The sequence below is a fragment of the Phycodurus eques genome, chromosome 8 (assembly GCF_024500275.1).
Source record: "Phycodurus eques isolate BA_2022a chromosome 8, UOR_Pequ_1.1, whole genome shotgun sequence".
NCBI lineage: Eukaryota > Metazoa > Chordata > Actinopteri > Syngnathiformes > Syngnathidae > Phycodurus > Phycodurus eques.
In genome coordinates this window covers 107,786-251,964 of record NC_084532.1, presented here as the reverse complement: position 1 = coordinate 251,964, position 144,179 = coordinate 107,786, and the positions used below count along the sequence as shown (strand labels likewise).

Genomic DNA, 144,179 nt, shown 5'->3' with positions numbered 1-144,179 from the left:
TAAAGGATGAGAGATGAGTCATTACATCTTCAATACATGCACAAGTTTACATATTGGACACTTTTCTGATCCCATCGATTGAAAGGATGTTTGGCGATTACATCATTTTCCAAGATGATAATGCATCTTGCCGTTGAGCAAAAACTGTAAAAACCTTCCTTCAAAAAAGACAATTTATCAACATCTTCCATATTATTGTTTATATCATCTTCTATCCCCTCCTGGAGCCATCACCTTATCGTGGTGGAGGGGTTTGTGTGTCCCAATGATCCTAGGAGTGAAGTTGTCTGGGGCTTCACGCCCCTGGTAGGGTCACCCATGGCAAACATGGAACAGGTTCTTTCCCTGGTGTGTGAGGTCGAGAAGTTCCGACGATATATAGTCGGGCTCACCTCCACACATGGCTTGGGCTCTGGTACCAGTCCTCTTGAGAGGGGTTGGACTCTCTTCCACTCTGGAGTTGCCCATGGTGAGAGGTGCCGAGCAGGTGGGGGTATGCTTATTCCCCCCCAGCTCGGCGCCTGTACATTAGGATCACCCTGGTGGACGAGAGGGTAGCCTCCCTCCGCCTTCGGGTGGGGGGACGGGTGCTGACTGTTGTTTGTGCCTATGCACCAAACAGCAGTTCAGAGTGCCCACCCTTTTTGGAGTCCTTACAAGGGCTGCTGTAGAGCACTCCCGCTGGGGACTGGAAGGGTGTGATTGGGAGGAACGCCACCCCCCCGATTAGAACCAGAGCGGTGTTCTGTTATTGGACTTCTGTGTTCATCACAGATTGTCCATAACGAACACCATGTTCAAGCATAAGGGTGTCCACACGTGCACTTGGCACCAGGACACCCTAGGTCGCAGTTCGATGATCGACTTTGTGGTCATGTCATCAGATTTGCGGCCGCATGTCTTGGACACTTGGGTGAAGAGAGGGGCGGAGCTATCAACTGATCACCACCTGGTGGTGAGTTGGCTCCGATGGTGGAGGAAGATGCCGGTCCGACGTGGCAGGCCCAAACGTATTGTGAGGGTCTGCTGGGAACATCTGGCGGAATCCCCTGTCAGCAGGAGTTTAAACTCCCACCTCCGACAGAACTTTGCTCATGTTTCGGGAGAGGCGGGGGACATCGAGTCTGAGTGGACCATGTTCCGCACCTCCATTGCTGAGGCGGCCGACCGGAGCTGTGGCCGTGGCGACAATCCCCGAACTCGTTGGTGGACACCAACGGTGAGGGATGCCGTCAAGCTGAAGGAGTTGTCCTATCGGGCCTTTTTGGCCTGTGGGACTCCTGAATCAGCTGATGGGTACTGGCTGGCCAAGTGGAATGCAGCATTGGTGGTCGCTGAAGCAAAAACTCGGGCGTGGGAGGAGTTCGGTGAGGCTATGGAGAAAAACCTCCGGACAGCTTCGAGAAAATTCTGGACCACCATCCGGCGTCTCAAAAGGTGGAAGCAATGTACCATCAACACTGTGTTTAGTGGGGATGGGGCGCTACTGACCTCCCCCTGGGACGTTGTGAGTCGGTGGGGAGAATACTTCGAAGACCTCCTCAGTTCCACCGACACACCTTCCCGACTGAAGCACAGTCTGGGGTCTCTGAAGCAGGCTCTCCTGTCTCTGGGGTTGAGGTCACCGAGGCTGTTAAAAAGCTCCTCGGTGGCAAGGCCCTGGGGTTGGATGAGATTCGCCCAGAGTTCCAAAAGGCTCTGGATGTTGTGGGGCTGTCCTGGTTGACACGCCTCTGCAACATCGCGTGGACATCAGGGACAGCCACTCTGGATTGGCAAACTGGGGTGGTGGTCCCCCTTTTTAAGAAGGGGGACTGGAGGGTGTTTTCCAACGACAGGGGGATCACACTTCTTACCCTCCCTGGTAAGGTCTATTCAGGGGTGATGGAGAGGAGAGTCCGTCGGGAAGTTGAATCTCAGATTCAGTAGCAGCAGTGTGGTTTTCGTCCTGGCCATGGCACAGTGGACCAGCTCTACACCCTCAGCAGGGTTCTCGAGGGTGCATGCGAGTTCGCCCAACCAGTCTACATATGTTTTGTGGCTTTGGAGACAGTGTTCAACCGTGTCCCTCACGTGCATGTTTGAATATTAACCACATAGGCTTCTTGGAGGGAGGGTCCCTCAACCTTTTGGTCGGGGAAGGAGTCTTTTGAAACCAGGAATCAAGATTTGACGGGAAGCTGCTAATTAGGTTAAGGTCCACTTGACGTACACCAGGCATTCTGCTGGTTTCCGGTATACATAATTTCAGGCATACATAATTTTTTAATAAGTGATGTAGGCGGTCAATTCCACTTTGTTCCCATGTGCTGCAGTGAAGGGGTATTTTGTTCATCTCAAAATCGGGATTGTGCCAGATTGGGGAGGAATGATATAGTGCTAACTGAGATTGGGTGGTTTCTCGACTTTTCCACGAAACTGAAAAAGTGGCAGCAATAATCAGGTTCTTAAAACAATTGTGCCGTTTTAGACTTGTGCTGATAAATGGGAGGTCTGAAAGTTTGGTGTTATTGCACTCTATCTGTTCTTGTTCCAGCCAAGATTGTTGTTCGACTTTTGGATGTAACCATTTAATGAGGTACTGTATTTGGCTAGCTAAGTAATAGTATTTAAAGTTGGGTGCGTCAAGTCCCCCTTCTGCTTTACCTTTCTGAAGGGTTGCTGATACTATTTTTCTTATTTTTAGACTAAAATGTTAAAATGGTAGAACCATTTAATGTGGGTTTGCATGGATCATTGAAAATAAATAGTTCATTTCTGGTAATGTTTTAATTTTTATTGTAGGTCTGCACCCTAAAAGTAAGATAGGTGGACTGTTCCAACGTTTGAAATCATTACAAATTATTTTCCGGTAGAAGTACGTGATTTAAATGATTTCACTGTAAATATTAATGCCTACATATTTGATATACCCAGTTGGAATAGGAAATTTTGGATTTGGGGCCGCAGAATTCCATGAGTTAGTCGTTAGAGGGAGTATTATTGATTTTGACCAATTGATAGCATATTCTGATAATTGTGAAAATATCTTAATGAGATTAAAAACTGTTTCAAGTAAAGCCTTGGGTTCTTGTAAATAAAGAAGGATATCATCTGCATAAAGATTGATTTTGTGTTCTGACATAGGAGTACTGATACCTTTAATTTTAGTGTCCTGCCATATTGCCAGTGGTTTGATAAATAGTGTGAATAGCAGGGGCGAGAGAGGACATCCTTGTCTAGTTCTTTGTGAAGTGAAACTTTGTGACCCCATTTGTGGTGACAGTTGCTTTGGGTGAGTTGTATAACGCTGCAATCCAGTGAATATATGAGTCACCGAAGCCAAATTTCTGAAGTAGATCAAAAAGAAAAGACAAAAAGAAGTTCACTTTGTCAAAAGCTTTTTCGGCATCTCGTGACAAGACAATAGTTTTTAGATTATTATGATGAGATTCTTATATTTACTCGGTTTATCAGTCGCCTGACATTGTTGTTGGAGCTCTGTCCATTAATGAAACCTGTTTGGTCAGAATGTATTAACGACGGGAGAATTTTTTCTAGTCTATTGGCTAAAGCCTTAGATAGGATTTTGTGTCCGTATTAATTAGTGACAGCGGTCGGTAATTAGCTGGATGAGTAGGGTCTTTCCCTGGTTTCAGTATTAGTTTTATTGCAGCTGTATTCATATGGCTTATACAAGTAAATAGGCCTTTATCGGTTATCTCTTATCACCATTCTGAAAAATAGTGGTTCGAGTATACGCCAGAAATGTTTACAGAACTCTGAGGAAAATCCATCATTGCCTGAAACTCTACCTGTTGGCATATCGTTTAAGGCCTTTTGTAACTCTGCGAGGGTTAATGGGGCATCTAAAAACCTTTTACTTTCTGAAGTTAATTGAGGGATGTTTAGGTTATTAAATAAGTTTGTCATTTTTATTCTGCTTATTATGGGATGAATATAAGCTACTTTAGTAGGAGTAAAATATATCATTAATATCCTGTGCTGATTGAGTCAATTTTCCATTTGAATCTTGGACAGGTATAATTAGAATTTTTTTCTTTGTTACATTGAAGTTGGTTTGCGAGAAATTTTCCCGATTTATTATTAATAATAACAATGTATCTTAGCTGTTGTAGGAGGAACTCCGTTCTTTTTGATAATATGCAATCTAGTTGTTTAGCATTATAAAGTTGGTTCCTTAGTACAGTAGGTCTATCAGATTCTTTGCATATTCCTCTGTGTTGTTTGATTTTCATCTCCAATTCACTTTCTAATTTTTGTTCTTGTTTTTTGTTGCAGGAAGAGTATGAAATGATTTTGCCTCTAATTACAGCTTTCCCTGTTTACCAAAGCAAGGATGGGGATACAGTTGTGGAATCATTCATATCTAGAAAATCTTCCCATTCCTTCCTTACAAATATATCGAACTTGGGATCTTTCAGTAAAGAAGTATTCAAGCATCAGGTTGGAGACGGTATCATCTTTGATTCAAGTTTGAGGCAGAGAGAGATTGGAGCATGATCGCTAAATATTATTTGATGTATTTCAGAAGTGGTGTTTTGAGCAATAGAGTTATTTGTGATAAAGTAGTCATTTCTAGAGAAGGAGCAGTCAACTGAAAGTGTATTCCCTTTTTGTATGATTTTTTTATTCTCCATATGTCGGCGAGTCCGAAATCGTGCATATATTCATCTAGTATTCAGGAAGACTGTGATTGTTTGGAATTTTGTTTTAAGTTTGAGTGGTCTATTGCTTACACGATGAAGCAATCGAAAAATCCGTCGATGAAATCTTCGAGTGGCTCCACGATTTTATGTTGGCATCAGCAGAGATTGGAAAAAAGTAATCAATAATAATCAGCCCCGTAATAAGAGAAAAGAAAAAGTGGATGAGGAGGAAATTAAGTCTCGGTGTCGCTAATTGGATTTTGCAGCGTAGCCACCAAAATTTCGTCTGGGAAATCTCGCAGTCTCTCGTGGTGTCAGAGTATGTCATACGTCACACCCCCTCACCTCACACTTACTTTTTTAGATACCGGGTTCAAAATGCGGCCACCCATAGCACACATCCTAGTTGTCATGGTAATGAAATCCATATTTGCGATTGGCCTAGCAGTATGTGGGGCAGAATGTGGGCTGACTCACCTGCATGCATCCTTAAAACGGGCTGATTTCAGTACGAGAAAGAAAAAATGAGGTGTCAAAGCGTGTTATAAATCTTGATCCACGGAATACTTTGACAAAATCCTGTCGCAGACGTATTTAATTAAATACGTGGTGTGTTTTAAAATACCTCTGAATTGTTTTAAATTGTGAAAAAGATGCATAATATCCATCCATTCTGTTCTCTATACCGCTTCTCCTGTTCATTCTCAGGGGAACTGGAGCCTATCCCAGCTGACTTTGGAAAGACCCCGCTCTGGTCACTGTGGTCAAGCCAGCCTCCACTCGAAAAGAAGAAGTCAAGCCATTCGCTCCGAATTTTGTTTATACTAGGCATTACAGTAATAAGCCGCCAACAAGCAGCGAAAGCCACTTTCAAAATAAAAGCCTACAAATAATAAATAGATATCAATGCATACTGATTTTCCATCCATCCATTTTCTACCGCTTATCAGAGGTCGGGTCGCGGGGGCTGTAGCTTTAGCAGGGACGCCCAGACTTCCCTCTCCACAGCCAATTCATCCAGCTCTTCCGCGGGGATCCCGAGACGTTCCCAGGCCAGCCGAAAGACGTCGTCTCTCCACCGTGTCCTGGGTCGTCCCTGGGGTCTCCTCCCAGTGGGACGTGCCCGGAACACCTCGCCAGGGAGGCGTCCGGGAGGCATGCGAATAAGATGCCCCAGCCACCTCATCTAGCTCCTCTCGATGTGGAGGAGCAGTGGCTCTACTCTGAGATCCTCCCAGATGACCGAGCTTCTCACCCACAGGTCGTGACCATAGGTGAGGGAAGGAACATAGATCGACCAGTAAATTGAGAGCTTCTCCTTTCGGCTTAGCTCCTTCTTTACCACAACGGACCAATAGGACTCCTTCAGCTTGACGGCATCCCTCACCGTTGGTGTCCACCAACGGGTTCGGGGATTGCCACCACGACAGGCACCGACCACCTTATGGCCACAGCTCCTATCTGCTGCCTCAGCAATAGAGGCGCGGAACATGGGCAAAGTTCTGTCGGAGGTGGGAGTTGAAACTCCTTCTAACAGGGGATTCTGCCAGACGTTCCCAGCAGACTCTCACAATACGTTTGGCCCAGCCACGTCGGACCGGCATCTTCCCCCAGCCAACTCACCACCAGGTGGTGATCAGTTGACAGGTCCGCCCCTCTCTTCACCCAAGTGTCCAAGAAATGCGGCCGCAAATCCGATGACATGACCGCAAAGTCGATCATCGAACTGTGACCTAGGGTGTACTGGTGCCAGGTGCACGTGTGGACACCCTTATGCTTGAACATGGTGTTCATGGTGACAATCCGTGACGAGCACAGAAGTCCAATAACAGAACACCGCTCGGGTTGTAATCAGGGGGTTGGGTTGCGTTCCTCCCAATCACGCCCTTCCAGGTCTCACTGTCATTGCCTACGTCAGTATTGAAGTCGCCCAGCAGAACGATGGAGTCCCCAGCGGGAGCGCTCTCCATGCACCCCCTCCAAGGACTCTAAAAAGGGTGGGTACTCTGAACTGCTGTTTGGTGCATAGGCAGAAACAACAGTCAGGACCTGTCCCGCCACCCGAAGGTGGAGGGAGGCTACCCTCACGTCCACCGGGGTGATCCCCAACGTACAGACGCTGAGCCGAGGGGCAATAAGTATACCCACACCTGCTCGGCGCATCTCACCGTGCGCAACTCCAGAGTGGAAGAGAGTCCAAACCCTATCGATAGGACTGGTACCAGAGCCCAAGCTGTGTATGGAGGCCAATCCGATTATATCTAGTCGGAACTTCTCGACCTCACACACCAGCTCGGGCTTCTTTCCTGCCAGAGAGGTGATATTCCACGTCCCTAGAGCCAGCTTCTGTAGCCGGGGGTTGGATCGCCAAGGTCCCTGCCTTTGGCCACCGCCCATTCAGATTTTTTTTTTCTTTAAATATGTCATGGCACTGTGTTTCCAATTGTTTTTCTTTGTGTTGCACTGTCTGGGTGGGCGTTGACATCGGTGACGCACCTGTCATGCATTGTAATCATCAGCCTTTTTAGGGGGCACCGTGACAGTGTGTGGGCGTCGGAATATTCACTCGTTTTTTGCCCCGTGTTTGCCGCCGTTCTGACCGCTGTCCAAATTTAGGTGCTCTACAATTATACCACACACACCTTTTGTCGTGTCTCCGTTATCTTTCCCTTTAGCTTCGTATGTCTCGCCATCACATGCTCTGTCATTGAATGAAAAATTTTCGGACCTCTTACCGAGTCTCTTTTTTGGGATCTGTCCTTACGGCATCGCCGTCCGTGATAGAATATTCCGACCAAAATGGATCCCACAGACTCAGACTCTTTTCACCACACGTTGGCAAAGTCAGGGACATTTGGTAGGAAGACACGAGACATCGTTACACGAGCTCAAGGAGGCAATTACTGCGTTAACGACCCATCTCAGTACGCTGAGTTCTCGGGTTGATCAGGTGTGTGCACTTGGATCACCTCCGGTTCTGACAGAAGCACCCGCCACCAACACGGTGGCCGCGGCGCCACCCGCCAGGGGAGCTTGTCTCCCAAATCCACCTTGTTAAACTGGGTAGCTCGGTGGCTGCGGTCAATTTATTTATCACTGTACCCTAGTATTTGACCAACAACCGGTCACGTATGCCCAGGATAAGACGAAGGTTGCTTTTCTAATGAGTCTATTTACGGCTCAGGTGGCATCGTGGGCGATGGCGGTCAGCAGCGCCAACCCAGCGTTACGTTCCTCCTTCCCGGCATTCGAATCTGAACTGAGGAGAGTTTTTGATCACCCAGTCAAGGGCAAGGAGGCCGGGAGCCGGTTGTGGGACCATTCCCAGGGGGACTTGTCAGTAGCCGAATACTCTGTTTCGTTCCGCATCCTGGCAGCAGAGAGTGGATTCGACAATGTTGCGTTGAGCGGCATTTTTCGTCGGGGACTCTGTCCTGCCGTCAAAGATGAGTTGGCGGCCCGGGACGAGACCACTAATTTGGAGGAGTTGATCGGACTAGCCATTAGACTGGACAATCGACTGAGGGAACAGCAGCGCGAGCGGGCGGCTGAACGGCCCATTTTTTTGAGTCCGCTTCCCCGGAACATTCTTCGTCCGCCAAGGAAGACGCCGCCTGTGTTCCCCCATCCACCTCGGCGTCGACGAGGGAGCCGGGCCTGGCCGTGGAGGAGCCGATGCAACTCGGCAGGGGGCGACTGACGAAAACGCATGAGAGCGGGGGTGTGTCTGTACTGCTGCCGACCAGGACACAAGGTATCCACCTGTACGGCGAGACCTTCACTGGGAAGTGACGCTACGCGTTCCAAGCATAGCGGCCAGGTGGTGGTGACAGCGCCTTCTGCCTGCGGAAACAACGTCTCATCATGTGAGTATTTTGATGAAGACATGGTACCCAGTGAATTGAGAACTGGATCGAACAACAAGAGACATCAATTGCCGGGCGAAGTATCGGGATTTGGCGGCAGTGTGAAGGTTTCCGCGTTAATTGACTCCGGAGCTGATGAGTGTTTTGTGGACTCCTGTGTGATAGAGACTCTAAATTGTCCACTGTACAGACTTAGAAAACCTAGAAAAGTACTTAATTTGGATGGGCGTGTCCTGGCGGTTACAACACATATTACGGCTCCACTGTGTTTGAAGCTTTCTGGTAACCACATCGAATTGCGGCAATATTTTGTAATGCCCTGTCAATCTGCTCCAGTTGTGCTTCATAATCCAGATATTAATTGGGATCAACTACAGATTGTGAATTGGAGCATATTTTGTCATTCTCATTGTCTGCAGTCTGCCATGTTGACTACTACCTCCGTGTTCAAGACGAGCATATCGATTTGGCTAATGTACCGGCTGAGTACCATTTGCAACTAGTGTTCAGTAAAGATCGCGCCCAGTCTTTGCCTCCGCATCGGCCATACGACTGTTGCAAAGGTGTTCACAAAATTAAATCTGCGCAATGCCTGTCACCTGGTGAGGATGAAGGAGGGAGATGAGTGGTAGACTGCGTTCAATACTCCATTAGTTCATTTTGAGTATTTAGTCATGCCTTATGGACTCACGAATGCACCCGCTGTGTTTCAGTGTCTCATTAATGATGTGCTCCGGGACATGATAAATATATTCTGTTTTGTGTACTTGGACGACATCTTAATCTTTTCCCGTGATCTACATGAACATCGCCAACATGTCCGCATGGTGTTGCAGCGCTTGATGGAAAACCGTCTTTACAGCAAGGCTGAGAAGTGTGAGTTCCATGCGGAGTTGGTACAGTTTTTGGGGTTCATCGTGGAGAAGGGCCAGCTTTGAGCCGATCCAGCCAAGATCCAGGCTGTGGTTGATTGGCCAAATCCAACGTCTAGGAAGCAGTTGCAGAGGTTTTTGGGTTTTGCTAATTTTAAGAGGCAATTTATACGTGATTACAGCCTTAAGGTGGGACCTCTGACTATACTTACTTCCAATAAAATACCATGTATGGACCCCTAAGGCAGATGCCACTTTTGATCATATTAAATAATTGTTTGTGAAGGCTCCTGGTTTAAAATATCCTAATCCTGACCTTCCTTTTGCTGTCGAGGTGGACGCATCTGATTCAGGTGTGGGGGCGGTACTGTCCCAGAGGTCCCTGGTCGACCAGAGGCTGCACCCCTGCACCTTCTTCTCTTGGCGCCTGAGCCCAGCAGAGGCCAATTACGATGTGGGAAATAGAGAGCTGCTGGCCATTGTCCTGGCGCTGCAGGAGTGGAGGCACTTGCTGGAGGGTAGTAGGGAAACTTTTCAAGTTTTCACCGACCACAAGAACCTGTCTTACCTCCGGACAACTAAGAGACTCAACCCCCGTCAAACACGTTGGGCCCTGTTCCTTACCCGTTTCGATTTCATCATCACTTACCGCCCTGGGTTGAAGAACGGTAAACCTGACGCCTTGTCTAGGTTGGATGGCCCGTCTGCTGTTCAGCCTGTTGTGGAGACCATTCTACCTGGGACCCGGGTGGTGGGAGCGCTTCAGTGGGAGGTTGAGAAGAAGGTGGTGGAGGCAGGGAGGGACGTCCAGGCTCCGGGAGGTGATCCTGATGGCAAGTTGTTTGTTCTGGTCGTTTTACGTCCAGAGGTGTTGAGTTGGGGGACACACTTCGAGAGTCGCTTGCCATCCTGGGGTCAGTCTGACATTTTTCCTCATTTCCCAACGGTTCTGGTGACAGGGACTACGCAGGGATGTTAAGGAATATGTTTCGGCATGCTCAGTGTGTGTCCCGTCGTCCTCCAGCTGGTCGTCTTCGGCCACTGCCCGTTCCTTCCTGCCCCTGGTCCCACGTCGCCTTGGACTTGGACGGGCCTTCCGCTGTCCGGAGGGAACTCGGTCATCCTGAGTGTTGTTGACAGATTCTCCAAGATGGCCCATTTCGTTGCTCTGCCGAAGCTGCCGTGCTCCTTTGAGACTGCTGATCTCCTTGTTGACCATGTGTTCCAAGTTCATGGTATTCCTGCTGATCTGGTGATTGACAGGGGGCCGCAGTTTGTCTCTCGGGTCTGGAGGTTGTTCTGCAAAGCGCTGGGGGCTTCCTCCAGTCGTTCGTCCGGTTTCCACCCGCAGACCAACGGCCAGGCTGAGAGGGCGAATCAAGATGTGGAGGCTGCTCTTCGCTGTGTTTGCCATCAGCACCCCTCCTCGTGGTCTTCTCACCTGCCTTGGCTGGAATATGCGCATAACACCCTCGTTTGCTCTGCCACTGGACGGCCGCCGTTCATGACTGCATACGGTAATCAGCCGCCGTTGTTCCCTTCTCAGGAGAGGGAGGTGGTCGTCCCGTCTGTACAGGTCCATCTCCGAAGGGCTCATTGGGTGTGGCGGGATGCAAAGGCGGCCTTGTCCCATACTCAGGCTCGCAAGCGGCAGTTAGCTGATCGTCATCGGATCTCAGCTCCTCCCTACCGTCCTGGTGAGAAGGTCTGGTTGTCCGCACGAGATTTGCATTTGGCCGGGGGTTCTAAAAAACTGGGTCCTTTCGAAATTGACTCTGTTGTTAACCCGGTGGCAGTTAAACTTAGGCTCCCTCCTGGCATGAAGGTTTACCCTGTATTCCATGTCTCCTTGCTCAAACCGGTTTCCTCCAGCCCTCTGTGTCCTCCAGCTATGCCTCCTCATCCTCCGCGGGTGGTTGATGGCGACCCAATGTACACGGTGGATGAAATATTGGATTCCAGAAGAAGGGGCAGGGGTGTGCAGTATTTGGTCGACTGGGAGGGTTACGGCCATGAGGAGCGTTCCTGGGTTCCCCGCTCTTGGATCTTAGATCCGTCCCCACATATAAACAAACAACCATTCGATTAATTATGGAAAATTGTGCGATGATTGAAAAAATAATACTTTTGGTATTGCAAGACCAGTTGGTTTAACAAAATCTTTTCGGTATTGCAAGACCAGTCCAGTGGAGGACACTAGACCAGTGGTTCTCAACTGTTGTCACCCTGGGACCCATCCATGCATTTTCTTCCGCATATCTGAGGTCTGGTCGCGGGGGCAGTAGCTTTAGCAGGGATGCCCAGAGTTTCCTCTCCCCAGCCACTTCCTCCAGCTCTTCCGAGGGGACACTGAGGCATTCCCAGGCCAGCCGAGAGACATAGTCTCTCCAGCCTGTCCTGGGTCGTCCCCGGGGTCTCCTCTCAGTGGGCCGTGCCCGGAACAACTCACCAGGGAGGCGTCCAGGCAGCACACTAATCAGATGCCCGAGCCACCTCATCTGGCTCCACTCAATGCGGAGGAGCAGCGGCTCTACTCTGAGCCCCTCCCGGATGACCAAGCTTCTCACCCTATCTCTAAAGGAGAGATAGGGTGAGAGATAGGGTGGCCGCTTGCATCCGCGATCTTGTTCTTTCGGTCACGACCCACAGCTCGTGACCATAGGTGAGGATAGGAACGTAGATCGACCGGTAAATTGAGAGCTTCGCCTTTCGGCTTAGCTCCTTCTTCACCACAACGGACTGATACAAAGTCCGCCTCACTGTAGACGCTGCATCGATCCGCCTGTCGATGTCCTGTTTCATTCTTCTCTCACTTGTGAACAAGACCCCGCACTGCCACCGAGGAGCTTTTTAACCACCTCGGTGACCTCAACCCAGCAGAACGATAGAGTCCCCAGTGGGAGCACTCTCCAGCACCCCCTCCAAAGACTCCAAAAAGAGTGTGTACTCTGAACTTCAGTTTGATGCATAGGCACAAACAACAGTCAGGACCCGTCCCCCCACCCGAAGGAGGAGAGAGGTTATCCTCTCATCCACCGGGGTGAACCCAAATGTACAGGCACCAAGCCGGGGGGCAATTAGTATACCCACACCAGCTCGGCGCCTCTCACCGTGGGCAACTCCAGAATGGAAGTCCAAACCCTCTCAAGAGGACTGGTACCAGAGACCAAGCAGTGTGTGGAGGCGAGCCCGCCTATATCTAATCGGAACTTCTCGACCTCACACACCAACTTGGGCTCCTTCCCTGCCAGAGAGATGACAAGGACTTTTATTTTGAAATGCAACATTAGATTAGGATGGGACCTCTTTTGTTGGAGACCTGGCGTGGTGTAGTGTCCCCGTGAACTGGACTGAGATTTTTGGTTTAGATTTTTTTGTTTAGATTTTTTTAAATCATGGGTTATGACAGCAAAATATGCAGATTTGAAGGGACTTTTATTTTGAAATGCAAATTTTTCAGATTTGGATGGGACCTTTTTTGGTGGAGACCAGGGGTGGTGTAGTGTCCCCCAGAACTGGACTGGTGTTGTGATACCAAAGACATTATTTTTGCAGATGTTTAAAAATCAGTCATAAGCAGATTTCAGGGGACTTTTATTTTGAAATGCAACAGCAGATTTGGATGGGACCTCTTTTGGTGGGGTGGTTTAGTGTTCTCCAGGACTCTGCTGGTGTTACTGAAATGATTATTTTAATCATTTTTTAAAACCAGGAGTAATGACAGTAAAATGTGCAGATTTCAGAGGACTTTTATTTTGAAATACAATATCAAATCTTTATCAAACTTCTTTCAGTGGAGTCCTTGGTTGCTCTAATGTCCCACAGATCTGGACTGGTCTTGCGATACCAATGGGATTATTTTTTTATACTTTTTTTAAATAAAATATAATTGCAACCATGTATGCAGATTTCAAATAAACAATTTTTTGAATGCATCTCTAGATTCGAATTAACCATGCTGGTTGCAATCCTGGGACAGTCTACTTTCTCTCAGAAGTGGACTGGTTGCGTTATAACAGAGCTTATTTAATATTATTTTAAATCCGAAGCATTGACGTCCCCGTAGTAAGAAAACATCTCGCGGTAAGTAAGTATGCTTTTGCTGATCTTTTGGCTGTGCATATGGCAACATTAGCACTATTTTATGGTCACAAGTAACAGTAAAACATGGATCTTCTGGGGTACGTTCTGTTCTCTGTCTCACTCTCTGTCTGTCTGGCTGTCAGTCTCTCTCTCTCTCTCTCTCTCTCTCTCTCTCACTCTCACTCATGAACACACACACACACACCTACACTCACGCACACACACACACACACTATCAATAAGTCTTGTCAGCAAACAGCTTCTTTATTCAGTCATTTTAGTGGATAAAGCAAGTAATGTTTCTCTAAGGCCCTATACATGTGTTGTTGTTTTTTTCCACTTAAAAATTGAAATGGTGGCAGGTGTGTGTGGAATCCCATTGAACATGAATTTGAATGTGATCTGTTACTTCTGAACACAGCCACATGGCAGTTATAGGAGGCAGTGCATCCTTGTGCTACCATATTTATTTTTATTTATTTTATTTGAACTTTAATTAACCAGGTAAAAGATCAGATAAAACACAACATCTCTTTTCTAGTGGTGACCTGGCCAGGAAGGCAGCAAGTTAAATGCCAAGTCCCAGTTAATTACATTGAAGTTTATTTCTGTCTATTTTCACATCCCCTCTCAAAAATAGTCAGTTGATTTGTACAAATTCCAGGTTACATCAATGGTGGAAAAAGTTTTTAAATGATTTATCTTGGTCAAAATTATTTTCTCAAAAACCTGGAATTTGAACGGGGGTGTACAGCAGTGACCTGCGGTCAGGGTAGGCAAGTGAGGCAGAGCCTCACTGCCCCCTGGTGGTCTTTCCTTTCTACTGCATGTGAATCGTAAACAAAACCTTATAATTACATTAAATTGTTCCATTTTAGTTCTATGGTCCGTGCTTTACATCGATTTTCTTTTTCAATCCAATTATTTCAATGATTTCCTCATTAAAATCCAGAATTTTCATATTTCCTGTTAAGATGCATAAGAGGCGCAGCTCCGAGTCACGATGAGTCACCGCTTCCATGATGCTTCAAGAGACTACGCACACATCCATTCAGGCAGGCTGTGATTGATCCGTGGCTTCACACAAGAGACAATAGTGTTTTCTCATTGCATCGCCAATAATATACGTTTTATCACTGCACTTACTTAACAGACTGTCAAATATATTTAATGAAAGTGTGTGACATTTAGTCTTTCTTATCGACCAGAAAAGCTACTAAATGTGCACAGTGGAGTCTAGTATGTACGGTGCCACAACCAGCATGTGGCAGTGTTGAGTGGAGCTTCAGCGAGCTCCAGATGTCACATGACTGTCAGTCACGTGACGTAGTCAGTGCCTCACCAATCATGAACCTCGCCGCACGTCACTGGTGTACAGTACATACTTTGTATATCGACTGTAGCCTTGTTCATTGTTTTTGTAATTTCCCTGGTGAGCCGATAGTATTGTGCTGTTTAACAAGTAGAAACAATATAGCAGTGTTTTCCAACCTTAGTGGCGGTAAGGCACATATTTTACAATTGAAAAATCTCATGGCACACCAACAAACAGAAATGTCACAAAAAGTGGATACATTAATTACTGTATGTACTTCTTGTCATCTAATAGAAGAGCATTTCTTTGTTCTTTATGTCACTATGGCCCACTGGCATAAATAGAGATACATTATTTCTTGTAAATAAATACGTTTTTTGAGCAATTAAGTAACATTTGATAATTTCCCACGACACACTTGAGGAGCACTCACGGCACACTAATGCACACTGGTTGGGAATCGCTGCAATATAGTATAAGACCATTTCTTGGAGCAGAATGTGCCTTAGTTATTTTAAAAAGCACTTATTTCATAAAGATTTTATTTCTTGTTTTAGATGAAGTGATATTGTTCAGCAATATCTGAATTTGCACATCCATATTTAATTTAGTTATTTTTATTTTATTTGACATTCATGCTCTGATTTAAAAAATAAATCTGAAGTTACTTAAAAACTTAAGTAGTTCATTGAGTACTTTCTAATTAAGTAATTATTTGGTGGAGAATTTAATTTGACTTGGTAAAAGTAGCAGCACTCTTATTTGAGGATAATATTTGGCTACTCTACCCACCTTTGATCACAATTTTGATGAAAGCATCGACACAAATAAAAATATAATTGTAATAATGCACTACACTTCTATAGCAATTTTCAAAGCACAAAAAGATGCTATACAATTGCAAGCATTTTTTATTCACTCCACAGTCACACCCTGTTATGGGCGCTCCGTCCCATAGGGGTCAGGCCTGTGGGCAATGGCCCTGAGATGCCATGGTGGGCGTCCCTTAGTTTCATTTCTCACAGGTGGCAAGCCTACCCACATACTGTTGGCCAGAGGTGGGTAGAGTAGCCACATATTGAACTCAAGTAGGAGTGCAGTTACTTTAGAATAGTATGACTCAAGTAAAAAGTAGTCATCCAAAAATTTACTTGAGTAAGAGTAGGAAAGTACTCAATGAAAAAACTAAAGGAAAGAGTAACATCTGTTTATTTATTTAAAATAAAATAAAAAAATAATAAATAATATATGAGAGTCGACACACATCTGCCACCGTTTCAATTTTAAACTGCCCAAAAACTGCACATGCATTGGGCCCTACAGAAACATTATTTGCTTTATTCACTTAAATTACTTCATGGAGAAGCTGTTTGCTGACCAGACTGAGTGATTGTGTGTGCAACACCATATGATAAGGCTAATTTTGCCATATCACTGCCAAAACAACAAGAGAAACAACTTATCGCAAGGTGTTTTCTCAAGTTAGAAGGGGGCTGAAATAGTTTGGGCAGTCACAATTTAAGAACTGCATGACAAAGCTGTTGTTTTTCAGAGTCTGGAAAGTAAACAGACTCGCGCGGCTTTGTTTTTCTCCCCAAAATGAGTCATTATGATTGGCTAGCTAAGGCTACGTGCACGGTCATGTGACTGCCTTGCGTCGCAACGGGCACACTATGCGGAAGTCGAAGATGGAGTCTAAAAATAGACACGCAGGAATGGATAAATAAAAGTAGCGAACGGGATGTTGATCATTGTAACGGTGTAAAAGAATCGAACCTTCTTCACATAAATATTCAGGTAAAAGTAAAAAGTATGGTGCATTTAAAATACTCTGATGAGTACAGTTTATGGAAAATGTTACTGAAGTAAATGTAACGGCGTAAATGTAACGCATTATTACCCACCTCTACTGTTCGCCAAAAGTGAGTGTCTAATCATTGGCTGAGAAACTTGGTGTGTGGATGGGTATTATGTGAATCAGAATCATCTGTATTGACCAATTATGTCCAAAAAACACAAAGAATTTGTCTCCGGTAATTGGAGCCGCTCCAGTACGACAACAGACAGTCAATTGACAGAGAACACTTTCGAGACATAAAGACTGAGCAATAAAGGGTTGCTAGTTATCTGGTAAAGCCGGTACATTATTATTTTTTTTTGACAATTGTGCAAAAGATACAGAGTCCTCTAGCACTTATAACAGTTCGAATGACTAATATTATAATAGTCCGATGCAATGACCGTTGTGCAAAGGGTGCCGAGACTTCAAGCGAGTGGGACAATGTTGATTGTGCAAATGTTGCAGATACTTCTCAGTCAGTGTGCAAATGGAGCAGATGCTACTCTGGCATGAGTGACCAGTGTTGGTCTACAACAGAGATGCAAATAGTGCAGCGTGGTGAGACTACTACAGTGACTGCACGAGCAATATATAATTGGCCCGACAGAAATGTGACGACAAACTCAAGACAAATAGACAAAAAATTGCCAGCATGTTGCAATGGAATTGTAGGTTAGGTGTTTAAGAAGTTGATTGTAAGAGGGAAGAAGCTGTTGGAATCCCTGCTAGTTCTAGTTTGCATTGATCGGTAGCACCTACCTTAGGGAAGGAGCTGGAAGAGCTGGTGACCTGGATGTGGAGGGTCCGAGAGGATTTTGCACGCTTTTGTCTTAGTTCTGGCAGCGTGCAAGTCGTCAAGGGTGGGTAGGGGGGTACCGACAATCCTTTCAGCAGTTTTGATTGCCCGTTGCAGTCGGAGTTTGTCCTTTTTTGTAGCAGCACCAAACCAGACTGTGATGGAAGAACACAGGACTGATTCGATGACCGCTGTGTAGAACTGCCTCAGCAGCTCCTGTGGGAGGCCGTGCTTTCTCAGAAGCCGCAGGAAGTACATCCTCTGGAGTTGATGTTGATCGCCCATTTCAGGTCCTGAGAGACTGTAATTCCCAGGAACGGTTGATACACAGCTGGACAACGTGAGGGGCAGCTGTGGCGAAGGATGCCTCTTGAAGTCCACGATCATCTCTACAGTCTTGAGCGTGTTCAGCTCCAGGTTGTGTCAGCTGCACCACAGCTCCAGTCACTCCACTTCCTGTCAATATGCAGACTCGTCACCGTCCTTGATGAGGCCGATGACAGTGGTGTCATCTGCAAACTTCAGGAGTTTTACAGCCAGGTGCGTTGAGATGCAGTCGTTTATGGAGAGGGAGAAGAGCAGCGGAGAGAGGACACAACCTTGGGGCGCCCCAGTGCTGATGCTGCGTGTGGATGAGGTGGCCTCCCCCAGCCTCACCTGCTGTGTCCTGCCCGTCCTGCACTGTGACACAACTGTGGGGCAGACGTCCAGAATGATCCACTTACAGACACATTTTTAGAAATAAACAGATAGCTAAAGATTTATATGGCTGTTTAATACCACACTTGATGAGTGGTCAGGCACTCAAGTGAACCATTGTTTATACAAACAGAAAGACAATTCTTCATAATATCTCCACTCTAAATCATGTTTACCAAACATTTCCACCAAAGTCGGAAGGTCAGAATCTTTCAAAATGTGTATGCTTTAGAATTATGGATTCAGGTGGAAGAGATCAAGTACAACACCTTACTGATAATTTAGGAGCGATTACAAAGTATGAATATTGTCTGTAAAATATGCACCTTAAAATATACCAGTTTATAAGCCAATCTACCAGTCATCATTATGCAAACAAGCATAAATCCTGCATTTGTGCGTGTACATAAGTGGGTGAGCTTGGCAAATAATGCACTGTATTCTCCATTATAAGGCATGTCAAAGGCAGATACATTATAGGGGCCTTGGGGCACCGGGGCACCCCAAGGTTGTGTCCTCTCTCCACTGATCTTCTCTCTCTACACAAACAACAGCACCTCAACGCACCCAGCTGTCAACGTTTGCAGACGACACCACAGTCATTGGCCTCATCAAAGACGGTGACGAGTCTGCGTATCGACAGGAGGTGGAGCGGCTGGAGCTCTGGTGCGGCCGACACAACCTGGAACTGAACACGCTCAAGACTGTAGAGATGATTGTGGACTTCCTTCGCCACAGCTGCCCCTCACGCTGTCCAACTGCCTGGTGTCAACCATCGAGACCTTCAAGTTCCTGGGAATTACAGCCTCTCAGGAACTGAAGTGGGAGTTCAACATCAACTCCATCCTCAAAAAGACCCAGCAGAGGATGTACTTCCTGTGGCTTCTGAGGAAGCACGGCCTGCCGCAGGAGCTGTTGAGGCAGTTCTACACCGCGGTCATCGAATCAGTCCTGTGTTCTTCCGTCACACTCTGATTTGGTGCTGCTACAAAAGAAAGGACAAATTCTGACTGCAACGGACAATCAAAACTGCTGAAAAGATTGTCGGTAACCCCCTACCCACCCTTGAGGACTTGATGCTGCCAGAACTAAGACAAGCGCATGCAAAATCCTCTTGGACCCTCCACATCCTGGTCATCAGCTATTCCAGATCCTTCCCTCAGGTTGGCGCTACCGAACAATGCAAACTAAAACTAGCAGACATTCCAGCAGCTTCTTCCCTCTTGCCATTAACATTGTAAACAGTTAACTTACAATTCCATTGCAACATGCTGCCAATTTTTTTTGACTTGAGTTCATTGTCACATTTCTGTGGGGCCAATTATATATTACTCGTGCACTCACTGTAGTAGTCTCTCCATGCTGCACTATTTGCATATCTGTTATTGACCAATACTGGCCACTCATGTGCCTGAGTAGCATCTGCACCATTTGCACAATCGACTGAGTACTATCTGCAACATTTGCACAATTTACATTGTCCCAGATTATAGCACTACTAGTCACTTTAAACTGCATACATTTCTTGAAACCTTTTGCACAATGGTCATTGCACCGGACTATTGCTCTATTAGGCATTCAAACTGCTCAAATTGCGAGAGGACTTTTGCATTCTTTTGCACAATTTTCAAAACAAATAATAATTGTACCAGCATTACCAAATTACGAGCAACCTTTTATTGCTCAGTGACCTTTTTTTCAATGTCTTTTTGTCTCAAAAGTATTCTCTGTCAATTGACTGTCTGTTGTGGTACAACAGCAATTACCGGAGACAAATTCCTTGTGTGTTTTTGTCACGGGCGGCAATGCCGTAAGGGCAGATCCCAAAAAAGAGACTCCAGGTAAGCGGTCCGAACAATTTTAATTCAATGACAGAGCATGTGATGGCGAGACATATGAAACTAAAGGGACTCACCACCAGAGAGAATCAAAATACAGATAACGCAGGGAGACACGACAAAAGGTCTGTGTGGTATAATCGTATATCCATCCATTCATTCATTTTCTGAGCCGCTTCTCCTCACTAGGGTCGCGGGCGTGCTGGAGCCTATCCCAGCTGTCATCGGGCAGGAGGCGGGGTACACCCTGAACTGGTTGCCAGCCAATCGCAGGGCACATACAAACAAACAACCAGTCGCACTCACATGCACACCTATGGGGAATTTAGAGCCTCCAATTAATGCATGTTTTTAGGATGTGGGAGGAAACCGGAGTGCCCGGAGAAAACCCACGCAGGCACGGGGAGCACATGCAAACTCCACACAGGCGGGGCCGGGGATTGAACCTGGGTCGTCAGAACTGTGAGGCTGATGCTCTAACCAGTCGCCCACCGTGCCGCCAGTATAATCGTATAGAACCTAAATTTGGACAGTGGCCAGAACGGCGGCAAACGGGGCAAAAACGAGTGAATATTCCGACGCCCACACACTGTCACGGTGCCCCCTAAAAAGGCTGATGATTACAATGCATGACAGGTGCGTCACCGATGTCAACGCCCACCTTCGCTCACCCAGACACTGCAACACATAGAAAAACAATTGGAAATACAGGGCCATGACATTATACCCCACCCCCTCAAAGGACGGATTCCACCCGGCTTCTGCGGGTGGAAAGAGTGGACGGCCCGGAGCAGGGACGGATCTAAGATCCAAGGCGGAGAACCCAGGAAGGCTCCTCAGGGCCGTAATCTGTAGTTGATCCCAATTAATATCTGGATTATGAAGTTTTAACCACGTTAATCCCAGCACAACTGGAGCAGATTGACAGGGCATTACAAAAAATCGTCACGATTCAATGTGGTTACCCGAAAGCTTTAAACACAATGGAGCCGTAATATGTGTTGTAACCGTCAGGAGACGCCCATCCAAATCAAGTACTTTTCTAGGTTTGCTACGTCTGTACAGTAGACAATTTAAAGTCTCTATCACACAGGAGTCCACAAAACACTCATCAGCTCCGGAGTCAATTAACGGGGAAACCTTCACACTGCTGCCAAATCCTGATACTTCGCCCGGCAATTGAAGTCTCTTGTTGTTCGATCCAGTTCTCAATTCACTGGGTACCAAGTCTTCATCAAAATACTCACACGATGAGACGTTGTTTCCAGAGGCAGAAGGCGCTATCACTACCACCTGGCCGCTCTGTTTGGAACGCATAGCGTCATTTCCCCGCGAAGGTCTCGCCATGCAGGTGGATACCTTGTGTCCTGGTCGGCCGCAGTACAGACACACCCCCGATCTCATGCGTTTTCGTCAGTCGCCCCCTGCCGAGTTGCATCGGCTCCTCCACAGCCAGGCCTGGGTCTCTCGTCGACGGCGAGGTGGATGGGGGAACACAGGCGGCGTCTTCCGTGGCGGACGAAGAATGTCCCGGGGAAGCGTACCCAAAAAAATGCGCCGTTCAGTCGCCCGCTCGCTCTGCCGTTCCCTCAGTCGATTGTCCAGTCTAATGGCTAGTCCGATCAACTCCTCCAAATCAGTGGTCTCGTCCCGGGCCGCCTACTCACCTTTGACGGCAGGACAGAGTCCCCGATGAAAAATGCCGCTCAATGCAACATCGTCGAATCCACTCTCTGCTGCCAGGATGCGGAACGAAATGGAGTATTCGGCTACTGACAAGTCCCCCTTGGGAATGGTCCAACAACCGGCTACCGGCCTCCTTGCCTTTGATGGGTGATCAAAAACTCTCCTCAGTTCAGATTCGAATACCGGGAAGGAGGAACGTAACGCTGGGTTGGCGGTGCTGACCGCCATCGCCCACGATGCCGCCTGACCCGTAAGTAGACTCATTATAAAAGCAACCTTCGTCTTATCCTGGGCATACGTGACCGGTTGTTGGTCAAATACTAGGGTACATTGACAAATAAATTGACCGCAGCCGCCAAGTTCCCCAGTATAACGATGTGGATTTGGGAGACAAGCTTCCCTGGCAGATGGCACCGCGGCCACCGTGTTGGTGGCGGGTGCTTCTGCCAGAACCGGAGGTGAAAGTGCACACACCTGATCAACCCGAGAACTCAGCGTACTGAGATGGGTCGTTAACGCAGTAATTCCCTCCCTGAGCTCGTGTAATGATGTCTCGTGTCTTCCTACCAAATGTCCCTGACTTGCCAACGCGTGGCGAAAAAAGTCCGAGTCTGTGGGATCCATTTTTGGTCGGAATATTCTGTCACAGGCAGCAATGTCGTTAGGGCAGATCCCAAAAAAGAGACTCTAGGTAAGAGGTCCAAACAATTTTAATTCTATGAATTAAAATGTGATGGCGAGACATACGAAACTAAAGGGACTCACCACCAGAGAGAATTAAAAAAAATAATAACGCAGGGAGACACGACAAAAGGTCCGTGTGGTATAATCGTAGAGAACCTAAATTTGGAAAGCGGTCAGAAAGGCGGCAAACACGGGGCAAAAACGAGTGAATATTCCGACGCCCACACACTGTCATGGTGCCCCCTAAAAAGGCTGATGATTACAATGCATGACAGGTGCGTCACCGATGTCAAGGCCCACCTTCGCTCACCCAGACACTGCAACACAAAGAAAAACAATTGGAAACACAGGGCCATGACAGTTTTCAACATACTTGGCAAATAAAGATGATTCTGATTCTGATCACCACAAACATCACCACAAAATCAGTACTGGTGTGAAATTGACATATACAGTAAAACATAATATTAACATATATTGGCTTCAAATTTAAACCAGCGCTAAATTTGTCTCTAATTATGTGCCATTATTACTATCCAATATAGAAACTGTTATCATTAGTAAGTATGGTATATTAAAGTGATTCTGTCTATTTGTATTTCAAAATTCTTAAAAGAATTGAACTTATAGCGGCACGGTGCACGACTGGTTAGAGCGCCTGCCTCACAGTTCTGAGGACCGGGGTTCAATCCCCGGCCCCGCCTGTGTGGAGTTTGCATGTTCTCCGCGTGCCTGCGTGGGTTTTCTCCAGGCACTCCGGTTTCATCCCACATCCCAAAAACATGCATGGTTGGTTAATTGACAACTAGGTGTGAATGTGAGTGCGTATGGTTGTTTGTTTCTGTGTGCCCTGCGATTGGCTGGCAACCAATTCAGGGTGTACCCCGCCTCCTGCCCGATGATAGCTGGGATAGGCTCCAGCACGCCCGCGACCATAGTGAGGAGAAGCGGCTCAGAAAATGGATGGATGGATGAATTGAACTTGTCTAATATATTGTTTTGCTTTTATCTGTTTCAGATCTGGGTTCATACATCCTCAATGTGCAGTCAGGAAATCATCAAGGAAAATTAACATTAGTCTTCATGAGCTGGGAGTGAGGTCTTCCTGAGTCTGCCATCAGCGGATTCTAATAAATCAAATTGGCAAAGTAGGCTAGATAAGTTTCCATTTAGGGCGCCGTGATGACATAGTGGTTAGCATATGTGCCTCACAGTTTGGAGGTCCGTAGGTTTGAATCCAGGCTCCAGCCTTTCTGTATAGAGTTTGCATGTTCTCCCTGTGCTTGAGTGGGTTTTCTCCGGGTACTCTGGTTTCCTTGCACATTTCAAACACATGCTTCTTAGATTAATTGAAGACATGGCTTGAAATGTCCAGCCCGCGGGCCAAAACCGACCCGTCAGGGGGTGCTATCTGGCCTGTGGGGATAAAGAAGACATTTACTTCTATTTTTCACGAAAAGTCACTGTCGTTGCAAAGTTTTCCCACTCGAGGGTGCACAAACAACAATTTACCACGTCAATGACGTTCTGAAATTGGCTTTTACTCATGGTTTGACACCTGATATTGATGCACTTGTGAAGGCTAAAAGTTTGTATGGTGCGATGACTCAGTTGAGGTTGTCACGATATCCAGGTGGATGCGGAAATTTAACTGTACATATATACATAGATTTACTTTGATCTGTGAGTGGCACGTGTGTAAATGAAAAAACGGATTCACTGTTGAAGTTGCATTTCTTTTTGTCAATTCAGATTGCTCATATAATTTGCAACCTTTCAATAAGATAATAATCAATCAACGTGAATATTTTCTGAATATACAGTGTAATTATTTGCACCAAAACAATGGGAAAAAAATTGAATACAGGTAGTTGTTATTTATATCTTATTAAGCCAGGAATAATGGTCCGGCCCACTTGAGATCAAATATGGGTTAATGTGGGCCGCGAACTAAAATTATTTTGATACCCCTGCTCTTAATTGCCATTAGGTGTGACTATGAGTGTGAATGATTGTTTTTCTTTATGTGCCCTGTAATTGGCTGGCGACCAGTTTAGGGTGTACTCTCACCTAAAGTCAGCTCTGATGGTCTCCACCTCACCCATGTGTGGATAAGCAGCATAGAAAATGGATGGATGGAGGTTTCCATTTGATGTGTCTTTTATTTTGGCAAATGGTCCTGTTTGTAAATGCTGGATATGAGTTTCCCCCCCATCTTTTGGTCAATTATAATTCACAAAATAATCGCTTTTCGTCCATGGGGAGGAGTGCTTTCAATGGCGCTTTCTCCAGCCCGTTACAATTAAGATTACTGTGCCATATGGTCAATCAAACAATTACCAGCACTAATTTCCACATCAGTCCCGCTTTGATCAACCACATCATTATGACCACTTGCACATTATAATGAACTCTAATACAAGAGCTATATCAGATGCAGTATTCTGCCTTTCCAAAGAAAATTATTTCTGTTTAGATTGACACAGTCAGGTATTCATTTAGAAAAATGTTCATTCCTTTGGAGCGTAGTTTGGTGTAGAACTGCACCGCGTCTGCCTCACAGTTCTGAGGACCAGGGTTCAATCCCCGGCCCCGCCTGTGTGGAGTTTGCCTGTTCTCCCCGTGCCTGCGTGGGTTTTCTCCGGGCACTCCGGTTTCCTCCCACATCCCAAAAACATGCGTGGTAGGTTAATTGACAACTCTAAATTGCCCGTAGGTGTGAAATTGTGTGCGTATGGTTGGTTGTTTATGTGTGCCCTGCGATTGGCTGGCAACCAATTCAGGGTGTACCCCGCCTCCTGCCCGATGATAGCTGGGATAGGCTCCAGCACGCCCGTGACCCTAGTGAGTAGAAGCGGCTCAGAAAATAGTTGGGCTTCTGCATAATGGCATTTTTAGATGTGCTTGAATGTGAATCTGAGCTTAAACAATTATTATGACTCGAAACCCCATAGCAGGGGCGGACTGGGGGGAAAAAGTGGCCCGGGAGTAAAGGACAGACCGGCCCAATTCATGCGCGCCACGGGAAGCCAGGCAGCCGGCAACACAAATTTCATGTAACCCGATGATCAAAAAGAAAGAAATACCGTATTTTCACGACCCTACGGCGCACAGTATTTAAAGGCGCAGTCTCAGTTACGCGGTCTATTTCAATTTCACAGTAAAATATCCATCCTGCCAGCCATCCATTTTCTACACCGCTTATCCACAGTAGGGCCGTGAGTATGGTGGAGCCTATCCAAGCTGTCTTTGGGCGAGAGGCGGGGTACACCATGAACTGGTCGCCAGCCAATCGCAGGGCACATACAAACAAACAACCATTCGCACTCACATTCACACCGATGGGCAATTTAGAATCTTCAATCAACCTACGTCTACCCCATGTTTTTGGTATGTGGGAGGAAACTGGAGTACCCAGAGAAAACCCACGCACGGGGAGAACATGCAAACTCCACACAGCCAAGGTCGGATGTGAACCCCGGTCTGCAGAACTGTAAGGCAGATGTGCTAACCAGTTGTCCACCGTGCCGCCCAGTAAAATACAGTATGTATTGTGTAATTTTTTTTTTTCAATGACACATTATTTTTTTCAGATAAGGCATACTATTTAGTTCTCAATACAAATTTAAAAAATGAAATTTTTATAAATTAAAAAAATTTATATATTTTTATAAATGAAAAAAATGAATATAAATTAAAAAAATCTAGTACTGTGTTTGGTCTGACCATTCTGTATTTATTTTCACTTAATGTGTCACACTTGACCTGTCCCTGTAAGATGTCTTTTGACTTCCAGCTGCAAACAGTTGGTGTCCTGATTGGACCGCAACCACGAACTGCCATGGGAATTCTATAAACTGCATGCCACAAATACATACTGCCTTGCTCTTTTTTTGTTTTTTTTGTTTTTATAACTAAAGTGCAGCTTTATCAAATAAATCCCTAATAAAGTACCCCATCCTTTTCAGACTGATTTACAGAGGTTATGGTTGATCAAAATGTGATTACAGATTTCATAATCCTCTAGAGGAATGGATCATTTTTAACAGATTCTCACCACTATTATATTTGTATATCACTGTCATCTTCTTCATGGACAGAGTCTTGGAATAAACTAAATTGTGTGAACCAAGCTTCGTTTTAATTTATGACTAAGTTCTTTAATCATGTACTGTATGTTGTACGCCAAAAAAAAAAAAAAAAAAAAAAAAACGCATGGTGGATTTGTCTTGCTTTTTACTAGTCTTGTCTTCAAACCACATCCAAAAAAAAAAAAAAAAAAAAAAAAAAAGAAAGCACTAAAATGCACATTTGCCTGGTTTGGTTACTATATCGCTGGGGTGCCATTTAATGCCAGGGTCCCAAGGTGAGACCAGCTGAAAATGTCTAAAATGTCTAAATTAGTCAATATTACACATGGTTACTTATTCCAGCAACATGGAAGCCAATGTGGCGCCCTTGGCAAAATATGGCGCCCCTCTCCATCTGCGATTTCCATACGCTTCCAAAATAAGTCAAATAGCATCATTTTAAACATTGCCTTTAATTTATAGCGTCACACAATTTGAAATATAAAAGAGAACATTTTCTTCGTTTCATTACTGTATCGTTCCTGCCAAACAACTCACGCGACTTGCTGTTGCAAAAACGAATGGGGGAAAAACAAAAGTAGCATCAACTTGACCTCTCTTTCTCCAATTTCCCTCTCTTTTTATTCAACACAGGTGGCTCACAGAAGCGCTCTTCTGTTTGTGTCTTAAATTGTGTCTTAAATCTTAATGTCAGTCTTGCACAATGTGTTTAGTTGCAGTATCTTTAGAAAGCATCTTTGGGGTTAAGAGTTAATAGTCATCATCATTTTAACATAATTATATTGAAGGTACGTTTTCACACAATTCTTTTGTCTTCCTGTTGCTCGTTGCCTAAATCTCATCCACAAAATGTCTGTAGAATTTCCTTATCTCTTAAATTCAAAAAGACTGACCTTGCACACGAAACATGATGACGAAAAGCATGATTGTATTAGATTAAATTCAAAAACACTCAGAGAAGTTTGGAAAGTGGAGTAGCCCCAACTGCTTTCACAAAATTGAAAGCATTATAAAATGTCGTCTTCTCAAGAGCACATATTTTTCCCAACCATCGACTAATTTAAAAAAAAAAAAAAAAAAAAAAAGATATTTTAGGATACGCGCGGTACGGAAAATGGCTGGATGGATGAAATAGATCTCCATGTAACACTGCCGTAAAGTAAGATTACAGCCCAATAATGTAATGGGAGTCCTCGTTTCACTCGATAAAATTACAGGTTGAGTTACCGCCGTTTTTCCCATTTGATTGTATATTTCTGACCTATAATGTTTTATATATATATATATATATATATATATATATACATACAGATAGGTCTTTATTGTAAGAGTGACTCTACTGCGGGATTCATTCACGTTGTTTCCGACTTACGTACAAACTCCATCGCGAAACAAAGATGCCCTGGAGGAGCCTCCATTCGACGAGCGCGTGTTTCTTTTTTCTCTCGCTCCCCTCCAGCTCTGCTCCTTCCCACAGCGAGCGCATGAAGCCTTTCTGCCTCAGTTGAGTCCGACTCCTCTCCGCGCGTCACGCGGACATTCTCCTGCGTAGAACCCGGACTGAAAAGCAACTGAAATAAACTACCTTTACTTGACCTTTTTCTCGATGTTGATGCGTTTCAATTCTGAAAAGAGAACGGGAAAGGGAGTTGATTTTTTCCTTTTTTTTTTTTTGCTTGTAAATAACTGCAAAGATACAGCTCAGAGAGCGCAGCGCAGCATGTTCGTCTCTGGAGGCTTTTGGTGGAAACGGGTGACTACGTTGCTTTCCCTGAGTCTGCTGCAGATGGTGTGGGAGACGGTGAGTCCCCGACTCGAGCTCTGGCAAGTTGAAAATATGTTTGTCTTACCAATGTTAATGCGTGATCGTTCTCTGAGTCATTGCAATAGCCTTTTTCCTTTTTCTTAAGGACCCTAATGGTTATAGAACGATCAGTATCTGACAGTGTAAGCCAAGTGATAATTTAGTTAAAGGCAAATTTACTCGTGGCTATACTACAAATAAAATGTACAGAAAAATTGTTCTCCTGAATAAAGCCATCCCAGGGAGCAGCGGGGACATGGGATCCAGATATTGTGTTCGTACATTGATTCATGGAAATTGAAGTGATAATTGAAGTGATGATCTGAACACTTAAGGATTTAATAGCAGACTGGGTTTTCTTAATAATGTTCTACAACTAATATATTCAGTACTTTGTTGTGAAAATTATGTGCAGGGTGAAACACTGACCAAGTGGACTACATTGGAACACATCTTTGGAGTTTGTTTTGAAATAACATCCCTTATTGTCAAAAAATATGTAAAGTAACATACAGTATATGCAGGTTCATGCACACATAGACCCCAAGTGGTGCTCAAGCAACTGCCCTTTTGGACTCGGTGAAAAAAGTGCCCTTTTTGCTGCAGCCCACTTTCCCTTCATTCGTCAATATTTAAAATAAAGACATTTGTTTTGATATCTTACGGTCATTCCCCCTCCTTCACCCCCATTATTGTGAGTTATAACTTGTACAACTTGATACATCCATCCATTTCCTGAGCCGCTTCTCCTCACAAGGGTCGCGGGAGCGCTGGAGCCTATCCCAGCTATCATCGGGCAGGAGGCGGGGTACACCCTGAACTGGTTGCCAGCCAATCGCAGGGCACATACAAACAAACAACCATTCGCACTCACATTCACAATTACGGGCAATTTGGAGTTCTCAATCAACCTACCATGCATGTTTTTGGGATGTGGGAGGAAACCGGAGTGCTCGGAGAAAACCCACGCAGGCACGGGGAGAACATTCAAATGCCACACAGGAGGGGGCAGGGATTGAACCCCGCTCCTCTGAACTGTGAGGCAGACGCTCTAACCAGTCGTCAACCGTGGGCGCCATGGATTAATTCACCTTTGCTAATTCTGCATCTCTCTTCGTGACACTTTTGCAAGAAGCATGCTAAGAAATGTCGCGTATTCGCTGCCATGGAGGCGATGATCAGTAACTTACAATGCGTTGACATGGGACACAAAGAGAACCTTCGCCTCCGCGGCTGTAATAAAATAGCGTGCACCAAGCAGCTGTTCAATGTGGACGCGCCGGTATTGTCAGATGCAGTTTTTTGTCCACCCCCCAATATCCGGAACAATCAGTGTTTCGGCCATAACAAGTCAGCGTTCAGTGATTTCCATAACAAATATGGATGTTCTTAACATTTGGCAGCTCTGCGTACACAAACCTGATGACTTATGTTTGAAAAGGAGTAGGATTAAGTATGAATTTAGCTGTTTATCCCTTTTGTCTCTGTTACATTATTAATATACTGTAGCAACACTATTTAGGAATATTCATATCTATCTATACATAAGATAACATATGCTATATACCACATTCCAATTTACAATACACTTTCTTGTCACAGAGCCATATTTAAATACCGATACGGAGTTAGGCGTAATATTCGTATCGAAGGAAGACAAATATGTGTTAATGGTGTTATGATCCTACGATTGACTGGTGATCAGTTCAGGGTGTACCCCGCCTCCCGCCCGAAGATAGCTGGGATAGGCCCCAGCAGCCTGTGACCCGAGTGAGGATAAGCGGCAAGAAAATGAATGGATGGATTTTACATTGCGTGTTCAATAAATAAGTTATTAACTTGTGATACCAACCTCTGCCAAGACGTTGCTGATATTGCTGTATGTTAATATACTTCTTTTAGATTATCTATATATTCTTATGAAAAAGCTGATTTTAAATGGAACAAATTAAAGACTCTAAATTGTCCATAGGTATGAATGTGAGTGGGAATGGTTGTTTGTTTATACAGTATCTCTGAATAGTTTTCTCATGTTTTTTGTTAGCTTAGGGTAGGTGTCACCAAGATGGTGCCCACGGGCACCTGGTACCCCCAAGGGACCTGGTCTAAAAATAGCTCAGCAGTGAGGTACATCCAATAATTTCTTTGTATTGCTCTTTTTAATATCATATTTGCATTGGTGTAAGATATATAATGGCAATAGTTACACAAAAAATAATATCGTTCAAAGGTCAATATTGTAGCACATGACCAAATCATAGAGTTCGTAGCGACAAGCTAGCGGGCGCAACAATGATGAGGAGATGATCCACAAATAATTTGAAAAATAAATGTGTACCTGGTAGCGCTTCACATTTTTCAGTACTCATGAAGTACTGTAGCTATCAGTTTCCAAAAGGTTGGTGACCCCTGGTTTAGGGAGTTCGGTTTGGTGAATATATTTTGGATTTTTTTTTTTTTGTTTCACATGGTGTTTAGAAAGCAAGTTCTGTGAAAGACCCTTCACCCTTCATGTCCCTTGTTTGAATTGTTACATTACTTACTTTACCTAAGTGTGAGTGGTAATAAAACATGTTTAATCACGTATCGGTGTTGTCATTTTATTTTGCGTTTGCCTGACCCTCACCCGGGGCATAATAGTCTGACAGATTACCCTGTCAGAAGAAGCTTGAACTCACACCTCCTCCAGCAAAAATTTGACCATGTCCCAGCAGAGGACGGGGGGCATTGAGTCCAAGTGAGTCATATTCCGTGCCTCGGTTGTTGGTTGGTGGTAGTGGTTATTAATTACGATTGGAGTCTTGGAAGGCTGCCCTTTGTCACTAATTTTGTTCATAACCTCTATAGAAAGAATGTCTACCCACAGCTAAGGCATTGAGGAGCTTCGGTGTGGTGATGTCAGTATTGCCGCTGCTTTCTGCAGGTGATGTGGCTTCATCAAGCTGCAATCTTAAACTCTTGCTGAAGTGGACTGCAAAGCTCCAGTCGCTCCACCTCCTGTCGATACGCAGACTCGTCACCGTCTTTGATGAGCCCGATGACTGTGTGTCATCTGTATAGCTATGATAGTCAACATCAAGGTTCTGAAGAACTCGACCCAAGGGTAGCAAATACAGACTGAACAGGAAGGGTCCAAGAACTGACCCTTGAGGGACTCCATAGGTCATTACCATTCAATGAGATACTTCCAGTTGTTACGAAATAACTCCTTTCCTCCAGTAGGATCTGAGCCATTTAAGGACCGTTCCATTTAGTCCTACCCATGTTTCCAACCTGTTCAGTAATATACTGTATTATGATCTACCGTATCAAAAACCGCACTGAGATCCAACAAGACCACAATTGACACCTTTCCCGAGTCAATATTCAACTTTATATCATTTAGCACTTTGATAAAAGCTGATTCTGTACTATGATGAATTTCCGAAACTTGATTTGTCAAAAAGTACATTGAAGTTCAAGAAATAGCTGAGTTGATTAAAAATAACTTTGACAATCTTGGCTATGAAAGGAAGATTTGAGATGGGTCTATAGCTTGCTACCATGGAAGCATCCAGTGTTCTGTTTTTTCGATGATGCTTAATGGCAGCTACTACAGCTTTAGGAAACAGCCCTGACAAAAGTGAGCAATTGATTATTTGCTGCAAATCAACTCGCACCGACTCTGCAATGGTTTTGAAAAAATGAGATGGAATTGAGTCGAAACAGCTCATTGATGGTTTCAGGTGCTGAACCGTTTGCTCGACAGTTTTTTGGGCAACTATCAAATTCTGACATGGTAATAGAGTTGTTCCTGGGTGGCTTAAGATGTTGCATCATGTTATCATCTTGCTGATTTGTGCTGATATTTAACCTGATGGATTGTATTTTTTTCAATAGCCAAATTCATTGCATTTATCTGCTGTTAGGCGTTCTAGAGTTATCTGATTCGGGGGGTTTGTGAGCTTGTCAACCACAGCAAATAGAGGTTCATTGTTGAGGTTCTTACTGATGATTTCAGAAAAGTGTTGCTGTCTGGCCCTGACCAACTCTTGGTTAAAATTACACAGACTTTGTCTATAGAGGTCATAGTTAATTTTGAGTTTTGTTTTTCTCCACTTACAATCTGCTTTCCTAGACTTTGATTTCGAGGTCTTTACCATCATTGTGCTCCTCCACGGTGTTCTAGGTCACCTCAAGATTTTCTTAGTTTTAATAGGTGCGACAGCATTCATGACATTTGAGATGTTCCTGGTGAAGTTATTCAAAAGTTCATCAACTGTCTCAGCATTCACAGTTTGTGACATAGCTAAGGTCTCCATAAACTTAGTTGTGGTACTCTCATTAATGTACATTTTCTTAATAGACACTCTGAATATATGGGAGAATCTGTAATTCAAAGAACACACAAAAATGGTCATCAATAGCCATATCCTAAATGTCAACTGATAGAATTTCAACATCCTTAGAGATGACCAGGTCTAAGATGTGACCTTCAGTGGGTTGGACTGTTTATATGTTGAGAGAGGTCAAATATCTCCAGTATAGCAGTTCTTTTGAAAGGTTTTCCATGTTATTGTCAACATAAATGTGAAAGTCTCCCATTTTGACAAAATAGTTTTTTTGACAAAAAACATTTTTGAAAAATCCTCCATACATTTTCCATTGTATCTTGGAGGTTGATAAATTATTAAAACAATAACCTTTGGATCACCTTTTACTATAAAACAGAGATATTCAAAATAGCTAAAATCACCCAGTATAATTTTGTTACACTGAAATAATGACTTAAAATAGCAGTAACACCACTGCCTTTTTTTCCTATTTGGCACGTGTTCATGCAATTAAAATTTGCTGGTGTTGCCTCATTTAAAATGGTATTACAGCTACTTTCTGAGAACCATGTTCCAATTAGTAACAAAAAGTCTAGATCATAGGTTGTAATGATGTCATTAATCAACATTGATTGATTACCCAGTGACCTGATATTGACTAGAGATAGTCTCGCAGAGAAAACTGGAGACAATGGTTTGATAGGTTCACATTTCATCCTCACCAAGCTTGTAGTTCTACTCTCTTTGTGCAATATTTCTTTGACAAACTTTCTGTCCCTTGTAATTACAGGGATGAAAAATGCCTGATCTAGCATAGGGGTCTGACTTATTCTGGAGAAGAATGTTGTTTCTATCTGATTTGCACTCATGACCCTCCACATACCAGTCAGATTTGGAGATCGAAATCAGAATCATCTTTATTTGCTAATTATGTCCAAAAAAAAACACACAAGGAATTTGTCTCCGGTAGTTGGAGCCGCTCTAGTACGACAACAGACAGTCAATTGACAGAGAACACTTTCGAGACATAAAGACATTGCCAAAAAAAATAAAAAATACAGTCACTGAGCAGTAAAGGGTTGCTTATTTTTTTTTGACAATTGTGCAAAAGATGCAGAGTCTTCTTGCACGTATGCAGTTTAAAGTGACGAGTAGTGCGATAATCTGGGACAATGTTGATTGTGAAAATGTTGCAGATACTTCTCAATCAGTGTGCAAATGGAGCAGGTGCTACTCTGGCATTAGTGGCCAGTATTGGTCAACAACAGATATGCAAATAGTGCAGCGTGGTGAGACTACTACAGTGAGTGCACGAGTAATATATAATTGGCCCCACAGAAATGTGACAACGAACTCAAGTCAAAAAATTGCCAGCATGCTGTAATGGAATTGTAGGATAAGATTCTTCATGGGTGGAGAAGGGGTCGTTTGCATCTTAGTGGACTGTCATGGGTGTGTGTTCCGGGTTTTGTCTTCCCCCCCTGTTTCACACACACCTGCTCATGTGAGCATCTTCACCACCTGTGCCTCGTTCACCCTAATTACCTATTGTATTTAACCTCGTGTCTCATTCCCTCTCGTTGCCAGTTCGTTGTACCTTGTCGTCGCGTTCCAGCATTCCTTGTTTCCACGTCACAGACTCACAGTAAGATTTGAACCTGTTCCGATTATCGACCTTGCCTCTTCACCTCATGTTTTTGGATACTGTTGCCTTTCTTGGATTGCCTGCCTGTGTACCGACCTGTGCCCGTCTATTAAACCTCTCTTTTTGGAAACTGTCCATTTGTTTTGGAGTCGTGCATTTTTGGGTCCTATCCTCTGTTCCGTTCATGACATGGACGTTGTTTTCAGGCGAGGGGGGATGAGAGAAAGATATTGGCGTGGTGCGTGTTGGATTTCAACATTGACAAAGGCTTTCATCCTGTCTGTCACATTTAATAGAGCATTTAGGCTAGACGATAATGAGTATTGCATTGGGCTTTGCTTCAATGGGGCGGGGAGGGGTGTGGGATATTCCAAATGCTGCCTCATCTCATTCCTCATTTGTTCCTCCGATTGTTTGGGTGATGCTGGTGACTCTGTGCCTCCTGCCGTCTTATTTCTTGTTCCTCTGATTGTTAAGGTACAACTGGAGACTCCTCCGCCAGTGGTCCAAAATGTTATTTTCCCTGGTGGGACAGTCAATGTGCTGCTTGTATTTAGGAAGTTCGTGGTTGAGTTTAGCTTTGTTAAAGTCACCGAGAATAATGAGGCGTGAGTCCGGGTGTTTTTTTTTTTCAATTACGTTGACTTGTTCGGCGAACATTAGCAGTACGGCGTTCGTGTTAGCTTGAGGCGGAATGTATACACCTGCGAGAATGAATGATGCAAACTCACGCGGCGAGTAGAATGGCTTACAGTTCAAAAACAGCGACTCCAAATGCGAGCTGCAGTGTGTGCTGAGCTCCGTGACATCCGTACACCAGTTTTCGTTGATATAGAAGCATATGCCGCCGCCTTTTATTCTCCCCGATGATTCCATGTCACGGTCTGCCCTGTGAAGATGGAAGCCAGGAAGCATGCCGGCGCCATCGGGTACAGCATCACAAAGCCAAGTCTCCGTAAAGCACATGGTGGCGGAACGTCCTAAGTCTTTACTGGTCTTTATCAGAAGATGAAGCTCATCCATTTTGTTAGGTAGGGAGCGTAGATTCGCGAGGTGGATGGACGGAAACGCCAGTCTGTATCCTCTCTTGCGGAGTTTCACCTGGATGCCGGCTCACTTCCCTCTGTGGCGGCGCCGCCTCCGCCTCCATGCGGCAAAAACCGCAGTCGCTGCTCCGGTGAGTAACTCAAGGAAAAAACTTAGCGGATTTGCAAAAGTTGGTGAAAGAAAGTCCGGAGTAGCCTCCTTGATGGGCAAGTCTCCCCTTGTGTAAGTGAGTCATGTAATGTCTCCAAAGACGAACGAAAAACACAAAAACAAAAACATTGTCTTTGTTTTTGTGTTTTTCGTCCGTCTTTGGAGACCTTACACGACTCACTTACACAAGGGGAGACCTGCTAACCATCAAGGAGGCTACTCCGGACTTTCTGTCACCAACTTTCGAAAATCCGCTCAGTTTTTTCCCCCGAGTTACTCACCGGAGCGGCTTCCGCGGTTTTCGGCGCATGGATGCGGAAGCGGTGCCACAGAGGAAAACGAGCCGGCATTCAGGTGAAACTCCGCAAGAGAGGACACAGATTGGCGTTCCCGTCGATCCACCTCGCGAATGTACGCTCCTTACCCAACAAAATGGACGAGCTTCATCTTCTGTTAAAGACCAGTAAAGACTTTGGACGTTCCGCGGCCATGTGCTTCACGGAGACCTGGCTTTGCGACGCTGTACCCGATGGCGCCGTCACGCTTCCCGGCTTCAACATTCATCGAGCGGACCGCGACATGGAATCATCGGGAAAAACGAAGGGCGGCGGGATATGCCTCCATATAAACGAAAAATGGTGTACGGACGTCACGGTGCTCAGCACACACTGCAGCCCGCATTTGGAGTCGCTGTTTCTGAACTGTAAACCATTTTACTCGCCACGTGAGTTTGCATCGTTTATACTGGCTGGAGTCTATATTACACCGCAAGCTAACACGAGCGCCGCATTGCTAACGCTCGCCGAACAGGTCAACGAAATTGAAAAAAAACACCCTGACTCACCCCTCATTATTCTCGGGGACTTTAACAAAGCTAAACTCAACCACGAACTCCCTAAATACAAGCAGCACATCGACTGTCCTACCAGGGAAAATAATACTTTAGACCACTGCTACACTAGGGTAAAAAACGCATACCGTGCTATACCTCGTGCAGCCCTGGGCTCGTCTGATCACTGCTTAATTCACTTAATACCGACGTACAAGCAAGAACTTAAATGTGCGAAGCCTACAGTGAAAACAGTCAAAAAGTGGACCAATGAAGCAAAGATGGAACTTCAAAGCTGTTTAGACTGCACAGACTGGAGTGTCTTTGAAAATTCAGCTGGCAGCCTCGATGAATATACGGACACTGTCACATCCTATATCAGTTTCTGTGAAGAGGTTTGTGTACCAACAAAATCATTTCGGACATTCAACAACAACAAGCCGTGGTTCACTGCTAAACTTAAGCAGCTTCGCCAAGCTAAGGAAGATGCATATCAGAGCGGGGACAGGGCCCTGTATAATCGAGCTAGAAACCAGCTTACTAAAGAAATTAACATTGCAAAGAGGATCTATGCAGCAAAGTTGGAAAAACAGTTTAGCGCGAACGACTCGAAATCAGTCTGGCGTGCATTCCAATCGCTGACTAATTACAAGCGACGATCCCCCCAAGCTGAGAACAATAGCACACTTGCCAACGACTTGAATACCTTCTATTGCAGATTTGAAAAGGACAGTTTCACTCCACACACCCACCCGGCCGCACCCGTGACCACAACCACACCTCTGACTTCTGCGTAAACCATCCATGAACAGGATGTGAGACATCTTCAAACAACAGAAGATTAACAAAGTAACAGGACCGGACCATGTGTCCCCATCCTGCCTCAAAGTCTGCGCGGACCAGCTCGCTCCAGTCTTCACTCAGATCTTTAACAGATCTTTGGAAATGTGCGAAGTTCCATCCTGCTTCAAATGCTCCACCATCATTCCAGTCCCCAAGAAACCTGCAATCTCTGGTCTGAATGACTACAGGCCTGTCGCTTTGACATCTGTGGTCATGAAGTCCTTTGAACGTCTCGTGCTGGACCACCTCAAGAGTGTCACAGGTCCCCTGCTGGACCCCCTGCAGTTTGCCTACCAAGCGAACAGGTCTGCGGATGATGCAGTCAACATGGGACTGCACTTCATCCTAGAACACCTCGACAGTGCAGGGACCTACGCGAGCATCCTGTTCGTGGACTTCAGCTCAGCGTTCAACACCATCATCCCTGAACTCCTTTCAACCAAGCTTCTCCAGCTCAGCGTCTCACCTGCCCTCTGCCAGTGGATTTACAGCTTTCTGACGGGCAGGACACAGCAGGTCAGGCTGGGGGAGGCCACCTCATCCACACGCAGCATCAGCACTGGGGCGCCCCAAGGTTGCGTCCTCTCTCCGCTGCTCTTCTCTCTCTACACGAACGACTGCACCTCAGCGAACCCGACTGTCAAGCTCCTGAAGTTTGCAGATGACACCACTGTCATCGGCCTCATCAAGGACGGTGACGAGTCTGCATATCGACAGGAAGCGGAGCGGCTGGAGCTGTGGTGCGGGCGACACAACCTGGAGCTGAACACGCTCAAGACGGTAGAGATGATCGTGGACTTCAGGAGGCATCCTTCGCCACAGCTGCCCCTCACGTTGTCCAGCTGCCTTGTGTCAACCGTCGAGACCTTCAAGTTCCTGGGAATTACAATCTCTCAGGACCTGAAGTGGGCGAACAACATCAACTCCGTCCTCAAAAAGGCCCAGCAGAGGATGTACTTCCTGCGGCTTCTGAGAAAGCACGGCCTGCCACCGGAGCTGCTGAGACAGTTCTACACAGCGGTCATCGAATCGGTCCTGTGTTCTTCCATCACAGTCTGGTTTGGTGCTGCTACAAAAAAGGACAAACTCCGACTGCAACGGACAATCAAAACTGCTGAAAGGATTGTCGGTACCCCCCTACCCACCATTGAGGACTTGCACGCTGCCAGAACTAAGACAAGGGCGTGCAAAATCCTCTCGGACCGTCTGCACCCCGGTCACCAGCTCTTCCAGCTCCTTCCCTCAGGTAGGCGCTACCGATCAACGCAAACTAGAACTAGTAGACATTCCAACAGCTTCTTCCCTCTTGCGATCAACTTCTTAAACACCTAACCTATAATTCCATTACAACAAGCTGGCAATTTTTTGACTTGAGTTCGTTGTCACATTTCTGTGGGGCCAATTATGTATTACTTGTGCACTCACTGTAGTTGTCTCACCATGCTGCACTATTTGCATATACTGGCCACTCATGCCAGAGTAGCATCTGCTCCATTTGCACACTGATTGAGGAGTATCTGTAACATTTGCACAACCAACATTGTCCCAGATGATCGCACTACTCGTCACTTTAAACCGCATACACTCCTTGAAGTCTCAGCGCCCTTTGCACAATGGTCATTGCAATATTAGTCGTTCGAACTGCTCTAAGTGCTAGAGGACTCTGCATCTTTTTGCACAATTGTTTTTTGTCAATGTCTTTATGTCCCCAAAGTGTTCTGTAAATTGACTGTTTGTTGTACTAGAGCGGCTCCAACTACCGGAGACAAATTCCTTGTGTGTTTTGGACATACTTGGCAAATAAAGATGATTCTGATTCTGAAGAAAGGAGAGTTTACCAACACCTGCTCTGGACATTGCACCCCAAATCATGACTGACTGTGGATATTTCACACTGGACCTCAAGCTTGGGTTCTGTTCTTCACCAGTGTTCCTCCAAACCCTTGGACCATGATTCCCAAATGAAAGGCACACTTTCCTTTCCTTGGAAAAGAGGACCTTGGACCACTGGCCAACAGTCCAGTCCTTCTAATCCTTGGCCCAGTTGAGACGCTTCCTATGTTGGCTCAGGCTCAGGAGAGGCTTGACCCAAGAAACCCGATAGTTTTAGAATGAATGTGGTGGTTTTTGAACCTGTGACTCCCGTCTCATTCCACTCTTTCTGGATCTCTGCTATATTCTTGAATCTTTGCATTGATATATGCTTGGACACAGAAATGAATCTATTATCTATGAAAGTTTAACTTTTTGAATGGAATTATGGAACTAAATAAACTTTTCCATGATTTAAGATGAAAGATGACATAGCTTTCATTTTTGTTTTCCTCACTCTCTATTATGTGTTATTCTGTCTTTCTCTAGCTTTGGCATTATTAGATGACATTATACACAAACCCATTTCTGTGAAAAATGTACTCTGAAATGCGTAAACATTTACTCTCCATTGGCATAAATAATGGGTAGCTAGGAGGTAGGAGAAAAACAAAAGAGAAATAAATGTCGCTGCATTACTGACAAAGGGAATGCTGTTATGTCAGCACAGCCTTAATGTGAAACATGTCTTTCATATCTCCTATACAGGTTCATGGTAAAACAAAAAAACTGATTATGCAGATGTGTAGAAGCATAAAAATACCCATAGATATAAATTATATGACTCCTGTGTAGCTGTGTGTGTGGCTGTGGGTGTTCATAAGTGTGTGTTGTAACCTCAGTTTTTAAATGGCAACAGTTCATTGGAAAGCAACTCAAATTAAATCACTGCCTTAAAGCGGTCATTAATGGAAGGCACCAACTCATTCCTGTCGACCTTTCTAAAGGAGGGATCATTAACAGGAGAAGTAATTGCCAGACCAGTCTTTTTTGCTCATGTTTCTCTTCATACTCCTATTTCTTTTCATTTAGTTAGAGTGATTGCCAACAATGATCGCCGCTCATCTGTCGGTGCTCATTCAGTGTTTTTTATTTTAATTTTTTTACTCTGTCTAGAGATTCTCCACATTCAAAAACATACTTGTTAAAAAAATCCAACACAGTATTTATGTTTCACAATAATACCATTGAACTGACAACAACAGAGCTGGAAAGTATAAAGCATTTCAAAGTAGATCTTTACCTTTTGCCTGAAGGAATTATAATGAACTCTATGCTAATATTGCCAATTAAATTTAAACTAAATTAATCACACCTATTTATTGTGTGTGTATATATATATGTGTGTGCGTGTGTGTGTGTGTGTGTGTGTGTGTGTGGGTACAGAGTTTTCAGACCCCCTTAAAATTTTCACTCTTTATATTGCATTTCTTAAAATCATTTCCCCCCTTATTAATGTACACACAGCACCCCATATTGACAGATTTAAAAAATAATAATAATAATTGTTGATTTTTTTGCAAATTTATAAAAAAAAATAAAAATAACTGAACTATCACACAGCCATAAGTATTCAGACCCTTTGCTGTGACACTCATATATTTAACTCAGGTGCTGTCCATTTCTTCTGATCATCCTTAAAATGGTTTGACACATTCATTGGAGTCCAGCTGTGTTTGATTATGTAAGGGCTGCTGTTTCAGCACCCTGAGTCCACCCCGTACGTGTGTGTGTGTGTGTGTGTGTGTGTGTGTCATGAGTGCTTTGCAGGGTTGACGTGTTGGAGTCTAGCAGCTGCACCTTGTCATCTTAATTACACCTGAATGCTCTTAAGACGCTGTGGGACTCCAACTCGTCGCCAGACTATCAACGCTCTACGTCGAGTTTGTAGCCTTGCCACCTTGCCTCTCTTTTTGCTTCTGAAGACCTAGTGAGTTACCTCTACCTAATTTGTGTTCTTTGTCACGAGTCTGCCATCTCCCTACAAACCAGTGCTCATCTCTTGCGGCCCACCGACAACACCGACTCCTACTCCGTCCTCGTTGGAACCCTGCCAATCCCGGATTTAGTTCTCGGAGTTCCTTCGTTCGTTTCCGAGCTACAATAAACCTTTATTCGCAAACTCACCTCCCTGTCCTCTCTGCATCTGGGTCCAACTGGCAACCTGAATCCTGACAGCATAGTCTGGCCTGTCATGGACCCAGCGGAGACGGATCCCCTTCGCTAAACAGTGACTTCCCACCGTGACTTCTCACAAGCTCTCACATCCCTCCAAAATGGATTTGCCTCATTCCCCCGCTCCCACTGGCCCCCTCATGTACGTAATGTGTGAACTGTATGTACCCGCACCAGCCCCTTACAACGGCAATCTAGGGTCTTGTCGCGCCTTTTTGGTCCAGTGTTCACTTGTGTTTGAACAGCAACCGCAGTCGTACTCCACTGACAATGCTAAAATTGCCTACCTCATCGGCTGTATCCGGGGTAGAAGCGCTCTCGTGGGCCACGGTGGAATGGGAGAAACGGTCAGCCGTCTGTGCGTCATACTCTTCTTTTTCCATGGAAAAGATTTTTTGACCACCCAGTGCGCGGGGCTCACTCCGACAGGGCCCTCGCAGTGTGGCTGAATTTGCGATCACTTTTCGGACTCTCGCTGCGGAGAGTAACTTTAATGATAAGGCGCTACAGGAAGTTTTTCGGGGGGCCCTAAATGAGTCTCTTAAAGACGAGTTGGCCTCCAGGGATGAGCCAAGCTCCCTAGATCAGCTGATTGATCTTTCTATCAGACTGGATTGTCGTCTCCGTGAGCGGCGGAGGGAACGCAACTCGAGGTCATAGACTCCGCCTCCCCCGCAGCTACTCCAGTCTAAATCCTCCTTTGAGCCACGGACTTCGTCACCAGCCCCGCTTCCCGAGATCGGTGAACCCATGCAACTTGGCCGAACAAAACTTTCAGATTTGGAGAAAAAGCGCAGGAGAACCTCTAATCTGTGCTTGTATTGTGGAGAGGCGGGCCACTACATCGCAAACTGCCCCACACGTCCATAAACTGGCAGACTCTCCAATAAAGGAGGAGTTGGTCAGTCAGAATGTAAGTTCCTTCTCTTCTGTCCGTTTTCAGATCTCTGCTACCATCTACTGGAATGAGCTGTCTCTGCCTGTTTTAGCCCTAGTAGACTCTGGAGCTGACGAGAATCTCATTGACCACCACCTACTTAAACAGATGAAAATTCATCTACAGGCTCTGACCACGCCCAAGAATGTCACTGCCCTTAATGGGTGGCTGATCACCCATATACAGCAAGAGACTGCTCCCGTTTCCCTCAAGCTATCAGGTAACCATCTTGAGACTTTAGGTTTTCATGTTTTCACTTGTCTTCAAGTTCCAATCGTGCTTGGCTTGCCTTGGCTGAGGCTCCATAACCCCAGCATCGACTGGACCGTGCCCAAGATCACCTCATGGAGCAATTTCTGTCATGAGAACTGCTTGCGATCTGCTGCGGTGACCCCAAGTGGCCGAAGTCGGAGTAAATCCCCTAACCTATCAGGTGTCTCCTCAATTTACCATGACCTCGCTCCAGTATTCAGCAAACACCATTCCACCTCTCTACCCCCACACAGGACTTGCAGTATTGAACTACAGCCTGGTGCACCGCTACCTAGCAGCCATCTTTATAACATCTCTCGTCCAGGTATTATCTTCTCCCCCCTCTTCACCGGTGGGGGCCAGCTTCTTTTTTGTGGACAAAAAAGACAAGACCCTCCGTCCATCTGTGGACTATTGTGGCCTTAATAACATCACCATTAAGAATAAGTACCCTTTGCCCCTGATTGACTCTGCCTTTTCCCCTTTTCACGGTGCAACAGTTTTCACCAAGTTGGATCTGCGCCAGGCCTACCACCTTGTCCACATTCGGGAGGGAGACGAGGAGAAGACAGCATTTAACACCCATAGAGGGCACTACGAGTACCTCGTAATGCCTTTCGGCCTGACCAATGCCGCTGCTGTCTTCCAGGCACTAGTCAATGACGTCCTGCGTGACATGATCAGAAAATGTGTTTTTGTGTACCTCGATGACATCCTGGTTTTCTCCTGGTCCGTCGCAGATCATGAACGACATCATAATCAGAATCAGAATCATCTTTATTTGCCAAGTATGTCCAAAAACCACACAAGGAATTTGTCTCCGGTAGTTGGAGCCGCTCTAGTACGACAACAGACAGTCAATTGACAGAGAACACTTTGGAGACATAAAGACATTGACAAAAAAAAACAACAGTCACTGAGCAATAAAGGGTTGCTAGTTATCTGGTAATGTCTGTGTGTCTATATATATATATATATATATATATATATATATATTATTGTTTTTTTTTGACAATTGTACAAAAAGATGCAGAGTCCTCTAGCTCTTAGAGCAGTTCGAATGACTAATATTGCAATAGTCTGGTGTAATGACCATTGTGCAAAGGGCGCCGAGACTTCAAGGAGTGTGTGCGGTTTAAAGTGACGAGTAGTGCGATAGTCTGGGACAATGTTGGTTGTGCAAATGTTGCAGATACTCTTCAATCATTGTGCAAATGGACCAAATGCTACTCAGGCATGAGTGGCCAGTATTGGTCAACAACAGATATGCAAATAGTGCAGCGTGGCAAGACAACTACAGTGAGTACACGAGTAATATATAATTGGCCCCACAGAAATGTGACAAAGTACTTCAGAGACTCCTTGAGAACAAGCTCCTTGTTGAAGCAGAAAAGTGTGAGTTCCATGTTCCAAAGACCACCTTTTTCAGAATCAGAATCATCTTTATTTGCCAAGTATGTCCAAAAAACACACAAGGAATTTGTCCCCGGTAGTTGGAGCCGCTCTCGTACGACAACAGACAGTCAATTTACAGAACACTTTGGAGACAGAAAGACATTGACAAAATAAAAACAGTCACTGAGCAGTAAAGGGTTGCTAGTTGCTAGGTAATGCCGGTACATTTAAAAAATATATTTTTTTTTTTGGGTTACGTCATTGCTGAGGGGCAGCTTCAAATGGACCCAGCCAAGGTAGCTGCAGTCACTGAGTGGCCGATGCCATCCACAAGAGAGGAGCTGCAGCGATTCCTTGGCTTTGCCAACTTCTACCGGCGGTTCATTCGGAACTACAGTCGGGTGGCAGCACCCCTCACTGTGCTCACATCAACCCTAACGTCCTTCCAATGGTCTGAGAAGGCCGACATGGCCTTCTGTGAGCTAAAGAAACTTTTTTCCTTAGCTCCTATCTTTGTTCATCCGGATCCACAGAGGCAGTTCATAGTTGAGGTTGATGCATCAGAGGGGGAGGTTGGTGCGGTGCTGTCTCAGCGATCCCAGACTGATGGTAAGTTCCACCCTTATGCCGCCTTTTCTCCCAAGTTGTCTCAGGGGGAGAAAAATTATGGGATCGGAGACCGGGAGCTCTTATCGGTGAAGATGGTGTTGGAGGAATGGCGGCATTTTCTTGAAGGCGCCGAACACCCATTCACCGTGTGGACCGACCACAAGAATTTGGAATACATCCGCTCTGCTAAGATGCTGAGCTCCAGTCAAGCCAGGTGGGCATTGTTTTTTGACCGGTTCACCTTTACCTTGTCCTCCCGCCCAGGGGCCCAGAACACCAAGGCGGATGCCCTGTCCCCCCAGTTCGCCTCGGAATGATCCAGATCCCATCTTGTCTCCCCGTTGCTTTCTGGGCTCAATCACATTAGAAATAGAAACGCTGGTAAAGACAGCTGGAGACGGCGCTCCGTTGCATATCCTAGTCTCGTCCCGCTTCATGGAGCACCCACCTTGCCTGGGTTGAGTATGCCTATAATTCGCTGTCCAGCACCTCCTTGGCCATGTCCCTTTTCAATGCTCCTGAGGCGACCAACCTCCACTGTTCCAATCACAGGAGCCTGAGCTTGCAGTCCCTTCAGTGCAGGCCCACATACGCCGGTGCTCCAAGGTCTGGAAGCAGGCCCGTGCTTGTCATGGGAGTGTGTTCCGGTTTTTGTCTTCCCCCTGTTTCACACACACCTGCTCCTGTGAGCATCTTCACCCCCTGTGCCTCGTTCACCCTAATTACCCCTTGTATTTAACCTCGTGTCTCATTCCCTCTCGTCGCCAGTTCGTTGTACCTTGTCGTCGCATTACAGCATTCCTTGTTTCCATGTCACAGACTCACAGTAAGACTTGACCCTGTTCCAATTATCGACCTCGCCTCTTTGCCTCATGATTTTGGATCCTGTTGCCTTTCTTGGATTGCCTGCCTGTGGACCGACCTATGCCCGTCTATTAAACCTCTCTTTTTGGAAACTGTCCATTTGTTTTGGAGTCGTGCATTTTTGGGTCCTATCCTCTGTTCCGTTCATGACAGTGCTGCCCTTCTCCGGTCCTCTGCCATGTCTCAGGTACAAGCCAACCGTCGCCGCATCCCTGCGCCCGCTTACACGGTTGGTCAGAAAGTGTGGCTCAGTACGAAGCATTTGTCACTCAAGGTTGAATCCAACAAACTGTCCCCTGGTTTCATTGGCCCCTATGAGATTGTGGCTGTGGTAAATCCATGTGCGGTATGCCTTAAGATCCCTGCCTCTCTCCGCATTCACCCCACCTACCATGTTTCCCTAATAAAACCGGTTTCTTCCAGTCCTCTGGGGTTTCTTTGTTCGCTTCCAAACTGCAATAAACCTTTATTCGCAAACTCACCTGCCTGTCCTGTCTGCATCTGGGTCCAACTTGCAATCTGAATCCTGACAGATTATACTGATTGGACTTGATTAGCAAAGCCACACACGTGTCTATATAAGACCTTACAGCTCACAGTGCTTGTCAGAGCAAATGAGAATCATGAGGTCTTAGGAACTGCCTGAAGAGCTCAGAGACAGAATTGTGGCAAGGCACAGATCTGGCCAAGGTTACAAAAGAATTTATGCTGCACTTAAGGTTTCTAATAGCACAGTGGCCTCCATAATCCTGAAATGGAAAACGTTTGGGACGATCAGAACCCTTCCAAGAGCTGGCAGTCCGGCCAAACGGAGCAATTGGGGGAGAAGAACCTTGGTGAAGGAGGTAAAGAAGAACCCAAAGATCACTGTGGCTGAGCTACAGAGATGCAGTCGGGAGATGGGAGGAAGTTCTAGAAAGTCAATGATCACTGCAGCCCACCACCAGTCAGAGTTTTATGGCAGAGTGGCCCGACGGAAGCCTCTCCTCAGTGCAAGACACATGAAAGCCCGCATGGAGTTTGCTAAAAAACACCTGAAGGACTCCAAGATGGTGAGAAATAAGTTTCTCTGGTCTGATGAGACCAAGATAGAATTTGTGGGCCTTAATTCTAAGTGCCATGTGTGGAGAAAACCAGGCACTGTTCATCACCTGTGCAATACAGTCCTAACAGTGAAGCATGGTGGTGGCAAAATCAGGCTGTGGGTGTGTTTTTCAGCTGCAGGGACAGGTAGACAAAGAAAAGATGAATGCGGTCATGTACAGGGATAATCTGGACGAAATCCTTCTCCAGAGTGCTCAGAACCTCAGACTGGACCGAAGGTTCACCTTAAAAAAAGACAATGACCCTAACTACACAGCTAAAATACCGAAGGAGTGGCTTCAGAACAACTCTGTGACTGTTTGAATGACCCAGGCAGAGCCCTGACTTAAACCCAATTGAGCATCTCTGGAAAGACATGAAAATGGCTGTCCACCAACCTTCGCCATCCAACCTGACAGAACTGGAGAGGCTCTGCATGGAGGAATGGCAGAGGATCCCCAAATCCAGGTGTGCCATTTTGTTCCCAGCACCATAGTGTTTCTGCTTAGCTAGTGCATAGTGCTTGTCTGTGTTTGTGCGCCAGGAGTATCTTTGCCTTTTTCGCCCTCCTTTTTCACACTCTTAGCAGTAATGGTAAATACAGAATTTTATGTTTTAATTTTAATGTCGCTACGGTTACCTGACCGTGGTCGGGAGACGCAGGGGAGATGCCTTCTTCAGGGCCGAGGTTGTCCTCCTCAGGGTTAACTCCCTTCTCTCGTTGCACAGCTGAGCTGGGTGGCGGCAACAATAAAGGCACGAAGCACTGATTTGTTGCTTTACTGGCTTTATTAGCTCCTCTGCACATTCAACATTAACAGCTCCTCCGCTAATCGCTACTCTTCCCCGGTCGCCATCATTACACTTGGCACTGTACACACTCGAACCTGCGCGCACTCCTTCCTCCTTCACAGTCCCGCCGGACGACGCCTGCGCAGTCCCGTCTCACTCACACATCAACGCAGACGCTCACTCACACTGAGCTTGCTGTCACAATCACGTGGGACAATACCCATAACAGAAGTATTTCGACGTAAATTTCGGCTTTAAATGTGAAATCCGACTTATGCGGAAATTCGGGTTTAATCGCCAGCGTAGGAACGGAACTCATTCGTAAATCGAGGACTTCCTGTATTGTGAATTCGCACAATCAAAGTCTGGACCTTAAACCAATTGAAATGTTGCGGCGAGACCTGGCGAAACTTTCAAGCAGCACTGTATGGAAGCATAGAAACATAAGTTTGATGGATAAAATAATTATTCCGCTGCATATAATGATTGACATCAGTGCCTGATCAATGTCTCCATAAAAATGGAAATCACTGACCAATCACCATCACCATAAGAATTGGCATGCAGATTAGCCAGTGACTGCTCAAACAGCTTCTAAGAATGTTTATTTTATTGTTTGGTATTGACACTGTGGCCTTACGGAGGTACAGTATTTTACATCTCCCACGTGACCATTGGTTCATTAGCGGGCTTGCACAACATACTGAAAGCTGGAGAGGTCATGTGCCCAGATAACAGATTCATTCCTGGTGCAAGACAATAAAAAATAATTCATACACAACAAAAGCTCCAAAGGGGAAATAAACACACATAAGCTCGATTAACATTCACATTATTACAACTATTCATGGGATTAGGCGATTTACTGACTTAAAACAGCATTTTAGAAAATATAGAAAATCCTTTGACAGCAACCCACCACGATAATGTCAACAATGACATAATCGAAAAAACATGGCGGCTCGCTATCAGATTTCCCAGCGTGCCTAGCACTGATGTATAGTTGTTAAAATGCTATTTTAAGTCAGTTCACTAAATTGTTCCAGCATGAAATGAATACAGATCCTCCTTTCTGTTTGAACAGACAGGACAGGACAAAAAAAAAAAAAAAAGAACTTTTGTCAACATTCAGAATCTTTTTTGCTGTTGTTGCAGCGAGGCAGTCAAGGAGGGCAGTTCGTTGGTTAAGTTATTGGGTTTAGCAGAGAAACAGACATGGATATCATCAGCATAACAGTGGTATGATATTTCCCGAAAGCGGCTGAACAACTGACCAAGAGGGAGCATGTACGTTGTATAATGAAAACAGTATGGGACCAAGGACGGAGCCCTGAGGGACACCACAGTGTATGGGAGCCAGGGATGAGTCCTGATTATTAAATGGACACTGAAAATCTATTTGTTAAATAGATTTTTTTTAAAAACTGTTTAACGCTGTACCTGATATATCCACCCAGTTGTGCAGACAATCAAGTTGGTTGGAATGGCATCAATGGCAGCAGTTAAGGTCAAGTAGCGTAAGAATGGCATGTTCACCTTTGTCAGCGTATATAAGGAGCTCATTTGTTACTCTTAAAAGTGCTGTCTCAGTAGTATGTTTCTGATGAAAACCAGTTTGAAATTTGTGGAAGATATTATAATCCTCAACTACGGTCAGTAATTGGTCCGCTACTGTTTTTTTCAAGGACCATTCATAGAAACGAAAGTCTAGAAATGGGTCTATAATTCTCCAACGGTTTTCAGTTGCGGGAGGGTTTTTTGAGGAGGGGCGGGACACTGTCGTTTTTAAAATAATCAGGTACAGTGCCAGAAGAGAGAGAATAATTAATAATAGAGGAGGGTGGTACCGAATACAGGTAAAACATCCATCCATCCATTTTCAACACCGCTTATCCTGGTTAGGGTCGCGGGACGCTGGAGCCTATCCTAGCTGACTTCTAGCGAAAGGCGGACTACACCCTGAACTGATCGCCAGTCAGTCGCAGGGCACATATAGACACGGACAACCATTTGCACTCACATTCACACCATCACTGAGTGGGAACTGAACCCACGCTGCCTGCACCAAAGTCAGGCGAGTGTAGCACTACACCTCAGGTCACGTGAACTGGAGGAGGGGCACATTTGGGCTACTATGTTCAGAAGGGACTGAAGGGTAATCTGAGAAAATTCTGTTCATAGAGCAGGATGGCTGGAAGGAACAAAGGGTGATTCAGTAGTGATGAACTACGATCTGAGCGCCTCGATTTTGAAAGATAGGAAGCTATTACAATCAGTAAGTGGTGAAGCAGGAATTGCATGAGGGGTATTTACAAGCTGATTGACCGTGCTAAAGAGGAACCTTGGACAATTTCCGTTACTACTGATTAATTCAGAGAGGTAAGTTGTTTGTGCATCCTTTGTCACAATGCAATGGTATTAATTTTAACTGGACCCAGAAGCAGGCGGAGGCTGAAGTTTGTGGAGAATGGTTTATTGTGAAGGGAGTCAAAAGTGGATCCTTGAGGGATACTGGCGGGTTGTCGAGACAGGGAACATGTGGCAGGCGGTGGGGTGAGCAGGTCAATGGCTTGACGGTGTGGTGGAAGAGGTCAGCAAGGCGGGGAGCACAGAAGGAGCACTGAGGACAAGGAAGAACATGGGTGTCAGAAATATTACGAGGACTGGCGTAGCTTTGGTGTAAGTTGAGAGCGATTGTACCACGGGTGAACGTTAATATTTTGTCAGTGGAGTCTTGGATCTGGCAGGCTTAAATGCAGGTGATGATGAAGGCTGATTTACAACAGGTACGCGGCCGAGGGGGTGCTGATTACTGGGACGAGTGAGAGAAAATGACAGAATAAAGACGCTGTTTGCTGACCAGACTTATTGATAAAGTGTGTGTGTGTGTGTGTTTGCGCGAGAGAGGGAGAGAGAGAGAGAGAGCAAGAGATTGAGAGAGAGAGAGAGAGAGAGAGAGAGAGACTTACATACATACTTGTCAAGATGGCACCTACCAGTGTGGTCGCCTCGGTTCCGCGCTCTCGAGTATTGTTTTTGTGTTTTTCGTTCGTCTTTGGAGACATTACATGACTCACTTACACAAGGGGAGACTTGCTAAACATAAAGGAGGCTACTTCGGACTTTCTTTCACCAACTTTTGCAAATCCGCTCAGTTTTTTCTCCGAATTACTCACCGGAGCGGCGTCCGCGGTTTTCAGCGCATGGAGGCGCAGGCGACGCCACAGAGGGAAGCGAGCCGGCATCCAGGTGAAACTCCGCAAGAGAGGATACAGATTGGCGTTCCCATCGATCCACCTCGCAAATGTACGCTCCCTACCCAACAAAATGGACTAGCTTCATCTCCTGATAAAGACCAGTAAAGGCTTCGGACGTTCCGCCGCCATGTGCTTTACGGAGACTTGGCTTTGTGAGGCTGTACCCGATGGCACCGGGTTTCCATCTTCACTGAGTGGACCGCATCGCAGAGTTATCGGGGAATACAAAAGGATGTGGGAAATGCTTCTATATCAACAAAAAATGGTGTATGGACGTCATAGAGTTCAGCACACACTGCAGCCCGCATTTGGAGTAGCTGTTTTTGAACTGTAAGCCATTCTACTCGCCGCGTGAGTTTGCATCATTCATCCTCGCTGGAGCGTACATCCCGCCTCAAGCTAACACGAAAGCCGCACTGCTAATGCTCGCCGAACAAGTCAACGAAATTGAAAAAAAAACACCCGGACTCACCCCTCATTATTCTCGGGGACTTTAACAAAGCTAAACTCAACCACAAACTCCCTAAATACAAGCAGCACATTGACTGTCCTACCAGGGAAAATAACATCTGGACCACTGCTATACTACGCTAAAAAACACGTACCGAACGCATACCGTGCTATACCTCATGCAGCCCTGGGCTCGTCTGATCACTGCTTAATTCACTTAATACCGACGTAAAGGCAGGAACTTAAATGCGCGAAGCCTACAGTGAAAACAGTGAAAAAGTGGACCAATGAAGCAAAGATGGAACTTCAAAGCTGTTTAAACTGCACAGACTAGAGTGTCTTTGAAATTTCAGCTGGCAGCCTGGATGAACTGTCGCATCCTATATCAGTGTCTGTGAAGAGGTTTGTGTACCAACAAAGTCATTTCGCACTTTCAACAACAACAAGCCGTGGTTCACTGCCAAACTTAAGCAGCTTCACCAAGATAAGGAGGATGCATATCAGAGCGGTGACAGGACCGTGTATAATCGCACTAGAAACCTGCTCACGAAAGAGAGTAACATTGCAAAGAGGAACTATGCAGCAAAGTTGGAAAAACAGTTTAGCGCTATCGACTAAATCAGTCTGGCATGCATTCCAATCGCTGACTAATTGCAAGCGACGATACCCCCAAGCAGAGAACAATAGCACACTAGCCAACGACTTGAATACCTTCTACTGCAGATTTGAAAAGGACACTTTCACACCCACCCAGCCAGCCACATCACCGACTACAATCACACCTCTGACTTCTGCGTTAACCATCCACGAACAGGATGTGAGACGCATCTTCAAACAACAAAAGATTAACAAAGCGGCAGGCCCAGACCATCGTGCCTCAAAGTCTGCGCGGACCAGCTCGCACCAGTCTTCACTCAGATCTTCAATAGATCTCTGGAACTGTGCGAAGTACCATCCTGTTTCAAACGCTCCACCATCATTCCAGTCCCCAAGAAACCTAAAATCTCGGGTCTAAATGACTACAGGCCTGTCGCCTTGAAATCTGTGGTCATGAAGTCCTTTGAACGTCTCGTGCTGGACCACCTCAAGAGCGTCCCATTTCCCCTGCTGGATCCCCTGCAGTTTGCCTACCGAGCGAACAGGTCTGCGGATGATACAGTCAACATGCAGTTCACCCTTAAACACCTCGACAGTGCAGGGACCTATGCGAGGATCCTGTTCGTGGACTTCAGCTCAGTGTTCAATACGGCGGGGTACACCCTGAACTGGTTGCCAGCCAATCGCAGGGCACATAGAAACAAACAACCATTCGCACTCACAGTCATGCCTACGGGCAATTTAGAGTCTCCAATTAATGCATGTTTTTGGGATGTGGGAGGAAATCGGAGTGTTCGGAGAAAACCCACGCAGGCACGGGGAGAACATGCAAAACTACACAGGCGGGGCCGGGGATTGAACCCCGGTCCTTAGAACTGTGAGGCTGACGCTCTAACCAGTCGTCCACCGTGCCGCGTATTCTGTTTTTGACTAACCTATATTACAATAGGCGGCACGGGGGCCGACTGGTTAGAGGGTGTAGCCCGCCTCCAGCCCGATGACAGCTGGGATAGGCTCCAGCACGCCCGCGACCCTATTGAGGAGAAGCGGCTCAGAAAATGGATGGATGGATGGATATATTACAATATTGGCAGCACAGTGGACGACTGGCTAGCACATCGGCCTCACAGTTCTGAGGACCGGGTTTCAAATCCCGGGCCCCGCCTGTGTGTAGTTTGCATGTTCTCCCCGTGCCTGCGTGTTAAGATGCATGGTAGGTTGATTGAAGACTTTAAATTGCCCTTAGGTGTGAATGTGATTGTGAATGGTTGTTTGTTTATATGTGCCCTCCGATTGGCTGGCGACGAGTTCAGGGTGTACCCCGCCTCTCGCCCGAAGATTTCTGGGATTGGCTCCAGTACGCCCGCGACCCTAGTGAGGATAAGTGGAACGGAAGATGAATGAATGAATGAATGACTGTCACAATATTATTGTAGTACTGTAGTCTTCTTTCTTCTTCTTCTTATTTATTTTTTTTTTAATTCTGTCATGATCATCATCACTGTAAATGTTTTCATGTTGAACTAAATTGTGATTTCAATTGCTTGCTCTCTAGACGGAGGCCATTCACCCAGACTGTGCCCTCGTGGTTCAACACATGAAGGCTCAGGAAGAATGCAGCCAGATCATCAAGCAGCAAGAAAACAAGCTCTCCACTGGGACAGGTATGTAAGTAGTGTGACTCAAATTGTTGACACTGAATATAGGGACTTGTATCTCTCCCACAGAGGTATACGGTGCATCAGACACTTCAAGGTTTATTAGGTTTGTTGATTAGTTCCAGTAAGACCGAGCTGACAGTATGTAATATTGTATGTATATACCAAAGATGGGGGGGAGTCGAACCAAATGACTTGACTCGAGTCGACTCGAGTTACCAGTTTTATGACTTGGGACTGGGTTACCAAATACTTCAGAAAGACTTGACATGACTTTAACTTGGTAGCCAAGCAACTTGACTTGACTGAGTTAACTACATGACTTGACAGTATCATCTCATTTAGTTGGAAATCTTCATTTTAATTGAGACAGTTTGTCTTTTTTTTTTTAAGTAATGGGGTCATTCGCACCAACCTAGCAACACAGTCTGTGTTGTTGCGCACTTGTCAGTGTGAAGTAGCCACCTGAATGAACAACGATGGAAGGAGCTCCAAAGATAATTCAATTTGGATTCAAGGATTATGTTGTCGATTAAGTCTGCAAAAAGAGGATAGCAACCTTCAAAGTTTGTAACTCGCGCATTAAATACACAACAAGAGGGACATGAAACATAATCTGTCACTACAAAACTCAGACAGATAAGCTAATTTAACGGTTTACAGTAGCTAGCTGGTTAAGCCTTAAATTTCATAGACTGGTTTGGGACGATTAAACATGAAAACGATGTGATTGTGAAGGTTTTAGTACAGCTAAGTAACGTAACTACGGGTGGGACGGTTTATGATAATTGTCCGAACCTTTCGTTTCGTTTCATAGGCACGCAAATGTCCCTCTCTTTTTCTCTGTCTCTCATGCACTCTAAAGCAGAAAGTAATGCCTAAAATATAATGGCACCCGCAGAATGCAGACTAAGTGAAGCAGCGTTGCGAGCATTGTGGAAATAAAAATAATAATAATTTAAAAAATGGTGCTGGAACCTTTGCGGGCATGACGACAGAGTCGGCGCTAGAAGATGCGAGTTGCGTTATCGGTCTGCTGTATGGGATCACTTTGCATTACGATCATAAAAATGTGGCCAAAAATGTGTTCCAATATTAGTAAGTACAGTTGAAATTGTGAGTAGCTAGGTGTGAATATAATTTTCATACTACTGAATGTGTACGTATGTTGAAGTTTCACCATTAAAATGTCATCTGTTTGTCGGCTCAGTGATAAAGCTGTCTATACTATGTTTTTAAAATTGAGACCACAGCATATGAAACATAACCTTTAATTAAATGACAATTGTCAATTGTCCCGAGTTAGTGCTTCTAAATAAATTAATAAACCTGACTGAGTGATTTAATTAAAGTAGAGGACACAGGAAGCATGAAGATTATTCCCTTAATTATGAATCTCTTTCATGCTCCATTAGCCAATTAGGTAGAATTATATATCTAATTATATTTGACCAACAGAAAACAGTCTTGGCTTTTGCTTAATTGTGTTCTTTTCAGAACCGTAGAAGTTACGAGGCTGCCATCACAAAGAACACAGCATAGTTTGTTCAGAAATAAAGTTCAGTTAAATTGAGTTTAAAATACAACTTTTAAGACAATTCAGTGCAATAAATTCAGTCAGTCATAATTTCAGTTGTTGTTCATTTAACTTTTATAATGTGTGAATACTTTTTTTAGTGTTATGATTGGTAAAAGAAAATTTTATTACCACTCCAATATATGTTGCAACTGGAGCAAGACCGTATGACTTGACTTGTGTCTTGCTTAAACCACGGAATGACTTGACTCGACTTGCTTGAAATTTAGTGGCAACTCGACTTAACTTGCTTGATTTTAATTATTTTTTTCTTTTTTTCCATCCATCCATCCATTTTCCTCCGCTTAACCGAGGTCGGGTCGCGGGGGCAGCAGCCTCAGCAGGGAAGCGCAGACTTCCCTCTCCCCAGCGACTTCCTCCAGCTCTTCTGAGGGAATCCCGAGGCGTTCCCAGGCCAGCCGAGAGAAATAGTCTCTCCAGCGTGTCCTGGGTCGTCCCTGGGGTCTCCTCCCGGTGGGACGTGCCTGGAACACCTCACCAGGGAGGCATCCAGGAGGTATCCTAATCAGATGCCCGAGCCACCTCATCTGGCTCCTCTCAATGCGGAGGAGCAGCGACTCTACTCTGAGCCCCTCCCGGATGACCGAGCTTCTCACCCTATCTCTAAGGGAGAGCCCAGACACCCTGCGGAAGAAACCCATTTCGGCCGCTTGTATCCGGGATCTTGTTCTTTCGGTCACGACCCACAGCTCGTGACCATAGGTGAGGGTAGGAACATAGATCGACCGGTAAATCAAGAGCTTTGCCTTTCGGCTTAGCTCCTTCTTCACCACAACGGACCGATACAAAGCCCGCATCACTGCAGACACTGCAGCGATCCGCCTGTCCATCTCCCGTTCCATTCTTCCCTCACTCGTGAATAAGACTCCAAGCTATTTGAACTCCTCCACTTGGGGCAGGATCTCATCCCCGACCCAGAAAAGGCACTCCACCCTTTTCCAACTGAGGACCATGGTCTCAGATCTGGAGGTGCTAATTCTCATCCCAGCCGCTTCACACAGTTGGAGATCACGGCTTGATGAAGCCAACAGAACCAGATCATCTGCAAAAAGCAGCGATGCAATACTGAGGCCACCAAACCGCACCCCCTCTACGCCTCGGCTGCACCAAGAAATTCTGTCCATAAAAGTTATGAACAGAATTTTTGACAAAGGGCAGCCTTGGCGGAGTCCCACAGGCCAAAAAGGCCCTTATGAGAATTGGGATACCACCTGGCTAAACGCGAACCCACAAAACCAAGGACTAAGGGATAAAACAATATCTAAGGGGTACAGTTAGAATTGGCCTTTATCCGTGTGGATTTATCTGTTTACCTGTCAGTCACTCTGCCTCTGCCGCAATCCGATGACACAACCACAAAGTCGATCATCAAAGTGCGACCTAGGGTGTCCTGGTGCCAAGTGCAAATGTGGAGACACTTATGCTTGAACAGGGTGTTCGTTATGGACAATCCGTGATGAGCACAGAAGTCCAATAACAGAACACCGCTCGGGTTCTGATTGGGGGGAGACGTTCCTCCCAATCCCGCCACTCCAGGTCTCACTGTCATTGCCCACGTGAACATTGAAGTCCCCCAGGAAAACATTGGAGTCCCCAGTGGGAGCACTCTCCAGCACCCCCTCCAAGGACTCCAAAAAGGGTGTGTACTCAGAACTGCACAGGCACAAACCTGTCCCCCCACCCGAAGGCGGAGGGAGGCTACTCTCTCGTCCACCGGTGTGAACCCCAATATACAGGCGCCGAGCCGGGGGACAATAGTATTTATAGTATAAAGTATAGTTTTGTATAAAAAATAAAAATTGATGGCAGTCATACAGAGGTGGGACCAAATCATTGCTTTCCAAGTCACAAGTAAGTCTCAAGTCTTTAGTCTCAAGTCCCGAGTCAAGTCCCAAGTTGAGACAAGCAAGTCCAGAGTCAAGTTGCAAGAACTTCACTTTGAGTTTTTAGTCCTTTCGAGCCATTTTAACAACAAAGTAATAAAATATTTTAATATGCTTGTGACTTGAACATATTGTATGTGACTAACTCCCGTCTCTGGTATACTGTATACTGTATTTTTATCTTTGCCAAAGAGGTAAAATTATCAGACATCTGTAGCTATGTTTGTGTGTGAGTAAGGGGTGTGCAACAAATAAAGTACAACCTCCAAGGTTGCTGTTGCAGAAAGGCTGACCCCAATTTGTATAAAAAAATGAAATTTATGGCAGTTATACAGAGGTGGACCAAGTCATTGCTTTTGCAAGTCACAAGTAAGTCTCAAATCTGTATATTGGTATTAAGTGAATTAAACAGTGATCAGACAAGGCCAAAGCTGCAAGGGGGAATAGCACCGTACGAGTCCTTCAGCGTGTTATAGCAGTGGTCTAGAATGTTGTTTTCCCTGGTGGGGCAGTCAATGTGCTGCTTGTATTTAGGGAGTTCGTGGTAGAGTTTTGCATCCTATACATCCTGAACCTTCATTTGCACACCACCTGTGGCTCCTTGCAGGACACTTGCACCATTATATAGTATGCTTGAGAAATGAGCTTGCTTTCAATTGAATCAGCTGTGGCACTTCGGAGAGGGATGGACTTAAAAAACCTCCCTTGGACATTATGGGCTTTATCATTGTTGTGGATCACAATCACCAGCTGACACTGAGTGGAAATGTCCATTGTTTTCATCAATCTGAATGGCAACAAAATGTGCACTCCCGATTTCTTCAATGAGGCACTCCCTCAGAACTGACAGCAAGGAGTTCATTCTGTACAGTCTTCGATGTTCCCTTAGACACAGTGGCAGTCCGCAGGTGCAGAACTGTATCCAGTGATGCCACAAAATCCACCAGTCCTCTAAAAACAACAGGATTTTCCAAGCCTTCACCTTCATCTTTGCCATGCAGTCCAAGTTCAAATGCAAGACAGAACGTAACACAAGCTATTATTTTCGATAGAATGTGTCTGTTTTTGTCAACCTCCTTATTGTGGTTACTAAAGCAACTACTGTTGCTAAACCAGCTCCTAGAAAAAATACGTTGTGTATTTCCTCTCCCACGGTCTTTTGACTTCTGCTTGATTTTAAAGTTCGGCTGGTCGGGTCAAGCTTCTGCTGGTACCTTCTCTCAAAAGGTGCTGCTTTAAGACACTTCACATACTTCAAACTGCACGTAGCTCTACTCGACTCCACAATGGTGAAAACACAGAGAGTGCCGTGCGGATGGGCTGGAGATCGGAAATTATTTTGACTGACACGAATGGCGAATAGCGAGTGGAATTCCTCTTTAAACCTGTCACACCAGCCTAGGGTGACAATGCCATGCTTGTGGGATGTGTGCTGGCAGTGGCGAGTCGTGGTGGCTTTCATGAACTGGCAGCTGTTGGGCTGAAAGAACGAATCCAACTTCAATTGTTTCCCTCTTCGATTTTGTTCGTTAATTATCAATACCCTTAATGTTTGAAGATGTGTCAATAATCAATAATGGCATGGTGGATGACTGGTTAGTACAGTCATCCATTCATGATAATTTAAAAAAATTAATTCAACCCTTTTTTGGTGCCCTTTTGAGTATATATTAAAATCACCACAAAGTATTAGCACTTTACTATTTTAGTAGCTAAACATGGCATTTATTTTTTTATTAAAAATGTCAAGGCTTGATCGTGGTTTTCTATAAATGCATCTCGTGATTATGTTAGTCTTATGTTTAATATATATTTCAATGGTTAAACTTTCCATTACATTATCTATGGTGTATGTCATATTTTTGATCTGGCTGCATTCCACTGCTCTATCCACATACTGCATAGAGCAACACCACCCACTCTTTTATGCTCCCTGTGCTTTGTAAATAGTTTATAGCCATCCAGTCTCATATCACTTGTTTTCTTTTTATCAAGCCAAGTTTCCGATATCCATCCATCCATCCATTTTCTGAGCCGCTTCTCCTCACAAGGGTCGCAGGCGTGCTGGAGCCTATCCCAGCTATCATCAGGCAGGAGGTGGGGTACACCCTGAACTGGTTGCCAGCCAATCGCAGGGCACATACAAACAACCATTCGCACTCACACCTACGGGCAATTTAGAGTTGTCAATCAACCTACCATGCATGTTTTTGGGATGTGGGAGGAAACCGGAATGCCCGGAGAAAACCCACGCAGGCACGGGGAGACCATGCAAACTCCACACAGGCGGGGCCAGGGATTGAAACCCGCTCCTCAGAACTGTGAGGCAGACGCTCTAACCAGTCGTCCACCGAGCCACCAATGACTTTTCCATTTTTACATTTGTTTTGAACTGCTCATCCGCACAGTACTGACAGCTATTGTTGTATTGTTGTAGAAATGACCATTCCATTCTCAACACCGCTTATCCAGTTCAGGGTCGTGGGGTGCTGGAGCCTATCCCAGCTGTCTTCGGGTAAAAGGCGGACCATAGACTGTCCACAAGAAAAGGCCACTCCAAAATCTGCCGTTTTATTGTATTGGCGGCGATCCGGATTGGTGAGAAAATCAGTCAGTATCTGGTGTGACCGCCATTTGCCTCACACATTGCAACATCTCCTTCACAGAGAGTCGACAACGCTGCCTCAACATAAAAATGACAAAAAAATGTTCCCGTTAAGTGGGTGAAAAAAATCCCTATATAAAAAAAAATCTTATAAACTTGATGTTCTGGGCACGTCCCAGCGGGAGAAGGCCCCGTGGACAACCCAGAACATGCTGGAGAAACTGCATCTGTCATGGGTGTGTGTTCCGGTTTTTGTCTTCCCCCTGTTTCATACACACCTGCTCCTGAGAGCATCTTCACCACCTGTGCCTCGTTCACCCTGATTACACCTTGCATTTAACCTCGTATCTCATTCTTTCTCGTCGCCAGTTCGGTGTACCTTATCATCGCGTTTTGGCATTCTTTGTTTCCACGTCACCGACTCACAGTAAGACTAGACCCTGTTCCGATTATCGACCTCGCCTTTTTGCCTCACATTTTTGGATACTGTTGCCTTTTTTGGATTGCCTGCTTGTGTACCAACCTATGCCTGTATATTAAATCTCTCTTTTTGAAACTGTCCATTTGCTTTGGAGTCGTGCATTTTTAGGTCCTATCCTCTGTTCCATTCATGACAGAACGAGACACGAGGTTAAATGCAAGGGGTAATTAGGGTGAACAAGGCACAGGTGGTGAAGATGCTCTCAGGAGCAGGTGTGTATGAAACAGGGGGAAGACAAAAACCGGAACACACACCCATGACACAAACAAAACAAACAAATAGGGATATATACATCCATCCATCCATTTTCTGAGCCGCTTCTTCTCACTAGGGTCGCGGGCGTGCTGGAGCCTATCCCAGCTATCTTTGGGCGAGAGGCCGGGTACACCCTGAACTGGTCACCAGCCAATCGCAGGGCACATATAAACAAACAACCATTCGCACACACATTCACACCTACGGGCAATTTAGAGTCTTCAATCAACCTACCATGCATGTTTTTGGGATGTGGGAGGAAACCAGAATACCCAGAGAAAAGCCACGCAGGCAAGGGGAGAACAAGCAAACTCCACACAGGCGGCGCCGAGATTTGAACCCCGGTCATCAGAACTCTGAGGCAGCTGTGCTAACCCACCATCCAGAGTGCCGCCCTGCACTGGACATTGCACCCCAAATCATGACTGACTGTGGATAATTCACACTGGAACTCAAGCAGCTTGGGTTCTGTTCTTCACCCGTCTTCCTCCAAACACTTGGACCTTGATTCCCGAATGAAAGGCACACTTTACTGTGCTTTCATCGGAAAAGAGAACCACTGGCCAACAGTCAAGTCCTTCTCCTTGGCCCATTTGAGACACTTCCTACGTTGGCTCAGGCTCAGAAGTTGCTTGACCCGAGGAACCCAACAGTTGTAGCCCATCTTCCGGATGCGTCTGAATGTGGTGGTTTTTGAAGCTGTGACTCCTGCCTCTTTCCACTCTTTCTGGATCTCTGCTACATTCTCAAATCTTCTCTGTTTGATAACCCGCTGAAGCCCACGGTCATCTCTTTTGCTGGTGCATATTGTCCTGCCACATTTTGCCCTTCCACTAGACTTTCCATTGATATGGTTGGACACAGCCCTCTGTGAACAGCCAGCCTCCTTACCTATGAACTTTTGTGGCTTACCCATCCTATGGAGGGTATTAATGATGGTCTTCTGGCCAGATGTCATGTCTGCATGCAGTCTTCTTCATATTGAACCCAACTGAGACAATTGAAGCAAACTGAAGCAGTTTAATGACACCTGGGGAAAACTGCGCAGGTGCTTTGAGTTTAGCAGATGATTAGTGTGTGACCCCTCGTTTAAAACATTTATGGCCTGCAAAATTTGGGCTGACTTCTTTACAGTACTCTAATTTTTTGAATTTCCGATTTCGTGGGTTTTATAATCTGGAAGCCAGAATTATGTGAAAATAAACAAATAAATACTTGAAATTGTTTAAATTGTGGGCATTGAGTCTCTAATCTATGAAAATATAATTTTTTTGAATGGAATTATGGAAATAAATAAACATTTCCAAGATATAACATTTTTTCAATGGAATTATGGAAATAAATAAACATTTCCATTATATAATTTTTTTTGGGAAAGGGTCTCTGCATACACACACACACACACACACACACATACACAGACACGCACGCACAATTTTAATCCCTTTTCAAATTCATATATTTTTGCATAGTTTCACCACTTTAATGTTTAAGATCATCAAACAAATGTAAATATCAGTCAAATATAACCCAAGTGAACTTAAAATGCTGTTTTTAAATGGTGGAAGGAACAAAACTTTTCAGTTACCTGGCCCTGTGTGAAAAAGTAATGGCCCCCTAAATTTATAACTGGTTGGGCCATCCTCAACAGCAACAAGTGAAATCAGCCGTTTTCTATAACTGTCAATGAGTCTTCCACATTTCTGTCGAGAAATTTTGGCCCACTCTTCCTTGTAGAATTCCTTGAATTGAGCAAAAATGGAGGGGTTTTGAGCATGAGCGGCCTTTTAAAGTCATGCCACTGCATTTCAATCAGATTCAAGTCCGGACATTGACTAGGCCACTCTGAAACCTTCATTTTGTTTTTTAAGCCATTCAGAAGTTGACTTGCTGGTGTGTTTTGTATTGTTATCCTGCTGCGCAACCCAAGTGCGCTTCGTCACAAACTGATGGCTGACCATTGTCATTCAGGATTTTCTGTTAAAGAGCAGAATTCATGGTTCCATCAACCACAGCAAGTTTTCCAGGTCCTGAAGGAGCAAAACAGCCCAACACCATCACACAACCACCACTGTGTTTTCTTGTTGGTATGATCTTCATTTTCTGAAATGCTGTGCTGCATTTACGGCAGTTGTAACGAGACACACGTCTTCCAAAAAGTCCAACTTTTGTCTCGTCAGTCCATATAATATTCATCCAAAATTCTTGAGAATAATTCAGATATTTTTTTTAAAAGGTAAGATGAGGCCAGCAGTGGTTTTTGCCTTAGAACTCTGCCGTGGATGGCATTTCTGCACAGTCTCTTCCTTATTGTTGAGTCATGAACACTGACCTTTCCTGAGGCAATTACTGCAATTCTTCAGAAATTGTCCTGAGTTCCTTTGTGGCCTCCTGGCTGATTCATTGCCGTTCACTTGGGTAAACCTTTTAGGCCGGCCACTCTTGGGAAGGTTCCCCACTGTTCCATGTTTTCTCCATGTGAGGATAATTGCTCTCCCTCTGGTTAGCTGGAATCCTAAAGCTTTAGAAATGACTTTTGTAACCCTTTCCAAGCTGATCGATGTCAATTATTTTATTTCTCAACTGTTCTGGAATTTCTTTGGATCGTGTCATTTTGTCGCAGCTCTTTTTAGATCTTTTGCCATACTTGATTCTGTTTAAGGGATTTCTTGATTGAACGGGTTTGGAGGGAATCAGGATTGGGTGTGATCAGTGAAAATTAACCAAAAATTGTGATTATCCCTAATTAATTCATGATTTACCAAGGGGATAATTACTTTTTTACACAGGGCCAGGTAACTGAAAAGTGTTTTTTCCTTAATAAATGAAATCATTTAAAAACAGCAATTTAAGTTCACTTGGGTTGTATTTGAAGAAGAAGAACCACCTTTTATTGTCATGAACATGCATGCATGCATGCATGCATGCATGCACACGAAATTTGTTCTCTGCATTTAACCCATCACAGTGAACACATACACGTTAGTGGAACACACTGGAGCAGGGGGCAGCTGAAGCGCCCGGGGAGCATTTCGGGGTATCAGTGTCTTGCTCAAGGACACCACAGCCGTGAGTCCAGGGGATATTGGCGGATGGTCCAGTCGGGGTCTTGAACCTATGTCCCCCACGGTGGCAGGCGATGATCTTAACCATTGGGCCACGGCTGCCCATTTGTTTGACCCTTATGCTTGAACATGGTGTTCGTTATGGACAATCCGTGATGAGCACAGAAGTCCAATAACAGAACACCGCTCGGGTTCTGATTGGGGTGGGGGGGGTGCGTTCCTACGTATCACGCACCTCCAGGTCTCACTGTCATTGCCCACGTGAGGATTGAAGTCCTCCAGCAGAACAATAGAGTCCCCAGTGGGAGCGCTCTCCAGCACCCCCTCCAAGGACTCCAAAAAGGGTGGGTACTCTGAACTGTGCATAGGCACAAACAACAGTCACGACCCGTCCCCCCACCAGAAGGTGGAGGGAGGCCAACCTGTTGTCTACTGGGGTGAACCCCAACGTCCAGGCGCCGAGCCGGGGAGCAATAAGTATACCCACACCTGCTCGGCGCCTCTCACTGTGGGCAACTCCAGTGTGGAAGAGAGTCCAACCCCTCTCGAGAGGACTGGTACCAGAACCCAAGCTCTGCGTTGAGGCGAGTCCGACTATATCTAGTCGGAATTTCTCGACCTCACACACCAGCTCGGGCTCCTTCCCTGCCAGAGAGGTGACATTCCACGTCCCTAGAGCCAGCTTTTGTAGCCGGGGATCGGATCGCCAAGGACCCCGCCTTCGGCCACCGCCCAGCTCCCACTGCACCCGACCCCTATGGCCCCTCCCACAGGTGGAGAGCCCATGGGAAGTGGGACCCACCTTACCCTTTCGGGCTGTGCCCAGCCGGGCCCCATGGGTGCAGGCCAGGCCACCAGGCGCTCGCCTTCGAGCCCAACCTCCGGGCCTGGCTCCAGAGGGGGGCCCTACAATTATGTCATGCAATATAATCATATATGTATATTTAGTTTTTAATGGTATGTGGTGTTCTTTTAACATAAAATACAACTGGTTATTAAGAGTTTCTTGCTTTCTAAGGGTATCTGTAACTACAAGGTGGTCATGGCATTTATCTCCCTCTTGGAGGCACTCTTGTTCCATTGGTTATGCAGTGGGCTGGTGATACAACTGACAATCGTAAACTATCAAGTTCTGGCAGGTCTTCCCAGTTTTAACCTAGGCAGCAGACTGGCTGGCAACCGTGAGTCAATTTCAGCCTCCCAACTGCCTTTTACATTAATCATATTTCACCCGCTGTTATTTGAGTAGGGACCACCAAAGTGGCATCTTTTGGGCTTCCCAACTTTTCCAAAAGTAGCTTCGAAGAGGCCAGCATATTTCACTATTCAGTTCATTAAATTCTTATTTATGAAGAACACCACGAAAAGAATAATTCATAATATTAATTACTTACAATGCTAATATGCCACAATCTCCGCGGGGTTTGCCGTGTGAGCGTCAAGCTGCACAGAGGGGCCGTGCGGGCCAATTCCTCTGTCACGTGATGCAATCCGGGCGTTGTCGGCCGCTCGAGCGCAGGAGTATAAAGAGTCCTTAAGTCTCAGGGCCTAAGTAATCTGAGAAAGGCTGTAGCTCCTCTGTGAACAGGACAGCAGTTGGTAAGTGATGGATGAGAGTTTCCAATAACCTTACTGTTTTAAAAAACAGATGAAAAAGCTTTTAGCTAACTCTGGTCCAATTTCTTTAAATTGTCCATTCTCCCTGTAAATAGAAACGATTAAAAGAACTAATTAACTGTTACAATTCCAGATGTGCTGTGTTAACTTAGTTTAAAGCAAATACTGACAAGTATGCCTGTAGTTAATCAAAGCTAATTATAAACCTTAGATTTGTATTTTTTTAATGTTTGCCTGTTGAATAAAATTTAGTCAGTTTTGGTCATGCCTCTTCATACAGTCAACTCTTTTATATTTCCTCAACACTCATGCTGCTATTTCGTGCATTTAGGTTTATCCACCACAACGTGATGTTGAAGGTGAGTCAGCAGGAATGTCTGCACTTTCTAACAAGATTAAACAGTTTGTTTTCATGATCTGACAGCTAAGCTTCACAAGTGCACTGCAAACTTTCTTCTTTGATCCCATGTCACTCCTATCTGCGTGTTCTAGCTCTGTCTTAGCTTTTGCCTTATCACTCCATTGTTTATTAAAGGAAGGATATTGCACTGTATATCCCAGTGGTGCCCTTTCTCTTGTAATATTTGTAACAATATTATGGTAGCAGCAATGAAGAAAAATGTTTTATTGGACCATGACAATGATAACTGAGGTATGGGGCGTAGAGAGGTTGCAAGACGAGTAATGCATATCTGAGATGATAAAACATACGTTTAGATTTACATTTTGTAATCATGTGATGTGTTTTATGCTTGGATATTGCAAAGGTGCCCTTGTGAATTGTGCTCATTAGAGCACAAATAACAAAACAATGTGTCTGAATGTTTCCACAAAGCACCGAGAACCAAGACTAAAACAGCCCTATCTGACTTTGTTTACTTTTTCGGCATCACTCAATAAATCGTGAGATTACAGTTTTGCTTTTGGTTATCAAACACATATCCACAAGCATGGTCACAAGCCAATTTATTTGTAGTACTGGTTCCATGCCGGGTAAATGGTGAGAGTTGTGTCAGGAAGGCACCCAGCTTAAAACATTGTCTTAACCAGATATGCAAATCCAAGTTGATGCAGAAAGACAGGTAGACATTTTGTGTGTACAGGCAACCAGAGGTAGTAAGGCTAGAAGCATCGATGCAAGGTTCAAACTGACTTATCAAGGTCTGGATAGGAATATGAATAGGGTAGTAATATGCAAAGAATGTTACTGAAGTGAAACGAGAGTCAGACAAGGTGATGATTGTTAAGATGAATGTTGTAAATAGTTACGTCCCAAAAGTGGAATGTAAGTTAGAGAAAAAGAAGATGTTTTGGAGTGAGTTGGTTGAGTTTATATTGGAGTAATCCCAGAAGGGAGAGAGTGGTGATTGGAGCAGACCTCAATGAGCATGTTGGTGAAGGGAAGAGAGGTGATGAGGAGGTGATGCTTCAGATTCTCGTTTTTGCTTAAGAACGTTCCTTTCCTATGATGACTTGGAGAAACTTGGAGGATAGGTCGTTCGAATCCTAAAAATGCCGAGGAGAGGTGCCTCGATGCAACCTTTAAGCCAGTTTTAGCATAGGTTGCTCCTGACCGACCTTTATAGAAGGAAAGGAGATATCAGAATCAGAATCAGAATCATCTTTATTTGCCAAGTATGTCCAAAACACACAAGGAATTTGTCTCCGGTAGTTGGAGCCGCTCTAGTACAACAAACAGTCAATTTACAGAACACTTTGGGGACATAAAGACATTGACAAAAAACAATTGTGCAAAAAGATGCAGAGTCCTCTAGCACTTAGAGCAGTTCGAACGACTAATATTGCAATAGTCCGGTGCAATGACCATTGTGCAAAGGGCGCTGAGACTTCAAGGAGTGTATGCGGTTTAAAGTGACGAGTAGTGCGATCATCTGGGACAGTGTCGGTTGTGCAAATGTTACAGATACTCCTCAATCAGTGTGCAGATGGAGCAGATGCTACTCTGGCATGAGTGGCCAGTATATGCAAATAGTGCAGCATGGCGAGACAACTACAGTGAGTGCACAAGTAATAAATAATTGGCCCCACAGAAATGTGACAACGAACTCAAGTCAAAAAATTCCCAGCTTGTTGTAATGGAATTATAGGTTAGGTGTTTAAGAAGTTGATCGCAAGAGGGAAGAAGCTGTTGGAATGTCTACTAGTTCTAGTTTGCGTTGATCGGTAGCGCCTACCTGAGGGAAGGAGCAGGAAGAGCCGGTGACCGGGGTGCAGACGGTCCGAGAGGATTTTGCACGCCCTTGTCTTAGTTCTGGCAGCGTGCAAGTCCTCAATGGTGGGTAGGGGGGTACCGACAATCCTTTCAGCAGTTTTGATTGTCCGTTGCAGTCGGAGTTTGTCCTTTTTTGTAGCAGCACCAAACCAGACTGTGATGGAAGAACACAGGACCGATTCGATGACCGCTGTGTAGAACTGTCTCAGCAGCTCCGGTGGCAGGCCGTGCTTTCTCAGAAGCCGCAGGAAGTACATCCTCTGCTGGGCCTTTTTGAGGACGGAGTTGATGTTGTTCGCCCACTTCAGGTCCTGAGAGATTGTAATTCCCAGGAACTTGAAGGTCTCGACGGTTGACACAAGGCAGCTGGACAACGTGAGGGGCAGCTGTGGCGAAGGATGCCTCCTGAAGTCCACGATCATCTCTACCGTCTTGAGCGTGTTCAGCTCCAGGTTGTGTCGCCCGCACCACAGCTCCAGCCGCTCCGCTTCCTGTCGATATGCAGACTCATCACCGTCCTTGATGAGGCCGATGACAGTGGTGTCATCTGCAAACTTCAGGAGCTTGACAGTCGGGTTCACTGAGGTGCAGTCGTTCGTGTAGAGAGAGAAGAGCAGCGGAGAGAGGACACAACCTTGGGGCGCCCCAGTGCTGATGCTGCGTGTGGTTGAGGTGGCCTCCCCCAGCCTGACCTGCTGTGTCCTGCCCGTCAGAAAGCTGTAAATCCACTGGCATATGGCAGGTGAGACGCTGAGCTGGAGAAGCTTGGTTGAAAGGAGTTCAGGGATGATGGTGTTGAACGCTGAGCTGAAGTCCACGAACAGGATCCTCGCGTAGGTCCCTGCACTGTCGAGGTGTTCTAGGATGAAGTGCAGTCCCATGTTGACTGCATCATCCGCAGACCTGTTCGCTTGGTAGGCAAACTGCAGGGGGTCCAGCAGGGGACCTGTGACACTCTTGAGGTGGTCCAGCACGAGACGTTCAAAGGACTTCATGACCACAGATGTCAAAGCGACAGGCCTGTAGTCATTCAGACTAGAGATTGCAGGTTTCTTGGGGACTGGAATGATGGTGGAGCGTTTGAAGCAGGATGGAACTTCGCACATTTCCAAAGATCTGTTAAAGATCTGAGTGAAGACTGGAGCGAGCTGGTCCGCGCAGACTTTGAGGCAGGATGGGGACACATGGTCCGGTCCTGTTGCTTTGTTAATCTTCTGTTGTTTGAAGATGCGTCTCACATCCTGTTCATGGATGGTTAACGCAGAAGTCAGAGGTGTGGTTGTGGTCGCGGGTGCGGCCGGGTGGGTGTGTGGAGTGAAACTGTCCTTTTCAAATCTGCAATAGAAGGTATTCAAGTCGTTGGCTAGTGTGCTATTGTTCTCAGCTTGGGGGGATCGTCGCTTGTAATTAGTCAGCGATTGGAATGCACGCCAGACTGATTTCGAGTCGTTCGCGCTAAACTGTTTTTCCAACTTTGCTGCATAGATCCTCTTTGCAATGTTAATTTCTTTAGTAAGCTGGTTTCTAGCTCGATTGTACAGGGCCCTGTCCCCGCTCTGATATGCATCTTCCTTAGCTTGGCGAAGCTGCTTAAGTTTAGCAGTGAACCACGGCTTGTTGTTGTTGAATGTCCGAAATGATTTTGTTGGTACACAAACCTCTTCACAGAAACTGATATAGGATGTGACAGTGTCCGTATATTCATCCAGGCTGCCAGCTGAATTTTCAAAGACACTCCAGTCTGTGCAGTCTAAACAGCTTTGAAGTTCCATCTTTGCTTCATTGGTCCACTTTTTGACTGTTTTCACTGTAGGCTTCGCACATTTAAGTACTTGCTTGTACGTCGGTATTAAGTGAATTAAGCAGTGATCAGACGAGCCCAGGGCTGCACGAGGTATAGCACGGTATGCGTTTTTTACCGTAGTGTAGCAGTGGTCTAAAGTATTATTTTCCCTGGTAGGACAGTCGATGTGCTGCTTGTATTTAGGGAGTTCGTGGTTGAGTTTAGCTTTGTTAAAGTCCCCGAGAATAATGAGGGGTGAGTCAGGGTGTTTTTTTTCAATTTCGTTGACTTGTTCGGCGAGCGTTAGCAATGCGGCGCTCGTGTTAGCTTGCGGTGTGATATAGACTCCAGCCAGTATAAACGATGCAAACTCACGTGGCGCGTAAAATGGTTTACAGTTCAGAAACAGCGACTCCAAATGCGGGCTGCAGTGTGTGCTGAGCACCGTGACGTCCGTACACCATTTTTCGTTTATATGGAGGCATATCCCGCCGCCCTTCGTTTTTCCCGATGATTCCATGTCGCGGTCCGCTCGATGAATGTTGAAGCCGGGAAGCGTGACGGCGCCATCGGGTACGGCGTCGCAAAGCCAGGTCTCCGTGAAGCACATGGCCGCGGAACGTCCGAAGTCTTTACTGGTCTTTAACAGAAGATGAAGCTCGTCCATTTTGTTGGGTAGGGAGCGTACATTCGCGAGGTGGATCGACGGGAACGCCAATCTGTGTCCTCTCTTGCGGAGTTTCACCTGAATTCCGGCTCGTTTTCCTCTGTGGCGCCGCTTCCGCATCCATGCGCCGAAAACCGCGGACGCCGCTCCGGTGAGTAACTCGGGGAAAAAACTGAGTGGATTTTCGAAAGTTGGTGACAGAAAGTCCGGAGTAGCCTCCTTGATGGTTAGCAGGTCTCCCCTTGTGTAAGTGAGTCGTGTAAGGTCTCCAAAGACGGACGAAAAACACAAAAACAAAGACAATACTAGAGAGCGCGTTACCGAGGCGGCCACACTGGTAGGCGCCATCTTGATTATATTACCCACAATCATTTAAGGCAGCAATATGTAAAGCACCAGGCCACCGATTAACTTTACAGACAATGCAAAGATTCTCAAGATTCTTCTTTTCCTTTCGGCTTGTCCCTTTAGAAGTCGCCACAGCGCGTCATCCTTTTCCATGTAAGCCAATCTCTTACATCCTCCTCTCGAAAACCAACTGCCCTCACAACATCCATCAACCTTCTCTTTGGTCTTCCTCTAGCTCGCTTGCCTGGAAGCTCCATCCTCATTATCCTTCTACCAATATACTCACTATTTCAACTCTGGACGTGTCCAAACCATCGAAGTCTGCTCTCTCTAACTTTGTCTCCAAAACATCGAATCTTGGCTGTCCCTCTGATGAGCTCATTTCTAATTTTATCCAACCTGGTCACTCCGAGAGCGAACCTCAACATCTTCATTTCCGCCACCTCCAGCTCTGCTTCCTGTTGTCTCTTCAGTGCAGCTGCCTCTAATCTGTATATCATGGCTGGCCTCACCACTGTTTTATAAACTTTGCCCTTCATCCTAGCAGAGACTCTTCTGTCACATAACACACCTGACACCTTCCTTCCGTTCTAACCTGCTTGGACCCGTTTCTTCACTTCCTGACCACACTCACCATTGCTCTGGACGGTTGACCCCAAATATCTAAAGTCCTCCACCCTTGCTATCTCTTCTCCCTCTTGCCTCACTCTTCCCCCACCACCCCTCTCATTCATACACATATATTCCGTCTTACTTCAGCTAATCATCATTCCTCTGTTTTCCAGTGCATGCCTCCATCTTTCTAACTGTTCCTCCAGCTGCTCCCTGCTTTCACTGCAGATCACAATGTCATCTGCAAACATCATGGTCCACGGGGATTCCAGTCTAACCTCATCTGTCAGCCTATCCATCACCACTGCAAACAGGAAGGGGCTCAGGGCTGAACCCTGATGCAGTCCCACCTCCACCTTAAATTCGTCTGTCACACCTACAGCACACCTCACCGCTATTCTGCTGCCCTCGTACATGTCCTGTATTATTCTAACATACTTCTCTGCCACTCCAGTACCACAGTTCATCTCTAGGTACTCTGTCATAGGCTTCTTGTTTGGCCTTTGCCACCTCTACCTTTGTCGCATCTCAATGTATTCCTTTCGCCTCTCCTTGGTCCTCTAGGTGTACCACTTCTTCTTAGCGAAGATTTTTCCTTGTATGATTTCCTGTACTGTGAGGTTCCACCACCAAGTCGCCTTCTCTCCTTTCCTGCCAGAAGATACACCAAGTACTCTCCTGCCTGCCACTCTGATCACCTTGGCTGCAGTGGTCCAGTCTTCTGGAAGGTCCTCCCGTCCACCGAGAGCCTGTCTCACCTCTTCCCGAAAAGCTGCACAACACTCGTCCTGTCTCAGCTTCCACCACATGGTTCTCTGCCCTGCCTTTGTCTTCCTAATCTTCCTCCCCACCACCAGAGTCATCTTACACACCACCATCCTATGCTGTCTAGCCACACTCTCCCCTACCACTACCTTAGAGTCGGTAACCTCCTTCAGATTACATCGTCTGCGCAAAATGTAATCCACCTGTGTGCTTCTAGCTCCATTCTTGTAGGTCACCCTATGTCCCTTCCTCTTTTGGAAAAAAAGTGTTGACTACAGCCATTTACATCCTTGTTGCAAAGTCTACCACCATCTGTCCCTCCAAGTTCCTTTCCTGGATGCCGTACTTACCCATCACTTCTTCATCACCCCTATTTCCTTCACCAACATGTCCATTACAATCTGCACCAATCACGACTCTCTCTCTGTCTGGGATGCTCAGAACTACTTCGTCAAGCTCCTTCCAGAATTTCTCCTTCACCTCTAGGTCACATCCTACCTGTGGGGCATAGCCACTAATCACATTATACATAACGCCCTCAATTTCAAGTTTCAGCCTCATCACTCGATCTGATACTCTTTTCACCTCCAAGACATTCATAGACAACTCTTCTTTTAAAATAACCCCAACTCCATTTCTCTTCCCATCTACACCATGGTAAAATAATTTAAACCCTGCCCCTAAACTTCTAGCCTTACTGCCTTTCCACCTGGTCTCCTAGACACACAATATATCAACCTTTCTCCTCATCATGATGTCAACCAACTCCCGAGATTTTCCTGTCATAGTCCCAGCATTCATAGTCCCAACATTCAAAGTCCCCACATTCAGTTCTAGGCTCTGTTCTAGGCTCTCTTTCTGCCGAAGAACCCGCTTTCCACCTCTTCTTCGACTTTGACCCACAGTAGCTGAATTTCCAACGGCACCCTGCAGGTTGACGGCGCCGGTGGCGGACGTTGTTAACCCGGGCCAGGACCGATCCGGTATGGAATTCTTTGGATGAACGCTCATATTTGTTTGGCAAAGTTTTAAGCCGGATGCCCTTCCTGACCCTCTGCATTTATCCGGGCTACAGTTGCATTAGTTTTACACTGGAGACTAAAAATATAAATATTTTTTAAACTGTTTATTTTATTTACTGTTTATTTTAACATAAAAATTTAACAGAATAGTATATACAAAGAAACAAGCATCAAGAATAGTCTTACAGAACAGTAGCAATGTGAACATACAAAAAATAGCCTCAATAATTGTAAGACTAACATTATTATCCATACAGGGAAAAAACAGCTGTAAACACCATCCATCCGTCCATCCATTTTCCGTACCGCTTATTCTCATTACGCAAAATATAAAATACAGACACATATGCGAGGGATAAAACGAGAGAAAAAATGGCAGAAAAAATGACAGAAAGCATGATTGAGACGTCAGCAATACTCGACATCACGTGATGACGTTAGTTCGAAAAAGTTGAGGCTAAATTAATTTGAAACAGGGCTGTCCTTTCCAATGTTCGAAAGGAAGCTCCTTTTCATCCCTCCTTGACCCGATGACACATTCCAATAAAGGTTACGGAAAGGTGGCATAAGGGTTAGGAGCAGAGATGTACTGGGCCCAAATTTCCCCCAGGATGCACAACCGAAGACCAAATCTTTTTTGTTCCTTCTGCCTTGCAACAAAGCCCCGAAGACTAACCAATGAGCGGTGACTGTGATTTTAGGTCTCATAATTTTTGCTGTATGCATGCATAATACAATTGCCAACCGAGTACGGCAACTGTACACATGGCATCTCCACTGGTCTGGTTATTGTTGCTTCTTGTTCCATTGTCTTCCTTCTCCCCCAATAAGACCACCACATCTTCCTCCTACTCCTCATTCTCTAAGACCAGTACTACCTCCTCATTGCCACCATGGGGTCACCCAGTCCCTCGATAACCCCTCTGCAAGTGACCTTTCAGCCCTGATGTTGCTGCTGCTGCCAATAATTACAATAATAACTAGGCTTTACACGATCAAGATTTTTGGGGCTGATCAAAAACACAAAACACAAAAAAACAAAAACAAAGACAATGCTCGAGAGCACTTGCTGATCGGTATCAGCAAGTTTAAAAAACTTGTGATCAGATCACCGATCTGATCACAAGATGGGGGAATGTCCATCCATCCATCCGCTCTATTTATGCCAGTGAGGCATAGTGATGGACAGATCATTTCCAAGATGGCACCTACCAGTGTGGTCGCCTCGGTAACGCGCTCTCGAGCATTGTCTTTGTTTTTGTGTTTTTCGTCCGTCTTTGGAGACCTTACACGACTCACTTACACAAGGGGAGACCTGCTAACCATCAAGGAGGCTACTCCGGACTTTCTGTCACCAACGTTCGAAAATCCGCTCAGTTTTTTCCCCGGGTTACTCACCGGAGCGGCGTCCGCGGTTTTCGGCGCATGGAGGCGGAAGCGGCGCCACAGAGGGAAACGAGCCGGCATTCAGGTGAAACTCCGCAAGAGAGGACACAGATTGGCGTTCCCGTCGATCCACCTCGCAAATGTACGCTCCCTACCCAACAAAATGGACGAGCTTCATCTTCTGTTAAAGACCAGTAAAGACTTCGGACGTTCCGCGGCCATGTGCTTCACGGAGACCTGGCTTTGCGACGCTGTACCCGATGGCGCCGTCATGCTTCCCGGCTTCAACATTCATCGAGCGGACCGCGACATGGAATCATTGGGGAAAACAAAGGGCGGCAGAATATGCCTCCATATCAACGAAAAATGGTGTACGGACGTCACGGTGCTCAGCACACACTGCAGGCCGCATTTGGAGTCGCTGTTTTTGAACTGTAAACCATTCTACTCGCCACGTGAGTTTGCATCGTTCATACTGGTTGGAGTCTATATTACGCCTCAAGCTAACACGAACGCCGCATTGCTAGCGCTCGCCAAACAAGTCAACGAAATTGGAAAAAAACACCCGGACTCACCCCTCATTTTTCTCGGGGACTTTAACAAAGCTAAACTCAACCACGAAGTCCCTAAATACAAGCAGCACATCGACTGTCCTACCAGGGAAAATAATACTTTAGACCACTGCTACACTACGGTAAAAAACGCATACCGTGCTATACCTCGTGCAGCCCTGGGCTCGTCTGATCACTGCTTAATTCACTTAATACCGACGTACAGGCAAGAACTTAAATGTGCGAAGCCTACAGTGAAAACAGTCAAAAAGTGGACCAATGAAGCCAAGATGGAACTTCAAAGCTGTTTAGACTGCACAGACTGGAGTGTCTTTGAAAATTCAGCTGGCAGCCTGGATGAATATACGGACACTGTCACATCCTATATCAGTTTCTGTGAAGAGGTTTGTGTACCAACAAAATTATTTCGGCCATTCAACAACAACAAGCCGTGGTTCACTGCTAAACTTAAGCAGCTTCGCCAAGCTAAGGAAGATGCATATCAGAGCGGGGACAGGGCCCTGTATAATCGAGCTAGAAACCAGCTTACTAAAGAAATTAACATTGCAAAGAGGATCTATGCAGCAAAGTTGGAAAAACAGTTTAGCGCGAACGACTCTAAATCAGTCTGGCATGCATTCCAATCGCTGACTAATTACAAGCGACGATCCCCCCAAGCTGAGAACAATAGCACACTTGCCAACGACTTGAATACCTTCTACTGCAGATTTGAAAAGGACAGTTTCACACCACAACCACACCTCTGACTTCTGCGTTAACCATCCATGAATAGGATGTGAGACGCATCTTCAAACAACAGACGATTAAAAAAGCGGCAGGCCCGGACCATGTGTCCCCATCCTGCCTCAAAGTCTGCGCGGACCAGCTCGCTCCAGTCTTCACTCAGATCTTCAACAGATCTTTGGAAATGGGCGAAGTTCCATCCTGTTTCAAACGCTCCACCTTCATTCCAGTCCCCAAGAAACCTGCAATCTCTGGTCTGAATGACTAAAGGCCTGTCGCTTTGAAATCTGTGGTCATGAAGTCCTTTGAACGTCTCGTGCTGGACCACCTCAAGAGTGTCATAGGTCCCCTGCTGGACCCCTGAAGTTCGCCTACCAAGCGAACAGGTCTGCGGATGATGCAGTCAACATGGGACTGCACTTCATCCTAGAACACCTCGACAGTGCAGGGACCTACGCGAGGATCCTGTTCGTGGACCTCAGCTCAGCGTTCAACACCATCATCCCTGAACTCCTTTCAACCAAGCTTCTCCAGCTCAGCGTCTCACCTGCCATCTGCCAGTGGATTTACAGCTTTCTGTCGGGCAGGACACAGCAAGTCAGGCTGGGGGAGGCCACCTCATCCACACGCAGCATCAGCACTGTGGCGCCCCAAGGTTGTGTCCTCTCTCCACTGCTCTCTCTCTACACGAACGACTGCACCTCAGCGAACCCGACTGTCAAGCTCCTGAAGTTTGCAGATGACACCACTGTCATCGGCCTCATCAAGGACGGTGACGAGTCTGAATATCGACAGGAAGCGGAGCGGCTGGAGCTGTGGTGCGGCCGACACAATCTGGAGCTGAACACGCTCAAGACTGTAGAGATGATCGTGGACTTCTAGGCATCCTTCGCCACAGCTGCCCCTCACGTTGTCCAGCTGCCTTGTGTCAACCGTCGAGACCTTCAAGTTCCTGGGAATTACAATCTCTCAGGACCTGAAGTGGGCGACCAACATCAACTCCGTCCTCAAAAAGGCCCAGCAGAGGATGTACTTCCTGCGGCTTCTGAGAAAGCACGGCCTGCCACCGGAGGTGCTGAGACAGTTCTACACAGCGGTCATCGAATCAGTCCTGTGTTCTTCCATCACAGTCTGGTTTGGTGCTGCTACAAAAAAGGACAAACTCCGACTGCAACGGACAATCAAAACTGCTGAAAGGATTGTCGGTACCCCCCTACCCACCCTTGACGACTTGCACGCTGCCAGAACTAAGACAAGGGCGTGCAAAATCCTCTCGGACCGTCTGCACCCCAGTCACCAGCTCTTCCAGCTCCTTCCCCCAGGTAGGCGCTACCGATCAACGCAAACTAGAACTAGCAGACATTCCAACAGCTTCTTCCCTCTTGCGATCAACTTCTTAAACACCTAACCTATAATTCCATGACAACAAGCTGGAAATTTTTTGACTTGAGTTCATTGTCACATTTATGTGGGCCAATTATGTATTACTCGTGTACTCACTGTAGTTGTCTCGCCATGCTGCACTATTTGCATATACTGGCCACTCATGCCAGAGTAGCATCTGCTCCATTTGCACACTGATTGAGGAGTATCTGTAACATTTGCACAACCATCATTGTCCCAGATGATCGCACTACTCGTCACTTTAAAACGCATACACTCCTTGAAGTCTCAGCACCCTTTGCACAATGGTCATTGCACCAGACTATTGCATATTAGTCATTCGAACTGCTCTAAGTGCTAGAGGACTCTGCATCTTTTTGCACAATTGTTTTTTGTCAATGTCTTTATTTTTTCCAAAGTGTTCTGTAAATTGACTGTCTGTTGTACTAGAGCGGCTCCAACTACCGGAGACAAATTCCTTGTGTGTTTTGGACATACTTGGCAAATAAAGATGATTCTGATTCTGATTCTGATGAATGGTCTTCTATTAGATGGGAGGAAGTAAATACAGTCATTAATGTATCCACTTTTTCTGACATTTTTGTTCGTTGGTGTGCCGTGAGATTTTTCAATTGTAAGATATGTTCCTTGACTCCATTAAGGTTGGAAATCACTGCTCTAGTCAGATCGTGTATTCTAATCAATCAGGTCAAACCAACATTACCATCCATCCATCCATCCATTTTGTACCGCTACCGTCGCGGGGGCAGTAGCTTTAGCAGGGACGCCCAGACTTCCCTCTCCCCAGCCACTTCATCCAGCTCTTCCGGAGGGATCCCGAGGCGTTCCCAGGCCAGCCGAAGGACGTAGTCTCTCCAGCGTGTCCTGGGTCGTCCCCGGGGTCTCCTCCCGGTGGGACGTGCCCGGAACACCTCACCAGGGAGGCGTCCGGGAGGCATCCGAATCAGATGCCCCAGCCACCTCATCTGTCTCATCTCAATGCGGAGGAACAGCGGCTCTACTCTGAGATCCTCCCGGATGACCGAGCTTCTCACCCTATCTCTAAGGGAGAGCCTGCGGAGGAAACTCATTTCGGCTGCTTGTATCCGGGATCTTGTTCTTTCGGTCACGACCCACAGCTCGTAACCATAGGTGAGGGTAGGAACGTAGATCGACCGGTAAATCGAGAGCTTCACCTTTCGGCTTAGCTCCTTGTTTACCACAACGGATCGATACAAAGTCCACATCACTGCAGACGCTGCACCGATCCGCCTGTCGATCTCCCGTTCCATTCTTCCCTCACTCGTGAACAAGACTCCAAGATACTTGAACTCCTCCACTTGGGGCAGGATCTCATCCCCGACCTGGAGAGGGAACGCCACCCTTTTCCGACTGAGGACCATGGTCTCAGATTTGGAGGTGCTGATTCTCATCCCAGCCGCTTCACACTCGGCTGCAAACTGCTCCAGTGAGAGTTGGAGGTCACGGCTTGATGAAGCCAACAGAACCACATCATCTGCAAAAAGCAGAGATGCAATATTGAGGCCACCAAACCGGACCCCCTCTACGCCTCGGCTGCGCCAAGAATTTCTGTCCATAAAGGTTATGAACAGAATCAGTGTCAAAGGGCAGCCTTGGCGGAGTCCAACCCTCACCAGAGTCGGACTTACTGCCGGATATACGGACCACACTCTGACTCCGGTCGTACAGGGACCGAACAGCCCGTATCAGGGGGTTTGGTACCCCATACTCCCGAAGCAACCCCCAACAGGACCCCCCGAGGGACACGGTCGAACGCCTCCTCCAAGTGCACAAAACACATGTAGACTGGTTGGGCGAACTCCTATTCACCCTCGAAGACCCTGCCAAGGTTGTAGAGCTGGTCCACTGTTCCACGGCCAGGACGAAAACCACACTCTTCCTCCTGAATCTGAGATTCAACTTCCCGACGGACCCTCCTCTCCAGCACCCCTGAATAGACCTTACCAGGGAGGCTGAGGAGTGTGATCCCCCTGTAGTTGGAACACACCCTCCGGTCCCCCTTCTTAAAAAGGGGGGCCACCACGCCAGTCTGCCAATCCAGAGGCACTATCCCCGAAGTCCACGCGATGTTGCAGAGGCGTGTCAACCAGGACAGCCCTACAACAGCCAGAGCCTTGAGGAACTCCGGGCAAATCTCATCCACCCCTGGGGCCTTGCCACCGAGGAGCTTTTTAACCACCTCGGTGATCTCAACCCCAGAGATAGGAGAGCCCGCCTCAGAGAACTCAGACTCTACTCCTTCATGGGAAGGCGTGTCGGTGGAATTGAGGAGGATTTCGAAGTATTCTCCCCACCGACTCACAACGTCCCGAGTCGAGGTCAGCAGCGCCCCATCCCCACTATACACAGTGTTGATGGTGCACTGCTTCCCCGTCCTGAGACACCGTATTGTGGACCAGAATTTCCTCGAAGCTGTCCAGAAGTCTTTCTCCATGGCCTCACCGAACTCCCCCCATGCCCGAGTTTTTGCTTCAGCGACCACCAAAGCTGCAGTCCGCTTGGCCAGCCGGTACCCACCAGCTGCCTCAGGAGTCCGACAGGCCAAAAAGACTTGTTAGGACTCCTTCTTCAGCTTGACGGCATCCCTCACCGTTGGTGTCCACCAATGGGTTCAGGTATTGCCGCCACGACAGGCACAAACCACCTTACGGCCACAGCTGCGGTCGGCCGCCTTAGCAATGGAGGTGCGGAACATGGTCCACTCGGACTCGATGTTCCCCGCCGCCCCCGGAACATGAGCTAAGTTCTGTCAGAGGTAGGAGTTGAAAGTCCTTCTGACAGAGGATTCCGCCAGACGCTCCCAGCAGACCCTCACAATACGTTTGGGCCTGCCACGTCGGACCGGCATCTTCCCCCACCATCGGAGCCAACTCACCACCAGGTGGTGATCATTTGACAGCCCCTCTCTTTAGCCGAGTGTCCAAGACATGCGGCCGCAAGTCAGATGACACGACCATAAAGTCGATCATCGAAATGCGACCTAGGGTGTCCTGGTGCCAAATGCACGTGTTGACACCCTTATGCTTGAACATGGTGTTCGTTGTGGACAATCTGTAAAGAGCACAGAAGTCCAATAACAGAACACCGCTCGGGTTCTGATCGGGGGGGCCTCCCAATCACGCCCTTCCAGGTCTCACTGTCATTGCCCGCGTGAGCATTGAAGTCCCCCAGCAGAACGATGGAGTCCCCAGCGGGACCGCTCTCCAGCACCCCCTCCAAGGAGTCCAAAAAGGGTGGGTACTCTGAACTGCTGTTTGCTGCATAGGCACAAACAACAGTCAGGACCCGTCCCCCAACCCGAAAACGGACGGAGGCTACCCTCTCGTCCACCGGGGTGAACCCCAATGTACAGGCGCCGAGCCAGGGAGCAATAAGTATACCCACACCTGCTCGGTGCCTCTCACCGTGGGCAACTCCAGAGTGGAAGAGAGTCCAACCCCTCTCAAGAGGACTGGTACCAGAGCCCAAGCTGTGCGTGGAGGCGAGTCCGACTATATCTAGTCGGAACTTCTCGACCTCACACACCAGCTCGGGCTCCTTCCCTGCCAGAGAGGTGACATTCCACGTCCCTAGAGCCAGCTTCTGTAGCCGGGGATCGGATCGCCAAGATCCCCGCCTTCAGCCACCGCCCAGCTCACACTGCACCCGACCCCTATGGCCCCTCCCACAGGTGGTGAGCCCATGGGAAGGGGGACCCACGTTACCCTTTCGGGCTGTGCCCAGCCGGGCCCCATGGGTGCAGGCCTGGCCACCAGGCGCTCGCCTTCGAGCCCCACTTCCAGCCCTGGCTCCAGAGGGGGGCCCCGGTGACCCGCATCCGGGCAAGGGAAACCTGAATCCATTAATTGTATTTGTCATAGAGGTTTTTACTTTATTACTTTACTTTATTTTTAATTAAATTACTTCACCCACACCAAAACCTTCGAGCATGATTCGACAGAACGGCGGGATGTTTACGTACAACCATTCGTGCTACTACTAGCTTGCTAGGCTATGTAATATTTTGTTGCCTGCTTGCGATCCGTATCGTATTAAACGTACGTGAACATACCTCAAGCAAGCCTTAAACGAACGTCCGCTCCTATCCTGAGCACCGGTGACCACCAACACACGTTTCCCTCCATTTTGTCCCTATAATACAATCGGCGCGCTCCACTCTTGTTGTCGTCACCACGGTAACGAGTGTATCCGGTCACATTTGAATTGACAAGATAAAGCCCAATGATCGTAAAAAACGACCCGACTGGTTAGAGCGTCAGCCTCACAGTTCTGAGGACCCGGGTTCAATCCCCGACCCTGCCTGTGTGGAGTTTGCATGTTCCCCCCGTGCCTGCGTGGGTTTTCTCCGGGCACTCCAGTTTCCTCCCACATCCCCAAAACATGCATGGAAGGTTAACTGGCAACTCTAAATTGCCCGTAGGTGTGAATGTGAGTGCGAATGGTTGTTTGTTTGTATGTGCCCTGCGATTGGCTGGCAACCAGTTCAGGCTGTACCGCGCCTCCTGCATGATGATAGCTGGGATAGGCTCCAGCACGCCCGTGACCCTAGTGAGGAGAAGCATCTCAGAAAATGGATGGATGGATGGATGGATCGTAAAAAACGGGATGTGGTGATATCGGAATACAAGATTTTATTGCAGTACTCTGACAGTGCAATAGGTGAAAGAGCAAATTTGTCTTGTAGTTTGACTCGGGCATTACGTGTTGTCTGTCTCAGACGTGTTGTCTGTTCCACACCGCCATGTTTTTTGTTTTTTTTAATAAATTCATTGGCCGTCAGATATTTCCAATACAACGTCAAAAGATACGCGACAAAGCTAAAAATAAACTAGCTTTTGGATTCAAATATATTGTGCACGCGGCAACACGGAGTAAGTGTCTTTTGTGGAGCCGATTAATGACGTCATTGATCAGATCGGCGAATTATGACATTAAAGCTGATCAGCATAAAATGCTAAATATCAGCCCGATAAAATCGATGCAAAGTCTAATCATAACAATATTAATCATAACAAGAGTTATGTTCTTAATACACAAAGGCAATACATGTCAGAAAATGCCATAAATCACACACACACACACGTGCATGCACACACACACGCACACACACACACACGCGTGCATGCACACATGCATGCACACACACACGCACACACACACACGTGCATGGACACACACACGCACACACACACACACACACACACACACACACACGCATACCCTGTTGGAGGGTTTACGCTTTCTCATATCAGAGTAATCCCGCTCATTTGTTCACCTATCAAATAATATGTAGGAATCCCCTAATTGCTAAAAAAGTATAAATCTCAAAGTCAAATCACAGAGACTTCATCCTTTTCTGATGGTGAGCGACAAAAATCAATGATGCTTGCAGTACATAAGGACTCAAGTGTTTAACAATTTTGTTTCACAAAGCATTTGCAACAAATGCATGGTCTGCGAGGTGTAATATTTCGCCATTTCCCACTGTGCCCACCTGTAGTCGTGCTGTTATATCCTTCCTCCACTGAAAAGATCTGTCAGCTTTGCACATTTTTGTTCACATCTGGTGTGGGGTTAGGAGGGAAGAGACGACTTGCTTATGACTTGTCTGCTGCTTAACAACAATTGTTGGTCGCACAGCGCACGGCACAACAGCAAGGCTCTGACGGAGTCACGAATCATAAACGCATGCTCAGCCTGCAGGTTGTAATCTACACAGAGAAACTCGGCTTGGTGTGTATGGCGCACACGACCGATTCGCTCATGCACGGCGTTGTTGACAAAAGGCTAGCCTAAAAGTCATCTTATTTGTTGAATCGTATTCTGTAGTTATGTTTTGTTAAAATACGTCTCTGTGTATTGGAAAGTATGTAGGAATTATCCTCCATCCATCCATTTTCTGAGCCGCTTATCCTCACAAGGGTCACGGGAGTGGTGGAGCCTATCCCAGCTATCTTCGGGCAGGAGGAAGGGTCCACCCTGAACTGGTTTCCAGCCAATCGGAGGGCACATATAAACAAACAACCATTTGCACTCACATTCACACTTACGGGCAATTTAGTCTTCAATCAACCTACCATGCATGTTTTTGGGATGTGGGAGGAAACCGGAGTGCCCGGAGAAAACCCACGCAGACACGGGGAGCAAACTCCACACAGGTGAGGCCGGGGATTGAACCCCGGTCCACAGAACGGTGAGGCAGATGCTCTAACCAGTGCCACTAGGAATTATCCTTTTTAAACAAAAAAAAAAAAAAAAAAAAAAAAAAAAAAGAGGCTTGGCTCGGTTGGCCTGGAATGGACCAGCCAGCCGAAATTCCCAATTGGCACCCCGCTCCTGGTTACGAGATTGGACTTTTTGAAGAGGCCATTGGTGTTAAGGAAAGGAAGTTGGAAGGACAGATGTTCGTGGACACTAATAGGGGTTATTAGCAATTAACTCAAGCAGGTCGAAGTACTTGCTCCCGGTAAATCGCAGAGCCTTATAACATGCAATGTCTTTTGTTTTACACAAGAGATCTTCAAGACTACCAAACACATGACAATATCCGATGTTTGGCCTTCATTTTTTAACATATATATATATATATATATATATATATATGTAAAAAAAAAAATATATATATATATATATATATATCAGCTCATATTTGTATAAAAACAATTATATACTTGCATTTAAATTTTGTCCAAATACACCAGCCAGAAAGCAAACAAGATTTTAACAAGTTCGGTTTCAAACCATCGTGTCATCAACCCGTAGTCATGGTACTTATCGCAGCATACAAAGGAAATCAGCTAAACTGTTTCCAGGTTTGGTCACGTGACATTCCGCATATGGGGAATTTCCAAAGAATTTCCAAAAGAAAGGAACACGGTGGCATACAAGAGCGGAGGCAGGTGCACAGAGGGGGACTATATTGAGTGTAGACAACGCAACGACTGGGCACTAAATTCATTTTATCAATAAATTTGAGCTTTGTTTTATAGACGTACAGTATTTGCAGTATTATTTGTCATTCAAGTATGTCGCTGCGGACGGACAAGGCTGCAAATAGCAAGAAGCTCGTTTCATCACTTATTTGGAATTGGTTCGGATTTGTAGCAAATTCTACTGCAAATTATGTTATAGTATGAAAATATGTTAGACAAACCTTGAAACAGAAGCTGAAAAGAGTTTGCATTGTTTGTTTATTGCAGCGTATCACATTTAGGTGTTGCGTTTTATGCATGTGTGAACAAATTTACTGTTATGGCACATTACATAAATACCCACCACGGTCCCATACAAAGGACCCCAGAGTGGAGAGCCACTGGAAAAAGGGCTATTATCTAAATACCCAGAATACCTATGAAGATCAGTCCTTTCATTTGCAGAATTCATCACGTCACAAGCTCTAATTAGCACCTAATGAAGGCAGCCCCATTCACTTCAAATTTGAGCATTGTGGCCTTTTACTCCTGCCTGACCAAGCATGGAGTGTAGTCTCCATTAGCTGGAGAGCCATTAGTATATAACAGATGACTAATGTATCATTTCAATCAGTACGCCAAAGTAAAATGCCAACTGAACCTAGCCGCACGACGCATAAGTACCTATGGCTGTAAACTATTAAATTGCTCTGACTATTAGCTTCAAAATAACAATGCTTTCAAACATTCTCTAATTATAATAAACTCATAGTGAGGTAGTTTGCGACAATGTTCTGTCATTTTGTGTTAATTTAGACTGTCAGTGTCATGTATTGGCTGGACTCGGGCATAATCAGGATTCAGTTAAAATAAATACATACTTAAATATACTGCCCACCAACACTGGAAAAAACAACAACAACAACAACAAAGCACCAAACACTAAACTAATGCGAGAGAGCACGAGTAAGGTACGTATGTCAAGAAATTATGGATGTAAGACTGAGTCACGACTCGACCGCTTCCCCACACCCCACTTCTCCAATGAAACCGTAAACATGACAACAATCAATGTGTTATAGTGATTCATAGCAATAAAACAATAAATGTACACTTGTGAGCAAAAAACAAACAAACACCTGGAACCCATAAAACTTTTTTTATTTTTTAGCCATTTCCCATTGTGCCTTTGTTAGCAATCTACATCTGCGAGAAGCTGCTGTGTAATAAAGAATCATAAAAAGTTGAAGAATGAGTCTTCACATCGGTGGGGAAGGCATTGTTGTCACATGAATTAATGAGGTTGACCTTTTTGTTGTTGTTTTCGAGGGGATTTTTCTACAGCTACTGTGAAGTAAATCATCGTAGGAAATAGAAACATTTTGTCTCCAAGTCAGTTCTGATTAAAGTTTTACAAATCATCATTGTTAATGTTTGCAGAAGTTTTTAAATCAGTGAGAACCATTTTAACTTTTAAAACTATATATATATATATATATATATATATATAAAATAGACTGCATATGAATTTTCTTCCATATTTATATTTTTTAAAAATGAAGAGATGCATAAATTAAGAACAATCGCTTGCACAAAAAGCTTCCATCCTTTATAGTATACCTCTAACCAAAATCTACCTGTTATGTGCAATATTCAAACAAAAACAAAAACCCCATGGGTCATGGGTGCATTGATTGAGTAGTCTGTAAAACATTACCACAGGCAGACCATGGAGAAAGTGTACCGGAGACAAATTCCTTTTGGGTTTTAACATACTTGGCCAATAAAGATGATTCTGGTTCCAATTACTAATAGATGTGTGATAAATGTTTTTTTCATGCCTTAGGGTGCCCAACAGTGTGGGATGAGATTCGCTGCTGGTATCGTGCTGAGGTGGGACAGGTGGTCGGTGTATCATGTGCCAATATCTCCCAGCTGTTTAATAACAAAGGTAAATCACTCAACTTGTCTTTTTCATTTCGAAGCAAAGCTATGTAGAATCTATTCAACAATGGAATGACATTCAGCAGAATGCCATTGCACAATTTATCCATCCATCCATCCATTCATTTTCTGTACCGCTTATCCTCACTCGGGTCGCGGGCATGCTAGAGCCTATCCCAGCTAACTGCAGGCAGTAGGGGGGGTACACCCTTAACTGGTTGCCAGCCAATCGCAGCCATTGCACAATTCCACTTTTGAAAATAAACATTATCCTTCCCCTTTTCAGTTAAAGGCAACATATGTGTCATAATAGGGTTAGGGTTAGTTACAAGATGGCGCCTACCAGTGTGGCCGCCTCGGTAACGCGCTCTCTAGTATTGTCTTTGTTTTTGTGTTTTTTGTCCGTCTTTGGAGACCTTACACGACTCACTTACACAAGGGGAGACCTGCTAACCATCAAGGAGGCTACTCCGGACTTTCTGTCACCAACTTTCGAAAATCCGCTCAGTTTTTTCCCCGAGTTACTCACCGGAGCGGCGTCCGCGGTTTTCGGCGCATGGATGCGGAAGCGGCGCCACAGAGGAAAACGAGCCGGCATTCAGGTGAAAATCCGCAAGAGAGGACACAGATTGGCGTTCCCGTCGATCCACCTCGCGAATGTACGCTCCCTACCCAACAAAATGGACGAGCTTCATCTTCTGTTAAAGACCAGTAAAGACTTCGGACGTTCCGCGGCCATGTGCTTCACGGAGACCTGGCTTTGCGACGCTGTACCCGATGGCGCCGTCACGCTTCCCGGCTTCAACATTAATCGAGCGGACCGCGACATGGAATCATCGGGAAAAACGAAGGGCGGCGGGATATGCCTCCATATAAACGAAAAATGGTGTACGGACGTCACGGTGCTCAGCACACACTGCAGCCCGCATTTGGAGTCGCTGTTTCTGAACTGTAAACCATTTTACTCGCCACGTGAGTTTGCATCGTTTATACTGGCTGGAGTCTATATCACACCGCAAGCTAAGACGAGCGCCGCATTGCTAACGCTCGCTGAACAAGTCAACGAAATTGAAAAAAAAACACCCTGACTCACCCCTCATTATTCTCGGGGACTTTAACAAAGCTAAACTCAACCACGAACTCCCTAAATACAAGCAGCACATCGACTGTCCTACCAGGGAAAATAATACTTTAGACCACTGCTACACTACGGTAAAAAACGCATACCGTGCTATACCTCGTGCAGCCCTGGGCTCGTCTGATCTCTGCTTAATTCACTTAATACCGACATACAAGCAAGAACTTAAATGTGCGAAGCCTACAGTGAAAACAGTCAAAAAGTGGACCAATGAAGCAAAGATGGAACTTCAAAGCTGTTTAGGCTGCACAGACTGGAGTGTCTTTGAAAATTCAGCTGGCAGCCTGGATGAATATACGGACACTGTCACATCCTATATCAGTTTCTGTGAAGAGGTTTGTGTACCAACAAAATAATTTCGGACATTCAACAACAACAAGCCGTGGTTCACTGCTAAACTTAAGCAGCTTCGCCAAGCTAAGGAAGATGCATATCAGAGCGGGGACAGGGCCCTGTATAATCGAGCTAGAAACCAGCTTACTAAAGAAATTAACATTGCAAAGAGGATCTATGCAGCAAAGTTGGAAAAACAGTTTAGCGCGAACGACTCGAAATCAGTCTGGCGTGCATTCCAATCGCTGACTAATTACAAGCGACGATCCCCCCAAGCTGAGAACAATAGCACACTAGCCAACGACTTGAATACCTTCTATTGCAGATTTGAAAAGGACAGTTTCACTCCACACACCCACCCGGCCGCACCCGCGACCACAACCACACCTCTGACTTCCGCGTTAACCATCCATGAACAGGATGTGAGACGCATCTTCAAACAACAGAAGATTAACAAAGCAACAGGACCGGACCATGTGTCCCCATCCTGCCTCAAAGTCTGCGCGGACCAGCTCGCTCCAGTCTTCACTCAGATCTTTAACAGATCTTTGGAAATGTGCGAAGTTCCATCCTGCTTCAAACGCTCCACCATCATTCCAGTCCCCAAGAAACCTGCAATCTCTAGTCTGAATGACTACAGGCCTGTCGCTTTGACATCTGTGGTCATGAAGTCCTTTGAACGTCTCGTGCTGGACCACCTCAAGAGTGTCACAGGTCCCCTGCTGGACCCCCTGCAGTTTGCCTACCAAGCGAACAGGTCTGCGGATGATGCAGTCAACATGGGACTGCACTTCATCCTAGAACACCTCGACAGTGCAAGGACCTACGCGAGGATCCTGTTCGTGGACTTCAGCTCAGCGTTCAACACCATCATCCCTGAACTCCTTTCAACCAAGCTTCTCCAGCTCAGCGTCTCACCTGCCATCTGCCAGTGGATTTACAGCTTTCTGACGGGCAGGACACAGCAGGTCAGGCTGGGGGAGGCCACCTCATCCACACGCAGCATCAGCACTGGGGCGCCCCAAGGTTGTGTCCTCTCTCCGCTGCTCTTCTCTCTCTACACGAACGACTGCACCTCAGCGAACCCGACTGTCAAGCTCCTGAAGTTTGCAGATGACACCACTGTCATCGGCCTCATCAAGGACGGTGACGAGTCTGCATATCGACAGGAAGCGGAGCGGCTGGAGCTGTGGTGCGGGCGACACAACCTGGAGCTGAACACGCTCAAGACGGTAGAGATGATCGTGGACTTCAGGAGGCATCCTTCGCCACAGCTGCCCCTCACGTTGTCCAGCTGCCTTGTGTCAACCGTCGAGACCTTCAAGTTCCTGGGAATTACAATCTCTCAGGACCTGAAGTGGGCGAACAACATCAACTCCGTCTTCAAAAAGGCCCAGCAGAGGATGTACTTCCTGTGGCTTCTGAGAAAGCACGGCCTGCCACCGGAGCTGCTGAGACAGTTCTACACAGCGGTCATCGAATCGGTCCTGTGTTCTTCCATCACAGTCTGGTTTGGTGCTGCTACAAAAAAGGACAAACTCCGACTGCAACGGACAATCAAAACTGCTGAAAGGATTGTCGGTACCCCCCTACCCACCATTGAGGACTTGCACGCTGCCAGAACTAAGACAAGGGCGTGCAAAATCCTCTCGGACCGTCTGCACCCCGGTCACCAGCTCTTCCAGCTCCTTCCCTCAGGTAGGCGCTACCGATCAACGCAAACTAGAACTAGTAGACATTCCAACAGCTTCTTCCCTCTTGCGATCAACTTCTTAAACACCTAACCTATAATTCCATTACAACAAGCTGGCAATTTTTTGACTTGAGTTCGTTGTCACATTTCTGTGGGGCCAATTATGTATTACTTGTGCACTCACTGTAGTTGTCTCGCCATGCTGCACTATTTGCATATACTGGCCACTCATGCCAGAGTAGCATCTGCTCCATTTGCACACTGATTGAGGAGTATCTGTAACATTTGCACAACCGACATTGTCCCAGATGATCGCACTACTCGTCACTTTAAACCGCATACACTCCTTGAAGTCTCAGCGCCCTTTGCACAATGGTCATTGCACCGGACTATTGCAATATTAGTCGTTCGAACTGCTCTAAGTGCTAGAGGACTCTGCATCTTTTTGCACAATTGTTTTTTGTCAATGTCTTTATGTTCCCAAAGTGTTCTGTAAATTGACTGTTTGTTGTACTAGAGCGGCTCCAACTACCGGAGACAAATTCCTTGTGTGTTTTGGACATACTTGGCAAATAAAGATGATTCTGATTCTGATTCTGATGCATCAGATGTTGAATTGTGGTTATCCCGCATGAATTTGCATGCATGTTATTATTGCATTTGGATCATATGTAATTTACTGTATATTGTGACTATTCTTATTGATTATATTTTGTAAGTTATAATATGATGGGGGGGGGGGGGGGGGAATCCCTTTCAGAAATATAAACTATTGGAGAAATACTGCTATCGTAGATTACCTCATCCGAAAAGTATGAGGAAGGCTAGATGAAGCAGCATAGTTCATTCCATGTTTCAGTTTATATCTCAACAAAGGGATCACATGGATACTAGTGCCATGTGTCTCTATGAGCAAACATGCAAATATTCTGACTGTATACATGGTTTTCAAATTGTCTTGTCTTCGTGTAGTCTCACACAGTCGGGCAGGTGCAGTCATAGCTCCAGTGTTATCTCACAACGTGTTTTCAGTATAATTATTTTGCACAAATGCTAAGATGCAACAATGCAATGGGCATGCACTGTACATGCTGTTTTCCACAAGTGTATAGCCTGACATACAGGCCTGAGTGTCAAGTGTTTCATGGATTCAGATAGTAATCGATTAGGGCTGAGGGAACTGTAAGCAAGTGTCTGAACTTAGTGGCGTGTGGAGGAAATTACATGTTAGGGGATAATAAAAATACGTTGTTTAATCGATTAATCATTAGCTTTTGCTATAAATGTAGTTGGACCTGATAGCATTAAATGATATGGAATGACGGTCTTCTTCCAAAAGACAAGACAATAGAAGACTAGATTCAAACCCTTCCATCCTATCAGATAGCACTGTGGGATTCTTATCTATGAAGAGCCAGGAGCAACAGGCTTGTTTAGTGTTGCATGTGGGATGCTTGGTGAGCAGATAGTGTTCTTGACAGAATTCAGCAAAAATCAGAAGTGTGAACTTTGCAAGGAACATCAGGTTGCTGTTGATGACCTCATAACTCAATGTTAGTGGGTTCCTGGACCTTAGTGGATTTCCGCCTCCACGCCAGAAAAAAAGTCAAGTGCTGTATAGTTGTTTCTGTGTTGTTAGATTCAGTTAATGTAAACGTTAGGTCGATTGCGGAAAAAAATAATGAATTGGAAAATCAAAGAGTTCATTGTAGTAGCCTGCAGCATAAGTAAGGAATTGGCAGAGCTTGTTAAGTGAGCCAGTGTTGAGAACTAACAACCTCTCTGGAGCCTCAACCTTTGCCCCACCACACATCCAGCTAGAGGGTCTACACGTCACCTCACTTTATCCTTTGTCAAATGTACTGTAGCTACAGTACAACCTCCCACGACTCAAATTCCTTGGCTGAGCTGTGGATTTAGACATGAGGGCATATTTTCATCATGACACTCTATGCTGTTATCAACTGTTATCTCTCTCTATCTCTATCTCTCTCGCTCTCTCTCTCTCGCTCTCTGTCTGTCTGTCTTTCAGAATCAGAATCAGAATCATCAGAATAAGAATCATCTTTATTTGCCAAGTATGTCCAAAACACACAAGGAATTTGTCTCCGGTAGTTGGAGCCGCTCTAGTACAACAGACAGTCAATTTACAGAACACTTTGGAGACATAAAGACATTGACAAAAAACAATTGTGCAAAAAGATGCAGAGTCCTCTAGCACTTAGAGCAGTTCGAATGACTAATATTGCAATAGTCCGGTGCAATGACCATTGTGCAAAGGGCGCCGTGACTTCAAGGAGTGTATGCGGTTTAAAGTGACGAGTAGTGCGATAATCTGGGACAATGTTGGTTGTGCAAATGTTACAGATACTCCTCAATCGGTGTGCAAATGGAGCAGATGCTACTCTGGCATGAGTGGCCAGTATATGCAAATAGTGCAGCATGGCGAGACAACTACAGTGAGTGCACGAGTAATACATAATTGGCCCCACAGAAATGTGACAACGAACTCAAGTCAAAAAATCTCTCTCACTCTCTTCCCCCCAAACTCACATACAAACTGGGAACCTTCTGAACTCCTCTTTGAACTAAGTGAGTTAGCTCCATTATTGTAACCCCAGGCCATCGTGAACGATCATGGCTATGATTGACTTGAATTCTGTCATGTTTGAGGGTTTTGTCGGTGTGGTGCACAGGCAGAAAGGTAGGTGGACCAGGGAAGCAGGCCAGGCAGTTGCAGAATCTCAAAAAGGTATTTGTTAACAAAAACAGCAAACAAAGGTACGTAGTAACACACCAAAAGAATAAATAAGAGTTCTGTTTAGTGATGCCCTGTTCCTATTACTGTGTGACAAGGTCATTTTGAGTTTGCCAGTGCCACTTGCTTGCTCTATTAAATAGCATCTACCTTGTGGTCATGGTGAGTTCCAATCGTGAAATCGCCAATAACCTCATGTGCTGCATCAAGGAAATAATAAAGAGATCAAATTCTTAACTTAAAGAAAGCAATCATGCTGTGTGTGTGTGTGTGTGTGTGTGTGTGTGTGTGTGTGTGTGTGTGTGTGTGTGTGGTGGTTCTGGCCTAGGGCCGCTGTTCTAGGTGGGACTACAACTCCAAATGACTGAAATCAACTGCATAAATGTAATTTTAAACTAAAAATATAAACAAAATGCAGATCCTGACATTACTCCCTACCCCACTTAAATGACAGATAATAGGTCTTCAAAATAGGGAGGGCGGAAGGGAGACAGCAGGCTGGCATTAGAGTGAGAGTTGAGGTCATTCTGGAGGTCAACAAGAATAACTGGAAGGGTCCCATAGGGGTCAGTCTGGTGGATGTCTGGGACATGGCCCCTATGGAGTCGCAGGGGCCAGACGTGAGTTTTGACCGACCATCTGAAATGAATGATGGATGCAGATTTCCAATTCTTAAGACTGGACTTTCAACGCCGAAGCAGGATCCGATGGCAGATCCAGTATGTCGGCCATTGGAAAAAGTGGTTTTCTTACAATGTGTGTTGCCGGAGAAGCGTCTGATGGCAGCCGTAGGACATGCGCCACCAGAGAAGGTATGGATTGTGGCCGTAGTATGTGCGGTGTCAGAGAACTGAGAGAGGGCAGCCTCATGACTTCATGCTGCCATGGAGCTGAAACGGGAGCCTCGAGCTGCCATGGAGTCAGTGTCAGGGCCTTGAGCTGCCGCAGAGATGATCAGCCTGCTCCCATAGAGGTTGAGGGACACTCGAAACAAGGTGGAGCAGATGGTGCAGACCCTCGATAAGAAGAGCTTAGAGAGATGGGTAGACCATGGGAGGTGAAATGACTGGTACGGAACATGGTGAAGAAATGGGTCTGGAACAATGTCACTAAGATAGCAGTACAAAACAAGGTGGCAAAACAAACGCGGAACAAGGTGACACAGATACAGGCGTGGAAGGAAGGGATGACAAAACTGGTGCAGAATGAGGAGAGGAAGACACGCCTGTTGAACGAGATGCGGTGAAACTGGGTGAACAGAACGGCGATGGCCTTAACTTGGGCTCCATCATTGGCCAACAAGGGGAGGTCCCATATAAATGGCCAAACATACCCAAAAGTCAGAGGAAAAAGACACAGGCATTCACAGATCGGAAAATGGCAAACGTGACAAAATATGACGAGGACCTGAAACACTACGAGGGGAAAAAACTGGAGAAATCAAAATCAACAGTCGGAGTCAGAATCTTCGAGGCCATAATCTTAAAAATCAAAAGCTATAAAAATGGAAAGATAAAATGGAAAGGCCTACAGAAAAAACTATCACGTTACACTAAAAACACGCAGGACACTGGTGCGACGCAAAGCAAAGCAAATGTATTTATATAGCGCATTTCATACACAAGGTAACTCAATGTGCTTTACATGATTAAAAGCATTTAAAAACAAAGAAAAAAACAGCTTATAAACCTTTTAAATATAACATAACATAAGAGGGAAAAAAGTACAATTAAAACAGCTCAGTGCAAGAAATATCATTTAAAAGTGGAAATGCTCTAAAAAGCATGAGAAAAAAGAAGAGTTTTTAACCTGGACTTAAAAACATTCCCACTTGCGGCTGACGTCACTTCTGTTGGCAACTTATTCCATCTGTGTGCAGCATAATAGCTAAATGCTGCTTCACCATGTTTATTTTGGACTCTGTGCTCCACGATGTGACCTGAGTCTGTGGATCTCAGAGCCCTGCTGGGTTTATATTCCGCTCACTAGTGTCATGGGTGTCTATCCCAGTCTATCCCAGCTTATTTTTGGGCAAGAGGTGGGTACACCCTGAAAAAAATAACAAATAATCATTCACACTCATATTCACACCGACAGACAGTTTTGTGTTTTCAAGTAACCTACCATGCATGTTTTTGGAATGTGGGAGGAAGCCACAGTACCTGTAAAAAAAAAAAAAACAGGCTCAGAAAGAACATGCAAACTCCACACAGGAAGGCAGGAACTCGGACTCCCCTGAACTGTGAGGCGGATGTTCTAACCAGTCGGCCACTGTCTCACCGTGTAGCCAACCCATCAAACAATATTGAAATGACACTAGACGCATTTCCTTTTTACAACATTTCTGGTTTTGCAAATATAATGTTTTATTTTGCATGAAAAAACTAATATCTAGCTGTATCATAAATGAAACTATTTTGATCCTACTAAAGGACAACCGGCGGCACGGTGGCCGACTGGTTAGCACATCTGCCTCACAGAGGTCCTTCTAAGGACCCGGGTTCAAATCTGGCCTCGCCTGTGTAGAGTTTGCATGTTCTCCCCGTGAATGCATGGGTTTTCTCCGGGTGCTCCGGTTTCCTCCCCATCCCAAAAACATGCATGGTAGGTGACTTGAAGACCCCAAATTGCTCGTGGGTGTGAATAAGAGTGTGAATGGTTGTTTGTTTATATATGCCCTGCGATTGGCTGGCGACCACTTCAGGGTGTACCCCCCTCTCGCCCAGAGTCAGCTGGGATAGGCTCCAGCACGCCCATGACCCTCGTGAGGATAAGCGGTACGGAAAATGAATGAATGAATGAATGAATGAATAAAGGACAACCATGCATGGACATGAATCAATGTATTCCCAAAAACACAGAAATGCAAAGTGCTTTTAAACACAACTAGACTCTTGAAGCAGTTCACATTAAAAAAAAATAAAAAAACACCAATAACCAAAGAATTTAATAAACAGGCTCAAACATGCCAGGTCTACATTTCAGTAGAAATTGAAGAAAGACTGAAAAATAATTTGATGTAAAGCACTACAGGCATCTCAAGCCAAAATGTCAAGTAACACTCACTTTTAAGTAAATCAGAACTGGTCAAGTAAAAAAGCGATATGTTCTTTAACTTTGAGTAACATCTCTGCAACTGCATTGCCATGTTCCTTTATGTCGGAAACATCACTAAATGTTCATTTACATTGCCTCAAAATCCCCGCTATCTGGATGGGCTCAATTCGGTTGTCTTGCGAGGCCTGGCCTCCTAGTTCCTGCTTTCTGTTCTAGTCATGGAGCATAGGGACACAGCGGTATTGAGCCGGCTTCCGGAATAATAGGAAAGTACTCGTTACTACTCCGTCCATTCCTTCCTAAAAACTGTTTTCTGCACTTTGAAACAAGCTGCGTCTTCCTGCAAAATTTGTTCCGGTAAATAAACAGTTTGATTGACTCATTATTGTCACGTGATCACAACAGGATTTACCATAATACAGCGTATAGCTCGCACACAGTTCGTGACAGCGGCCAGTGTGACGGTGCACATTATATTTATTTAATAGCAATTGACCGTGGGTCCGCATGAGACCTTGACTCGGTCCGGACCCGAACCGCAGTCCGCCATTTGAAGATGTCTGCTATACAGCCTCGCATTTTAACGCTGCAGCGTGTCCATGGATCAATCGGTCAATGTGTGGGTGTGACTCTTAGCGTCTCCTTGTTGATCTCTACAAGAGTCATTGCCATAGTTGTAGTGTGATGTGACAGAAAGTTTAAATATTCTTCGGATACTATTTCTAACCCTGTGCTGTCCTAACTTGGAGCATAAATAGTAGATTGTTTTTTCTACACCAACACAGGTTAGTGAGTCCTATCTAAGCCTCAGTGCATGAACTGATAAACCCTGTTCAGATGAAAGGCGAAATGTCTTCCAAGACAACCAGAACAGTCCAGTTACAATCAATTCATTGCTTGAGAATGAAATGACATGAATGAATGAGAATATTCGCAGGCATGCTCGCAATGGAAAAACGCTACTCACAGAAAGCACAAGAAGCACTAGCTGTCATGTGGGTCTGTGAATAATACCACCGAATTATATGGACACTAGTAACCCGCCTCTCGCCCGAAGATAACTGGGATTGGCTCCAGCACGCCCACGACCCTAGTGAGGATAAACTGAACGGAAGATGGATGGATGGATATATGGACACCACAAGTCCCTTGAAATCATCTGGAACAAATCTAGATTCAAAACCCAGATCCTGGACTGAAAGATGGAAATTTAGGCTTCAGCCATACAACTTCAGTGTGGTGTATGAGAAGAGAAGAGAAAAGGAGTGGTGCGTTCCTCACTGCACTTGACTGCATACACCAGATTGCATTCTGGGTATGTTGTGTCTCTGTTGAGTAATGGTTTTTCCACTTTCACAAAGTTGGCCTCTCTCACTCCTCTTTCAAACAATTTGTCTATTCCCTGTCCAGAATATGCACATTTTTGTCTTCAAAAGACTGCTGTTTCTCTTGGATGTTCCGGTCGACAGCTGAGTCTGGCCGTCCGCGTAGAAGTTGCTTGGTTGGCCCAATGTACGTATCTTTGCATTCCTCACTACACTTGACCACATACACAAGGTTGACATTTTCCAACCAACACAACATTCTGGTGCACTTCAAATCTGATAACACCCTGAAACAAAGACTTCTACCCCCCAAAGACCTTACAACATCTCCCACTTACAATACCGTTCTTTTTGTCTATTCCAAAGAAACGAAAATTTTTTTTCAAAATTGAAACCCCAAACCTTAGAACTGTGAGGCACACATGCTAAGTACTCAGCTTCGAAGTACTCCGGCTTTCTTCCTTATGTTACGTGAATTAAAGACACTAAATTGTCCTGGATCATCCGCCAACATCCCCCGGACTCACGGCTGTGGTGTCCTCGAGCAAGACACTGATACCCCAAAATGCTCCCCGGGCGCTTCAGCTGCCCCCTGCTCCAGTGTGTTCCACTAACATGTGTATGTGTTCACTGTGATGGGTTAAATGCAGAGAACAAATTTCGTGAAGATGCATGCATGTTCATGACAATAAAAGATGATTCTTCTTCTTCTTCTTCAGAGGTGTGAATGTTAGTATGAATGGTTATTTTTCTATACATGTACAGTATGTACCCTGTGATTGGTTGACAATCAGTTAAAGTTTCACCTTACCTCTCACCCAAAGTCAGTTGGGATAACCTCCGGCTCACCAATGACACTCACTCATGAGGACAAATACTGTAGAAAATGGATGAATGGATATTGTAATGAAAATACATTTGAGATTAAACTAAGATTTCTTCTTTTCCTTTCGGCTTGTCCCGTTAGGGGTTGCCACAGCGTGTCATGCTTTTCAGTGCAAGCCTATCTCCTGCAACCTCCTCTCGAACACCAACTGCCCTCATGTCTTCCCTCATTACATCTATCAACCTTCTCTTTGGTCTTCCTCTAGCTCTCTTTACCTGGACGCTCCATCCTCATTAACCCTTCTACTGATATACTCACTATCTCTCCTCTGGACGTGTCCAAATCATCGAAGTCTGCGCTCTCTAACTTTGTCTTCAAAACATCTAACCTTGGCCATCCCTCTGATGACCTTATTTCTAATCCTATCCAACCTGGTCCTTAAAATCTTCATTTCCGCCACCTCCAGCTCTGCTTCCTGTTGTCTCTTCAGTGACACTGTCCCTAATCCGTACATCATGGCTGGCCTCACCACTATTTTATAAACTTTGCCCTTCATCCTAGCAGCGACTATTCTGTTCCATAACACACCTGACACCTTCCTCCACGTGTTCCAGCCTGCTTGCACCTGTTTATTCACTTCCTTACTATACTCGCCATTGCTCTGGACTGTTCACCCTAAGTATTTAAAGTCTTTCACCCCCTATCTCTTTTCCCTGTCGCCTCAGTCTTCCCCCTCCACCCCTCTCATTCATGCACGTATATTATGTCTTACTTTGGCTAATCCTCATTCCTCTCCTTTCCAGTGCATGCCTCCACGTTTCTAACTGTTCCTCCACCTGCTCCCTGCTTTCACTGATGGTCACAATGTCATTTGCGATCATGGTCCATGGGGATTCCAGTCTAACCTCATCTGTCAGCCTATCGATCACCACTGCAAACAGGAAGGGGCTCAGGGCTGATCCCTGATGCAGTCCCACCTCCACCTTAAATTTGTCTGTCACACCTACAGCACACCTCACCGCTGTTCTGCTGCCCTCGTACATGTCCTGTATTGTTCTAACATACTTCTCTGCCACTCCAGACCTCCGCATGCAGTATCACAGTTCCTCTCTGGGTACTCTGTCATAGGGTTTCTCTAGATCTACAAAGACACAATGTAGCTCTTTCTGACCTTCTCTGTACTTCTCCATCAACATCCTCAAGGCAAATAATGCATTTGTGGTACTCTTTCTAGGCATGAAACCATACTGTTGCTCGCAAATACTCACTTCTTCCCTGAGTCTAGCCTCCACTACTCTTTCTGATAACTTCATTGTGTGGCTCTTCAACTTTATTCCTTTATAGTTCCCACAGCTCTGCACATCACCCTTGTTCTTAAAAATGGGCACCAGCACACTTTTCCTCCATTCCTCAGCTGCTTCTCACCTGCTAGAATTCTGTTGAACAACCTGGTCAAAAATTCCACAGCCACCTTTCCTAGATGCTTCCATACCTCCACAGGTATGTCATCAGGACCAACTGCCTTTCCTTTTTTCATCCTCTTTAGTGCCTTTCTAACTTCCCCTTACTAATCATTGGCACTTCATGGTCCACCACACTTCCTTCTTCAATGCTCCCTTCTCTCATTTTCCTCATTCATCAACCCCTCAAATTATTCTTTTCATCTAACCAGCACACTACTGGCACCAGTTTCCATCTCTATCCTTAATCACCCTAACCTGTTGCACATCTCTATCCCTCTGTCTGGCCAACCTGTATAGATCTTTTTCTCATTCTTTACTGTCCAACCTGGCCTAATGTTTGGCCTTTGCCAGCTCTACCTACGCCCTGTGCCGGGTCTCCATGTATTCCTTTGTGCTCTCCTCAGTCCTCTCAGTGTCCCACTTCTTCTTAGCTAAGCTCTAAAATCAGTTTATTTGAAAGGGGACAATGCAGTTTCATAAAACACGTGAAGTACACATGATTAAAAAAGCCAGAATTAGCCAGAAGGCTAGTTTTCATCTGTAGTCCCCTGGCCATGATGTAAAAAAGCAGTAAAATACATCTACAACACAATATAATACAGGATACATAATCAAAGACTTATTATACTATTAAGAGAGAATAAAACCACAAATCATTTGATCATAACATGAAAACATCATAACATACTTGTCTTTTAGTGTTGGCAGCTATAGGTGTTAACAAGCCACATTTTCAGTTTTTTTGTGAAGGCCTTGTATGTTGTAAGCAGTTTAACCTCCTTAGGTACTGAGTTCCACTCACCAGCGCTCCTCACTGACCAGGCTGACTTACTGAAAGTGCTCCTGCGCAGAGGAATGAGACAGTCACCTCTGACAGAGCCTCGAGTGACACGCTCAGAGCTGAGCTGGAGCCAAATCATGCAGTACTTTATAAATCAAATTTAAATCTGCAAATATGTGAAGACTGTCCCAGTTTAAAAGACTGTATTTTTTTTAAATTGCACGTTGATGATAGTGCCTTGGTTTTTTATCCATTACTTTAATTACTTGTTTGTACAAAACTTCCAATGTTTTTTTTGCATTCTGACCAGCCTGGGACCAACTGGTTATGCAACAGTTAAAGTGACTAAGAATCATTGAATGCAAGTAAATTTCTGCGGCTTCAGTTGACATTTCATTTCGAATTGCACGAACATTTGCGAGGTTTAATTTGAGGTTTTTACACAATTTGTCAATATGAGCTTTAAAGGAAAGCTGTGAATCTATTATTAACCCAATATATTTGTATTGGCTGACAATTTGCATTTTTTCTCCATTAAGTATGTCGGGGTCAGGTGATACTCTGTTTGTTTTAGTGAAATACATGCCTACAGTTTTAGAAACGTTTAGCTGTAGACAGCACTCCTGCAACCAAGTTGTGACACAGGACATTGTATGAGTGAGTTTAGCAGCAACAGTATCTTTGGAGCGACCATGAACAAAGAAAACAAAAAAAGAATACATTACGCACTCAGCTTCAAAACAAACAGTGGGCAAATCGTTGATATAAAGACTAAATAAATGGGGGCCTAATATTGATCCCTGAGGGACCCCAGAGGTTAGCCTAAGAGACTCTGATCTGCAGTTGTTAACTGATACAGATTCTGTTCGATCATGCAGATATGATTCAATCCAGCTCACAGCTTTGCAAGAGAAGTTAAATTTTGAGAGCTTGGTAAGAAGAACAGTGAATGCAGCCCTATGGGTGGCACAAGTCAGTGCAAACTGTAGGCCGGTCCCAAGCCCGGATAAATGCAGAGGGTTGCGTCAGGAAGGGCATCCGGCTTAAAACCTTGCCAAACAAATATGAGCGTTCATCCAAAGAATTCCATACCGGATCGGTCGTGGCCCGGGTTAACAACGTCCGCCACCGGCGCCGTCAACCTGCGGGGCGCTGTTGGAAATTAAGCTACTGTGGGTCGAAGTCAAAGAAGAAGAGGAGGTGGAAAGCGGGTTCTTCGGCAGAAAGAGAAGAGGAAAACACAGAGCCTAGAACTGAATGTGGGGACTTTGAATGTTGGGACTATGACAGGAAAATCTCGGGAGTTGGTTGACATGATGATGAGGAGAAAGGTTGATATATTGTGTGTCCAGGAGACCAGGTGGAAAGGCAGTAAGGCTAGAAGTTTAGGGGCAGGGTTTAAATTATTTTACCATGGTGTCGATGGGAAGAGAAATGGAGTCGGGGTTATTTTAAAAGAAGAGTTGGCTAAGAATGTCTTGGAGGTGAAAAGAGTATCAGATCGAGTGATGAGGCTGAAATTTGAAATTGAGGGTGTTATGTGTAATGTGATTAGTGGCTATGCCCCACAGGTAGGATGTGACCTAGAGGTGAAAGAGAAATTCTGGAAGGAGCTAGATGATGTAGTTCTTAGCATCCCAGACAGAGAGAGAGTCGTAATTGGTGCAGATTGTAATGGACATGTTGGTGAAGGTAATAGGGGTGATGAAGAAGTGATGGGTAAATACGGCATCCAGGAAAGGAACTTGGAGGGACAGATGGTGGTAGACTTTGCAACAAGGATGCAAATGGCTGTAGTGAACACTTTTTTCCAGAAGAGGCACGAACATAGGGTGACCTACAAGAGCGGAGGTAGAAGCACACAGGTGGATTACATCTTGTGCAGACGATGTAATCTGAAGGAGGTTACCAACTGTAAGGTAGTGGTAGGGGAGAGTGTGGCTAGACAGCATAGGATGGTGGTGTGTAAGATGACTCTGGTGGTGGGGAGGAAAATTAGGAAGACAAAGGCAGAGAAGAGAACCATGTGGTGGAAGCTGAGACAGGACGAGTGTTGTGCAGCTTTTCGGGAAGAGGTGATACAGGCTCTCGGTGGATGGCAGGAGCTTCCAGAAGATTGGACCACTGCAGCCAAGGTGATCAGAGAAGCAGGCAGGAGAGTACTTGGTGTATCTTCTGGCAGGAAAGGAGAGAAGGAGACTTGGTGGTGGAACCTCACAGTACAGGAAATCATACAAGGAAAGAGGTTAGCTAAGAAGAAGTGGGACACTGAGAGGACCGAGGAGAGGCGAAAGGAATACATTGAGATGCGACACAGGGCAAAGGTAGAGGTGGCAAAGGCAAAACAAGAGGCATATGATGACATGTATGGCAGGTTGGACACTAAAGAAGGAGAAAAGGATCTATACAGGCTGGCCAGACAGAGGGATAGAGATGGGAAGGATGTGCAGCAGGTTAGGGTGATTAAGGATAGAGATGGAAATATGTTGACTGGTGCCAGCAGTGTGCTTGCTAGATGGAAAGAATACTTCGAGGAGTTGATGAATGAGGAAAATGATAGAGAAGGGAGAGTAGAAGAGGTAAGTGTGGTGGACCAGGAAGTGGCAATGATTAGTAAGGGGGAAGTTAGAAAGGCATTAAAGAGGATGAAAAATGGAAAGGCAGTTGGTCCTGATGACATTCCTGTGGAGGTATGGAAGCATCTAGGAGAGGTGGCTGTGAAGTTTTTGACCAGCTTGTTCAATAGAATTCTAGTGCGTGAGAAGATGCCTGAGGAATGGAGGAAAAGTGTACTGGTGCCCATTTTTAAGAACAAAGGTGATGTGCAGAGCTGTGGCAACTATAGAGGAATAAAGTTGATGAGCCACACAATGAAGTTATGGGAAAGAGTAGTGGAGGATAGACTCAGGACAGAAGTGAGTATTTGCGAGCAACAGTATGGTTTCATGCCTAGAAAGAGTACCACAGATGCATTATTTGCCTTGAGGATGTTGATGGAAAAGTACAGAGAAGGTCAGAAGGAGCTACATTGTGTCTTTGTAGATCTAGAGAAAGCCTATGACAGAGTACCCAGAGAAGAACTGTGGTACTGCATGCGGAAGTCTGGAGTGGCAGAGAAGTATGTTAGAATAATACAGGACATGTACGAGGGCAGCAGAACAGCGGTGAGGTGTGCTGTAGGTGTGACAGAAGAATTTAAGGTGGACGTGGGACTGCATCAGGGATCAGCCCTGAGCCCCTTCCTTTTTGCAGTGGTGATGGATAGGCTGACAGATGAGGTTAGACTGGAATCCCCGTGGACCATGATGTTTGCAGATGACATTGTGATCTGCAGTGAAAGCAGGGAGCAGCTGGAGGAACAGTTAGAGAGATGGAGGCATGCACTGGAAAGGAGAGGAATGAAGATTAGCCGAAGTAAAACAGAATATATGTGCATGAATGAGAGGGCTGGTGGGGGAAGAATGAGGCTACAGGGAGAAGCGATAGCAAGGGTGGAGGACTTTAAATACTTGGGGTCAACCGTCCAGAGCAATGGTGAGTGTGGTCAGGAAGTGAAGAAACGGGTCAAAGCAGGTTGGAACGGGTGGAGGAAGGTGTCAGGTGTGTTATGTGACAGAAGAGTCTCTGCTAGGATGAAGGGCAAAGTTTATAAAATAGTAGTGAGGCCAGCCATGATGTACGGATTAGAGACAGTGGCACTGAAGAGACAACAGGAAGCAGAGCTGGAGGTGGCGGAAATGAAGATGTTGAGGTTCGCTCTTGGAGTGACCAGGTTGGATAAAATTAGAAATGAGCTCATCAGAGGGACAGCCAGGGTTCGATGTTTTGGAGACAAAGTTAGAGAGCGCAGACTTCAATGGTTTGGACACGTCCAGAGGAGAAATAGTGAGTATATTGGAAGAAGGATGATGAGGATGGAGCTGCCAGGCAAGAGAGCTCGAGGAAGACCAAAGAGAAGGTTGATGGATGTCGTGAGGGAAGACATGATGGCAGTTGGTGTTCGAGAGGAGGATGCAGGAAATAGGCTTACATGGAAAAGGATGACGCGCTGTGGCGACCCCTAACGGGACAAGCCGAAAGGAAAAGAAGAAGAAGAAGGTAAGAAGAACAGTGATTTATTGTATCAAAGGCCTTCCTAAGGTCCAAGAACACCGCCCCTACAACTCCACGAAAGAAGTCGAGAGAAGCCGAGAGAAGATTTTATTTTCTCAATGAAGAGGCATGTAGCCATTTCAGTGGAATGCTTGGATCTGAAACCAAACTGCATGGCGTGGAGAGAGGGGGAGCTGCTGTTTTAATAATGGACAATCTGCTCTGACACCCATTTTTCTGCAATTTTGGAAATGGCCAGAAGAATGCTTATTGGTCGGTAGTTATTCAGAGAGGTTGAGTCACCGGATTTATAGACAGAGGTAACAATAGCAGATTTTTCAGGCCTTTGGAAAGTGACCAGATGAAATTGAAAGATTAATGATTGAGGCAATAGGAGTAGCAAGAGTTGAACCTAGATCTTTGAGCATGTTCGTGTCCATTCCAAAAACATCCTTTGCCCTAGATGGTTTGAGTGAATGAATTCAATCGATAACTTTGGTCTCAGTAATATTTTTAATAGTAAAGAACTGCGTTGCAGACAATGCATGGTATTCCTTCCTTTGTTTTCCTGCAAATTTAGCAGAGATTTCTGACACAGATTCAATGAAGTAGTTGTTAAAAGCATCAGCCATCACTTGAGTTTCCGTCAAGATGTTTGCATTTAATTTAATTTGCAGTAGTTTTGTTTTGTTATTTTGTGTATCAACCAATAGTTTTTAAATATAATTCCAGGTTATTTTAGAATTTCCGTTCGCACTATTCAAAGCAGTAATGAAAAAGTCAGCTTTAGATTTTCTTATTTCTTTCACTACCCTATTTCTCAGTGAAATAAATTGGTGTCTATTGTATCCTGATTTGACTGACAACTTCAAGGAATGATCGCGTTCTTTCATCAGTTTCAGAATAAATGTGTTTAACCAAGGAAGGCCATTCTTTCTAGATTTTAGTTTAATTATCCGTGTAAATTGTATAATAATTTTTTTGTATTTTGTTGGCAAATTTAGAACAGTCCTCATCTAAATTTATGCCAGCGAGTAATACATCCCAGTTTACTTCTTGGATATAATCTTGGAAATTTAGTTGTTCATGTTTTGGTATCCTATAGGATTCAGTGGTGGCCAAGGGTTAGAAGCACTTTTTATTTAATTTTCTTGTGACCATTATAAGATTGTGATCAGACAATCCTGTGAGCATATTGTATGGCTTCGGGATCCTTTTTGGCTTATTAGTAAAAGCCAGATCAATCTGAGTGTGGGTGGAGTTTGTAATTCTCGTAGGGCCATTAATTACCTGAGTCATATCCATATCAACCATAACCCTTTTCCATTTTTTCCTAACTTTAACTTCCCAATTAACATTTAGGTGACCCATTATTATCACCTCTTTTGCAAGATTGAGTTGTTTCAGTAAAATGTCCAGCTTTACATAAAAATCTGCATTTGATGAGGGAGGCCTATAAATAACTACAAGAATAAAAGACATTTGCTGTGACAAAGAAACAGTTAGTCCAAGAAATTCTAATCCATTCTCATCTGTAACATGTATTTCATTACAATTAAAAGGGTCCTTGGCATAAATCATAACACCTCCTCCCTTAGAACCCTGTCTGTCTTTTCTAAACATTTTATAACCAGGTACAGATAGTATTGCTGAGGGCGAAGATTCATGGAGCCATGTCTCAGATAGGCAGAGGAAGTCAATATTTGAGTCAGTGAGAAGGGGATGGACCTGATCACTTTGTGTTAAAATGCTTCGTATATTTAAGTGTGCACAAAGAATGCGTTTTGGTTTACGTGTTGAGTCCTATATTAATTTAGAGTTATTAACGGTTTGGAACACCCTGCATTTTAGTATTGCGGGGTTTGGCAGCCCCCTGTTTCTTTTATTGGCAATGTTTGCATATAGCTTTATGCTGCCACCTTCCGCATCAGCCAGCAGTGGTGGAGGCCCAGCCGGTGTCATGAACGGAACAGAGGATAGGACCCAAAAATGCACGACTCCAAAACAAATGACAGTTTCCAAAAAGAGAGGTTTAATATACGGGCATAGGTCGGTACACAGGCAGGCAATCCAAGAAAGGCAACAGTATCCAAAAACATGAGGCAAAGAGGCGAGGTCGATAATCGGAACAGGGTCAAGTCTTACTGTGAGTCTGTGACGTGTAAACAAGGAATGCTGGAGCGCGACGACAAGGTACAACGAACTGGCGACGAGAGGGAATGAGACACGAGTTTAAATACAAGGGGTAATTCGGGTGAATGAGGCACAGGTGGTGAAGATGCTCACAGGAGCAGGTGTGTGTGAAATAGGGGGAAGACAAAAACCGGAACACACATACACGACAGCCGGCAGTGGCGGAGGCCCGGCCGGCAATGGCGGAGGCCCGACCGGCAGTGGTAGAGGCCCAGCTAGCAGAGGTGGAGGCCTAGCTTGCAATGATGTTAGCTGATATAGCAGTGGTATTAGCCCGGCTGCTCGAGGTAAAGGCCCAGCTGGCAGTGATGTTGGCTCAGGTAGCAGAGGTGGAGGCCCAGCTAGCACAGGCCCAGGGTTTAGTTCAACATCAGAAGATACATCAAGTACTCTCCTGCCTGTCACTCTGATCACCTTGGCTGTTGTGGTTTAGTCTTCTGGAAGCTCCTTCTATCCACCGAGAACCTGTCTCACCTCTTCTCAAAAAGCCGCACAAGACTCTTTCTTTCTCAGATTCTACCTAATGCTTCTCTGCTCTGCCTTTGTCTTCTTAATCTTCCTCCCCACCACCAGTCATTTTACACACCACAATGCTATGCTGTCCAGCCACACTCTCCCCAACCACTACCTTAGAGTCACCAACATGTCCATTACAATCTGCACCAATCACGACTGTCTCTCTGTTTGAGATGCTCATAACTACATCGTCCATCTCCTTCCAGAATTTCTCTTTCACCTCTAGGTCACATCCTACCTGTGGGGCATAGCCACGAATCACATTATACATCCATCCATCCATTTTCTGAGCCGCTTCTCCTAACTAGGGTCGCGGGCGTGCTGGAGCCTATCCCAGCTGTCATCGGGCAGGAGGCGGGGTACACCCTGAACTGGTTGCCAGCCAATCGCAGGGCACATACAAACAAACAACCATTCGCACTCACAGTCACACCTACGGGCAATTTAGAGTCTCCAATTTATGCATGTTTCTGGGATGTGGCAGGAAACCGGAGTGCCCGGAGAAAACCCACGCAGGCACGGGGAGAACATTCAAACGCCACACAGGCGGGGGCAGGGATTGAACCCCGCTCCTCTGAACTGTGAGGCTGACATTCTAACCAGTCGGCCACCGTGCCGCCACATTATACATCATACTCTCAATTTCAAGTTTCAGCCTCATCACTCGATCTGATACTCTTTTCACCTTCAATAAATTCTTAACTAATCCTTCCTTTAAAATAACCCTGACTCCATTTCTCTTCCCATCTACACAATGGTAAAATAATTTAAACCCTGTCCCGAAACTTCTCGCCTTACTGCCTTTCCACCTGCTCTCCTGAACACACAATATATCACCCTTTCTCCTAATCATCATGTCAACCAACTAATGAGCTTTTCCTGTCATAGGCCCAACATTAAAAGTCCCCACATTCAGTTCTGTGCTTTCCTCTTCTCTTTCTGCCTAAGAACCAAATTTCCAATTCTCCTTCGTCTTCGACCCACAGTAGCTGAATTTCCACCCGCACCCTCTCGGTTAACGGCTCCAGTGGTGGACGTTGTTAACCCGAGCCACGACTGATCTAGTATGGAATTATTTGGAGTCATCGCAGGTGGTTGATAGTATACTGGGTAGATTTTTCACTGTGTCTGCAGTATGTTAATGTGTGCTAAAAATCATAATAACAAAACTTTTTTTTTTTTTTTAAAGAAAAATAAGTAGGGGATGGTAACACACAAATGTGGTAGTGTCTGTGTATTAACATAAATTATTTTCAATTAAAATTTTTAAATTGCTTCTGAAAACAGACTTTTGCTGACTGGCCTTTATGTGATGTGGTCTTCTCCCTTTTTAAAAAAAATATTTATTTATTTATTATTTTTTACCCTGTCCTGTTCAGCTGCATGGCCATCCAGATTGCTGGATCTATATGCCTTTTGTGCTGGAACAGTCTTGCTGTGCTACAGTGGAGTTTGAAACACTCCCTATGTTTATTTTTATTTTATGTTTGTAAATTATTCTTGTTTTTTTTTAAAATGCAGCTGGACAGAAAACGGTTTTAGGGGACAGACAGAAGGACATAACGGAGAAGGGGAATAGGGGGGCGAACTCCAGCAGAACAATAACAAGAACAACAATTAGGCAGTCTATAAATTTGACCACAAGTAACCCTAACCAAAGTCAAGTAGCGTTCTTATTTGGGAACGGGTGGATGGGGGACGGACACACCCGGTGAGGACATGCAACTTCTAACTATTCGGACAAGATGAGAGAGGACAGAAAAGGACAGGGTAGGACAGGATGGGGGAAATGAGCAAGGCAGTGATACTAATGAGTGGCGTGGTGGAATCCTTTTATAGTGTCTACTTACCTGTAAGAACCTGTAAATTGATATCCTAGTACAAGATAGGTTTTTGTTAGGAGTCCCAACATAAGCAATAAACGTCTATATCGTGTCTGTGGAACTTATTAGTGAATAAACATCATATCATATGTATGTTAGTCAACTGGTGTACGGAGTTGCTGTGTCAGCACACGTAGGAAGGGTGGACCCAGCCCCCTCCACCCGCAAAGGGGGACGAGCCAGCGCGTCCATCCTGTTGGGGATCCAGTCAGGGGGATGCCAACCAATCCCCACTCAGCGCGCCCCACCGCCGCCGCCACCCCTGTCACCCCCAGAAATCATGGGGGCCACAACCACCAACAGGCCAGCTACCACCCGAAAAGGCAACACCCCGCCAACAACGACCCCATGCCAAGTGCCAACTGTGAGCAATGACGGTCGAGGGTGCCAGGAGAGGGGAGAGAAAGGCAGGGACCCAAGTGAGGAGAGGGAGAGGCCCGACAACCTAAAAGGGGGGGGGGGGGGGGGCCAGGAGTCAAGCCTTGAGACAAGTGAATCCGCCGTCCTTCATTTACTTGCCAGTGACTAGTATTACACAAGGTTTATTTCGCCGCAGACTTTTTCGTCGCCTAAAAATTTTTTTAAATTTAACTCACCAAAGTCGTCTTCAATCCTGTGGATTGTCGTCAACCTTCAGATCCCAGTTGAGGAGTACGAAGACCAGTCCCGGAAACGGTCTCAATTGCCGTGGCCACAGTCTCTTAACTGGGTGTCGGCTCCACAACTGGAATCCTCGGGTGTGTTGACATCCGGCTCGAAGGACCAATTTAATGTTGGATTTATCTTACCCAACATTATAATAAATAGACACAAAAGGAATGAAGACCCTGGTTTCTTTTTCTCATGAGGAGGGCGCATGGGAGATTGTTCAGATTAAAGCCTCTCTACACGCTCCAAACAATCTCTCCCGTCGCTCCTGCTTTTATTTGAAAATAGGGAGGTTTCTAAGTTTACAAGACACAACACACTAAGGGGAGGGTTTCAAGGTGAAAACATGGCACCAACACCTGCCACGTCCCGGCCACGTCCTTCTCTCTGATGATTCCTGCTGAGTCATCTTCTTGAAGGCGAGACATCTTTCTTTCTAAAAATTGTCCATAATACTCATGCAAGCTAAGCAAATAAATGATAACTTCTACAATATATCCAACACCACATCCCACCCTATTGCTATGGTTATAGGGAATGTATGTGGTGCATGAAAAATCGACTAGACTGGAAACCAGCACAGACGTGCCAGGACTTGGGCCGGTGTTCACATCATCATGTCTCGTGTCAACCCTCCAGGGGATCCTGAATGAAATCTGAATGTGCAAAAACGTACAGTGTGAGTAAAAATAGCAGCGTGCCTTAGTAAGAGGCTAGATTCCTTGATTATATTCTTTTTTTTTTTTTAATGTAGTGTGCTTTTTTTGTGTGAGTATCTTAAAATGTATTGGTCTCCGGGTGGGGGCTGGGGGCCGTGCTGCTCCTGTGTCCTCCTATCCCCTCTCCCCGGGGCGCTCTGTCGTGGTTGTCACACCTCTCTCCCTCAGGCTGTGTGGGGTCCCTGGCTGACTTGGGGCTTATGGTAGGGTGTCAGCGCCTCCTGCCTTGGACGGGCCCACCTTCTGGGCGCTGTTGTGGTCGCTGGGTGATGGTCGGTTTGCGGGGGGGTTGGCTATAGGTTAGGGAGGGGCTGCTCTCCTTTTCTTTGTGGTCTTCCAGCCGGTCAGGCCGGGCCGGACCCGCAGGAGTCTAGCCTCTTACTGTTATCAATGACGCAATGCGCTGCCCAGGAAGCAGACCCAACTATTAAAATGAGCAATTAAACAAGGTTTAACTAAACAAAGGGAGCGCCGACTTAAGCGAGTAACAATCAGAAGCTAAGAACAGAAAACAGCGAGGATATAAGGTCAATGAACAAGTGAATAACTAAACACAAAGAGGTGGAGAAACCACATTACTAAATACTACAAACCGAAATCACAACTCTGCAATTTACCCTACACAAGGTGTAAAAACAAAACAACACAAAAGGCAAATAGTGTAAAAAAACGGCAAGTACACTGGCATGAAAACTACTACTGAGTCGAAATACAAGGAAAGTTGATGCAGTGGTGGCAAGCAATGGGTAGCGAGCATTGATCCGACACCTTCCTGCAGTTCCCTCCGATCCTAAGTACCCAGCTGATAACAATGGCCAACAGGTGCAGTGCCACAGGCTCCGCCCACCAATGTTCACAACAAGAACCAGAAAAACACAGAACCCAGCAGTACCAGCAGGGACAAACAGGAACATGACAGTACCCACCACCCCCAGCCCCTCAACGGACGCCCCCTGGCGGACGACCAGGCTTGGAGGGGTGGAGCGAGTGGAAATCACGGATGAGTGACGTGTCCAGGATCCAGGAGTGAGGGACCCACTGACGTTCCTCGGGACTTTATCCCTCCCAGTCAACCAGATATTGCACTCCCTGGCCCCAACTCCTGGAGTCTAAAACTGACCTCCCCGTGTAGGCAGGCCGACCATCAATCAACCGCGGAGGAGGAGGAGGCACCACAGGAGGACTAACCGGGCTGGTGGAGACCGGCTTGAGCAGCGAAACATGGAACATGGGGTGAATCTTGAGGGAAGGAGGGAGCCTGAGTCTTACAGCGGTAGGGTTTATCATAGCCTCGACCTTAAATGGCCCAATGAAGCGAGAACCCAATTTCTTCAACCACCCAGCCCCCCCCCCCCCGAGTCAAACGCAAGTCCGTTTGGAAAGACAAACGTCCTGTCCAGGACGGTAGGCAGAAGCCGGAATCCTGTAAAGGTTGGTGAGCTGTTGGTTTTGAGCCACCGTGCGGAACAGGGCAGCTCGGGCATCCCGCCAAACCCGACGGGCCCTCCGGAGATATTAGGTCTGTCTCAGCACTTTGTGAACACGTGTTTTTAAAAGGTGCTGTATACCTAAAGTTATTATTATTACTATAAATGTTGTTTATTGGTACTGAATTTATTGATCAGTTATATTCACTTACAACTGTTCTGTCCTGTGATTGGCTGGCAACCATTTCAGAGTGTACCCCGCCTACTGCCCGCTGGGATAGGCTCCAGCATACCGTGACCCTAGAGAGGATAAGCGGTGTAGAAAATGGATGGATGAATAAAAGTGGTCCCACTCATAGGAATTTGGAAACGAGATTTCTTTAACATTAGAAATGTGGAATTATATTGAAACAATACTTGGCATCAGACAGTGGGTCCATTTAGCTACAGTACTGATAAATACCATTTTTCTTTCTTAATCTTTACTCATAGGTTTTATCTTTTGTGATTTTGATGTGCATACAGGTATATAGGAGTTGAATTAGCCCACTTCTCAGTTGTAGTTTCCTCATCAATAAAACACATTGATAATGGATGATTTCATGAGGCCCCTGGTTACGAGACTAACCAGTCTCTGTGAATGATTATTTATTTATTTTACAGATTCAATCGATTTCTTTTGTTCCTCATTGTGATTTTGCACTTAGTCTCTCTATAACTCTGCTTATGTTGTACTTTAGGTTACATCTACAGGAACTGCACAGAAAACGGATGGTCTGCGCTGTACCCAACCTATACAGAAACCTGTGATTTTGCAGATGACAGTGAAGCAGAATCAGAGGTAGACATTGGCATAAAACTGATTCTGAATGTCTCTGTGATACTGTACATAGTTTACAGAGTGCAAGATGGTGACAACCTCAAAACAAATAGCACGGCAAGGGAATTAAAATAGAATAAATAAATACAGTTCTTATTTCACAATTTTGCATGAGCTGACAATTCACAGTATATATATTTTCTCTATATACCCCAGGGAGTATTACAGTATCTTACTAGCCTTGCACAATTAGGAGGAAAACATTTTGAACTGTTTTAGTGGCACTGATAAGGCACAGCATTGACAGTCAGCCTTGCTGAAGAGTGTCACATTTTTTTTTTTACAAATTTTTTACTCTGCTTCTGTTGCAAACCACTAATTCGTAAGTTTCACATTTATCCATATATTTAATTCACACTTTGCCATTTTAATCACTTGCTGCACAAATGTATTTGTGTGAGTGGTTATTTCCAGAATGTTCTATAATAGGTCAATCAATAATTAACCTTGTCTCTCTCTCTCTTTAATTTTTATGTGACCACTGTAGTGGTCACATAACTTATTGCAACAGCTCTTTTTGCAACTTGTTGCAGTTTGCGACTGGGACATAAAAACTGGAAACGTGTATCATATCACCCAATCAACATGAAATATTGATGTGCAGACACTTTTTGGCATTATTGACGTACCTTTGACAAACAGTCCTTTTGGACTTGACAATTAAATACAAAGCTTCAAGCTTTTCTGATGCAGTTTTTTTGTTTTCTGAACTTTCACCCCAGGCAGATGGCTGCCCCATGCTCGTCTTGGTTCTGCTTTGGATTTATTCCAGTAAGGGGCCTTGACATATGGTTGCTCATGTGGGGATCTGTTCAGTCTATTGAATTATATTTTTCTGATTACATTTTGAGAAATATAATGAATAAATAAAAATTCTGATCATCAAAATATTTTTGTAATGAGAGGTAGTAAAAGCACTTTTCCTTGCTACTTCACAATAATCGGTACATAATGTATATTCATTGATACATTTGTTAACCTCAGCCGAAAATATTCACAGTGGAGGTAACAAACATTGCGTTTACCTGATAGCATTTAATTAGCAATAATAAAAACTGCTAACACCTCTTTTACTTTTGTCTCTTCCGATTCAGACAACCTACTTCTCCAACTTCAAACAGGTGTATACAGCTGGCTATGCTACCTCCCTCATCTCTCTTATATCTGCCATTTTTGTCTTTATAGTATTCAGGTAATTTTTTTTTTCAATCATGGCAAGTACTTAAACATGAGATGTGTAGCAGTAATATTTTACTATTAATATTTGTACTCACTATACTTTCAAAGGTTTTGTATTAGTGGGGAGTTAATTTCTCTTTCTATAGGAAGTTTCACTGCACCAGGAACTACATCCATATGAACCTCTTCTTCTCTTTCATCTTGAGAGCGAGCGCTGTCTTCATTAAAGATGAAATTCTCTTCTCCAATGAAGACCTGGACCACTGTTTCATGTCAAGTGTGAGTGTGACAGCATCGCTCTCCAGCAATGTGCATGTAATGTCACCAAATTCAATGCACACTGGAAAAGTATTGTGGGAGTCATTTATATTAACAAGCACTAGTCACAAACATTCACGAATGGAAAGTTTGAGTGAATGTGAATTTACTGAAATTGGTTACAGTAGGAACTTATTGAAGTTTATGTCATGTCCTTGCCAGGAAAAGAGCAGGATGGCAGATTAATTCATTATTACACTGGGAAAGATGCATAAACAGGAGAGAAAATATCTTCATAGACAGACAAGGGTGGTGTACACGTGGAAAAAAGGAATATCAATATCAAAATAGAACAATTCACACTATTATAATGAAAAATAACTTCTAACTGCAGTGATCCCTCATTGTTACCAATATACAGTAATCTGACAGCCTGAACAAACATAACCTCAATTACGCTCAGCTTCAGTCGCAGAGTATTAATTGTCAAAATGAAAGGTTACCAGTCGAATGTTTTATCATCTTCTCTGTGACCCCAAAAATGTACGTGAAACACTATTACTGTTATGACCACTACAGATAAATGGCACCCTCCAAATATCGGATGCTGATTTTTTTATTGTTTACATCTTGCAGACATCCTGTAAATCAGCAGTGGCCTTCTTTCAGTTTAGTATCCTAGCCAACTACTTCTGGCTCTTGGTGGAGGGCATGTACTTGCAGACCCTGCTGGCTCTCACATTTGTCTTCCAGAAAAAGTACTTCTGGTGGTACATTCTAATTGGCTGGGGTGAGTGCTCATAATCAATCTCACCACCCCCCAATCTTTTCATTGCTGTTTCCTGCCTCTGTGTCCTGTTTGGGGGCGTTCTTGAATGATACTTGAATCATCCGATAACTCTCTGTGCCCCCCAGGTCTCCCAACAACAATCATAACTGCATGGGTCTTGACTCGGAACTTCTATGACAACAGAGGGTGAGGTTATAATAACTAATCATAATCCATCCACCCATCCATTTTCTGCACCACTTATCCTCATTAGGGCTGTAGGTAATAATAATAATAATAATAATAGGCGGCACGGTGACCGACTGGTTAGAGTGTCAGCCTCACAGTTCTGAGGAGCGGGGTTTGCAATTTTGCCAATTGCAGGGCACATATAAACAAACTGTCATGAACGGAACAGAGGATAGGACCTAAAAAGGAATGGACAGTTTCAAAAAGAGAGGTTTAATAGACGGGCATAGGTCGGTACACAGGCAGGCAATCCAAGAAAGGCAACAGTATCCAAAAACTTGAGGCAAAAAGGCGAGGTCGATATTCGGAACAGGGTCTAGACTTACTGTGAGTCTGTGACATGGAAACAAGGAATGCTGGAACGCGACGACAAGGTACTGGCGACTAGAAAGAATGAGACACGAGGTTAAATGCAAGGGGTCATCAGGGTGAATGAGGCACAGGTGGCGAAGATGCTATCAGGAGCAGGTGTGTATGAAACAGGGGGAAGACAAAAACCGGAACACACACCCATGACACAAACAACCATTTGCACTCACATTCACACCTATGGGTAATTTAGAGTCTTCAATCAACCTACCACGCATGTTTTTGGGATGTGGGAGGAAACTGGAGTACCTGGAGAAAACCCGCACGGGGAGAACATGCAAACTCCACACAGGCGGGCCTGGATTTGAACCCGGGTCCCCAGAACTGTGAGGCAGATGTGCTAACATGTTGTTCACCCTGCTGCATAATAATAATAATAATAATAATAATTAGGCGGCACGGTGGTCGACTGGTTAGAGCGTCTGCCTCACAGTTCTGAGGCCCCGTCTGTGTGGAGTTTGCATGTTTTCCCCGTGCCTGCGTGGGTTTTCTCCGGGCACTCCGGTTTCCTCCCACATCCCAAAAACATGCATTCATTGAAGACTCTAATTTGCTTGTAGGTGTGAATGTGAGTGCAAATGGTTGTTTGTATGTGCCCTGCGATTGGCTGGCAACCAGTTCAGGGTGTACCCCGCCTCTCGCCCGAAGATAGCTGGCATAGGCTCCAGCACGCCTGTGACCCTAGTGAGGAAAAGCGGTACAGAAAATGGATGGCTGGATAATAATAATAATAAAAAGAGTCAGAGAATGGCTTAAAATCGAAGAGGACAAACAACTGAGGGTTTGCTTTAATGTCTCTTAATGTGTTCTGGTGGGCGAGTTGTCACGTGGAGTATGGCGAGAGCTACAATATTTTGGCCTTGGTTATCTCATTAATGCATGTGGTGTGCCTCAGCTGCTGGGATGACACAGATGTGGCCTTTATCTGGTGGATCATAAAAGCTCCAATAACCGCATCATTACTGGTGAGTTACAGTGGGAACTATTGAGTCACAGCAAGCATCACAATATATATATATATATATATATATACACACACACACACATAATGTGTTCTGGTGGGCGTATGTGTGTGTGTGTGTGAGGGAGAGAGAGAGAGAGTGAGAAAGAATACTGTATATCCATAAGGCAATTTGCGTTTCCTTATGCAGGTAAACTTCATCATCTTCATCAATGTGATCCGTATTCTGGTGCAGAAACTGCGATCCCCTGGTGTTGGTGGCAGCGATACCAGTCACTTCAAGTGAGACATTGTCTGATTGATCACGATACCTTAACAAACAGTTGCAACACATGAATTAATGAATACTGTATGTGCCTATATGGGCTCGCAGGAGACTGGCCAAATCCACTCTGCTGCTCATTCCGCTATTTGGGATGCACTATATGGTGTTTGCTTTCCTACCAGAAAACACAGGAGCAGAGGCTCGTCTTTTCATAGAGCTTGGTTTGGGATCCTTTCAGGTGGTATATTTAAGTGGTCACACATTCTTTTAATATTTAGCTATAATATCATACATGTATATATAGTATAACATTTACCTTTGTTTGGTTATAGGGATTTGTTGTTGCCCTACTCTACTGTTTCTTAAATGGTGAGGTAAGTGACTTTAAAACCTTGACATAACAGCATAACATCTATGCGTGGTCAGACATGTTTATGCACAGACCATTGTCATACATTTCGTGGCAGTGTTGGGCTTTAGAGGATTTCCTTGACGTTTTAAAAGAATAAACTTAAAAATAATTTGGTTTTTCTGACAAAAATTGAAAAAAGACTCTCCTTCCTGTTGGTTTCCTTCCAAGAACAGTATTAGTAAAATTATAGGTTAAGTTATATAGGATTGGGTTGACAGTTTTGGTGAAATTACCCATTATATAATTTTCATCCTTTTCCAATCCATACCCATATTGGATGTAAAGTATGTTTGAGGTATTTGTCATACTGACATAACACTCAATCTGCAGTCATTTTTTTTCTATTAACGTTGCACAGTTTGCAGCAGTCACACTCGTTTAAATCCACTAACTGGCCACCTCAGGTATGATGATGTAAACTCTCTTAACCAAAGACAGAAACAGTACCTCTCCCTTCTGCCACCTGTGACTGGACTGTACCTCAGCTTCTATTTAAATTTTAATAATTTGTGTACATTTGCACATTTGTTCCTGTTCAACTGCAGACCGAGGCCGAGCGCAGGAGTAAAAATAGGCTTTAACATAGCAAAGGTTATCAAATGCGAAACACATTATCATTCATACTCTGACTAATCTTTACTAATCTTACTCTTAAACTGCAAAGTACTTCAGAAGTACAGTACATACAATTTGAATTTCAAACAAGTGCTGTCACAATTGACTTTGTATTCTTTGTGTCCAGGTGCAGGCAGAACTGAAGAAGAGATTTTGGAAGTGGCAGACTCAGAGTTACCTGCGTTATAGTAAACGACGTCGAACCTTGTTCGCTGAAAGCAGCACGGTTACTCAGATATCTGTCCTTGACAAATCCAGCCCCAAAGGTCTGCCAGGCTCTAGGACAAATGCCCTCTCAAGTATTGTGACACCCTGCAACATCTCCACAGTTTGAGAAACATCTGTAGACCTATTTCTATTGTCACTGAAGTTACGTGCTGAATAAGATCCTGATCAAGTGACTAAATCACAGAGCTTGTTTGAATGTATCTTTCCATTTTGTACAGTGGGAATCAACTGCAAAATTCCACCAACTTTGGAAAGTATACAGACATAAGTGCAGGGTAGTCATGATGAACATCTGATCATATGGTATCTCCATTGTCTTGTGTTGATTATTCATCATCAAATAAAATAAATATTGTGCATTGCAGTTAGCTGTGTCCGTTTGACTGGTATGTATTTGATTAATTAAAGGGAACATGAATTATAATTATCAATTAAAATATTATTTTTATGGCTGCACAAGTAGCCTGGTACAGTGCACCCAAATAATAGCAAATAGCAAATTAATAGCAAAGGTGAGGTGAGGTTAGGGTTAGGTTTGGGGAACTGAACTCTTCCCCGCCCATACCGGACCTCTGTCCAACCCCCACCTTCCATGGTATTTGTTTCCTTTATTTGAGTTCGCCTTGGCTATTTAAGTAATCTTTATTTTTGTTGTTTCTTATGTATTAGTTTCGGTATTAATTTATAATGTATTAGAATGAAAGAAACAAAACAAAAAGTCAATAAAACAAAAAAAACAAAAACAAATCCGCAATTCAAACCAAAATACCTATAACAATCTCTTATGCGTGTGCCCTGACAACGTTTCGGCCTGTAAGGGCCTTCCTCAGGTCGTGGCAACACTTTTTAAAAAAAACAACAACAGCAGCAGCAAAGCAGCTATACTCTTTGGTGATGTTCTCCCTCTGAAATCCCAAACAAAACTGAGGCCTCTGGGCTTGTCTGCCTTTTGTATGCTGCTCTTTTTACAACATTTTAACTTGTGTTAAAAGTAACATAACTTCAAATTAACCCTATGTTGTTGTCTTTTATTATCTATAACCATTAAATAACCTCTATTTTAACTGTATTTATACCATGTTAACCAAAAATGTTAACCTTATTAATATCTTTTAACTGGTTTTGTTTTTTAATGTGTTTTACAGTTTTTATAGTTTTTCTGTGGTTTTTTTTAGTTATTTAGTTTTTTTCATAAGAACTCCATATGCACTATATATGATTTCAATCCCTGTAATCTGTATTGTTATCCTATCATCTTTTTAGGAACATATTTACCATTTTATGTAATTTTATAGTGTTTTAAATGTCCTATAAATTGAAATCATTTTTTTGTTGTTTTTATGCACCTATTAGCTCCCTTTCCTGTTTTGTCTTAATCTGTACCCTATGCTTGGTTTTTATTGTTGTCCCCTAATTTATCGTAATGTTAATGAGATTTTGTAATAAATAATTTATTTATTCTTATTCATTTATCTTTATAAGAGTTAGTGTTAATTAGGGTTAGTGGTTAGGGTAGGGGAATGAAGGGTTAGGGTTAGGTGAGGGGAACCGAACCCTCCCTCTCCCGGACACAGGGATCCCCCTTCCTTCCAGGATCGGGAGGGAGGTGCACAGTCCTTCCCCCAATGCTCCCCTCCGTCCTCCTGTTCCCGTTCCTGGTGACGCGCCTGTTGGCGTCGTCGTCCATAGTAGACTTGGGTCCACTGTCCATTCCACATTTTTGTGTTTTTAATTTATGTGTATATTTATATTTTCCATCCATCCATTTTCTGAGCCGCTTCTCCTCACAAGGGTCACGGGCGTGCTGGAGCCTATCCCAGCTGTCATCAGGTAGGAGGCGGGGTCCACCCTGGATTGGTTGCCAGCCAATCGCAGGGCACATACAAACAAACAACCATTCGCACACACAGTCACACCTACGGACAATTTAGAGTTTTCAATTAATGCATATTTTTGGGATGTGGGAGGAAACCGGAGTGCCCGGAGAAAACCCACGCAGGCACGGGGAGAACATGCAAACTTCACACAGGCGGGGCCGGGGATTGAACCCGGCTCCTCAGCGTTGTGAGGCTGACGCTCTAACCAGTCATCCACCGAGCCGGTGGACGACTGGTTATATTTTATCCAGTAATATTTATTTATTTATTTATTGTAACGGATTCGCCTTTGCTATATAAATAATCATGGTTGTTTTCAATTGTGCTATTTATTAAGTTAGATCTGTATTGATAATGTATTTTTTACATATAATTCCAAAAAAAAAAAAAAATCCATCCATCCATTTTCTACCGCTTATCCGGGTCGGGTCGCGGGGGCAGTAGCTTTAGCAGGGACGCCCAGACTTCCCTCTCCCCAGCCACTTTATCCAGCTCTTCCGGAGGGATCCCACGGCGTTCCCAGGCCAGCCGAAGGACGTAGGCTCTCCAGCGTGTCCTGGGTCGTCCCCGGGGTCTCCTCCCGGTGGGACGTGCCCGGAACACCTCACCGGGGAGGCGTCCGGCAGGCATCCGAATCAGATGCCCCAGCCACCTCATCTGGCTCCTCTCAATGCGGAGGAGCAGCGGCTCTACTCTGAGATCCTCCCGGATGACCGAGCTTCTCACCCTCTCTCTAAGGGAGAGCCTAGACACGCTGCGGAGGAAACTCATTTCGACTGCTTGTATCCGGGATCTCGTTCTTTCGGTCACGACCCACAGCTCATGACCATATGTGAGGGTAGGAACGAAGATCGACCGGTAAATTGAGAGCTTCGCCTTTCGGCTTAGATCCTTCTTTACCACAACGGACTGATACAAAGTCCGCATCACTGCAGACGCTGCACCGATCCGTCTGTCGATCTCCCGTTCCATTCTTCCCTCACTCGTGAACAAGACCCCAAGATACTTGAACTCCTCCACTTGGGGCAGGATCTCATCCCTGACCTGGAGAGGGCATGCCACCCTTTTCAGACTGAGGACCATGGTCTCAGATTTGGAGGTGCTGATTCTCACCCCAGCCGCTTCACACTCTGCTGCGAACTGCTCCAGTGAGAGTTGGAGCTCACGGCTTGATGAAGCCAACAGGACCACATCATCAGCAAAAAGCAGAGATGCAATACTGAGGCCACCAAACCGGACGCCTTGGCTGCGCCTAGAAATTCTGTCCATAAAAGTTATGAACAGAATTGGCGACAAAGGGCAGCCTTGGCGGAGTCCAACCCTCACCGGGAATGAGTCCGACTTACTGCCGGATATGCGGACCAAACTCTGACTCCGGTCGTACAGGGACCGAACAGCCCGTATCAGGGGGTTCGGTACCCCATACTCCTGAAGCACCCTCCACAGGACTCCCCGAGGGACACGGTCGAACGCCTTCTCCAAGTCCACAAAACACATGTAGACTGGTTGGGCGAACTCCCATGCACCCTCGAGGACCATGCCGAGGGTGTAGAGCTGGTCCACTGTTCCACGGCCAGGACGAAAACCACACTGCTCATCCTGAATCTGAGATTCGACTTCCCGACGGACCCTCCTCTCCAGCACCCATGAATAGACCTTACCAGGGAGGCTGAGCAGTGTGATCCCCCTGTAGTTGGAACACACCCTCCGGTCCCCCTTTTTAAAAAGGGGGACCACCACCCCAGTCTGCCAATACAGAGGCACTGTCCCCGATGTCCACGCGATGTTGCAGAGGCGTGTCAACCAGGACAGCCCCACAACATCCAGAGCCTTTAGGAACTCCGGGCGAATCTCATCCACCCCCGGGGCCCTGCCACCGAGGAGCTTTTTTAACTACCTCGGTGACCTCAAACCCAGAGATAGGAGAGCCCGCCTCAGAGAACCCACACTCTGCTTCCTCATGGGAAGGCGTGTCGGTGGAATTGAGGAGGATTTCGAAGTATTCTCCCCACCGACTCACAACGTCCCGAGTCGAGGTCAGCAGCGCCCCATCCCCACTATACACAGTGTTGGTGGTGTACTGCTTTCCTATCCTGAGACGTCGGATGGTGGACCATAATTTCCTCGAAGCCGTCCGGAAGTCTTTCTCCATGGCCTCACCGAACTCCTCCCATACCCGAGTTTTTGCTTCAGCGACCACCAGAGCTGCATTCCGCTTGGCCAGCCGGTACTCATCAGCTGCCTCAGGTGTCCCACAGGCCAAAAAGGCCCAATAGGACTCCTTCTTCAGCTTGACGGCATCCCTCGCCGTTGGTGTCCACCAACGGGTTCGGGGATTGCCGCCACGACAGGTACCGACCACCTTACGGCCACAGCTCCGGTCGGCCGCCTCAGCAATGGAGGCGTGGAACATGGTCCACTCAGACTCGATGTCCCCAGCCTCCCCCGGAACATGAGCAAAGTTCTGTCGGAGGTGGGAGTTGAAACTCCTTCTGACAGGGGATTCTGCCAGACGTTCCCAGCAGACCCTCACAATATGTTTGGGCCTGCCACGTCGGACCGGCATCTTCCCCCACCATCGGAGCCAACTCACCACCAGGTGGTGATCAGTTGACAGCTCCGCCCCTCTCTTCACCAGAGTGTCCAAGACATGTGGCCGCAAGTCCGATGACACGACCACAAGTCGATCATTGAACTGCGACCTCGGGTGTCCTGGTGCCAAGTGCACGTGTGGACACCCTTATGCTTGAACATGGTGTTCGTTATGGACAATCCATGACAAGCACAGAAGTCCAATAACAGAACACCGCTCGGGTTCTGATCGAGGGGGCCGTTCCTCCCGATCACGCCCTTCCAGGTCTCACTGTCATTGCCCACGTGAGCATTGAAGTCCCCCAACAGAACAATGGAGTCCCCAGCGGGAGCGCTCTCCAGCACCCCCTCCAAGGACTCCAAAAAGGGTGGGTACTCTGAACTGCTGTTTGGTGCATAGGCACAAACCCGTCCCCCCACCCGAAGGCGGAGAGAGGCTACCCTCTCGTCCACCGGGGTGAACCCCAACGTACAGGTGCCGAGCCGGGAGACAATAAGTATACCCACACCTGCTCGGCGCCTCTCACCGTGGGCAACTCCAGAGTGGAAGAGAGTCCAAGCCCTCTCGAGAGGACTGGTACCAGAACCCAAGCTGTGTGTGGAGGCGAGTCCGACTATATCTAGTCGGAACTTCTCGACCTCACACACCAGCTCGGGCTCCTTCCCTGCCAGAGAGGTGACATTCCACGTCCCTAGAGCCAGCTTCTGTAGCCGGGGATCGGATCGCCAATCGGATCACACTGCACCCGACCCCTATGGCCCCCCGTCACAGGTGGTGAGCCCATGGGAAGGGGGACCCACGTTACCCTTTCGGGCTGTGCCCATGGGTGCAGGCCCGGCCACCAGGCGCTCGCCTTCGAGCCCCAACATCAGGCCTGGCTTCAGTGGGGGGCCCCGGTGACCCGCGTCCGGGCAAGGGAAAACGAAGTCCATTGTTTGTCGTCATCATTAGGGGTCTTTGAGCCGTGCTTTGTCTGGTCCCTCACCTAGGACCTGCTTGTCATGGGTGACCCTGCCAGGGGCATAAAGCCCCAGACAACTTAGCTCCTAGGATCACTGGGACACACAAACCCCTCCATCACGACAAGGTGACGGCTCAAGGAGGGGAAAAAACCCCCCAAAAAAACCAAAATAAAATATATTTTAATAAACCCAAAAAAAACAAATCTGAAATAGGCTGTGACTTTCGGTCCAATTCTGTGTGCCTAGACAACGTTTCGGCTCCTTGACACTTCCTCAGGTCTAATGGCAGACAGTCACAGCACAGCAGGTTTGCGATGTTCGCACTCCGGTGAACCAACTCGAATTGAGCCAAACTGAGTGTACATCCTTTTATAACCTCTGCTGTCATTGTATTTACTTTTCTTTTTACACAACTAAGATTTAGTGTTTCAATGTAGAAATTAACCCCATAATGGCCAAATGTTTTGTAATGTCCATATAAATCAATGTATATACTACAGAAAGATGTCCTAACTTGACATACCATTGTTTTTATTATAACACTTGATATATCATCGCTTCCTGTTTTCACTCCTCCCCAGGATCCGCGAGGCCGCCAAGACCCACAAGCTGGTGGAGCAGGAGCTGGCACACGCTGTCAACGCCAGCGCCATGGTGCTGACCAAGGCCAAGCTGTCCAGCCCTGAGGTAGGGACACCAGGTGTAGGCAGATGGGTCCAGACGGCCCATTGGACCCACTCAATGCACATTTGTACATGAGATGTGCGGGGAAGCTGTTCCGTTTCAACCCCAAACCATCCCAGACTGCATCAATGTGAAGTACCCGCGATACAGCTTTTGCAGTGCGGTATGTTGTGTGAATTTCATGCCATTTTTGTACCATATTCTGATGTTCGCGGATAAAGTGAGTGCAGGGGTCGACTAATGTTACAGGACTACTTTACTGTAGTTCAGAGAACATGTGGCCTGAAATGTCATGGATTTAAAAAGAAAAGTGCGCCACCACTCTGCTTTTGATGTTGTCATGAACCAGCCGGTGTCATGAACGGAACAGAGGATAGGACCCAAAAATGGACGACTCCAAACCAAATGGACAGTTTCCAAAAAGAGAGGTTTAATAGACGGGCATAGGTCGGTACACAGGCAGGCAATCCAAGAAAGGCAACAGTATCCACAAACATGAGGCAAATAGGCGAGGTCGATAATCGGAACAGGGTCAAGTCTTACTGTGAGTCTGTGACGTAGAAACAAGGCATGCTGGAACGCGATGACAAGGTACAACGAACTGGCGACGAGAGGGAATGAGACAGGAGGTTAAAGGCAAGGGGTAATTAGGGTGAACGAGGCACAGGTGGTGAAGATGCTCACAGGAGCAGGTGTGCGTGAAACAGGGGGAAGACAAAAACCGGAACACACAGCCATGACAGATGTAGCACTAATCCCAAATGTTTGACTTTATTTCCCAAAATTACATGTTTTGTAGGTTTTGGATAAATCACTCAAACCATTGTTGTTAATTTTCAGTTTTGGAGTCGCAGCACAACCGTGAAAATTGTCAACAGCAGCAAAGTTCTCCAGGCAGAGACAACCTTGCTTCTGGATGGAAAACATCTGGTAACCTCTCTCGCCACTAGCTGCTGCCACGTTTTGGCCATCTGATCTCTCACGCACCCTTCTTCTCATCCTCCTCAGTCCCTGAGGAAGAGGGGCTCCGCTTAACCCTGAACAGCCTGAGTGCTGAGCTCCACAAACTGGATGACATCCACTGGATCTGTCCACTAATGCACTGTGCTGAGGAGGTAAGGATTGCGAAACACCCTGGCGTACGTGCTTGTGTGCGTTGTGCCACGTGTGATTGTGTGTGCATCCAGGGGTTGGTGCTTCCCAGTAGTAAAAGCAGCATAAAGCTTAAGATCATGTCAAGGTGAAGAGGGAGAAGGAAAAGCTCCACAAGCAGAAGTCAAACAGCTCGCTCTCAGGTTGGAACAGCCGATAAAACGCACCCAAAGTCATCTCGCAGACAAATCGGAATTTGGACTGTTGTTTTGAGCAGGTTACTTTGCTTCCCTCTAGTGGCCTGGTGAGGTAAAATTTGCAACTGCATGGCCAGCTACTTGAAGCTGCTTTCACACAGCATTTCTTTTCCCCCCTTTCCATTTTGTCCACACATTTTTCTCCTTTCCTTTTTGAAAGCCTCACCCACCGAAATAGCCTTTGTCCTGAGAACATGCGTGCTTGCACACTGCCGATGTAGGTTGCAACATTAACATAATTAGATGTCAGCGTGCCAGCTCCGATTGTTTTCAACACAAAGTAGCATGCGTAGTGAGTTTTTTTTAAAATGAATACCTCTCTGACATTTTCAATGCAAAAAGTATTTTATACATGATAATTGGTCCTGATGTTGTGGCCAGTTGTTAAAGATGTACTGTTTTTAGAATAACTTTTGTAAATCATTTGTGTGCCCACGTGTATATAGAGTACATATTTCGGGCATCGGGCCAAAATCTTCCATGTCCAAATTTGGTCCGTCCATCCATCCATTTTCAACACCGCTTATCCCTGTAAAGGTCGCGGGGAGCTGCACCGGAGCCTATTCCTGCTGACTTTGGGCGAAAGGCGGACTACACCCTGAACTGGTCGCCAGTCAGTTGCAGGGCACATATAGACAGGGACAACCATTCACACCGTCACTGAGTGGGAACTGAACCCACGCTGCCCGCACCAAAGTCAGGCAAGTGCACCACTACACCATCAGTGACTTACCCAAATCTGTTCAATTTCATATTTTTTCACCAATTGATACTGTTGTTCAGTCTACACATGGGTCTGTTATTCTTACAAATGACTGAGCGTTGTAACTTGCTTGCTCTTTGATGATGCAGTGTTAATAAAGTTATTTTGTTTTCCTGAAAAGTAATGGTTTTGGACATGCAAGTATTCCACCCAACACCAATGATATCCAACCTAAAGGATCCAGCGCGGTTTTTGTACGAGCGCGCATTTGGAGTTTGGAATCGCTTGTGGTCGTGCCGCTTTCGGAACATGGGATGTCAAGTGTACGACTCCTGAAGCAGAATCGCCAGGCAACCGATGATCTTTTCCGGCCCCTAACCTTGACCGCCGCGAGTGAGGAGATCCCGTCCTCTTATCTGCCGGCACCCGCTGTCCTGACTGTGGCGTAGGCGGCAAGGATTAGCTGTTTTGCGTTTCCTTACTGTGCATTTTTTTTTCTTGAAGCGGTGTCACTTGCATTGCTCCTCCACTGGCCTGCTGTGCTAATGAAAGAGCCTACAATTATGTCATTTTGTCATAAACAGTGTCTACACGTTGCTTGTATGCAGCAGACTACAGCCATCTTTTAGAAACGACACGATCGAAACCGCCTTCAGACTGAAATGAGACTTTTCGGGGACACCTTGTTTCTACGCCATGCAACCTTCAACGACACCAGAAGCCGATGTGCAGAAATCTTGGACGTTGAACAGAAAAGAAAAACATTGAATGTATTTGTGTGTTGAGCTGTTAATAATACTACTGATAATAATACTGATAATGATGTGCACATGCAAGGTGCTCAAGTGGTTTTGACTTTGTTTGGCTTGACGTGACCTCAACTAAAGAGGTCATGGGGGTGGTTCATGATCAACTGACTCTAGATGTAATGCATCAATGTGAATGTTTGCTTTGCCAGTAGTTCCCAATTGTTCTTATCGTCTTGCTCTCGTGGGTTTGCTGTCCAATCCCCCACCACCCTCCAGGCCCCCTCCCCCCCCGTGCGTTCATAAACACGATAGGATCAATCAAGAAATCAAGTTTGCCAAATGGGCAAATTCGTCGTTTGCATAAGCATGTTTAGTGTAAGCAGATGCTTGCTGTGAGGGGCATACAAAATGATAGCGCGTGCAGGAACATGCTTGTTTCCGCTCATGGTCGAGCATTGCCAAGCTCCACTGTAGTCGGGTGCTGTTTCTGCATCCAGTGTGCGCTGCTGCCTTTTTGCCTTCAAGGCTTTTGTGGTGTTGTGCCAAGTAGAGCGACACACTACAGTGGTGTGTGCAATGTGGCGTTGATTTCAAGTTTACTGTGTCTGGGCTCGACACACTCGATCGTTGTGAATCCACCTTTCAGGGGAGGTCTTCCCCAAGTCTCTGGACGGCTGTGGGGCCGAGCGGCGACTGTCAAAGCATTCCGTTTCGCTCCAGGAGTAGGCCTTTAATGACTAAATTGTAACATGACGACCTATGTGATTTCGGCAGAACTTTTGAACCCTTAAGTTTGAGCTAGTGAGCTGACGTTCGACACACTCGATTGTTGTGAACCCACCGTTCAGAGGAAGTCTCTTCCAAGCCTATCGGAGATCGTGCGGCCGAAAGGCGAGTGTCAAAGCATTCCGTTTCGCTCCAGTAGTAGGTCTTTATTGACTAAATTGTAACATGACGACCTGTGTTTTCAGCAGAACTTTTGAACCCTTAAGTTTGAGCTAGTGGGCTGACGTTCGACACACTCTATCGTTATGAATCCCCCTTTCAGGGGAGGTCTCCCCCAAGTCTCTGGACGGTTGTGGGGCCGAGCGGCGACCGTCAAAGCATTCAGTTTCGCTCCAGTAGTATGCCTTCATTGACTAAATTGTAACATGATGACCTATGTGATTTCGGCAGAACTTTTGAACCCTTAAGTTTGAGCTAGTGGGCTGACGTTCGACACACTCGATCGTTGTGAATCCACCTTTCAGATGAGGTCTCTTCAAAGCCTCTCGGTGGTCCTGCGGCCGAAAGTCGAGCGTCAAAGCATTCAGTTTCGCTCCAGTAGTAGGCCTTTATTGACTAAATTGTAACATGACGAACTATGTGATTACGGCAGAACTTTTGAACCCTTAAGTTTGAGCTAGTGGGCTGACGTTCGACACACTCGATCGATGTGAATCCACCTTTCAGGGGAGGTCTCCCCCAAGTCTCTGGACGGTTGTGGGGCCGAGCGGCGACCGTCCAAGCATTCAGTTTCGCTCCAGTAGTAGGCCTTTATTGACTAAATTGTAACATGACGACCTATGTGATTTCGGCAGAACTTTTGAACCCTTAAGTTTGAGCTACTGGGCTGACGTTCGACACACTCGATCGTTGTGAATCCACCTTTCAGATCGGTGGGAATCCAGCTTTCAGGGGAGGCCTCCCCCGAGTCTCTGGATGGTTGTGGGGCAAAAAGGTGACCGTCCAAACATTCAGATTTGCTCCAGGAGTAGGCCTTTACTGCCTAAATTGTAACATGAGGACCTCTGTGAATTTGGCGCGACTTTTCGGGTGCTTCATTTCAAACTAGTGGGCTAAGATTTGAAACAAACGATCGGGGGGAATCCAGCTTTCATGGGAGGCCTCTCCCAAGTCCCTGGACGGTTGTGGGGCCGAAAGGCGACCGTCCAAACATTCAGTTTCGCTCCAGGAGTAGGCTTTTATTGCCTAAATTGTAACATGAGGACCTCTGTGAATTTGGCGTGACTTTTAGGGTGCTTAATTTCGAACCAGTGGGCTAAAATTTGGAACAAACGATCGGTGGGAATTCAGCTTTCAGGGGAGGCCTACCCCGAATCTCTGGACGGTTGTGGGGCCGAGCGGCGAGTATCAAAGCACTACGTTTTGCTCCAGTAGTAGGCCTTTATTGAGTAAATTGTAACATGACAACCTATGTAATTTTGGCAGGACTTTTGAGCACTTATGTTTGAGCCAGTGGGCTGACGTTCGACACACTCGATCGGTGGGAATCCAGCTTTCATGGGAGGTCTCTCCCGAGTCTCTGGTCGATTGTGGGGCCGAAAGGCGACCGTCCAAACATTCAGTTTCGCTCCAGTAGTAAGCGTATGACTAAATTGTAACATGACGACCTATGTGATTTCGGCAGAACTTTTGAACCCTTAAGTTTGAGCTAGTGAGCTGACGTTCGACACACTCGATTGTTGTGAATCCACCTTTCAGGGTAGGTCTCCCCCAAGTCTCTGGACGGTTGTGGGGCCGAGTGGCGACCGTCAAAGCATTCAGTTTCGCTCCAGTATTAGGCCTTTATTGACTAAATTGTAACATGACGACCTATGTGATTTTGGCAGGACCTTTTAGCGCATACTTTTGAGCTAGTGGGCTAAGATTTGAAACAAACAATCAGTGGGAATCCAGCTTTCAGGGGAGGCCTACCCCGAGTCTCTGGACGGCTGTGGGGCCGAGCGGCGAGCGTTAAAGCACACAGTTTCGCTCTAGTACCATGACGACCGATTTGACTTCGGCACGACTTTCGGTCGCTTAATTTCAGCCTAGCGGGCTAGGAATTCACACAGACAATCCTTGGGAATCCAGCTTTCAAGGGAGGTCTCTTCCAAACCTCTCGGAAGTTGTGGGTCCGAACGGCGAGCATCAAAGCACTCGGTTTCGCTCCAGTAGTAGGCCTTTATTGACTAAATTGTAACATGACGACCTATGTGATTTTGGCAGGACTTTTTAGCGCTTACTTTTAAGCTAGTGGGCTCAGATGTGAAACAAACGATCGGTGGGAACCCAGTTTTCAGGGGAGGCCTCTTCCAAGCCTCTCGGAGGTCGTGGGGCCGAACGGCGAGCGTCAAAGCTCTCTGTTTCGCTCCAGTAGTTGGCCTTTATTGACTAAATTGTTACAACTGATTGTATAAAAATAAAGTCCGCAAATGTTACAATCTGAAATTTTTTTCTGTGTGGGACAGCCAAAATCACTCAGTTCACACAGACTATGCCGATATTGTCGTCAACTTGTTACCGCCTGATTTGCCAACGTGCATTAGCGTAAATTTGACCACCTCGTTTCACTTGGTCATTGCGCCATTCTCCCAGAAATATACTGAGGATAACCTCAGGATCAAAATACAATTCGTACTCAGGCTGGTTTAGCTACCTGAACCAGTAGAAGACAGTTGGTTTTATTCTTTACACTTATTTTTAATTATCACGCATATTTATCGCTTTATAAGGTTTATAGCTTCATATTTTGATCACAAAAATGTCTTTCCATCAGCAATTTGGGTGGCAATATCAAGGCAAATACACGTAATAGTGAAGGAAAAAAACTGACAGCAGTTTCAACATCTTTCATAAAAACTTCACTGAGGTCAAACCATCTTCCGTGTCCATATTGAGGTAAACTTGTAAATTTTTATAAGTATACCGTAATCATAGATGAAACTATGACTGTTCGAACAATTGACTGTTAGCGGACGACCATATTTGTGGCTAGACATTATCCTTTTTGTAATAACAACCTATTTTAAAAAGTAGCATGTATTTACTTTCTAATCAGCAGAGACATGCATAGCCATCAGATCCAGACCAGTAGAGTCATGTCTGACATTTTAACAGTTCACCATTGAGAACTCCGTCCTTCTCAACTTTTCACAAAGGAACAGGCATGTGCACACATACCCACTAGGTGGTGCTCAAGCACCTGCCCCTTTGCCCTGAAAAGTGCCCTTTTTTTGCTGTAGCCACCCCCCCCCCCCCCACCCAATCAAATAAACAATTTTATCAAGTCTTTTGAAATCTGATGGGCATTTATTTGAGTCCTTGGGAGAATTCCACATATGCTCCCACTTTGCCCCAGCCCCTCTCTTCTTAAAAAATCTGCCATTTGAACAGGGTTGTGTTAACTTTTTATATCCTTTGTAACCTCTCCTTACCTCTTTTTTAATAGTTGTATTATTGACTGTCTTTACTGTATTAACAAAAATAAAAATGTCCTGTGATTTAAATACATACATACCCGTCCATCCATTTTCTGTACCGCTTATACTCACAATGGTCGTTGGCGTGCTGGAGCCTATTCCAGCTATCTTCGGGCCCTGAACTGGTCACCAGCCAATCACAGGGCACATAGAAACAAACCACCATTTACACCTATGAGCAATTTAGAGTCTTCAATCACCTTAGCATGCATGTTTTTGGGATGTGGGAGGAAACCAGAGTACCCGGAGAAAACCCAGACAGGCACGGGGAGAACATGCAAACTCCGCACAGGCGAGGCCGGGACATGAACCCCCATCCTCAGAACTGTGAGGCAGATGTGCTAACCAGTCGTCCACCGTGCTGCCTACATACAATGAGTACGGAAAGTTTTCAGACCCCCTTAAATGTTTCACTCTTTGTTACATTGCAGCTATTTGCTAAAATCATTGAAGTTAATTTTTCCCTCATTAATGTACACACAGCACCCCATATTGACAGAAAAAAACTTAATTGTTGAGATTTTTGCAGATTTATTAAAAAAGAAAAACTGAAAACTCACACAGCTATAAGTGTTCAGACCCTTTGCTCAGTATTTAGTAGAAGCACCCTTTTGAGCTAATACAGCCATGAGTCTTTTTGGGAAAGTTTTTCACAACTGGATTTGGGGATCCTCTGCCATTCCTCCTTGCAGACCCTCTCCAGTTCTGTCAGGTTGGATGGTGAACGTTGGCGGACAGTCATTTTCAGGTCTTTCCAGAGATTCTCAATTGGGTTTAAGTCAGGGCTCTGGCTGGGCCATTCAAAAACAGTCACGGAGTTGTTCTGAAGCCACGGTATTTTAGCTGTGTGCTTTGGGTCATTGTAATAATAAATAAATAATAAAGATAATAAAAAATATTGGTTAGACTGGTTAGAGCGTCAGCCTCACAGTTCTGAGGACCCGGTTCAATCCCCGGCCCCGACTGTGTGGAGTTTGCATGTTCTCCCCGTGCCTGCGTGGGTTTTCTCCGGGCACTCCGGTTTCCTCCCACATCCCAAAAACATGCATAAATTGGAGACTCTAAATTGCCCGTAGGTGTGCATGTGAGTGCGAATGGTTGTCTGTTTGTATGTGCCCTGCGATTGGCTGTCAACCAGTTCAGGGTGTACCCCGCCTCCTGCCCGATGACAGCTGGGATAGGCTCCAGCACGCCCGCGACCCTAGTGAGGAGAAGCGGCTCAGAAAATGGATGGATGGATAAATAATAACAAATAAATCATATTATAATATTATAGTATCATAAAATAACAATAGTATCATCAATCATAGCTGGACTCCAATAAAGGTGTGGAACCATTTTAAGGATGATCAGAAGAAATAGACAGCACCCGAGGTAAATATATATGTCACAGCAAAGGGTCTGAATACTTATGGCTGTGTGATATTTCAGTTTTTCTTTTTTAATAAAACATCAAAAATTTCAATCACGTTTTTTTTCTGTGTACATTAATGAGGAAAAAAATGAAAAATTATTTTAACAAATGGCTGCAATATAACAAAGAGTAAAAAATTTAAGGGGGTCTGAAAACTTTCCGTACCCACTGTACATACCGATTTTCTTAATTGAATGAATAATTTTGCGGATGGGTGTCCTTTTTTAGCTTGAGTACCAGCTGTCCTCAAAAATGTTTGTGCATGTGCCTGCCAAGGCCTACCATGCCAAAAGAATAACATCCAGTGAGACTGCACTGTAAATACAATTTGTTTCTAATTTCACAGAAAACCTCTAGAAATTGCTCCTTACCAATGTTGAATGTTATTTTGATGGAGAGTGGGGCAAAGGTTGAATATGTTTGCAAATGGGCAATGCCATTGAACTTTTTCAATGCAAAGTCCCATTCCTGCAAAGAAAAATATCAGAGCACATTTGTGACTTTGCCATGATATGGCACAGAGGATGGCCAGTATGAAGTAAACACATGCAAAATGCCTGTGAAATGTTGCTACTTGCCTGTATTAAACCAAGGAAGCAAAACAACATGAGGTTCTTGTCCAGTAGGTCACCATCAAAATGTCCTTCATCCTTCAGTCTGTAGAAGAGGTCCAGCCAGAATTCCCCACACTCTCTCGACGGAGAAAGCCCCACCAACTCTCGATTCTCTGAATCTGTGAATCTGTGCTTCTCCCAACAACAAAGCTCTTTTCACCAGCATGAACATCATTGTGGGTCCCATGAAGGAAACGCTGCATATCTCGGATGGAACTGTTTTCTGTCCCGATGTCAGATCTCACGATGCGTGCCCATCCACCGAATTCCTTCATGGTTTCAATAAAGTAGCCACTGATGACTTTTGGATCATTGCTTGTATGGTATGCATTCAGCCACAGAATTTGCCTTGAAAAAACATCAATGGCTCCACTGATACAAATGCCAAATGGTTTTAATTTGTCGTCCGAATCAACATGCCAGACAAAATTTGGACCCTTGGCAAAGTATGCTCGTCTGTGCAGTCGTCTTCTCCTTCTAAATTCGGTTGGAGCCATGCAAAGCCCCTGAGCCTTGTCGCTCCTCCCTGATGAAGTCCACAACTGTCTCTGGTTGGTCATAATAGATTCGGCGAAACAATCCATGCTTCTTCAGAATTTGTCTGAGGGTCCTCAAACTAAGATCAATCCTGTGTTTGGAGTTCAGCACGTGCAGAATGTGTTAGTAGTTAAGTCCCAAATGAAAGTAAAACTCTATGAGTTCTTGTTGATCCATAATTGAAACCAGGACTTGTCAAACATCACACCAGTTCTGTAGGGGGGGAATAGAATTCTGTTAAGATTTCCAATTACACTGGAGAATGGATATGTGATCAAATGAATAATTAATTGGAGTATCATTTAGCAAATTTATTTACATAGGCGCGGCACGGTGGCCGACTGGATAGAGCGTCAGCCTCACAGTTCTGAGGACCCGGTGCTATTTTTTTTGGTGGGGGGGGGGGGGGGGGGGGGGGCAGTGGGGGGTTCCTTCCTAAACGTTTGGGAACCCCTGTGATAAGGAATGAGGAAGATATCTAGACGGCTGCCCAAAATCTCTTCCTGAACACTCCTTAAATCGGAGCATGCGGGGTATAGAAGAGCTTTATATGATAGCATGACTCCAGTGAATGTCTTAAAAGTCTGATAAAAATATCGTTGCAGAGAAACGTGCATTCATTATAGCCGACCACTGCCAATATCAACCCCCTCAAACTTTGTCTTCCAGTTGAAAAAGAAAATCTGGTAGCTCAGTACGGCAGTAAATATCCCCAACAAATTGTTATTATGAAACAAAAAGGTGAATAACTGCAGAGAAGATACTTACATTACTTGATCGATCACAGACGCATTTGTCTGTCTACAAACTTCCACTTCTGCGGCGAAAACTCAACTCAACTAGGACTCCTTTGGTGGCCGCTATGTGCCAGAAAAAAAAACACACTAACGTCAACACATCGGGGATACGAAGGTTGTCATGATAGCGTGATTGCAGCGAGCGAATGCTTAAAAGCACGGAAAGTGAAAGGAAACACGCAGGCTAATTGTAGCCGGTCCTGCTATATAATGATCAATCCCCTCGAACTACAGCAATATTGCCTTTCAGTTGAAAAAATGGGACGTAGGATATATCACGACATGACAATTTATACACAGAATTCACACCAGTAAGAATATCACATCCAAATAGAACTTACTTCACTTGACAGATATATACGTAGGTATACGGAGCCCCAGACATTTGTTAAATTGAGGGTACGGATTACTAAACTGAGGGTACAGTTTACTAAACTGAGGGTACGGATTACTAAACTGAGGGTATGGATTACTAAACTGAGGGAACGTATTACTAAACTGAGGGTACAGTTTACTAAACTGAGGGTGCAGATTACTAAACTGAGGGTACAGTTTACTAAACTGAGGGTACAGATTACTAAATTGAGGGTACAGTTTACTAAACTGAGGGTCCAGATTACTAAATTGAGGGAACGGATTACTAAATTGAGGGAACACATTATCAATGAATTTTATTTTTCTCATACCTTGGCACCAGGGGGGCTCCGTACTTTTCTATGAATTCTCCCCATATGCATATTATGGAAGGAAATTTTTCGGCACGGTGGGAGACTGGTTAGAGCGTCTGTCTCACAGTTCTGAGGACCAGGGTTCAATCCCCAGCCCCGCCTATTTGGAGTTTGCATGTTCTCCCCGTGCCTGTGTGCGTTTTCTCCGGGCACTCCGGTTTCCTCCCACATCCCAAAAACATGCGTGGTAGATTGATTGAAGACTCTAGCTTGCCCGTAGGTGTGAATGTGAGTGCGAATGGTTGTTTGTCTCTATGTGCCCTGCGATTGGCTGCCAACCAGTTCAGGGTGTACCCCGGCTCCTGCCCGATGATAGCTGGGATAGGCTCCAGCACGCCTGCGACCTTAGTGAGGAGAAGCGGCTCAGAAAATGGATGGATGTATGGAAGGACATTTTGACAAAAAATGGTAGAAAAACCCGAATTGGTATTGCGAGATTCAGGTCACGGAGGGGGAAAAGGTGGCAATTCACAAAGTTACTGTTACACTATACGGGATTAAGGTATGTAGGGGAGAAGAAACAGAAAAAGGAAAGAGAGAAAATAAGTAAGTGATTAGATAAAAAAGAGGAAGAAGGACAAATCAGAAAGACTGAGCCTTTGCTTCTTGAGTTACACCGTCTAAAAGACAGACTAGTTGTAGAAATAAAACGTCTAAAAAAACAGTCCGTCTTTAAGAAATCCGCAGTCAACTCTAAAATCGCTGAAAAAGAACAAGCTCTGTGTACAGTGATGAATGTACTTGCATCGGTGGGGATGATTGAACCAAAAGATGATGCCATAATTATGGCATTACAAAAGGAAAAAAACAGAAAGAAAGGAGGATGAAATTGAAAAATAAAAAATCCCATCATATGTGCAGGCACCACAAACTTCCTCACTATATCCAGAACTAACAGTACTTCACTTTATGAAAAGATGGATAGACAAAAAGACTTCTGAAAACAGATAGAACAAATGCAGAAAACCTTGCTCAAACTCCAACGAGGCACTGCCAGAGAATATGTGTCAAAAAAAAAAAAAAAACAGGCACTACCTGTCATGGCACCTCAACTACTGTCGCAGGACCCGACGTGGGCCACTTTGCTACTACAGCAGCAGACTAGAGGGGGGGTCAGAGGACGTTTCAGGGGTCACTCCCGCGGCGCGAACTCCATAAGATTCTTTGCATGTGGAAAAACTGGACATGTTGCACGTGTCTGTCGAGGCCCTGCTGAAGCACAGAGTAACTACAGTTGTTACGCCTGTGGACAAGAGGGACACACTGCCAACTGTTGTCCCGACCTGCTGCCCAGAGGACGCGGTGAAACAACAGGACGAGGCAGGGGAAATGTGCCAAAGAGACATTTTATAATGCTGCCATTGTCTGTGTACTACACGGACTTGACATTGTGTTTCCAGATGGAACCATGCTGCCGGCCAAAGGAGACTTGCGTACACATGTGCTGGCATGTGTCCAACAAAAAACTGTGACTCTTGTTGCTGACATCTATTGGGGACTGCTCGACACGTGTCAAATAAATAACAGCGTGCTGCAGGCATTTGCGGAGTGGAAGACGTGGATTTTGTCCTTGGGGCCATTCCTGCCACCCCCTGACCCTCCACATTGTACCTTGTTCTATGATAGAGAACACAATTTGATTAATTTTTGAAAACTATCAGACACTCATGGTATTTTACCAACTAATAGAATAGTGGTGGGACGAGAGGGTGTTGGGGCAGTGGTTCACCTGACATCGGATTTATTGCCTTGGTTTAAAATGCCATTTTCTGCGCCTCACATTTCATTGGCACTTAAACGAGAAGGATTAAGAAATCTGTCGGCTAAACTCAATTGGACACACGATGAGAAAGAACTCTTCATACAAATTAAACAAGAATTAAGTCAAGCCATTGGTTTGGCACTTCCTAACTATAAACTACCGTTTCATTTGGACATCTCTAACAAAACTCCTACTGCTGCTGCAGTATTGTACCAACTAGTACGGGGCGAAAGAAAGGTGCTACTACACACGAGGGTTTTGTTAGAACCAATAGTAGCACGTGCATCTGATTGCGAGAGGTATGCAGCAGCAGCTGCGGCTCTTATCGAAAAATGTGCACATGTGGTGCTTATGCACCCGCTCTGCATACACACCACACACTCCACAACCGCTTTCATCAACTCATGACGATTTACCTTTTCAAACAAGCAAAAAATGAAAAATTATCATTGTTAGAACAACCGCATATTCAGTTTACACCTGTCAATACTAACATGGCCGACGGTGTAACTGAAGGAATGCATTGGTTGGAGGAGAAGGCAAGAAAAGACAAAGCATGTCGTTCAGATTTATTGTCGGAACTGTTGAAGGAAGGGAGAAAGTTGTTTACTGATGGTTGTTGTTATAGGAAAAACAATGGGGAACTAGTGGCTGGATGGGCTGTAATTGAACTAGTCGTGAACGAAATGAGTTGTTGAACATATGAATGCAACTTTAAAACAAAAATTGGCTAAATGCTGTGCACAGTCAAATATGTCATGGTTGAGAGCTCTCCCAATTGTGCTCATTTCCATCAGATCATCTGTAAATAGTACACACAAACTCAGCCCTTTCAAAATATACCATGGTTTTTCTTCTTCTTTTCCTGGTCCAGTTTCTGGCTCATCTTTTGAGTCACTTTCTTCCTCGTCCAGCCTGTCTAACTTTGATCAATTAAGAGGTGTTCTTGTCAGAATAAAAGTATATGTTATCTCATGTTTACTCTAATCCTATTTCAAAGCATGCATTTAGCAGTATAATGTTGATTGAGTATAATGTTGATTGTATCATGTGTATTGAAGTTGTCTGTGAGTCTGTTTACATGTTGCTGCTATGTGCTCCCCCAACTTTATAGCAGCAACAGCTGTCTAACTAGGAACCGCCCTAAGAAAATAAAAAGGGAGGGATCGACAGAGTGTGTTCAGAGCGGTAGGAGTTTGTAAACTGCGAACAACTCTTAGCATTATCCTCGCGAGTATATAAACCATCTCTTGTCTTCCTTCCTTGTTTATTGTTTATTAAATGTTCTAGGTTGTTTGAACCTTACAGTTCTGTCCAGCTTTGCAGGCATCCAGTCGGACGGCGATAATCCACCTGCATCTGGTTGGGTTCGAGTGATAAAGAGGAATTGGTCTGAACCAAGGTGGACGGGACCGTTCACCGTGACTGCGAGGACTGCACACGCCTACCAACTTGTAGGAAAAGGGACTACCTGGTTCCACAGGTCACAACATCGTGTTGCCAAACCACTTTGATTGTTTCATTAGTGTTGCATTTATTGCCTCAAGTTGCATTCGGCAAACAGGGGGAATTTAGTAGACAAACAATTCATATAGCAGGAGAAAGGGTACCAAGCAAATGTGGAATACCATTCCAAATTACAATTAATCACAATGAAATGAACAAACAATGCTTATGTTTTTTTACTTAAGTGAAGTGATTAACTGTGGAGGCTATAACAGCTCGTATCGAGGAACAGACATTTACTTATGTTTCGACCAAACGGTACAGACCCGATGCGTTCAGAATTTGCCATATAGTCACACATGGTGTCAGACATGGGGCCAACCACCCATTTTACCGGCAGGTGGACCCCACAAAAAATGTTGGACAAAGGCATTGAGGGCCACAAAAACCACAATGCAATAATGGATACAATAAAATTCCAAAGAAATTATGATAAAACACAAAACCCTATTATGCTAATCATCAATGGTACAAACACAACATTCATATTTAGTGATAGGAGCGAATGTTTCTAGAAGAGACCCACGTGGTCTTATCCACATCAATGTATTTGAGGAAGAATCAACCGCTAACAACCAATCAAGTTCTGAGGCTGTCGCAAACCCTCCTGTCGTACAAATAGTTAACAACCCACCGAGCATAGTGGAAATTTTCAACACAGACAAAATTACATCAGGTCCAAATACTTAACCCACCTAGCATAGTGGAAATTTTCAACACAGACAAAATTACATCAGGTCAAATTTTAGCTTTAGCCACAGGATACACAACAAAACCTGTGGATAGCCTAATTAAAAGAAACGGCCCGACTTGGCAATTTTGGGGATTGTATAATGTGTGCAGCCGCACGACCCACTGTATGTTCAGCTCCAGAACCAATTATGGATATTGATTCACTAAATTGCATGATTGAAATATACAAAATAGACCATAATGTTAGTATGAGAATATGTGGCCAAAATTACCTAAAAGTACAGGACCACTCATGGCCCATTCTGCAGAAGGAAATTACACTTGTTTAAAGCATGACAGAATGAACCAGAACAAAACTAAATATGTGGGTGTATTTCCATTTTGTCATAATATAATAGATGTCACTACATGGGGAAATATTACGTTATTGAGCAAAAGGTCTTTAGGTGATTTGGCATATATGTGTGAAATTATTGTAGTACGAGCTGTATTACCTGACAAATGGAAAGGGACGTGTACGATGATTTCATATGTGGCGTCAACGACTGTAATTTTCGCCAAGGATCAAATAATGCGGGTTGAAAATCTGCTTCGAGTGTGATTAGACTGACAAAAACTGTCTGTTTGCTCTCCTTGGCTTTCCAGTCCAACAGAAATTGGTACGAGGGTGTTATCATTGTTTCTGCCCTACATTGCCACGAAACAACACAAGGGATATTTGTGAGGATGGCCCAGCGCGCCAAGTTGGTGAATTACGTTTGCAAAGTCTTCGCATATGACCCACTTCTGACAAGATGTGACCAATAAACACTTGGTTCCTGTCCAGTACCGGGAGGGGAAAATGTGTGTTTTGCAAGCAGAAGGAGTTTGTACTCATTTACCTCAACAGGAGCTTAATTTACATTAAACAGTCAAGCTGCATTGGCCGGGAATCGGACCCCAGTCAGAAGGAGCTTCAACTCCCACCTCTGGCAAAACTTTGTCCATGTCCCGGGGGAAGCAGGGGACATTAAGTCCGAGTGGTCCATGTTCTGTCAACAGACTTTGTCTTCAATCTCATGCTCTTGACTTGGATTCCTACATTTCAGATGAGTATTGAATCAGTAAGTCAGAGGCACTAGCATGCATATAAACATCAGAAAACTATGATGCAATGAATAACAAAACAATCGAAGTCTGTCGGAGTGGGCGAGCCGTCCAAGCAACTCCATTCAGTTTGCTGTCTCTACGGGTATGCGGGTTGAAATTCTGCTTCGAGTGTGATTAGACTGACAAAAACTGTCTGTTTCATCTCCTTGGCTTTCCAGTCCAACAGAAATTGGTACTAGGGTGTTATCATTGCTTCAGCCCAACACTGCCACGAAACAACAAAAGGGATATTTGTGAGGATGGCCCAGCGCGCCAAGTTGGTGAATTACGTTTGCAAAGTCTACGCATATGACCCACTTCTGACAAGATGTCACCAAAAAACACTTGGTTCCTGTCCTCGGTTGTCCAGTACCGGGAGGGGAAAATGTGTGTTTTGCAAGCAGAAGGAGTTTGTACTCATTTACCTCAAATAGAGCTTAATTTACACTAAACAGTCAAGCTGCATTGGCCAGGAATCAGACCCAGGCCTCCCGCGTAGCAGGCGAGAATTCTACCACTGAACCACCAATGCTTGGTATGGTGGATCTTGCACTTTGACCACATTCCTATGCTCTCGAACGGGTCCCCCACCGGATGAGCAGACCCCGGGGTGAATAAAGACCCAGACCCTGTTTTTCCTCTAAACAAGATAATATCAAACTGTCAGGATGGCCGAGCGGTCCAAGGTGCTGCATTAAGGTTGCAGTTTCTATGGAGGCTTGGGTTCAAATCCCACTCCTGACAGTGTCTAATGTATAAAGACAATGTACCCATTCTGTCTTTTATTTCCTTGCTCGTCACAGACTGTCAATAATGAACACCATCTTCACACATAAGGGTTTCCAGATGAGCTCTTGACACCAGGACAACCTAAGGCCGCAGTTCGATGATCAACTTTGTGGTCATGTCATCGGTCTTGTTGCCACATTTCTTGGACACTGGGGTCAAAAGAGGGGCGGAGCTTCAATCTGATTCCCACCAGGTGGTGTGTTTGGCCTCACGTGCCACCGGGGTGGGGAAGCCTCAGGCCCAGCCTCCTTGCGAGGAGATCCTCCAACCTATAACGGAACTTACGGACGGCTTTGCACCCGAGGACAAGATGTTCGTAGTCCTCGGGTGCCTCGTTACACACCATACAATCCCTGCCATAAACGCTAGGACAAATAGCATTGAGTGTTGTGCAAGAGAATATGATTCTATGTCGTAATTTGAAGTCAGTATTACTGATCTTTGGTGCGGTATACCAATTGAAGATATTGGCCCAGATGGATGTTATGGTCAGTGCAGGGAACGTCCGTGCCCATGTGCATTCCGCTGCAGGTCTCCGGAACACTCCGGCTATCAAAACCTTGTCAAGGCATTTTGTGCTACACTCCAACAAACCAAAAAACCTTTTCCCGTCGACCAGCACAAAACCGACATCCGGCTCCGCCCCCGGGTCCTATCCAGAGGATGAACCCTCCAGAAAAGACCCCCAATTCCGGAGTATGGATTCCCTGATTCTTCCAGCCAAGCACGAAACAACCGCTCTGCGGAAGAGGACTCCCCACGACCGAAACAGAGTCCGAACCCTGACAATGTCATAGTTCCCGCTCCCTTCTCATAAATCCCCAATCGTACTTATTCCTGCCCTGTCAAAGGTCTCGCTGAACATTCTCTCCCCACTCCCCGGCCCTCCGCCTCAGCGGAACTTTCAGCAATTGTTGCAGCGACTTTGGCTCTGCTCTCACGCATGGCCTGAGCGACCACCATGCCTCCAGAACCTCCCTCTCAAAGGGATCTTTGAGAGGGAGGAAAATCATCATTTTTTGATGATTTTCAGCCTTAAAGATTTTCTTCTTCCTGTCCATGATCCCCTATGAGCATAGCATGACTCACCAGACCCTTTTCTCTCTTCCACATAAAACGGCTGAAAATTACCTTTAGCTTACTCAAAATGTCACCAGGCAAATCAGTAACAGCCAGGGCATGTACCAACTTTGAAATACCCGAAGCGTTTATCACTAAGACTTTACGTTTCAGGGTTAGATTTCTCAACCGCCATACGTTAAGTTGACTTTCTATTTTATTCAAAATGTTCTCCAATGTTTTCCTATTACATACCTCCGCAAGCTTACCCAACAAGACCCCCAGAACTTTGTAGCTGTTCCCGGCCTCACGAAAACCCCAGGTGCAAGGAGTAGCCTGCGACGCACCAAACACAGCCATAGTCGTCTTATTAGTATTTATCTTTGCGCAGAGGCCTGGCAGTAAACATTCAGTTCATGGAGAGCCATTTTAAGACTCTCTACATCCCTGACTAACAAATTTGTGTCATCTGCATATTGTATACTGCATATCTGCAGATTGAATAATTCTAACTTCATTGTTTGCTGGTGTCAGAATACCCCTAATATCATTATTCTGTTTGAGCAGGGCAGCCAGCGGTTCCGCCACAAGGCTGTAAAGCAGTGAGGACAAAGGGCATCCCTGTCTCACCGACCTCCCCAGCCTCACAGGGCCCGTCAGCAACCCATTGACTTTGATCCTACTAAAAGCACTTAAATATAACCTCTGAATCCATCCTACGAAGATTTGACCGAAACCAAACTTCTTCAAAACCAACCATAAGAATTCATGCTCAACTCTGTAAAATTATTTCTCAAAATCAACGCATAGATGGATCCCACGCGCATCATTCATCTGTTTGATCCAATATTTTAGAGTCAAAATTGTGTCAGCAATTTCCCTGCGTATATGTTTGTGTTTCTGAAATAATATTGCCTATCACCACTTTAAACCTATTCGCTAAAACTTTTGCTGGGACCTTGTAGTCACTGTTCAACAAACTAATGGGCCTGTAATTACCAAGATTTGTATGGTCCTCCTGTTTAAAAATCAGTGCAACAATCCCTTCGCTGAAAGTCGGGGCAACCCGATCAAATGTCTGCATACTTGTAAAAACCCTATGCAATATCGCCCATATTGCAATTTATGCAATATGGGCGTGAGTTGGCTTACAAACGCTTTGTAAAATTCAGCAGTTATTCCATCCCTCCCTGGGCTTTTGTTATTATTCAAAGACAATATAGCGCCAGGCAATATAGCACAATATAGCGCCTGGTTAGCACGTCAGCCTCACAGTTCTGAGGAGCGGGGTTCAATCCCTGGCCCCGCCTGTGTGGAGTTTGCATGTTCTCCCCGTGCCTGCGTGGGTTTTCTCCGGGCACTCCGGTTTCCTCCCACATCCCAAAAACATGCATGAATTGAAGACTCTAAATTGCCCGTAGGTGTGAATGTGAATGTGAGTGCAATTGGTTGTTTGTTTGTATGTGCCCTGCGATTGGGTGGCAACCAGTTCAGGGTGTACCCTGTCTCCTGCCCGATGTTGGCTGGGATAGGCTCCAGCATGCCCGCGACCCTAGTGAAGAGAAGCGGCTCAGAAAATGCATGGATGGAATATAGCGCTAAAAACTTCTGCTGTGGTGTCCTTGAGCAAGACACTGATACCCCGAAATGCTCCCCGGGCGCTTCAGCTGCCCCCTGCTCCAGTGTGTTCCACTAACATGTGTATGTGTTCACTGTGATTGGTTAAATGCAGAGAACAAATTTCGTGTGCATGCATGCATGTTCATGACAATAAAAGATGATTCTTCTTCTTCTTCAGAGATTTGAGCATCACACCATTCCATATCCTCTTGGGTCAAAGCCTTATTTAAAGCACCAACTGCCTCCAGAGCATTATTACTTCAGGTGCATTGTGATGAAAATAAATCTTGTAAAAACACTCCACTTCCTCCAAAATGTCCCCATCATCCGATAGCACCTTATTTGATCTTCTCGACACTCTTCTTCTTTTCCTTTCGGCTTGTCCCTTTAGGGGTCGCCACAGCGCGTCATCCTTTTCCATGTAAGCCTATCTCCTGCATCCTTCTCTCGAACACCAACTGCCCTCATGTCTTCCCTCACGACATCCATCAACCTTCTCTTTGGTCTATTTCTCCTCTGGACGTGACCAAACCATCAAAGTCTGCTCTCTCTAACTTTGTCTCCAAAACATCGAACCTCGACTGTCCCTCTGATGAGCTCATTTATAATTTTATCCAACCCGGTCACTCCGAGAGCGAACCTCAACAAGAACTTCTCGACACTAAAGAATTAAAATGGGCCTTACTCTGTTTTGCTTTCTCGAGTCCAAATAAAGAAGCAGTGGAGCGCTCCCCTTCCACTGCGTATTGCGCCCTCGCCCTAAGGACCGCACCTCTAAAATTTTTTATTTCCATTGACTCCAATTTATTCCTCAGCAAGAACAGCTCAGGGCCTACTGGCCCCTGCCGATGCGCAGCATCTGTCGTAATTTCCAGTAACCGATTTCTTACGGCCCTCTCCTCCAATTTCTCTAACCAGTTTGTCTTCTAACCAGTTTTTCTTCTTACAGTATCTTTTTAATCCTCGTTTTAAAACTCTCCCACCAGTCTATAACGTTGTCAACACATTCAAGCTCCATCTCAGCCCAGCCAAGGAGCCCGCTCACCCTGGAAACGTAGCAATCATCCTTCAGAAGGGAGTTGTTTAGCACCCAAAGCCCGCTGGTCCTCTGACTTCCCCCAAGTACAAGGTCAACGGAGAGCAACGCATGGTCACTCTGACTCGACCATGTGTACAGAGGCCTGTCCAGGTTCTGCACAAGAGAGGCTGATGTTGAACAGAGATCGATGCGTGATTACTTCAGTTCATTTTGGACAATCTGCGCCCTGGAGAAAACTGTCCGACTTAGATTTAAAGTCCTCCAGATTTCTACCATATTACTACCAGTCATCAGATCTAAAAGACAATTTCTGCTAACATCAGTCCTAAAAACATTATTTACACTGACATCCAGTTTACTGAGATATGTATTGAAATCACCAATCAACAAGGTTCTATCAATCACAAAGGAGAACACATGGAGGAAAAAGTCCCTCCTATATAACTCCACATTGGGAGCATAAATGTTTATCAACCGGAACTTCAATGGTCATTCATATTCGACCACAATGAATCACCCCTGATTATCAGCATGCACTAGGGTGGGATAACCTAAGGGCCCGCATTTCGTCAAAATGGCAACCCCACAAGACCTTGATGTGCCTAATGCCACACGAAACGAACCCAGCTTCATATTTCCTATTATTTTAACGTGCTCGGCCTCCCACCAGGTTTCTTGCAAGCACAATATATCCCACTTGGTGTGGCACATAATGTTATGAATTTTATGGTCACTACGAAGACCACAGGCATTTGCTGACACCAGAAGAAAATTCATCATAAGCAAAAAAGAAAAGATGGACTCGTCGAGTCTACTTACATTTTTTAAGCCCGCCCTTTCCAGTGCCTTCGCATTGCCGTTTCTTCCGCTCCATCACATCACACTCCATATGACTCATCTGAGTCCAGGACAGGTTCTAGGGTGGCAGAGGAACGGGTAATACGAGGGGGCAATCGCTGTGGCACGGGAAAACGCGCCAGCTGCTCAATCGAAACCTCCCTTCCTGAGAGCCCAGTCTGATGCCTCCCCTCACTGTTCTGTGAGGTGCCTCCCTTCTGAATAGAAGACACAGACTGTATTTGCTCTTTCCTCCGCTTAGGACTTTTAATCGTCGGCCTCGGAGTACGCCTAAATTCAATAGTCGCATCCTCCTGTTCAGGGGCAGAGAGTGGAGACGGCCCAGCACTCACCCCCATCTCAGGTTCAACCTATGCCACCCAGGCATCAGGGATAGGGTTTTCCTCCCCTCCCCCCCGTTCAAGAGTAGGGCGAGGAACAATCTCTCCAGCCCCCACTGTCACAGGCGCCTCCACCAGCAAACGTGTCATACTTGATTCCCCCAAACCAGCAGCCAGCGATCCAAACGAAACAGGGAGGATGGAAGACTTGGCATCAGCAGCCCGTGCACAA

General features: G+C 45.5%; 1 protein-coding gene and 1 non-coding gene across 2 annotated transcripts; both read left to right on the top strand.

The window, feature by feature from the left end:
* The first annotated feature begins 28,150 nt into the window (after positions 1-28,150).
* ghrhrb (growth hormone releasing hormone receptor b) lies at positions 28,151-116,028 on the top strand. Its single transcript, XM_061684135.1, has 13 exons — positions 28,151-28,220; positions 52,889-52,997; positions 84,788-84,892; positions 110,478-110,578; positions 111,712-111,809; positions 111,943-112,075; positions 112,691-112,844; positions 112,970-113,030; positions 114,337-114,406; positions 114,593-114,684; positions 114,776-114,905; positions 115,000-115,041; positions 115,822-116,028. The coding sequence occupies exons 1-13, from the start codon at positions 28,206-28,208 to the stop codon at positions 116,026-116,028; spliced, it is 1,317 nt and encodes a 438-aa protein (XP_061540119.1). The 5' UTR covers positions 28,151-28,205.
* Positions 116,029-138,924: 22,896 nt separating this feature from the next.
* Positions 138,925-139,006, top strand: trnal-aag (transfer RNA leucine (anticodon AAG)). The gene has a single exon. It is a non-coding gene; the product is annotated as a tRNA-Leu (tRNA).
* Positions 139,007-144,179: the final 5,173 nt, after the last annotated feature.

Coding starts and splice junctions, on each gene's coding strand:
- ghrhrb (XM_061684135.1), top strand. Junction 84,893..110,477: donor CCAGCTGTTTAATAACAAAG/GTAAATCACTCA, acceptor GTTGTACTTTAG/GTTACATCTACAGGAACTGC. Junction 114,906..114,999: donor TTGGTTTGGGATCCTTTCAG/GTGGTATATTTA, acceptor GTTTGGTTATAG/GGATTTGTTGTTGCCCTACT.